The sequence below is a fragment of the Sprattus sprattus genome, assembly GCF_963457725.1.
Source record: "Sprattus sprattus genome assembly, chromosome: 2".
Lineage (NCBI taxonomy): Eukaryota > Metazoa > Chordata > Actinopteri > Clupeiformes > Clupeidae > Sprattus > Sprattus sprattus.
Window position 1 is genome coordinate 57,753,631 of NC_137921.1, and position 144,179 is coordinate 57,897,809.

The following is a 144,179-nucleotide window of genomic DNA, read 5'->3' on the forward strand; positions in this document are numbered from 1 at the left end:
TTGTCCCACTGTGGGTCTTCTGTCAGGCTGGCCTGGTCCATGTAATTCATATTGGGACAGTGCCCCACCCTACCCCCAACCCAGGCCTTTTGGCATGCTCCAGCTTGGGTCTTCTGTGGCAACTTTAGGTATACCCATATGCATAGCTACACCATGGTCACGCTAGTCCTGAACATGAGCTGTATTACTGTGACTCACCTGAGCACAGCCACCACCCTGCCCGGGCATGCTACCGTAGCTAGCAGCCCAAACAGCATCATGGAGGCAGCTGTGTTCACAGCCACCCAGATGTTAGCTGGAGACTCACTCGCCAGTGGTGTGGTGCTTGGAGCCAGGCCAGAGAATGTGACTGGCCTTGCGATGAATAGCCAGAGCTGGCTCTCCATGCTTTTTTACTGTACAGGATGTTTTTTTTTTATCTGCAAAAAAAAATTAAATACAGAACTTGTTTTTTGAGGTTATGCAGGCATTTGGGATTTTACGATCTACTGCTTTTCTGGAATAGATATTTGGTGTAATTACCAGTGGATAGAAAATCTGCGGATTTAAACTTGTTTCCTTCTCATACTGTGACTCACAATGTCACTCTAAGCCAAGGTACTGCTACTGCGCCCTCATTGAGGTTTGACCGTGTGCTTACATCACAACAACATATAAGACCCACTGAAATAGAATGGCTCTTTGACTTTGGGGTAATTTGTTGGTGTAGGACATATTATGGCACAAAAAAATCCTTTTTTCCCTCCTTAAATGAGCTATTTCCAGCAATTGCATCCAGTCTACACTGTACTGTAATAACACATGGTGATGTGCAACAGGACTCTGCTACTTACAGCCCGATTAGAGATCGGAGACCAGTATTTCTCCTGCTTTAGACACACATCTAGGTTATCTGTGCTGTGATGTGTGTGTTCCTGTGTACACTCACAGCTCAGATAACCTAGATGTGTGTCTAAAGCAGGAGAAATACTGGGTTAGGAAGTCACAGGAAGACCATCATTATCTAACATGTAGATCACCACATGCTCAGTGGTAGTCGTAGTAACGCTCATGTGTGTTGCTCTTCCTCCAGCCCTGTGAGTGTTCTGAGAAGGAGGAGCACCCTCCTTCAGCACTAGCAGGTTGGCACATGACATCTCTGATTGAAAGGACTTAAGTGACATGACATCAAAGAATGAGTGTAACATCTCAAACAGAGAATAACATGTTCACCTGTCACCTGTTTTATTTGTTTTATATACATATGAATGAATAAATGGCTTTACATATGCCATATTACATATCTATTTCCAGATGATTGCATTACCTTCCATTCACACGAAGTAAGACCTTTATAGCACATGAGACACAGTATTCATAGGATTATTTCCTCACAAGATAGCACACTGGAACTCATTGTATGTTACTTGATAGTAAAACATTTCATAAATCAAACCACAGAGCAATAATAGTTCATATGAATATTACCTCGATTTAAACTCTACCTCCGAATGCTTAGTGGATCATAAACTACAGCATCACATTTCTTGTAGAGTAACTGGTTTACCTCCACCAATTCATTGTGTCATTCATATTACATAATTAACAGTCTGATTCTGTACAAACTTATCATTATTTGAATGTTTATTATTTTACACTTATGTAATTGTTAACATATTTACAAAGATTCTTCTATTATTTCCATTAGTTCAATTCTTATACAAATACAATATTTCAAATTATGTTCATGGGAATTTAAAGTTACAGGTAATCTTGACTCTATGTCACATGTTCTACCACCTTTAAGTGCTGCACCTTAGAATTATGAAGGGCACTATATCAATTATAATAATATAAAAAGACATGCAACGGAACGGAACAGCTCTGTTGGCTCTTGTTTGCTTTCAGCAATTCTTCCTCCCTGATAGCAGAGTGGGTGTGGCGCCATTCTGGCTCACTTCTGTGTCATAGTCAAAATGTGAGCAGTAAATTGTGGAAGTGTTGCCTTTATTTTTACCAAATTTAAAACAGTTTCATTACATTTAAACTTAGAAGCAACCAACCAACTTTTCCTAATTCCTGTATTCTGGTTAACTTTTCAATATTGTTAACGTCCACATTCATGTTTGATAATGTTTAAAATTCCTTTTTAACTCGAGACGCGACACACATTTCTCCTACATGAGAGAGGGCATACCAAGTCCTTAACTGTGACTTGCTGTCCAGAGAACAGCCTACAGTAGCTAAGTAAAGAACAGTAAGCAATTTAAAAAAACCTAAAATCTTTCTCTTAAAATCAGGGGGTCTGGGGAGAGGGGCATTAATCTTGAGGTCATGCTGATTCTAATGTGATCAAACACACGGTGAGCTGAACAGCAGCACTCAGTCAAGGGCCATCTGGTGTTGTATTTATGGAGCCGCAATAATAGAACACAACCCACCCACACACTATAATATCATACTATAACAAGGACCCCACTTCTCAACTAGCAACAATATCAGTTTCACATTGTGTTTCTGGCAGTATTAAAACTATTAGCGTTGCATAGTTCATAGATAGCATACTCCATGTAACTGTAGTCTACGTGATACGCAGGTATACGCTGTATAACCACCAAAAACGTTTGTGGGTTTGCGTATATCCACTAAAACCTATGTCTCCACTAAAACCTAGGCCAGGGGGGAGCTGTGGCACCGACCAATCACAGACAGTATTCCCACCACAGAAAACTAGACTACAGCACTGCATGTTACATATTCAAATGACTCTCATTGGTTGAGATGGAAAAAGGTTTTTCACTCAGAAGTACAAGTTATATTGTTTGTTTATCTATTTGATGCTGTTTGGAAGGTACATGCCTGTTGAAAGTACTACCTAAAAAACATACAACTCATTTATATGGAGTGAAATAGACAAACACAGTATTTGGTCAGTGACATATCATATATACAGTACAGTTTGTATAAGAAGGCCGTCTGCCAGAAAAAAAATAAATCATCCTCAAAAACAAACCTGAAGGTCAGAGGTTTATCACAATTCAGTTTCCTTTTCATTTTCATCCAAGTGGAGAAACAGATGGCCAAAGAAACAAAAACTGCTCTGCTCTTCCAAATATTCTCAGGATTCTCATTACATTAACAGGTTTTAAAGACTCAGCAGGAAATGTACTCCGATTTCTTTTAAATGCGTCTTGGGGGGCTCAGTGGGTAGGTGCATGACAGTGTCAGTGCCATACATGGCTTGTGAATTAGACGTGCTGGCAGATTTCTTTAATTCAGGTTTGTTCATTCTCTGGGCGCTCGTGGCATGAGGAGGTGGAGAGAGCGATTCACAATGCCAGCATGCCAGGGATCAAAGAAGGAGCAACTGGCATCACGTCGGATAAACGTCACTTTGCTGCCATTTTCTTGTATGCACCCTCACAAATGATCCCCCAACAACCGGGAGGACTCTGCCAGCCAGTACATCCTGCCCTTTACAGAGTGCTATTAAATGGCAAGGTGGATTGAGGGTCCACTGCTTGATGTAAAGGCCCCATACCCCCCAACCCGGACCCATCCATTCATCAATGAAACAAGTGTAGCACAAGTAAGCACTTAATCACATTTGCAGCAGGAAATGTTTGAGCTGGTCACATCTGTAAACATTTTGATGTGGAATGAAAATCCTTCCTTGATTTCTTTGTAATGTGGCCTGGATTCACTCAGCACATCTCTTTGACTACATTCCAACTTTGTGGAAGTTGTGTTGAGGTACATTTCATTTCATTCATGTTTTTGATACAATTAAACTGGAATAAGAGTGTTTTATTTCATAAAATATGAACTGAACCCATAATCCACACAAGTAATTTCTAAGTCACATTACCATTTTCCCACCTCCAAAACTGAATCTGATGAATAAATCATAAGACGTTACAAAATGGATCAAGGGTCTTTCAAAGAGTATGCTGTGTGTGGGCATTAAAGATACTTCATACATGCTATAAATAAGAGTAGTTACTCATATGCACCCTGAAGGTTTGTCAAATAGGATTAAAATGTTCATTTCTGCCTTGTTTAAAACGATGATTAAAAGCAGAATATATCCTGCACAAGTGAAGCACTCTTCTGCAAGACCAAGCCATATTTATGTTACCAATATAACTCAATTTGTGGTTAAAATTATGCATTGAATGGTGCAATCTATACATTTGTATGAATGTGTTAATGTCATTTGCCTAACCCCTGGCTATTTCTCTTTCTTAGAGGATGGTGTTGTGTTGAGTGTAACAAATTGCCCATTGAGACACACTGACATCGTCGTTATTGTAGCAAAGTAAAAAATAAAGAAAGCATTTAAAACACTGGCATTTCAACAATAGATGAAAAAGAGAATGTGGCAAGACTTCAGACAGACTCGCAAATTCCCTAAACTTGACGGACCTATACTTGTACATGAGGATGAGTCATCGCCAGGGTAATCAGAGCAATAAGCGCCCTCCGAGGCAGCAGGCGAAGACCTGCCGCTTTGTCTGTCTCTTCCGCTGCGTCGTGCCGAGGGCTCCTCGGTTCACTGACGAACAACTGAACGGAGACATAAACTCTAGCTCACACTCACACACATACGCATTCGCAGACGGGCCGGGTGAAGGGGGACGACCTGCCTTTGGTTGTATTTATTCACGGGGCATCTCGGTGGTAACTGGATGATTTGCTGCTTGAGTGTAATTGTGTTAGTGCCCTCCCACATAGCGTCCCCGGTGCATCCTCTGTCTCTTCTCTTAATCTCCGTTGTTTGTCTTCGCCATGAGGGATATCCTGCTCAGATTAGGATCGAGTGTCCTTGCGCACCCGGTAAAAACCATCACCAGCATGCCTCTGTGGACCCCCCTTTATTTATAGCTGTGTAATCTTGTTAGAGCGATCACTCAGGCTCAGACCTCCACATTTTAGCTTCTTAATTGTTTCACAGAAGAATGGGTTCAGACCCTCAGTCTAAATAAACCACTGTCAGATGGTACCTTACAACCACGTCACCCCATCATCAATATCATCGTCCTCATTATTAATATTAGTGGTCTATTTGTATTATTATTGGTCTAGAAGGCATGTAGCCTATAATGTCCTTTCTGCTTTTTTTACATTAAAAAGGACTAAAAAGACAGTATGCAAGAACTTGCCACTTTCTGAAGCATGTGTTTTTTTTTATAGACAACTGGTACGGCTATCACCTTCAAATACACTTTTATGGTTTTATGTGATCATGTAACTGTCACAGATTAAACTGGGACCCTTAACTCCACCCGACACAGGTGGATATAAAAACCTCTCCAAACCCTATCACACAGACCAGGACAGTTTGATTCAAATAAATATCATTATTTATTGCCTCCACCGAGCAACATGTAAGGTCTCACACACCCTCCCCTACTTAAGGCGGCTGCTTGGTTCTGCGTTGGTGTCACATTGTTGCGCAAAATTTACTCATAGCAATTCATGCTCCCTGAATGGTTGCGGGTGTTGCCAAGCAATTCACACCCAGAACAATAGGGTTGCGTAAAAAATGGCGCAAGTCTAGAAAAAGGGGCCGACGCAAGACGTGAAAAGTTGCGCAAGGGGCTTGGGCGGCCTCTTGCGCTTACGTCTGACCATAAATCAGCCTTTAGCCCTAATGGGGCAAGAAACCTCCCTCACCTTGTCAATGCATAAGCTTGGGACCCGAGCAGGACAAGTGACTCAACACACGTGGTACACATTAACAACCTTAAACAATCAGGCAATGCAAACAGTCTACCTAGGGCACTGCGAGGGAAAGTGAAGGCACTCCACTGCACTCTAAAATACTGGGGCACTGCAAACTATTTCAAAGACCTACACGGGAACCTAGCCCAACCCGCACCCCCCTAACTTGGGACCAGTGGCGGCCCCTGAAAAAATTCTCAGGGGGGGGCAATTTTTTTGATAATGATTAAGGCGACCCATTCAGTAGGTACATTAAGTTATCCGATTTACTCATACAGCAATACCTTTTTGTCCACTATTGGCAGCAACCAACAGTAATATCTCCCCTCTTTTTACATAGCTAGAGTAGCAAGATACAAGTGGAACGCTATGGAAGAAAGACATTCAGGAGCCTTCATAAGCAAACATGATGTGGCTCCACATTAAATGATCCCACTTTTTCATTATCCACACGTCTCAAATGTTGTATGATGTAACATAGCTGAACAGGACACATGATATGTCCACTAACAACCTAAAGAAGAGGGCAACATACGTCAAAACCAACGATATTTATTGACTGATCTTGAAAGTATTGGCTTACAAAAGCAAAATAAGTCATCACATAAAAAATTATTCAAAGTTAGTTCACACTGTGAAACCTATGAAAAGTGACAGTGGTATAGAAATACAGACCGCGTTAGCCACTTCACGACGGCGATTTTCTTTTGTTCCAATTTCCCTCCCTTTGTAGAAAACTGTTGAATGGATACTTTTGGTCTAGGAAGTCCTTATTGTTTTTTTGGTCAATTTATCTTCATTATTACGCTGACTAAAAAGAAGTTTCTGTCAAAGAGCGGATGGAGTTGTTGTGCTGAACAGGTGCCATCTTAACATGCCTTTGTCGAAGCTGTGTGACGTCCTTATTGGCTTTTATCGGCTTTTGCGTCGCTTACTTATGACTAGACTTGGAGGGGCTAGCCCTTCGGATTCCAAAGGTCCTAAAATGCCTCCTTCCTTCCTTCCTTCCTTCTTATCAAGAGAGCAAGGAGTGTCCCATTGCTCTTAAACCTTCAGTTCCGCTTTTGTCGGACTCCTTGAAATACGTCACATAACGGTCGTTTTTCAAGAGAGGGTCTGAGCTTCCTTGATGCCCTAATGGCGGCATTATTACCCATAACTCTGTGCGCCATTCCCAACCAGAGCTTTTCGTTTTATTTTGAAAACAATGGCGGACATAATGGCTACGGTGGCTATGATAGCAGAGTCAGAAGACCACAAGGCTACAGACCGTAAATGTACATATCAGCAGTAATTAAACAACTGTACTGATATTAAATGTACTAATAACATGCCATTCTCAAATTAAAGCCAGTGACATGAGTATTTTGGTGGTTATTCACGATGTATACAGAGTTAGCATACCTAGCTAGCCTAGCTTGGTAGCATTACCATTGGTTCTAAATGGCAGTTATGCTAAGCAGCTGGCTATCCCCCCACCTGGGACTGTACAATGGGCTATTTCACCACCCGGGAATAGCCCGTTGGTGCACTTTTAATCGGACACTTTTCGCTTGACTAGCGGGGGCAATTATGCCGTGATTGATTAACAAAGAATTGTCTGAATTTGTTAGGGAGGTATACGTTAGCCATGTCGATGTCATTAGCTTATTATGATTGCTCGCTTGCTAACAACGTGCTTGCTAACGCACAGAGTGACGGCACCACATACTGCAGTCTGACAGAGCGCGAGCAGATACGAACACACAGCGTGATGCCACATCCTCTCTGATTAGAGTGTCCCTAATGTTGAAAATTAACGGTCTCTTGATCTCTCGTCACTGACTGGGCATCGAGGAGTCGGGGCATCGAGGAGTCAAGAGGAGGAGTCAAGAGAGCTCTCTTAGCTTTGGACAGCAGAGAATGCATTGAGAGTGTGAGAGCTCTGTTTTGTGAAAAAAAACGCATTTAACATGGGAGTCAATGGGAGAGGTCTGGGGCGATTTTCATTTCTCCCAAGATCGCACTGAAGGGGCTGGGCCATTTGAATCACGACTCTATGCTTACTGAATGACTGTTACCTGATTCGACAATGACATACAGAGGCATATCAGACGGTCTAGTGGTCGAATCCGACAGAAAAAAAATATGAAATTTACATTAACATGTAGTCGTGCAATTAAATTTATACATCAGGATTTTTTTTTTCCCCATAGGGAGTGCGTCGCCCCAATCGCCCTTATGTACGGGCCGCAACTGCTTGGGACCCCCAATGGTGATGGAAATGCAGGGGGGGGGGGGGCAAGGAGACACACACAAAACAGACGACAACAAAGTTCAAAGAGTGGGGATCGACCCTTAAGGCTGATTTATGATCAGTTGCACAAGAGGCCGCGCAAGCCCCTTGCGCGACTTTTCACGTCTTGCGTGCGTCGGGCCCTTTTTCTAGACTTGCGCCATTTTACTCAAGCTTGTTCTGGGTGTGAATTGCTTGGCAACACCCCCAACGCAACGCGTAAGCACCTAACAATTCATGCTCAACGCAGAACCAAGCAAGGGCCTTTAACCCCAAAAATAAAAGAAAACTAAAAAAACTGTGACTCCCCGCGATGCCACTTCCCTCTGCTGGGCACGGTCCTGGTGACGTCACCCACTGCTCCGTGTCAGCGTTCAGGGAAGAAGGAATCTGGCAGTAAATCCAGTGAAGGCACAGCAGATAAGCCTGAGAAGTGCACAGCCTTCAGGGTGGACAATACAAAAGGCAAACAAAAAGAGGCTAGACAGCAGCAGCGTAGAAGGGGACACGTTCCTTACTGTTTGGAGCTCTGTCGACGATGATCTGCCTAGCTGTAACTTCCTCCTCGTCCCAATCACGAACCGGGAAAACAGCCACGCACCTCCATGAAATCAGCTGGCACACACAGACAGGCATAGACAGGACACATAAAACTAGCACAGATGCAGACGTACAGAGTTCCAAATTGCACCTAAATCCACCATTTTCCCTGCACACTACACAAGGCCTTTTAAAAGAGGCTTCAACCTATCCCCATCATGCTCTACCAATAGGGATGGACCGATACCGATACCAGTATCGGGTCGATACTTCGTTAAAATACTCGTACTCGTACTCGTTTTAAATCACCGATACCAAAAACCGATACCCAGTGTTGCGTCTTAACGCGTGTGTTTTCTTCTCTGTCTATGCCTGCCAGGTGTGAGAGCACCGAGTTGCATAGAGGCCGAGAGCGGTATTGCAGACAGATAAGTTGAGGTTGAACTTGCAGTTTAAATCAATTCAATAACAGCTTGGATACGATGTGTGGAGGTGGCTTGCGTAAGCTAACCGTTTCGCTAGAGATTTTAAACTTAACACGTACGACCTCCAGTAAAGGTAAGTGCTATCTTCGGCTATTTTATGTTTTGCATTTAACTTAGAGCTGCTGTTACATAGGCAAAGTGTAGGGGCTAGCCTACTGTCTTTAGCGACGCTGCGCCTAAAACATATTATTGCCATTTGCTATGGTTGATTGACGGGGACGGGAATGTATTTGTTTTCTCCTCTTTTACCCGGACGCATTTAGGTCTCGAAAGGAGGACATGTGAGGGTAAAAGAGGACGTCTGCCTTGTCTTGTGTTTCAGGAATCTTGTTGACTTGCTAGTTTGTCATAAACACCTCTAGCAAGACATCCCGTTAGCAAGGTTGTTTTAACACTCTTGGACATTGATGCTAGTATTACGTTTTTTTTTTCCGTTTTTCCGCCTGATGCTAATATAAAGTACTCTTGCGTTAACTTATTTGCAATGTTATTGTGAAAGCTATGTTGGCTAGGTTGCAAACAACTTCCCTAACACAGTTCATTGTCAACATTAAACTCTAGTAAGAAATCGCTATACCGTTGTGCTGCCTTAACGGCGATTGAGACTAATTTTAAGATAAATGATGACAGGAGTAAGGCACAGTGTAATATCTGCACTGTTACAGTGTCGAGGGGCGGAAAGGAAAGTACTTCGTTTGACACAAGCAATTTGATTAAACATCTGAAGACGCACCATAGTGCTAAGCACATAAAGTTCACTCATGCCAGTGGAGCAAGAGAAGAGACCAAAGCAACCAATCTTTACTGACGTCTTTCAAAAGAAAAAAACGTGCACGCACACAGACAGAGAGAGAGAGAAGGGGAGGAAGAGAGTTGTTGATCCTTTTGTAACTGAACTGTGCTCATGTTCTTATTCTGTTCACTTTTTGTTAAGCAGACTGTGTTGTTAACTATGCAGCAAATTAAATTGCCATTTGTCTATATTTACATTTTGTCTAATGTGATGATATTGACTCTTTTTTTTTTTTGTTTAAACCAGAAAGCTCTGTTTATTTTTGGCTTGGGATAGCCTTCTGTTAATGTTGTACTATAGGCTTGACATAACCTGCTGAGGATAAAATAAAATCTTTCATGGAAACCAAATCTGGGAAGTATTGGTATCGGTACTCGGTATCGGCAAGTACACAAATAAAAATACTCGTACTCGTATCGGTTTGTAAAAAAGTGGTATCGGTGCATCCCTATCTACCAATCAATGAAATGGGCAACAGCTGTGTCTCAATCACTGGCAATGCCAATCACTGGTATGAGCAACAGCTGGGCCCAACTCACTACCCATTCACCACATAACCACACCTGTCAATTCAAATAGCCGCGTGGCACCATGCGGTTCTGTGGTCTGGGTCGCGACAAAGTAAAAAAAAATAAAAACGCTTTGACATCGCCATCAGATATGAGTTCGCTTCCAAGAAAAGCTTGCCAACTGAGCTGTTGTCGGTGTTAGTTTGTAATCTGCGTGCCTTTTCGGTAGTTAAATTGCAAGTTTTCAGTTTTCAGTTTTCCAAAACTCCTTACTGCTGCTTTAAAGTAAAGTGTTTCTGTTTTATATTACTGTTGTGTAAGGCTTTGGCCTTAGACGCGCATAAAAGCTGTGATGTGAATGGACTGCACCCTCTGAGGCATGGCGTGTATTTTGATGGTGTCTTTGAGAATGGAAGTGTTTTGTGAATGGTTCAGGCTTCTGAATTTTATTATCCTCCGGGACAGGTTAACTTTGCCTCCTTTTTATAATGTTGTAAACATCTGTCCCAACTGTGTCTCTAGAGATGAACATGATATGTGGTAAAAAGAAAATCAATCCCTAAAACTAATATCATACTAAATCTTCACCAATACTGTAGAGAAGTGCAATCAAACTGAGGGGCTTTCACCACAGACTTTCATAACCCTTACGGGCTCCATACACTGACAAAGAGCGGTGGCAGAATATCGTAACACAACAATGCACTTCCTACGGATGTTTTTAACAAATGCTGAATCAGAATCAGAATCAGAATCAGAAAGGTTTTTACTGCCTAGTAGGTTTTCACCTACCAGGATTTTTTTGTGGGACGTTGGTGCAAACAATAAACATACACAATAAACTATACAAATATGAGTTATTATACACATATTAAGTTATTAATTATAGGAAAAACTAAATCTAGAATATATTTAAAAATGTACAGAATATATTAAATGGAAAATGCAGGACAAGTGTGCAATACAGAGTTCAGGATTAGTCCGTGTTGGGGGGCTGGGGTCCAGGGCCAGACTATGTCTCTCCATCCATCCTAAAGCACTTTGCTGAACAGCTGTCACCAGTGTTTACAGACATTTACAGTTATGTCTGTAATGCTAACTGGTTGATTGGTTGATCTGGAATAATACATGTATTTTTTATATAAACCATTGAATTGGACATCATCTGGTAGTTTCAACATCTCAAATGTCATGCAAATCCAAACCAGACGATCAGAGACTGGAGAAGAACAGGCAATTATACCCTTTTCATTCTACTTTGTGGATTTGTGAAACTGCAGGGAAGCAAGATCAGTTTGCAATTAGCACATAGTACAGTAAAAACATGGACAAGTCTGATCAGCGCGTGGCTAGCACATTGACAAGTCTGATCGATGTGCAGTTCTGTTCACTGGAGGAAATTGATAATGGTCTCGCCTGTAGCCTACTATTTACAAAATCCTCACAACCTGTCTTGCCAAAACTGATGAATTTGATAACTTGTATATGAAGGCCTGCACATACAGGTTATTATTATTAACCAGAGAATCTTCCTTTGTTTGTTTTATATACTATATTAAAACAAATTAATAAAAAAATCAAATAGAAAAACTGAAGCAACACACTCATTTAAGCATTTATATACACATGAAAAGAACAGAAACACCTCTAACAGAAAGCAAATATACATATTATCAACTAAAATCAGGGAGATCCAAAGTGAGTATTAAACAGACATTCATAAATTTGAAAGTTTTCTAGTATTGTTTGGCCAAACACATACTCCTAGATTTAACCAATCCTATATTGGTCCCTCTTTCATATGTTAATCTTAAGATCCAACAAGTAAGCAGGAAGGGGGAAAAGAGGATGTTACCACTGAGGTGGCCGCTGTGCTGAACGATATTTTGGATCAGGTCTCTACAGGACTACAGGACTCAAAGCAGGTATCAGGCCAAAAAAATATGTAGATATTTTAACAAGCTAGCTAACAGTAGTGCTTACAGCGAAGCACCTTGCTTAATTTGTACTTCAGATCTGGAAACATAGCAGGCCAAAGAGAAGGAAATAGAGCAGGCTATAAATACATTATTCTTGTTCAGGTCGATGCTACTTTCAAGTAAGTATACATGTGGCTGTACCAGTGGCGGCCCGTAGCCTACATAAGGGCGATTGGGGCGACGCACTCCCTATGGGAAAAGGAAGAAAAGAAAATCCTGATGTATAAATTCAATTGCACGACTACATGTTAATGTAAATTTCATATTTTTTTTCTGTCGGATTCGACCACTAGACCGTCTGATATGCCTCTGTATGTCATTGTCGAATCAGGTAACAGTCATTCAGTAAGCATAGAGTCGTGATTCAAATGGCCCAGCCCCTTCAGTGCGATCTTGGGAGAAATGAAAATCGCCCCAGACCTCTCCCATTGACTCCCATGTTAAATGCGTTTTTTTTTCACAAAACAGAGCTCTCAATGCATTCTCTATGGCTTCCGAAGGGCTAGCCCCTCCAAGTCTAGTCATAAGTAAGCGACGCAAAAGCCGATAAAACCCAATGAGGACGTCACACAGCTTCGACAAAGGCATGTTAAGATGGCACCTGTGCAGCACAACAACTCCATCCGCTCTTTGACAGAAACTTCTTTTTAGTCAGCGTAATAATGAAGATAAATTGACCAAAAAAACAATAAGGACTTCCTAGACCAAAAGTATCCATTCAACAGTTTTCTACAAAGGGAGGGAAATTGGAACAAAAGAAAATCGCCGTCGTGAAGTGGCTAACGCGGTCTGTATTTCTATACCACTGTCACTTTTCATAGGTTTCACAGTGTGAACTAACTTTGAATATTTTTTTATGTGATGACTTATTTTGCTTTTGTAAGCCAATACTTTCAAGATCAGTCAATAAATATCGTTGGTTTTGACGTATGTTGCCCTCTTCTTTAGGTTGTTAGTGGACATAGCATGTGTCCTGTTCAGCTATGTTACATCATACAACATTTGAGACGTGTGGATAATGAAAAAGTGGGATCATTTAATGTGGAGCCACATCATGTTTGCTTATGAAGGCTCCTGAATGTAACTTTCTTCCATAGCGTTCCACTTGTATCTTGCTACTATGCAAAAAGAGGGGAGATATTACTGTTGGTTGCTGCCAATAGTGGACAAAAAGGTATTGCTGTATGAGTAAATTGTATAACTTAATGTACCTACTGAATGGGTCGCCTTAATCATTATCCAAAAAATTGCCCCCCCTGAGAATTTTTTCAGGGGCCGCCACTGGGCTGTACATACATGTTGCTGTACATTTTAGTCTTTTAGCAGACGCTTTTATCCAAAGCGACGGATACGGATACGGAAAAACAATCAAACATAAAATATCTGTGTATTTCCAATTATATATTCTATTTCTATTCTTTCTCCAGCTTAATAGTAGCAAAACTGAAGCCCTTCTTGTTGGTACTCCACACCAGGTTCAGTCATCCTCCTTTACTCATCTCACCTTCGACAGCCAGGTCATCCCCCTCTCCTCCACAGTCACTAATCTCGGAGTTAGGTTTGACTCTCACCTGAACTTTAATGATCATATAAAACACCTGTGCAAAACCTCTTTTTATCATCTAAGAAACATCTCCAAACTCCGCCCCACTTTAACCCTCTCAGATGCAGAGAAGCTTGTCCACGCCTTTATCTCCTCAAGACTGGACTATTGTAATTCACTCTTCTATGGGATCACTGGCAAGAACATCCAGAAGCTGCAATACATCCAAAACAGCGCTGCCAGGATTCTGATGAAGGTCCGGAAATGAGCACATAACACCAATATTACACTCACTACACTGGCTCCCTGTCTCTTTCCGGATAGACTACAAAGTCCTTATAATCACCCATACATGCATTAATGGACATGCACCTCCCTACCTGCAAGAATTAATTACTCCCCAAACCTCCACCTGCACCCTCAGGTCTTCAAACAGCTTGCTCCTCCGCGTCCCCAAAACCAAGCGTCGCACCATGGGCGACCGGGCCTTTTGCTCGGCAGCGCCACATTTATGGAACAGCCTCCCTGACCACCTAAGGGCAACGCAGATGCTGGATTCCTTTAAAGCTGGACTTAAAACTTTTTTATTCAGGAAGGCATTTCTGGCCTTGTGTTAAATCTTTTCTGTTATGCTTATGTTAATATTTAAATTTGTTTTTAATTTTATTGTATTATTATAGTTAATTTCTAATATGTAGGCACTCTGAGATTTCTTGGAATGAAAAGTGCGTTAAAAATAAAATGAATTATTATTATTATTATTATTATTCTATTCTAATGTATGTTGGAATTCTACTTCAGTGTGTACTGAGTCAGCCTAGAAAGTGGTTGATATTTGATGAGCTAATTAAGCAATAAGGTTCGAGAGGCAGTACGGTATCGTCAATAATGTACTTGTTCGAGGGAGTTGCAAACCCTCGAACAAGTACATTATTGACGATACCGTACTGACTTGAGTACCTTATTGCTTTTATAACACGGTTGCCAGCGACTTTATAAATATTAAGTAAAATTAAATTATAAGCACTAAGCTGCCTTTCAGCACAAAAAAGTTCTAGTCACCAAAAATTGTGTATTGCATTTCAGTAGCCAAGAGAAAATAGTCCCCCTTTGTGTGGCTGTTGCTATGCAACAGACAAATAGCATTGGGAACTTCACGTCTGTAAGCCTAGCACAAAAGCTACGTGTGTTTCAATGGGGTTTTGGTCTAAGCGTTTGCAGTCACCTACAAATAATATTCGAGACTTTCAGTAAAGACTTACAATACTCTGCAACATTCGTGTAGCACAGAGACAACTAACTGAGTCAATTTAGACATATAAAAAGTCGTGTAGATAACTTAATTCACATGAAACATTCCCCACTACATTAGCCACAACCAGGCACGGTGCCATGGGTGGGCCTGGGTGGGCCTGGGCCCGCCCATTTCTGGCCAGGCCCACCCGAATCTTTCAAAGAAGGAAAAAATATATATACAAGATTATACAATGTATTATATTTTCCAAGTCTACGATCAAAGAAATTGTAAGCATGTACGAATTGTGTGGATATAATTTGTATTAAAAAAAGTGATGCTTATGACGGTTGCGACGTGGATCAAGTCTTGTCATTAGCGTCAGTTGAATGTTTGGCCGCGTTCTACCTCAGAGCAGCAGTCGAGCTTTTGGAAGTTGGTATTTCTCCTGTGTGCAGATTTAGTTCGGTTCGGTGTATTTTGATTTCAGTGCCAAACAAGTAGGCCCTATGGCTACTTTATTGCGATACTTTTAAACGCTCAAACCACAAAATGAGCCAAAAGTCAGTGAAGTCACTGTCACAACCCAGGGTCCATCCGGATCATCAGGACCAGCTGCTGCTAGCAATGTTAAAATGTGAATAAGTCTTTTAGCCTTCTTGTCTAAATTTTTATTGTATTTGGAATATTCTGAATGAAAAAGAAAACCAATTCATTTCAACAAACTGTATCTGTGTCATCTTTGATTTTCTGGATAATAATTATCAATAATTATCAACTTGCTCTTATTGCTTATTGTGAGAAGCTGCAACATTTATGTCCCGTAAGGCACCTCGTAGAATTAGCCTGGGGTACGTTACGTTACCAAGTTCCAGTTTACTCCCGTGAGATCTGTACTGTAAACCAACAGTTGAGTTTTCAGTACGTGTGTAGTAGTGGGATTTGATATGATGATATTGATTTGTCACACCTCCTTATAGTTTAAATAATATAATTAGCATATACATGCATGTTGTATGTGACACATTTTGGATGTGGGTAGGCTAATGTCTGAAGAAACGGAAGAAAACAGATGTGAAGTAGCAGTGAAATGTTAGCACATCATCCACATGGCTCGCTAGCAGTGCTGGTTGTGATAAACCGTGTCTGTCTGGATTAAAATGGAATAATCGCAAGAAGTCCTGCTATCAAGACAACGTTTTAAGGTAGGACGTTTGGTTATTCATTTTGCCCACTGCTGTGGCACATTTACTTGGGCTAATATGGTTTTGTTTTGAAACATTGTCTTCAAAGTGATGGAAGAGTCGCGTTTTTAAAACGGGACGCGAGCAAATGCATTGATTCCAATGGTACGGCGCGTTAAGCGTGCGCGCCCCTTCTCCACCACGCGTTGCGTCTTTGAAGCGTTTTTTAGGTGCGCTTAAAAGTTGAACTATTCTCAACTTTCCAGCGCAAGGCAGGGAAGCGCACCGCTTCTGTTTTGGCCGCAGCACTTTGCCAAGGCGTTACTGAAGCATTTCTGCCTGAAAAAAGACGCGTATGTGTATTTGAGCCCTTATTGGGTCAACATGTTTTTGACGACTTTATGTTTATGAAGTGCCACCCAAAAATGTTATGGCCCACCCGAAGCTGAATTTCTGGCGCCGTGCCTGGCCACAACACGCCGCCATCTTGGTTAGATATTTTCTTTTGAGTGCGCACTGATTTGGAACGCTCAGGTAGATGAAAACCGGTCGTACAGTTACTATACCGTTGAATACAGCACACCCCGAAACTCACTCTCAGAATGGTGGATTCCATCTACTCGTGTTATAATTCCATCTACCCGTGTTATAATTCCATCTACCCGTGTTATAATGTTTTTTTTGGCATTTTTGATGTGCTTGTGCTGCTGCAGAGCAGCCAAGACTTGCAAAGAGAACTGGAAGTTTTTGGAGTTCCACTCAATGATGACGGCAAAACAAAAGCTGAAGAAGGCACTCAGGAAACTCCTCATAAAGGACCTGGGGGTGGCACTAAAGGAACCAGAAGTATCATCTGGGGTCATTAAGGTTCCTTTGGTAACAGAAGTGGACCCGTCAGTAAAGACAAACGGCAATGGCACTGAGAAGGGAAAGAAAGAAGGGAAAGATGGACATCTGGATAATCAGAAAACAGAGCATGCTAGAACTGACCAGCAGACAACTGAAGTCCAGGCCCTGCTGAATGACCTTCCAGTTGAGGTGGATACTTCTGCAGGTGTGTAGCTCTAAGAATATATTCCCATATTTGAATGCCCTTTTCTCGTATCTGAATGATCTCCCATGAATATCTGTGCTGCAGATCAGAAAAAATAAGAGGAAAGTGTACCAAACCAGGGGTCACTTGAAGTCCAGGCCCACCTTCTGGATGAGGTAGACACTTCTGCAAGTGAGTATGATCTAAAACAGACAGTACAACATTTGATTATGTTTTCCAGTATTGTTTAAATAAACTGCCTGGGCTATTTCTGTGCTGTAGATTGGAAAACTGAGATGAAGGTAGAGAACAAGGATGAGACCGTGGTCATTAACGCTGTAATTCAGAACACCCTGGATCAGGTGGACCCAGTTCTACGTGAGTATAAGTCTAACACAGATGTCCCAATATTTCAATACGCTATCCAGTATTGTTTTAATAAACTGAGTGGCATATCTTTGATGCAGATCTGTCCAAAGAGGTAGCGGGACAGGCAGGGGACGTGGCAGGAGCACTCAGGACCGTGCTGGAAAACAAGGATTCTGCTATGAGTGAGCATGAGGGCCAAACACACTCAAACATACTCCTAGCATACTCCTAGATTTAACCAATCCCATATTGATCCCTCTTTCATATGTTGACCTTTAGATCCATCAAGAACACAGGAAGGAGGTAAAGAGGAGGTCACGGCCAAGCTGAACAATGTTTTGGATCAGGTGGACCACAGGACTCAAAGTGAGTATAAGGCCAAAAAATGATGTAGATATTTCAACAAGCTTGCCAGTAGTGCTTGCAATGAACTACCTTGCTTACTTCACACTACAGATCTGGAAACAAAGCAGGACAAAAAGAAGAAGGAAATAGAGCAGCACATAAAGGCTGTGCTTAACAGCATGCTCAATAAGGCCGATGCTAATTCAAGTGAGTATACATGTGGCTGTGCCTGTGCTATCCCTTACTGATATTTGTCAACAGATTGATGCCTTTTCAGGTGAGTATGAGAAGAGCTAATTTTAGCTGTGCCATCCATTACTGCTGCTTGAGTACAAAATAAGTGTATATTTGAACTGGCAAAATTACATCCAAACAGATGAAGCAAAACCCCAGAGTACAAATAGTGAACGTTTGACCGTGAGTACCCAAAGCACCACTACAAAGGAGGAGGAAAAAAAGAACACACAAATGGCTTTGGATGTGGCATTAGCAGCTATGAAAACGAACCAGGAACCCTCACAGGGTAAGTAGATGATGTGATGTCACTCATTTGCATATATGTTTTGCTTTTAGATTGCGTGTAATAAAATGCCATGCTTGTTTGAAACTATAGATCTGGAAAGAGAGAAGAACAAAGAGAAAGATGAGGAAGCCATAAAGGCTTTGATTCACAGTATGTGTCTTCAGATTGATGCTTTTCGAAGTGAGTATGAACAGAGCATTTCAGGAGAGAAAAATTTCATATACAGAGAAGTAGGTTCAGGGAAATACTGTAATTTTACACCACAATTTCTGTTATGTACAGATGCAGAGCACAACAGAGAATAGAAAACAAAGACCAGGAGAGGAAAAAGAGGCAAGTGACAACAACGCACCTATCCATACACCAGAGGGCAAGGAGAGACAAAGAAAACAGAAGACAGAGAGGAATGAGTAGACAGGGACAGACTGTCTATCTGAACAGCCAAGGAAATAGATAGTGAGGGAGAGAAGAATACAGGCCTGCCAATCAGCACAGCAGAGACGACAGACAGGGCGAGAGAGCGGGACATAGTCCTATGGTCCTGCCTATCAGAACAGTCGATGCAATAGAGACGGAGAGAGCCGAATACAAGACAGGGCTCCACCAGCTAAGAGACAGATGATGATAGCACAACTAGAAGCTAGATGAGTGAGAGTTGTGATAGATTGGCATACTATGCCAATAAAACCTTCTATAAAAAATATGAAACAAAATGAATGAGCAAATACATATCAAAGTCTATTGTTTACTACTTCTAATCCCCTCTGTTTCTTCCTTGCTAATATAGCCTACAGTAAGGGAATTCTGGAATAAGGCTGCAAAGATAAATGTTCAAATGTTTACTATCAAACATTAGTAATATGTCACTTTGCTACGTGAATAGGACTAATAAAACAGAACACCACGGTAAGTAGGCTATATGACTACATCTCTTGGTTGTATCAGCCTTTGGTAAACGTTCAGTGAACCTGTGGCAAACACAGAGAAGGAAGATACTTGCATGTTGCAGTGCTTGCATGGCAACAAAAATCATTTTCACCACTTTGAGTGAGCTACGTTAGCTAGCATCATTAGGAGAGTTGATTAGTGAGCTATAGCTAATTAACAGTCAACAGGAATATGGTTCGAACCAGCCTGGAAGGACTTTTAACGTTAGGAAGAACCCACTAACGTTGATTATCCTTGGCCAGCGTCACCTAATAACTATGTAGCAGAAACATATTTAGGTGTTGTAAATGGGTAAACAATGGTAAGGCTGGTAAGGTTTTAGACTACAGTATGCCAATAGTTGAAAATGCCTGAGTACTAAATTAAAGGAGGTGGTGTCTTCACCTAGGCCTGTTCCGGCAACATGACCATGTTATGTAGGCTATGTGGTGGATTACGACAAAAAAAAATGTAGGCCTGTTTTCAGTTAAAATGGCAACCACCGCAGTAAATTGAATTCTTATTTTTAAAAGAAATTATTATTTATATATTATTATTTTAGGCTCTGGTAAACTGATTTATGTAAAGCAGATTAATCGTGCAACTGCTTGTTTAGGAACTACACATCATGTTTACAAGGAGCTGAAGAGGCTACCATTAGTATTTATTATTTCAAGGATAGATTGTTTTGCATTGCAAACATTTTTTTGTTTTGCAAATTTTGATTGGCTGAGTTACTTGTTTGTGATGGAAGAGTCCCTATTTCTAGAAGAAAGATAACATTCCCAATATATTGTCTGTGTGTGGCACATGTCTGGTGAAGGGGACCTTGGACAAGCAGGAGCATGGCGGAGTCTAACACATATTAAAATCCAAAAAAAAGTTGAAAATGAAAAAGTTGCTATGGCACCACTGAGTGTGGACTTAAAAATAAATGATTCAATCTTGGATCATTAGGAGTTATACAACATAGCACTGATTAACAGAATCATGATAATAGTGTATCCAGAAACGAAATAAGGGGGACTGTGAAATCTGAATGAGAAGTAATTCCTCTTGCAGAAAAGAAAGAAATATTGTCCAGACATTTTGGTGTTGCAATAATTACCCTGCATTAAATGCAACCTTAAGTAGAAATATATTCTAAGGCCTAAATGCTTATTACACAGTCTAACTAACAAACTTGTCAACAATTTGTAAATAACTGATTGAATTTGTTCTACCCAGTGACTATAAAAAGATTGACAGCATGATGTCATGAACGTACATTCTGAATAAAAATATTTTTTTTTATCAATCTTTATGGTTGATGTTTTTGTTTTTAACACAGAAGAACTTCTAATAATATTGATATTTCTTCTGTGATTGGAAATAACTTCACCCTGTGACAGTCCTTTGAAAACATTGAATTCCTTGCTGATGGACATGGAACTTAGTCATTCACAATCTAACGGCGTTTCTCAAACTAACAAACCCACTAACATTAAGTCTGAACTGGGGGATGTAACATCAGTTTTTAATGTCTATGTGCCTTTGTGTTTGCCCTTGACTGTATTATATACACTACTGTTCAAAAGTTTGGGGTCACTTAGAAATGTCCTTATTTTTCAAAGAAAAGCAATGTTTTTTTCAAAGAAGATGACGTGAAATTAATCAGAAATACACTCTATACATTGTTAATGTGGTAAATGACTATTCTAGGTGGAAATATCTGTTTTTTAATTAAATATCTACTTACGTAGGTGTATAGAGGCCCATTTCCAGCAACTATCACTCCGGTGTTCTAATTAGGGATGCACCGATCCGATACTTGTATCGGTATCGGTACCGATATTGAAGACATTTCTAGATCGGGTATCGGTGACAATTATATGTTAATGTATATTGGTAGTGTATTATGAGTTCACGTTGCTATTAGTAGCGATTAGCATGCTAAGTGGAAATTTAGTTATGTCCTGATGTTGATTGGCTGTAATAAAGATGGGTTCATCCTGTTAAGATTGCGACTGAATGAGCTATGAATGAGATATATGTTGCCTTGTGTAATGTCCACAATTATATGTATGTATAGTGATGACTAGACATGATGTTAAGTAGCAAATGAGCAAAAAATGCACCAAGATCTCATATCATGCACTCCTAATTTCTCCCTCTCGCACGTGTGGTCACACACATACACACAGTTACCATAGTTTCGCGCTGTTTTTTTATATCGGTATCGGATCGGTATCGGCCGATACTAAACCTCAGATATCGGTATCGATATCGGAGGTGAAAAAAGCGGATCGGTGCGTCCCTAGTTCTAATGGTACATTGTGTTTGCTAATCGCCTTAGAAGACTCATGGATGACTAGAAAACCATTGAAAACCCTTCTGCAATTATGTTAGCACAGCTGAAAACTGTTCTGCGGGCGAGAGAAGCTATAAAACTGGCCTTCATTTGAGCTAGTTCTGGAGCATCACATTTGTGGGTTCGGTTATACTATCAAAAGGGCTTGAAAAAGATAACTTTCATGTGAAACTCGCCAGTCTATTCTTGTTCTTAGAAATGAAGGCTATTCCATGTGAGAAATTGCGAAGAAACTGAACTTTTCCTACAACGGTGTGTACTTCTCCCTTTAGAGAAAAGCAGAAACGGGCTCTAACGAGAGTAGAAAGAGAAGTGGGAAGCCTGGTGCACTCAGCAAGAAGACAAATATATTAGAGTGTCTAGTTTAAGAAATAGACGCCTCACAGGTCCTCAACTGGCAGCTTTATAAATGGTACCCGCAAAACGCCAGTGTCACTTTCTACAGTGAAGAGGCAACTCTGGGATGCTGGCCTTATAGGCAGAGTGGCAAAGAAAAAGCTATATCTGAGACTGGCCAATAAAAAGAAAAGATTGATATGGGCAAAAGAACACATACATTGGACAGAGGAAGATTGGAAAAAAGTGTTCTGGTCGAATTTAAAGTTTGAGGTGTTTGGATCATACAAAAGAACCTTTGTGAGACGCAGAACAGGTGAAAGGATGCTGGAAGAGTGCCTGACGCCATCTGTCAAGCATGGTGGAGGTAATGTGATGGTCTGGGGCTGCTTTGGTGCTGGTAAAGTGGGAGATTTGTACAAGGTAAAAAGGATTTTAAAAAGGGAAGGCTATCACTCCATTTCGCAACGCCATGCCATACCCTGTGGACAGCGCTTGATTGGAGCCCATTTCCTCCTACAACAGGACAATGACCCAAAGCGCACCTCCAAATTATGCAAGAACTATATAGGGAAGAAGCAGGCAGCTCTTATGCTGTCTGTAATGGAGTGGCCAGCGCAGTCACCAGATCTCAACCCCATTGAGCTGTTGTAGGAGCAGCTTGGCCGTATGGTACGCAAGAAGTGCCCATCAAGCCAATCCAACTTGTGGGAGGTGCTTCAGGAAGCGTGGGGTGAAATTTCTACCTCAACAAATTAACAGCTAAAATGCCAACGGTCTCCAATGTTGGAATTGCTGCAAATGGAGCCTGTTTTGACAAAAGCAAAGTTTGAAGAACCAAATTAATATTTCAAATAAAAATCATTATTTCCAACCTTGTCAATGTCTTGACTATATTTTCTATTCAATTTGCATTTCATTTGATAAATACAAGTGTGAGTTTTCATGGAAAACATGAAATTGTCTGGCTGACCCCAAACTTTTGAACAGTAGTGTATATATAATAGATAGATAGATAAATAGATAATAGATAATTCATTGTTTTGCTCCGAGTTTGTCATTAAACAGAAAACATTTGATTATGAGATGTTGTGGATCCTGTCCTGATGGCATGCAGCCAATCCGCCAAGCCATTCCTGATCTGATACCTTAACCAGCCATGGGCTAATGACCTGGTGACTTGGGACTGGGACCTCCAGCATGTGTATGTTTTTTGACTGCTCTGAATTTGTTTGCATGATTTTAAGTCCATGTGAGATAGTATCTTGTTTGAGTGTAGATACACACTAAATGTGAATGTTTCCCAAATTAGTTAGAGATTATCCATTTTTATTTATACAACAACCTTAAGGAATAGGTAAATAGCCTGTGAGTCTCCCCATATAATACTATATGTCTTGTGTGAACAAAATAATTGTCCAAATCCAAACTATCCACTCTCCTCCCGTGCACATCCCAAGATATGGTCTCATCAGCCAGGAACCTGAGTCCAGATCTCAGCATGCGGTGGCTGATCCTGGTGCTAGTAGTCCTAGCAGTCCTCATTGGGTGGATAGACTGTCCACCCTATCCACTTCACCTGCATGGCTGAACATTGTCTATTCTTTAACTTGGAAAGGGTATTATGCTCGCGTTAAGCCTGCACATAACTCACCTACTTTTGCTCCTAATGGTACCAGATTGGTGTTCATTTTAGCTATGGTAATAATCACATGGATCCATTCTGAAGGCCCTATTCCAGAGTGTTTTCTCTGCCTGGCGTCATGTTTTTGTAGTTATAAGCAGCGAAGCTAGACATTACACATCGTTTTTGGGTGTGGTGACAGTGCGTAAATCAAGTATCCACTCCCATCTCTCTCATTTCTACCAAGATTTCCTACCCTCTGTAAATTGGCCATAAATATTACAGATACCCTGTGGTAAAATAACATTACTCCATGTCCCCATGTAAAACAAATCCCATCCAAATAGGGCTTCTGTCAACTTTATTGACTATGAGAAAGCTCTCTCTCTAGAAACTGCTGATTGGTTGCCGGTGAAAATCAGTAACATTATCAGGAACTCCTGTGAAGGGATGGCCTGCAGGGTGGTACTTGGACAGCAACTCACCATTTTCTTCCATGTGCAGACAGGATCTGGGTCATGAAGACATCCACAGCTCAGAAGAGGAACGGCATCTAGTGGACACTCTGGACACGGTTGGATGACTTTGTTGATGACCTGGCCACACCCACCCAGCAACAGACCAACAGGGGTGCAGGGAACTCAATAGGCTTTGGCCTCAATATCCACCAATGAAAGAACCGTGCCCTCAAGGTCAGCCCCGCCATCGTTACCCCATTACGCTGGGAGGTGCAGCACTAGAAGAGGTGGAGAGTTTCACTTACCTTGGCAGCGTTGTTGAAAAACTGGGTGAAACAGATGCTGACGTTAAAGTCTGAATTGGTAAGGCAAGGATAGTTTTCCATCCGCCATCCTCATTTCTGACCATCAATACCAAGATCAGGATCTTTAATACCACTGTGAAGCCTGTTAGGCATTATGGAACAGAGATCTGAACAACTTTCACTGCCATGAAGAGGATCAAGACATCTACTGACACCTTTGGAGGAGTTGTATGGGACTCTCAGTAAGCAACAGAATGACAACCTGGATGCAGCGGTGATAGTGGCTGGTGACTTCAATAAGGCCCGTCTCAAGAAGGTCATGCCGAATTTTTACCAGCACATCACATGTAACACCAGAGGGGAGAGGACACTGGATCACTGCTACACCTTGATCAAAGATGGATATAAAGCCAAGTCTCTTCCTCCTTTCGGCAAATCAGACCATGCCGCAGTATTCCTCATGCCAAGGTATCAACAGAAACTGAAACGTGAGCCTCCAGCTATGCGTGAGGTGACGCTATGGTCAGAGGAGTCTGAGGACATGCTTCAGTCTGCACTGAGCATTGTGGACTGGGAAGTTTTCAGATCTGAGAACATAGATGAGTTTACAGAAGCAGTAGTGGCATTCATAGGAAAGCTTGTGTGTGACACTGTCCCCAAAGCCATCAGGAAGACATACCCTAACCAAAAGCCATGGGTAAACCACATCATCCGCGAAGCTCTGAATGAACGAACTGCTGCTTACAATTCAGGACTTCTATCTGGAAACATGGAGGAGTATAAAGCTGCCGCATACAATCTACGGAGAATGGTGAAAGAAGCCAAGAGAAGGTATGGGGAAAAGATCCGGTCCCAGTTTGAACAGTCAGACTCCAGGTGTATGTGGCAAGGACTTCGGGCGATGTCAGACTACCAATCACCAACTTCCACGATTGTGAACGCTGACCCCTCGCTGGCAGATTAACTCAATACCTTCTACGCGCGATTTGATCAAAAAGCAGAGGACATCACCCAGGCGCATGTTGCGTGCGCATCAGTCTTGCCAGGCCCAGCGGAGAATGCGTTCATGACGCTATCAGAGCATGACGTACGAAGAGCGTTTAGGAACGTGAACACCAGAAAGGCAGCAGGTCCAGATGACATCCCTGGACGAGTATTCAAAATCTGCGCAGATCAACTTGCTCCTGTATTCACAGTAATATTCAACCTCTCTTTGGCTCAGGCAACTGTACCAACTTGTTTAAAAAAATCAACAATTGTTCCTGTTCCAAAGAATTCCCATCCTGCTGGCCTGAATGACTACCGTCCTGTTGCTCTGACATCTATAGCCATGAAATGCTTTGAAAGGTTGGCCAAAAATTACATCTCCTCCTCATTGCCTCTAAATCTAGATCCCTTGCAGTTTGCATATCGGACTAATAGACCAACTGATGATGCCATTAATTGTATACTACACACTGCATTAGCCCACCTTGACAACAGGGCAGGGAATTATGTGAGAATGCTGTTTATAGATTTTAGTTCAGCATTTAATATGATCGAACCTGTGAAACTACTCACTAAGCTGGAAAATCTTGGACTGCATCCATCTCTGTGTAAATGGATTTTCAACTTCTTGACTGGTAGACCCCAGGCCGTGCAGGTGGGTAGTTACGCCTCTTCATCCCTTACCCTCAATACAGGAGCGCCTCAAGGATGTGTTTTAAGTCCATTGTTGTATTCCCTCTACACATATGATTGCACAGCAGTACATGACTCTAACATCATTGTCAAGTTTGCTGATGACACAGCAGTAGTTGGTCTCATTTCAAATTACATGAGTGAAGTAAACATACTATCCTACTGGTGCAAGGAAAACAACCTCCTCTTAAATGTAAACAAGACCAAAGAGATGATCATAGATTTCAGACGTGATCAGCACAAGATTTACCAACCTCTTATGATCAATGACACTCAGGTGGAAAGGGTAGAGAGTTTTAAATATCTTGGTGTCCATATTACTGAGGACCTGACTTGGACCAAGCATATACATTCATTGGTGGGAAAGGGGCATCAGCGTCTGTTCCACCTCAGACGCCTCAAGTACTTTAAGTTACCTCAACAGCTTATGAAGAACTTTTATAGAACCACCATCGAAAGTATTGTCACCGGGAATATAACAACTTGGTACGGGAACAGCACTGCATTAGACCGTAAAGCAAGAGATGTCTGCGGAGGGCACGCAGCATCATCAAGGACAGCTCACACCCCAGCAACAGTCTGTTTGCCCTCCTCCCTTCTGGGAGGCGCTACAGGGTCCTCCGTTCCCGTACCAGCAGGTTCAAGAACAGCTTCATCCCTGCGGCTGTCACCCTGCTGAACTCTGCTCCACGGGGGTAGCCCCCCCACCCCTTCTCACACCTCCCCCTGTAACTGTCCCCCCCCCCCTTCAACAACTGAACTCTTGCACTATACCTACTCCCCCCCCCCCCCCCCCCCCCCCCCACCCTGGCTGACTGCCACTCACCCTCCTCTAGCCATTGAACATTTGCACTATACTTAACTTCACCCCTCCCCCCACCCTGGCTTGACTGCCACACACCCTCCTCCAGCCACTGATCATTTGCACTACACCTCATCCCTCCCCCCCTATACCTGGCTTGACTGCCACACACCCTCCTCCAGCCACTGAACATTTGCACCTTAATGTCTTTTTAAAACTGTATCCACTTCACTGTATTACCTGTATTGATTGTACTTTACTACCTCATTCTCTTGACTTCACTTGTTACCATCAGTTTACTTTCACCTGCACTTTATATACTTATCATACCTCACTCTTAGCTCAATTGCTGCTATTCAATTTCTGTTTATATTACAATTCTGTGTCATATTCTAACTCTTACTGTACATATCATATTTATTCACTTAGTCCACCCTACATTTGCACATACTCTGCACTTTTATTGCTATTTGCACTTACTGGTTAGATGCTAAACTGCATTTCGTTATCTCAGTACTTGTACTCTGTATAATGACAATAAAGTTGAATCTAATCTAATCTAATCTAATCTAAAGCCCTAAAGAGAGTGGTGAGATCAGCTGAACGAACTGTTATGAGTGCCCTACCCAACCTAGAAGACATTTATACTAGGGCCGGGACTTTAACGCGTTAATTTAGATTAATTAATTACACCGCGGAACGTTTCTCACTGGATGAGTTTCAGACGGACCGATTATACTGGCGCACCAACTAACGCGGATAAATTCGGTTCAAACAAGTTGAACAACAAACCAGTGGCGCACAGTGAACATGAAGAAAGAAGCTGATGAGACCGCGTTGGTTGGCCCAGTCAGTGGATGGGACATTTTGTTACAAAAAACGAACGGATGGAAGCGTCGATAAGAACATGGTTCAGTGCAGGCTATGCAACAAGGAATTCGCATATCACTGCAGCACATCGAGTATCACCTCAATGCAAAGCCTGACTCCGGGTACAATCCACACACAACCAACACTCCACCAGAGATGTTTTCTAACAGTCTAACAATATTCTGAATGTACTCGAAAGTATTGTGTTTTACTTAAAAACCCCAAAGTATTATAGTTTACAGAAGGTCTACCTATCTATAGGCTACCTGAATTTCTGAAATGTAGCCTACTACATTTCTAAATGTGGTATGGCTACACTTAATGGCAAAAATTGCACTGGTCTGTTTGACTTCAACAAAATTAAACAATATTTTTGTTGCTTAAGCTTATGTATTCAGTCATTATTCAATGGTTTACTAAAAATCTATGTGAAAAAAATTACTTCTCACTGTTCTCAGGTCAAATATTTATATGCGATTAGAATGCGATTAATTTCGATTAATTAATTACAAAGCCTCTAATTAATTCGATTAATTATTTTAATCGAGTCCCGGCCCTAATTTATACCAAGAGATGTAAGTCAAGAGCAAGGAACATTATCAAGGATCCCAGTCACCCCAACAACTGCCTCTTCTCCATCATGCGGTCTGGGAAGCGTTACCGCTGCCTCAAGGCCAGTACTGGAAGAATGCGGAAAAGCTTTTACCCCCAGGCTGTCAGGATTTTAAATGAGGATTGTGGTCGGAGCACCAGCACATAGCCTTAACACTTTGCACTTTGGACAGTTCTTTCTTTCCTTCTTCTTTTATTTATTAATTTGCACAGTTTTGGAGTCAGTGGAACAAGCATTTCACTACACTTATAGGCTACCTATATACAGCCGCGGAAAAAATTAAGAGACCACTTCAAAATTATCAGTTTCTCTGGTTTTACTATTTATTGGTATGTGTTAAAGTAAAATGTACATTTTAGTTTTATTCTCTAACCTACTGGCAACATTCCTACCAAATTTCAAATAAAAATATTGTCATTTAGATCATTTATTTGCAGAAAAATGACAATTGGTCAAAATAGCAAAAATGATGCAGTGTCTTCAGATCTCGAATAATGCAAAGAAAACAAGCTCATATTCATTTTTAAACTACACAATACTAATGCTTACACTTAGGAAGAGTTCAGAAATCAATATTTGGTGGAATAACCTTGATTTAAAATCACAACTTTCATGTGTCTTGGCATGCTCTCCACCAGTCTTTCACATTGCCGTTGGGTGACTTTATGCTACTCCTGGCGCAAGAATTCAAGCAGCTCGGCTTCTTGTCATGGCTTGTGACCATCCATCTTCCTCTTGATCACATTTCAGAGGTTTTTTATGGGATTCAGGTCTCGAAATTGGGCTGGCCATGACAGGGTCCTGATCTGGTGGTACTCCATCCACACCTTTACTGGCCTGGCTGTGTGGCATGGAGCATTGCCCTGCTGGAAAAAACACTTCTCAGAGTTGGGGAACATTGTCAGAGCAAAAGGAAGCAAGTTTTTCTTCCGGGACAACGTTGTACTTTGCCTGGCTGAGGTTTGTAAAAGACCATAAGGATTGAAAAAGCGGACTGGAGGTTCTTCTAAGTTCGTCTTCTCTGATGAGTCCGATTTCACAGTAAGTGCAAGACTCTCTGGCTTGTAGGCCTCTCCAGGTCTCCGTCTAACCATCAGACGACCATGTGTTGGGCAAAGCTGAAAATTGGACTCATCAGAGAAGACGAACTAGGAGACCCTCCAGTCGGCTTTGGTTCAATTCTTATGGTCTTTTACAAACCTCAGCCAGGCAAAGTACAACGTTGTCCCGGAAGAAAAACTTGCTTCCTTTTGCTCTGACAATGTTCCCCAACTCTGAGAAGTGTTTTTTCCAGCAGGGCAATGCTCCATGCCACACAGCCAGGCCAGTAAAGGTGTGGATGGAGTATCACCAGATCAGGACCCTGTCATGGCCAGCCCAATTTCGAGACCTGAATCCCATAAAAAAAACTCTGAAATGTGATCAAGAGGAAGATGGATGGTCACAAGCCATGAAAAGAAGCCGAGCTGCTTGAATTCTTGCGCCAGGAGTAGCATAAAGTCACCCAACGGCAATGTGAAAGACTGGTGGAGAGCATGCCAAGACACATGAAAGATGTGATTTTAAATCAAGGTTATTCCACCAAATATTGATTTCTGAACTCTTCCTAAGTTAAAGCATTAGTATTGTGTAGTTTAAAAATGAATATGAGCTTGTTTTCTTTGCATTATTCGAGATCTGAAGACACTGCATCATTTTTGCTATTTTGACCAATTGTCATTTTTCTGCAAATAAATGATCTAAATGACAATATTTTTATTTGAAATTTGGTAGGAATGTTGCCAGTAGGTTATAGAATAAAACTAAAATGTACATTTTACTTTAACACATACCAATAAATAGTAAAACCAGAGAAACTGATAATTTTGAAGTGGTCTCTTAATTTTTTCCGCGGCTGTATGTATGTGACAAATAAAAATACTTTGATTGATACTTTGATACCTTCCTCAGGAGAATCCTATAAATTCGCCCGCCAGATATTTTCAGCAATCAGGAACTGTGGCAGCAGACAGCAGCCTGCAGAGGACGAAATCCTCAATAGACGCTGGAGCTGGATTGGTCACACTGTTTGCAAGCCTACATCCAGCACCTCTAGACATGCTCTCTTTTGGAATCCACAAGGGGAAAAGAGGCAGACCAAGAAACACCTGGTGCCGTGATCTGGAGGCAGAAGTAAAGAGGACTGGCCATACGGACAGCTGAGGAAATTGGCCCAGGATCAGGGTGCCTGGAGAGCCTTTGTTGGCGGCCAAAGCAGGGCCACAGGCAAAGATAGATAAATAGATAGATAGCGCTGTGCTTGCAGGAGATTAACAATCATCTCTGAATCCTTTCCTGCTTGTGATTTAAATCATTTGAAGGAGTCCACTGAGACGTGCTGGCGTGAGAACACTGGACTCAAAAAGCTCTCTTTGTTTAATAGGGAGTTAATCCAGTGATTTCCTTTTGCAACAGGGGGCTCAAAATGTCTGTTTGTATCTGTCTCCAAACAATAATCACGTATTCTGCATAGCCATATTTCGACATCTCCATAGGAAAGTCCAAGAAGCTATCCAGCGTTAAAAGTTATAATGTTTATAAGGAGGAGCAGAACCACTGCAAGTAATAGTAATAAACTACTCTCTCTCTCTCTCTCTCTTTGTATATACATACTGTATATTTGCATTGTATTGGCCGTGGATTGTGCTAATAATAACTGTCTGTAAACTGACACAGAAACATAGGGCAGGCTGACTTAACAGAAACTGTTGCCACTACAATGTTATAAAATGCATGCTACACACTCTTTAATTGATTTGATTAAATGATTCATGTATCCATTGATATGTGTGTGTTCATGCGTAATATTAGGGATACAAATTGTGGCTTTTTATTTAAGGATTGAGATAACTCCTTTTGATGTTTTGCTTCACTTTCATATAACATTTTTAACAGTCAAACAGACAACTAATGAAAACACTTGGTTGTCCAGATACAAGGACATTCAATGCTCACTGAGCAATGTATGCAAACATTTGTTTGAGAAGTCCACCGGCTCAATCACACGACTCAGTGGTTCAATCAAAGGCTCATTTGATTTGTCAGAAACAGATGACTCACGTGCAATAGGATAGAAGTCAATCATGCAGCAGAAAGACATTACTGAAGCTGCTTCATGTGAAAGAGTCCATATGAACCAGGGATGATGGACAGCAGTAATTAATATTCCCTTATATTACAAAACAGCCAACATAATGTGGGCTGTTCTGAGAAAACAATTATGTTACATATGGGACTGACAGTTTTATTCAAAGCCTGGCTATAACTTAATTATGGCAGTTCAGAGAAGGGACAGTATTATTAAAATATCAGGAAGTGTTCTGTGTACAGAAAGTATGAAAATATTGCTGTATCGATTAAACAATTTAAAGGATGATTAAAGCGTGTCATTGTAATTAGATAAGGTTAGAGTTTAAAAAGTTGCTTTAGTCTGTGTGTGTGTGTGTGTGTGTGTGTGTGAGAGAGAGAGAGAGAAAAGAGGTTGAGAAACCTTGAGAGTTTGTGGGCCCCCTGAGAATGTTTGTTGCCAGCTGTTTTGAAATCCTCCAGAAAAGTTGAATTCTACTTAGGTTCATAATGAAGTGTATCATTTCCCTCATTCCCATCCTCAAATGAGGTTGATGGGTATTGAAAGAATTCAGAAATTTCAGCCACGAATAGCCAAAGAAAGACAAAAACACATGTCTGTAATGTGTCTAGTGATACGTTACAAAGCCAAGCCGTCCTAGAAAACTTATGTTTGACAAAGACTTGCCATAAGTTTCTTTTGCCCAAACCAGGCATGTGTAGATTGATTGGTTTCATTTTCTTCTTTTTAGCTGACTACACACAGTACTCCATCAGTCAGCGTTGCCTTCTCGATGTGGTGAGAAACATTTTTGGAAGAAAAATAAAGTCTCCAAAGAAGTTGCAACAGGAGACCTACAGTTCAGAGGATGTTGGACATCAGAGTTTACAAAGAATATTTTCCTTTGTAAGAAATTGAATATAATGAGTATAGAGGGCCGTTTCAAATGGATTGTGCACGAATATGTCCTTTATTGTTTAAGAATCTCCATTATCTCCAACCGTAACAATTTGCACATTACATCTTCCTTATTTGAAACCAGTTCTGTAAGTGCCAAAGAAAATCAATGACAGTAACATAAACAGATATAAGACCAGGGTTGGTCTTTGTCAGAATCTTCACAAAGCAACTTGTACAGCACATTTAAGGAAAACAAGTTGGATGAGTTACTTAAATAGTATATTTCTGTCATAATCATTAACTACTATTTACATAACATTTCAATAAATAGTTGACTGAATGTTAAATTAATATTGTTTTCGATCCATGATATAAAAAAAGCAAAAGTGCTCAATAAAACTATATTTTAAAAGCATTTGAATATTAACACCAATCATGACAGTAAAAATAAAATATAACAACAATAAAAAACTAATACAATTTGAATGCAGATATGACAACAATTAAGTGTTGGCATCTGAAGGCACTTCCTTGGAGAAAAACCAGTCCCTTCTTCCATCAGTCTTGAACCTAAAGTAAGGGCACAAACACAAACATGACAAGATCTCATAGCTCAAAGCAACTCACAACAGTTTAGGTTTCCATGACAATAAGAAATAGCAAAAAAACTGAGAAATTCTGTTGTGGAAATGTACACCCTCATACTAAACATCTTAAACATGAAGGTCATTATTCTTTAATGACAATAGTAAGTGATGATTTGAACTTTGGACTAGTTTCATAAAATAGAAATGAACTTGCTGCAGTGACCTTTGCGATGGCTATGACAGAGAACGGCATGCCGTCAGATCACCACTCTTAACTTCCCAACTCACTCTTCCACAGTAATCAGCTCTTTACATGGGGAAGGGACTGGCGCTAGCTCTAAGGGTCGCAAGTAATCATCTAAATTGGTGTTATGCACTTGCACCTCCAAAGTCAATCAAATGCCTATCTTTACGAGTATAAGTAATAAAGAGCTTATTAGCGGTAATGTTCAAGTGCTGCTACACTGGAAGCATGCCTGGTTAATGGAACCCTCTGCTCCACTTCTTTGCCTGTCTTGAAATAGGGTCTAACTAAACTACATGGATCCGATCTTACTTTGCCATATCATAACACTCATTTGCTATTCTGATCTGCTATCATGTGCTCTGGCAAAGGGTTGGTTTTCAGTTAAAAAAAGAAAGGACATGCTCATGTTAAAAAACAGGGTGGTTTATTTCTAACAAGGCATTGTATCAGTCTTTGTATCTAATACTAACCCTAACCCTAATACTAACTCTGACTCTTTCATGCTGGATCAGCCCTAAGCTAAAATAGCAACCCAGACACACAGTAAGCATGTGGATTTTATTAAAGCGATATTACATGTAATTCAATGACTCCTTGTAAGGTTCCACCAAATTTGTGATAATGACTCACAGATGTAACAATAGAAACAATCCCTAAGTATTGGTTATCTGCTAACTTGTGATCTTGTGCCTTCTTCGATAAGTAGCCTATCTCTAGAAAGCTGCATCATTTTAAGGTAGGTGATGAACTGTATGATTAAATCGATTATCATCTGGACAAGAACAGCTGGGATTGGAGCTCTATGCCCAATGTTCTCAAGTGCAAAGAGTTCTAAGTTCCATGATCTGGATTCTGCCTTTTTACTGATCCGTTTTAAGTGTAATCATGGACATAGAGCATTAAATAACTCAAATGCCACGTAGAGAGTCTTTCTGGTACTTACATGCAACATTTACGACTGTGTACAGAGCGGACTCAATGCCAGCCGTGTTAGCAATCTTGCACATCTTTTGTAGTCTGTGGAAGTAAAAACAATAAAAAAAATAATGAGTTAGTTCCCATCACCCATTTCCATTATTTTTCTGCAGCATCAGTCCATCTCTGAATTCACAGCATGCCAAACAACCAATAACATCTTGAGTCTGTTCTGTCAGTTCCCAGTCTCCCTAACAGGGGAGACTGTTAGAACACGTTGGGTGGCTAGACAATGTATTCCGTAACTGAGAAGGGAGGGCAGTGTGCCATGCAGGATTTGTTGAATAAGGTGCGATTCTTGGCGCATGGACATTCATAACGCTTCATCATGCTTGGTGAAACACAAAAGTTTGACCCAGATACAAAACAAATTTGCCCCACCCATAATTTTCTCTGTTAATATCTTACAGTCTGTCCAAGAAATGTCGTCATCCTACTTTTTCTCTCAAGGGTAGTATGCCAATCCTGTTGCCAATGGCTTTCAGCACCATACAATGAGCAGTCCTGAAACTGTTCCTTAGCTATTGAGCCTTTTTGGTATGGAGTGGCATGCTATCTAAACCTGTTTTAAAGCTAAAGGAGATTTAAAATGCTTACAATCTCCAAATTCTTGTTCTAGTAATTTTATACATTTACATATAATTGGTGCTCCAGGTGCCTGTTTTTTCAAGACCTCTGGCAGTCATAATACTCCCATGACATGCAGAAATGGAGAACTTGGAAACAACTTTGTCTCTGATCATTTTGAGATTTTCAGAGGGCTCAATCCAAAAGTGCAAACATACATGGGAAGAGGGTTAAGTTCAGACCAAAGACGAAGTTTGCAACAGATGCCTATCAACAACGTCCAGCGATGTCTGACAGCACCCCTGTGGCCAGTAAACAGCAAGGGTCAGGCATACTGGGTGGATCTCTGATGTGACTAATCAAGAAGCTGACTCCATGCCTGACCCCAATATGACGGAGACCAGAACTGACTGATCCACACCAAATCCAAAATTCAGGAGTTAGTCGTTGTCAGTAAAGCAGTCCTGCAAACCTGACCCACAGGCAAGGCTAATGATGTGGCACGGTGCAATAGTGAAATACAAGAAAAACAAGATATCTATTTACGTTCTTCTTCTCTGTACACTACGCCAATGGAAAAGTTGAATACATGTATGTTTTTACGAGGGACAGACTGCAAGAACAGACCCTGAACAGACATTAATAACTACTATGAAAACCATTTCCGATGCACGTTATGTAGCACTCTGAGCTGCATTTTTTTTGCATGAAAGGTGCTTTATAAATAAAGTTTATTTTTATTATTAGTATTATAGCACTAGATATAGAATAATCTAAAACCCTTCGTGGTGACTGAGGCCTAGCAGATTATTAAAGAAAATAATCCACAATCCAGGAGGTGCTTAAGGCACCCCTGACACATTTAGCGTCTGGAGTAGTTGCTTACAGTGCAGACTGATTACAGAGTGGATTTAAGAGGTCACATTTAGGTAAATCATGACATGGCTTTTTAATGACAAGCAATGAAAGGTTCTTATCACACTTTGGCCTTTTCAGTCTCAGGGATTGATATGGTGTATATAGTACCAATTTAGTGAAAAAACTATCACATCTATGCATTATATAAATTAATACGTAAGTACCATTTGTTTATTTTTTAAGAGATTTCAGAAGTTTTGCCCTGCGGTAGTGAAATTATTTCATTTCAAGGTCACTCATTTACTCAAGACACTTTCTCTAAATGCGAACGCTATTTATCACACCTTATAGAGTACGCTGGCACCCGCGTGATTGTGAGAATCCCTAATGATCTATGAGGAAATTCTTTACCGTTCTCCTCACAGACATCTGGCCTTTTCCCCCGCTGCAGGCTCACACAGCCTTTTTAATGGTATTCGGCTTTTGGTAAACTCAGTCTTAATCTGCTTCATAAACATTCCATGATGATACCGAATAATCAATCAACTGAAATTCCATGTTGACTTTGTGGCTGATTCCAACTGATATTGTTCCAATAAAACGTAAATTTATGGGGGAACATCGAAGACTGTTTGTATAGCATGACTTGGATGAAAATGTGTCTCTGTTGTGGGGTACTTACATACTGGTCTTGAGCAATCCCTTGTATTATAATAAAGTCTCTGAAAATGTGTTCTGCACTCTGATGAGAACTTCACTGGTCCTGCTTGGAAAAAAGAAACTCTAATCAGGATTAAAACTCCAGACATTCCCATTTGCTTTATCACAGACAGGTACACAATTTGCTCTGGTTATTGAGACTTTTTCTCATGATCCTGAAAAATACTAGACATTTTTAAGGTATATGTTTTGTATTTCCAAATCACAAGCAGCTTTAATAAAAGAAGAATGTAAGTATATTCTTAAGGTACTAGGATTAAATTGGGTAATAAGCATGTTCTTAGACCCAGAAACAAAAGGGTACAAATGCATGACATCACAAGAGGCCAAGGGACTTAATGATTTCTGTAAAGCGCTCACTGCACCCGGAGAATGGATTTTCACACCCATTCCTGTTGCCTGCTCTGGTTTTACACACAGATCCTGAGACAAATAAGAGGCTTAGATGTACTTTTCTTACCTAGAAGTAAAGTATTTCAGCTCCATAAGGGACCTTAAAGACCTTTTACTGCACTTGCCAGGATGCTTTGGAGCATGTGCCCTGCGCATGTTTGCAGAGGAAATGTCTTAACGACAGCTAGCTTTTAGGGTGCTTGTTCCCAGTGTTTACACTGTGCCTTGTTTAGCTTGGGGTGGGGACACTAAAGTTATACTACTGTACTTATTTGGAAGCCTTTGCTTACCTGTAAAATGATTTATGAACCTGTCTTTCAGGCTTGTGTCTCTTGGGACAACCTCTAGAAAAGAGAAGTTCAGCACCGTTATCATTGCACTCCTAACGCATGGAAAAATAAGCAAATTAAGCAGATAATATGGCATATCAATTATGGTCCCTGGGAAGTCATTTACACTATATCAGGTACGCATCAAGTATCCGGCAAGTATCACATTTGGGCAATACAGATATTTTCAGTCAGGGATGTATGTAAATATTATCATTTGTGTGATTTCAAACATTATAATGGTATAATGAGTACGATGACAGTGGGGTGGGCCACCAGTTCTACAAACTCAGTATTAACACGTCAAATCTGTCATTCCACAATTGTAAATGCACTTCCCTTTCAAACACACAAAATATGTATGTATGAGGTCTTCCATAATTACTTGCAATCTGCCGCCAAGATGACCCCAATTCACTGTCCGCCCAGGCTGTGCAAATGGTTGTCAGATGTGTTTGAGCTAACACAGTAAGGAGATTAATGCTTACCATATTGTAATGCTTATCAGTGTCATAGACATAATTCCATGCAGCAGCTAAATTTAGCTCCTCAACAGAGGGCCAGCCAACAGGTTCCATATATGATGTATGAATCTGTGTTAATCTGTGTCATTACACACAAAGTATACCGCAGAGGCATGTCTGACGAACACAAATCAGTTTATAGTCAGCCTGCCGATTATGACTCAATATGCCAGCATCATAGGTAAAGCCTGTCCCAGCACCTACAGTAAGACTAATGTTAGAGCGATTCGTAGATGCCTAGATGAGTTGAACTGTAAACCTGGCTTAAGGAAAGTTACAGTACAGTTTGTAATTTCCTCTATTGATCAGGATAAGGAAAAGCATTCCATATCCAGGAATATATGTGCTGTATACTGTCATTCAATTATAATGTCCATACAGAGCCCATTGCCTAAAGTTTTCATACAATTCTCTGCTTGTTTGGCATTTTTTGTCCAATCAAATCAGCATTTCCGCGAACAAGACCATGTGGGGATACTTATGAAGCCCATGTGGGGATACGCCATAGAGTTGTATTAGCCAAATCAATGCAGAAAGAACTACATCTACCAACATCCCTTGGAAACAAGACCTAGCGGTCAGGCATGTTCTGTAGCATTAATAACAATTTTCCTGGCAAATAAAATATGTCGACACATTTCCAGTAGGCCAAAAGCTATCACACATCCCATGAAGGGTGTGTCAATGACAGAAGCCTGTTGAGGTTTGGTATGGTGGGATGATACCATAATTGCTGTAGTCTATATGACATCACTACAAACTATGGAAATCACACTGACAAATGAGCATGTCTGGCAACAGTGATACAAGCTCACATGCCAAACCCAGAGAATAACCTACACCATATTCCTCTTTATCTAAGTCAACCCTGTTGAATACCCCACTGATTGCCTCACATCCTGTAGAAAATATGGACTCAACAGGGTAACAAACCAATGTATTCTCACAAAGAACCACAACAAAATCAGTTTTCAAAATGGTGGACCCTGCAGTTCCACTTCACTGAGCAATTTGGACCTCAAATTGCTTTTATGACATACAATTTTAAAGTGCAATGTACTCCCATTGGACCAAGCAGTTTTCATCTACTTATGTCTATGCTTCCTGTGTCGTCCATGTGTCTGCACAGTGAACCAAATGGAGTATTGCCATTGCCAACTCAAGAGAATGTTTGGGCCTGATTTTCCAAAGTTCATATGAGAAAACTGCTTATACAGTAGCTTTTTGGTTTAGGAAATACACTTCTTGGATGCATAAAGAAATCTTTAGTGCTGTTGACTAAGGATACAATTGTGCAATACACTGTAAAAAAGCATGAAACGTCCCCACAGCTGTGGAATGTAGTGCATTTTCCAATCCAGAATTCCAAAGGAGACCGTTCACAGATCAGGTCATATGATGCTTTATGTAAAACCAACTTAAAAGAGCTCTCCTTAGATGTGTGATTAAGGTAATGTCATATGTGTGGTCCAGGAGTGATAGAGCGGGGGATCTTGGTCTGATTCTCAACTAGTTAAAAATCAAAAGATGACATGTTGAAATGTGGTGTATATATGATTGTAAATCACGAACACACACACACACACACACACACACACACACACACACACACACACAGAATCACAAATTAGCCTATGATCTTATGTTAACCGGACACATACAATACCATAAACAGGCATGACAAAGCCTACATCTGAATGAAGGAGACAAAATTACAGGTATTTCTAAAAGTGCACCACAGTAAAATTGAATTTTAAAACCTTAATGTGTCAAAATCAACAATGTCTCAGTGTCTTTCCTCAGGGCCGTTGGCTGCAGCTTAGTAAGTCTACCACAATCCTACAAGGAATTTTTGAACATGCCACGAACCATTACATCGCTAGCTTACCTATTGGTTTGCTTCTGTCTTGCTTAGGTAAGTGTGAGGATTTTTCACGCGAGGAAAATTTCAAGTCTTGAGATACAGAGAATAGGCCACTGGTGATGCGCCTGTTGACAAGCTTGTCCCGTTGGTTGTCGCCAATCACTTGTAAGAATAATTCCAACAGTGTTCGTCTCTCTTTCAGCTTCGCCTCCTTGCTGTCCATGCAATTGCTTGAAGTAATGAGCATAATGATTATACTCAAAAGTATGTGCCATTTCTTCTCAGCCTGCATGGCTTTCCAGCCTATCAAACACAAGAGATTAGGGAACCTTTCGCAAAGTCTAATTGTATGAGTAGGCTAAAAACTTGAAAGAAAAGTGAGACCGATTAACTGTCATTTTAAAATCAAACTAATGTTTGTTGACAAGAGCATTAAAACACATAAGACAGACTTATTCAGCAAGCAATTCCAGGTTGGGAGTAATTGTAAGGTCCAAACACGTCTGTGTTAACATTTTCCTTACAAGACAAACGACTATTGCGCATTGTGTTATCCAAGCAAACCAAAGGAGTGGCTATATTAGTTAAAGTCTTGATTTAGGCTATTGTTCTACGGATGAACACTAAATATGTGATTACGAGAGAGTTGTGGAATATGTGTATATAAAAGCATAACTTTACAGTCACAATTTACACGATTAACTGTTGTCGAATTATGTGCGCTCTAAGTACGTACTTGATGGCAGCAGAATATTGTTGAGTCTTCAAAAAAGCTATTCCAATGGAAAGTCGGCAACAGGTTCCTTTGAGTCGTGTCTTTTCTGGGCACATGCGTCCCGTTTTTATACGTTCAGTGTGAGGTTCTTGAATGTAACACTATCGATTTCAGGTGGGTGGCAAAAGTAGACATCTTTCGTTCAGATTTTTTCCCGGCTCGCTCCCTCTGACAGTCGCCCCTCCTTTTGGTTCAAAGTCATCACGAAACTAGACATAAAAGTGACTTCACTTGTTTCTTCATTTATTTCAATTGAAAGACTTCTGACATAAAGAATACTAAAGCGCAAACGCTACATTGGGTAGGCTATCCATAGTCCCAAATTAACTATCCAGCTGACAGGTGGGAAATAAGGACCTAGACTACGAGGTATACGGCGTCCACAGCGGCTTATAGCCAAGCTGACCTATTACCATCGTGTCATGTTTTTGTTCATGGATGTTCGGGTCTTGTGACTGCGCTAAGTACAGGAATATGTGCTATCCTGGAGAGGGTTCTACTTGGTCTGTGGAAATGTACGATTGCTTCACTGGTATGCGCTTTTCCTAGTCTTTATTTCTTAATGGTAACACACGGTTTCCTCATATCGTAGTCAAAACAATTACGATATGTTAATGCTACCATAACTAACTGTGTAGCATGGGCTAGGTTACTGGTATGGTATGTTTGCATGTTTGAATATCACATTTACAGTAAATCTGTGTTTTTATGCTTTCCTCACTAAATGCTTGAATTAGCCTTAGTGAAGGATGTGCGACTTCCAATTATATCACTGTTTTAATTGTGCAAGTCAGACCTCAGCATTCCTTATATTATAATAGGCTACCTTTATATGTATCTTTCATGTATGCACTTTTGCAATAAAGTACGTCACATTTCACCAGGACTAGTGCGCTCAGGACTGGAGCGCTATTGGAACCTTCAGTGTGTGAGTGATGAGTTATGTGTGGGCTGGCGGTGACACTGCATGTAGCCAGTCACCCTACACTTGAGCTCCATTCAGGCCTATGTACGTGTTCCTCTTAAAGGTTATTGAAAAACTGTCAATTTCCAGGTGTTTAGACCGTTGAGATGATTTCTAGTACGCTAGGTCTATTCATGAAAATGTGAAATTACCTAGGGGTTACTTTCACAAGCCCTTAGGGTCAAAGGCCTTAAGGCTAAATTGTTCGTCCTCTCTCTTTATAAGACTTATATGACCTAACCTTTTAGAACTGGCTGACGTTACCTTAAGGTTAAGACTTAAGGTTTTGGGTGTTATCTACCTGCCCACCAACGCATGGCAATACATTAGTAATATTTTGGATTGTTTGAACATGAAACTGTTGTTATTGCTTAGATATTATGGTGTAGAAAACCTCATGCCAAACACTCAAAGACATGAAACTACTATCATTAATTTAGCCTAAACTACCAGGAACGGTGCCGTGCACGCGCATTCCTGTCTGACACCTGATCCACAATCCCATGCGTCTGGTTTCCTTGGAGACGCGATTGAGTAGTTTACTCACTTCAGTTGATGATAACGATATAAGCGGGGTTTTTCTTACAGGTTTTTACATTAAACAGCCTTTAATCAAAAGGAAGTCGCCAACGCTCTGTTGGAGGTGTTTTTTATTAGCTGTTGAGACTGCCCTTCATGTCTCACAGGTCAGTAAGTTAAGTTAGCAAACATAGATCTAAATGAGGAATGGAGAGCTATTGGATAACGTCACTGTTAGCCTGATTGCTAGCTGTCAATGTGGCGTTAGTTAGTTTAGTTAGCAATTATGAGTGTTTACGCTACGCAAATTCGATAGTTAGAACTGTTGCATGGTTTTACTCGTGCTCTGCCGCTTTTATATAAGCACTTATGCATGCGATGTGTACGGTTTGGTCAACCCTGTAGCGTGTTAGTTTAAATGTCCTGCATGTGAGCTAAAACTTAACTAACGTTAACTTCACCATTTCTTGTAGCTGTCTCGTTTGCAATGTCGGTGTTCCTGAGTTAATTCCCCATTCCTCTTATCTTACCTATCCCTCCAGCACGTACAATAAACTCTGGGCTGATGCCCAGATTGAGCTGAATAGCCTTCTAATTCAGGAGCTCCCTGCGCAACCAGCACGTCCGGAGAAAGACAAAGTGGTCTTCTTCCAGCGTCTGGCTACTCTGTATGTACGTTATGTTCAAATTTTTAGACACCTGGAAGAGACGTATGACCAGACCATACACCCTCAGAAAAGACGCGTTATTCGAACAGTGCTTGACAGCGTAATGGGTCGGGTGGTGGAACTCAAAAATGAGATGGTGGAGAAAGAGTTTTCTGAGTATCACTACATGGATGATGTTATTCAAGACTTAAAACTGACACCTGTGAGTATATTCAACGCTTTCAGTTCAGTGATTGTGAATAGGACAAATGCAACATAAAAAGGTTTCCAAAAGACTTGATCATTACTATTGACGCTCCAGCATGTTACTATCGTTAAGATAGGATAGATGTCTAGTGATGTCATGGCATTATTTAAAGTCAGTTTGATCTGGCACACATTATGCGATTTTTCATACTACTACACTGATGTAATTGTTATCATTTTCAGGAGGCCATTGAGATTCCCATTCCAAGATATTTCAAAAGTGAAAGGAATAAAGTACTGCAGGATAGAGCTTTGATGCTCTCGAACATCCTTGACTTAATGGGAGTGGTGAACCAACCTAAAGTGAGTTTAATGTATTTCATACCCCATTCCTCGTAATAAACTTTAAGAGTGACCCTTCTATACAATTGAGGAAAATGTCTAGCCTATATCCTGAAGCCTTTCGCTGCTTTTCTCTCTAGCCTGCAGGAGACCATAAACTGAATATTGAGGAAGCCATTAAGGTCATCCAGGTGGCTGAGAGAGCCAGGCAGGGCCGACTGCGCGCTAAATTCATGAGAGAGATCCAGCGCGACGAGGAGAGACAGAGGAGGGCCAAGGACCGGGACCTGGGCACAGATGCCATTGAACAGGCGGTGGTTCGGATTCAGAAGGCATGTACGGTATACTTATTGCAACACTCATAATACCAATTTGAAAGCAAAAAAAGTAACTGCCCTGTAAAGCTGTTTGGAAATATGCTTTAATGTAGATCCATTTCCCATAGGTGTGGAAAGGTTTTGCGCAAAGGAAGAAAACCAAGAGGGAACGTGAAGAGGAGATGATATTTTTGGGCATGGTGAGTTTTGCTGATTAGAATGTAGGCAACCTTTATATTAACAAATCATGGATATTACCTGTGATCAGTCAGCGGGGGCCTGTATACCCTTGACAGATGACACAGGCAAATGAGATGCTAGTACAAATTGCTAATACTTACTTACACTTGGTGAAACTCTGGCTCTCGCCACAGTTATTTCTTTAATTTAATTTCAATCAAATGACACTGGAGGCACAGGCTTGGGTATTTTCTTACTTTAGTCTAAGCCTCATTCATCATCAACCACAAGGAGAGACTGACCAGCAGTCAAAGGTGCCATACAAACACTCTTTTCTCAGTTTGTGCTCAATGCTGCCAGTAGATGGAGCTCTACTCTTTCTTTTAGAAAGCATCTTGTTTGAATTTCAGCTCAACATTTTTGTCCATTAATTTGCAACCCAAGCTGTGCACTCCCTTTGGAGGAATGCAGGCATGCATGATTGAAATCCTTGAGGGCCAGAGTAACTTATTGACAAGTAACCAATACAAAGGTATTGATCGAAACAATACCCTGGCAAACAGCCTGGGCTGTTAAACATTACAATCATGTCCCCCATGCCACTGGATTCCAATGGAATTCATCTTGGTCTCTCTGCTTCTCTTTGAACTTTGTCTCTGTAGGTCATGGACTCACAGACTCACCAGCCACGTTGCTACGCTGCCACGGTTCATGGCAACAAGGCCCGGCGGCGGCAGAAGCAGAGTGAATATGAGGAGGACTACCAGAAGGCCATCACCACCATAACAGACAAAATCAGAGACCTGGAGGGGCCAGACATCAAGGAGACCATGAAGGACCAGATCCGCCAGTGGTTCATTGAATGCCAGTGAGAAATTGAGGAGCATAGAGGATTCTGGATTTATTAATCTGTCAAACACTGTTTAGAGACATTCTGTACCCTTTGCTCTCCTGGAAAGCTGCCTTTAACTTTAAAATTGGATTTGATCCCCAGTGTGGTAATTTGCTGATACAATATATAATTCAGCAACTCTCTTATTTACTCTAAATTAAATTGTGTTCAATAAATTCCTAAATTTCCCTCTGGATTAATAAAGTATGGATCTATCTATCTAAATAAACGTCAATGTAAAGATCACTTTCAGAAAGAACTGTAACTGTAACTCTTATGTTGCAGCGATGCTACAGGAACCTTTCCTGACTACCCAGAGGAGGAAGATGGAGGTTCAGCTCTTATTTTTACTGAAAAAACTCCACAGCAGGTTTGACTATGCTTTGTCATTTTTATAGTGGTTTGGTGTACTCTAAAATACAATGGTGATTTACTTAATGTGGGGTGGAATGTGTTCTAAAACTGAAGATATAAATACATACAGGTGAAAACACTGGGCGGTTTCTTTCCCCCCTACAGAGCAGGACCCCTGAATCATGTTAACTGCCCTCACGCTGTTGCTCTGTTACAAATGGGTGGTTGTGCATGTTGGCTTATAATAAATCATCTGCCCTTGTTTAAGTTAATGGAGGAGCTGGCAGCAAAGGAGGAAGAGGATGCCAACAAGAAGCCCAAGGGAAAGGATGAGAAGAAGGATAAAGGGAAGAAAGATAAGGGAAAAGGCGGCGAAGAGGTGGATATGCACTCCGAGGCTGTATGAATGAGTGGGGATTAAAGTTAGCGCTGAAAGCCAGCATGCAAGTGGTTTCAGAGGACTGGCCTCTTGCAATGAGTAACTTTAACTGCCTGCGTCCAATTATAGGAGGAAGAGCCTGGGTTGAAGATGCTGCCGTCTAATTTTTTGGCAGACCTTGAGGCCGGACAGAAAACCTTCATTGGTATTTGAGGATAATAAATGCTTCCTAAAAATCAGCCTCCTATTTGTAAATAGTGAAAAGAGACGTTTGATTTAGATTGCAAGACGTGTAATATTAATGGAGCCTGCGTCTCTTGCTCGTTCCCAGACGTGTGGCAGAATCGCGACGAGTGCAAAAACTTCAATCAGAGGCATGAGGTGGAGCTGATCAAGGAGAAGAAGAGGATGGAGGTGGAGGCAGAGATCCGACTGCAGGTGAGGATCGACTCCCATCGCTCTTCTTCCTCTGTCGTGCGTCACCACCAATAACGCCTGGGCGCCAAGACAGATACACTTATACCAAGAGAAAGGGCTCAGGCTTGGCTGAGCTTATGAGAGCAAAGGCCTCTTATCCTTGTGTCTGGCCGCCGCGTAACGGACCCTCTCTCTGTTGCTCACTCAGGTGGATGAGCTGATGAGGCAGGAGCTGGCTAATTGGAAGTTGGCCGTGGATAAAGATAAAGGCGGCAAGGCCAAGGGAAACGCCAAGGTATGAGCCTGTGAAGAGCCTGATCTCTGTGTCAGGTTGCAACAATGCTACACCTGCAGCAACTGCATCTACTCGTGTGTGTTTGTGTACCTGGGTGTGTGCATCAGAGGCCATATAACATTTTTTACACAGAAAAAGAAAGGGGCAAAAAGCGCCAAGAAGAAAAAGAAAGACAAGGACTTGACAGCAGATAGGTATGCCTAGTTTTTTCCTCTCTTGGTGAAAAGATAATAATCTTCTCAGTCTTGTTGTTAAACTGAAGATTATAAAATCAAACCACATATGTTATTCTTTTGTGCAATTTGTCCTCTTTGACAGTAATTCTTCTTGAAGCTCCTGTTTAAAATGTGTTTTGATTAGGGCTATGGAGTCCTTGTTCCAGGAGCTAGTGGAGCAAGGACTTCTGAAGCGTGCAGATGATGTCAAACTTGACAAATATTTAGGTACGATAATAATGTTATCGCCATCATCCTCACAATAAATTCTGCACCTCCACTTTATTTTAGCAGTCAACCTGTTCCTTGTATTTTTTTTTTCGACGCTCGTGCACAGGAGACTATAGTTACCTTGGAACGACACTAAGGCATTCTGACATCGAGCCCATGCCATCCCTGTCAGATGTGCGACAGCTCATGGCCCTCTATGGTGTACTACCACTGGGTATGTCTACTCGTGCCGTCGATTGACAGTTATGTGTTATTGTTTTTGATGGTTTAGTATGATGTAAAAGTGTGGTAGACACCATTGCCTACTACAGAAAAGAAAAATCATAATAGGTAACATTTCTGACTAGTAATTGCTGGTATGAACCAACCTCTGCAACGTCAACTTGTAAAAGTATCTCCTTTTGCCTGGAATGTATTTCAAAATGTTTCTTTCCCTTTAAGCCGCAGTGGCTAATTGCCCCTTTAACACAGAGGTTATCAAATCCTTCAAATCTGGGTACAATGATGCATATCTATCTCATGTTTTACAGGCTCTCATGAAGTGCATGAGAAGGCGCCCCTGATCAAGGCCATGCTTCTTGCAGGACCTACAGGTGTTGGCAAGAAGATGTTGGTCCATGCCATATGCCAAGAGACTGGTGCCAACCTGTTGGACCTCTCACCTATGAACCTGGTTGGAAAATACCCTGGCAAGAGTGGCCTGCAGATGATGCTTCATATGGTGTTTAAGGTGAAAGTTTGGAATGGAAAGACATTAGCGTTCATTTATGTTTGAGAAATGTGTACTACAGGAATTCATGTTGACGTAGTTGTACTGTTTAAAAAAATTTGGGGGTCTAAGTATGTGCTCCTTGTTCAGTTATGAAATCTCTCCAACTTATATTGTAGGTGGCACGAGCATTGCAGCCCTCAGTTATATGGATAGGAGACGCTGAAAAGATGTTTTATAAGAAAGTACCAAAGGAGGAAAAAGAGGTAATCTGTGTAGGTTTAGCAAGTGAAAATGATTTGCTGAGCTCAGAGAAAAAGTTCATTCATTCATACATTCATTCTTTTAGTTCGATCCCAAGCGTTTAAAGAAGGATTTGCCAAAGATCCTCAAAACCATTAAAGGTGAAGACCGAGTCCTTATCATTGGGACGACTCGAGAGCCATTCAATGCTGACATCAAAGCCCTCTGTAAGGTCTACAGCAAGATCATTCTCATTCCGCGTCCAGACTATGCATCCAGATATGGTAAGAGGCTAAAGTTTTCAGTAGCCAATATTTATATACTATACTATCAAATCAGACGCTAACAGCTCAGACCAATTTCTTAGTGATATGGCGACAGTTCATTCAGAATCATGGTGGCCAGGTGACCAGTGCCATGGACCTTAGCACCCTGGCGAAGATCTCAGACGGGTATACGCAGGGTCACATGGTGAAGGTGGTGCAGAGCATTCTGACGGAGCGCCGTGTCCAGCAGCTGGCCAAGAAGCCCCTGACAGCCGCCGAGTTCATTGCCCCACTCGCCAAGATCGACCCCGTTTTCCAGGACGAGGAGGAGGCCCTGAAAGTAAAGACACATGCATGTGTTTAAAAAAAGACCTTAACTATCCGGTTGTATTAGATGTATGAAGAACAAGGCTGCTACAGTCAGGCATGTGTTTAAAAAGAGGCCTAAACTATCCAGTGTTATTAGTTGTATGAAGAAGAACGCTGTCACCGGGCTCATTTTTCTTTCTCTGCAAACATGCATTTCATTGTGACCTCACAGGCTTGGTATGCTAAGACTCCCCTGGGTAAGAAGCGAGCCAAGGCAGCCTCTGGAAAAGAGGGAGAGGAAGAGACGCCGTCCAAGGGAGGCAAAGATGCCAAGAAGAAGAAAAAGTAGCCCAACCCACACCTTCACCATCTCACTGACCCAGCGCAATTAAGACATCAGGGGAGGAATAAACACACCTTTATTCTTTTTGCAAAAGCTTTGTTGACTTCATAAATTATTTTTAATAATCATGTCTGAATCTGAAGCTACTGCTGACCGCAGGGTCCATACTTTGAAGCAGGGAATTTCCACACTGATAATAAGCCACCTTTTGCTGAGCGACTAAAGCCAGCAAAGTAATTGAAGTCTATTAATGGATCTGCGCCACAGCCCTTATTTAAAGAGAGTGACTGCCCTGTATATATATGTGAGGGTGCAAACTCTCCTGTGAACAAGGTCACTTGGCTCACCTGATGCTGTCATCATGTTGTCTGCACGTCATGAAATCATCATGAATCGTCATGAAATGTCAAAAGACATTTGTGGAGCGAATACTTCATCTCCAATGTGTTGTCTGAACTGACAAATATAAACATGTATTGAATATGTGATATATGGTAAATACTGTATATGTGGGTATTGCAGTCCTGTGTGGTTGCTGACCAGCTGTTTTTTAAGTTACGTTGTTTGTCTGTAAAAGATTCTCCTCTTTTAAGATGCGTTTAGTCCATGTCCCACAGGGTGGCTTTGGAGATGAATTGCTCTCATGAATAAATCTGCCTCTTCTCAAAAACATTGGGTGTGTTGATGTTGCACAGGCTGCACTGGGCCACAGGGTGCTTCACTTAGATACAGAACAGTTTGTACAATACAAAACATATTTTCTCGCCCTTTTACTCATTATCATTATTATCATTGTTACTCAAATATGTGGCCAGTAAAAAAAAACAAGTTGCATCGTCAGGTTAACTTCATTGGCGTTACCATAACAGCAATCCCACCCACAGATCCCAGTTGTTAGTTTAAGGCCATACATAGAGGTGTGAAGACAGTTTTGTCAAGGGCAACTATTGGAGGGGGGATTTCACAGGCCAAGTTGTACCCGCACTGCTGTCATTGGTCTGGGATGAAACTGAGACGTCCCCCAGACTGGGCTTTAGGAGATTATCTGGGATCAGCAGTGCCTCAGTTGTTGCATGAGAAGTCCGCGGTAAACACAAGTATTTCATGGACTGTGAACCGCGTGACGTGGAGGGACCCTGTTTCTCATCACACAACAGCTTCATGTGGCCCTTTTGAGGGTGTTTTAAAAGATTTTTAGAAAATGACACAGGATGTCAGCTGTTTCCTCTTTTTCCCCATGTCAAAAGCAGGTCAAGGGCAGTGGTATCACTGTCTTTGAAGTATGCTTCTGGTGTTATTTAAGTATGTTAGTGCCATGGGAATTCAGGTCTGAAAAAAGTGCAGTTTTCTCATATCTCATTCAGACAAAGGACAGTATGAACAGACATGAATTGGGTGCTATTGCGTTGGGCTTATTAACCTGTGACTTATAGCTTGTTGGCTGTCGGCTCAGGGAGTGAAGTCTGTTATGAGCAGTGAGGAAAGTAAAGACCAAAAGAAACGTGAAGCACTTGTGGAGAAGTTCCAAACAAGGACCCGAGGAGCTTAGGTGCTGCTCAGCTGTTTTGTCAAGTTCTAAATTCATTCAACACATCCTCACATTGCCCTGGCTTCATTAGCATGGGGGCTATTTTTAACGTGTGTTTTCCCCATCAATACTGTCTCCCTGTGGCCACATAACGGAGAGGGAGAAACACTCAAAACAGCATCTTGTATGGCCATTGCAATTATACACATCAGATGCACTTCAATGCTGGCATGTTCTTCAAATTTGCACACAAATTTCCACCACTTTGCCCTAATTGTATTTGTTGTAATTACTTGTTAGTGCTTGCACTATTCAGAAAAATAAACATTTTACATACAATGTATTATTTATCATTTTATTTTATAAAATACAATATATATATATATATATATTCACCATTATTACCATACAGAAGATATGCATAAGACATTTTAAATCCGAGTATAATAAAAATCAAAACAACACTCCTCATGTAACACTTTTTTACAGTTTCAAGCGTAAAATCTGTAAAATAAACGTATGAAATTAAGTTATGCTGCTCTCACCACCTGAGGGCCATGTCCTCTCTTTCATCCCAAGCACGTAGCGCTCAGACAGGCCGGCTCTGTGGCCAGTGACAGGGCTCAGAGATCATGGCACACTTTCACAAGCCCCCCTGGACACATGGCCTTGTCCATCAAACATACAGGGATAAACAAAATGAGCGATGCTTAACTGGTCAATGTTGCGTTGCGTGCACAGAAGCAAACCCCACTCATATTAACACCCATATAATTTTGTTATGCCTACACTGCAAGCTACAATGGTTCAAGTGGTTCTTACAGAAGGAGGCATGTGTATGAGTGAAGAATGCTCTTCTCGACGGTGAATTATGGGGTAGCCCTTGATTGATTCTACATTCTACTATCAGAATGCAATCACAGTTTCCCATGTGACTGGAGGCTTTGACTTCACTCGTGTACAACTGGTTGTTTTTTGAGAATAAATCTAATTCATCTTCTCGTCTGACAGCTCCAATCACACTCTTCTCTGTCTCACTGCACTGGAACTCCATAGGGAAACAGGTTGTGCAGTAATAGGAGAGAGAGCCAATGAGTAATGTCTGTAGTTGATGACAGCTCGTATCTCTTAACCCCCTGTGACCTTTCAACTTTGGATGTTGCCAGTGGAGCACACATCAGATAGGATAATGATGGCGAACAAGAAATATGTCAGTTATCTCAAATCTAACTTTTAGTTAAACCACACTCTGTCACTTTCTGCAATCTACTGTATGTAAAGAAGGAGACAACTCAAGACATTTGTAACATGGAAATGTTGGAACTCTTTAAACAATTATACTCTTATCAACAAACAATTCTCTACCCTTCAACGGGGTCCTCTGTCTTGTCCAACCTCTTTTACGAGTATTGTTCCCCCCCTCCCCACATGTATATGACACTCATATAATTCCTGTAGCAACAGCAGTAAGTCTGTCTGAAGCAGAACCCTTGCAGCATAGCCCTGAGTTTGCCCTGAATTGTTCCAACTATCATCTATCATGGGTGTGATCTGCACGTCATCTGGGCAGTCTTCTGCTGATGCTTGGTGTGGCGGGAGACAGGAGTATCCCTGGTACAGAGAGCTGTTGCTATCTTTGTGTAGAATGACACAAGCTATTTTAGAGAAGAGTGTGTGAGGGGAGATATGTCAGCTGTTCAGCATTAGGCTTTACCAAAGCGAAAAAAAAAAAGCTGGACACACCGCGCATCCACCAAGTGGAACAGGGGGTAGCACACTGACCTGGGCATACAATTCCCTCGCCAGACATTTGTTGTTAATCTTGTGGGATTTACGTGAGATAAGACAAAGGGAGGATAAATGTTTACGACACATGAGTTTTTGGCCAAGTACCTTTTTAGTGTAATGTCAATTTTTTTCAACCTTGAAGGACAGAAGAGAGCTGCCTCCCATGTTGGAACTACCAATACAGAAGGTGAGTGGATCACAAGACGACATTATTTCATATTTAGGTGGAACATGTTGATTTAAAGGCAGATTATCAAACTAGATTTACATTTACAGTACACATCGATTTATAATTCAAGTCATTAACTGTATAGCATTTTTTTTGTATTTCTTGAAATGTACATTGTTGATACCAACCTAATCAAGACAGGGTGAGACTAAAATTGAGATAAACGCCATGTCGTCTACTCTCAGAGAATGTGCATGCACCTTGAAAGTTATAATCTAATGTTCCTTGGATGCGGTAGCTGTCCCTGGTGCAGTGTCTGTGATATCTGTGACCAGTGCTGGACATTGGAAGAAGCAGTGTCAGGTGTCTGCCATTCAGGGTGCTAATAAGGAAAATCAGGTCCCTGGAGAGGTGCACGTGTGTAACACATACAGAGCCGTGTGATTGCTCTACTGCAAGCAAACAACACAGATTTAGTGAGGGAATTCTGAACCGAAAAGCTTTTTGGCCTTGGGCTCCTTTTGGCTCTGGAGTCAATATGAAGTTCAAGGTTGTTGTCTTAAACGATATCTAGGTATATATACGTACTGTATAGCCCATATCACATTTCACTGTCACCCTATGTGTGATTTTGTGGAGCTGTATAAGTGCAAACCAATGAAAGAAACGTCTTTTAAACTTGTTTTCTTTAAACTTTTCTTCACCGTGTACTTGAATCAAGCAAGAGGTCAGCTTTTTGAGAGATATTGTAGCGCTTTTAACAGAAAGAATGAAAATCAGAACAAATCAAGTTTAAAGAAAGTCCTATGCCCACACACAGCACAACCCCATTTATTAACCTTTGGCACACAGAATGAGGTTAACAGAAGAAAAGTCTAGTTCTGACATAACCAAGACAGTGACGGTGACAGATACGCTAATTAACATCCAGGAGCAAACACCCAAAATAATAACAGCCGTACATGCTTCACTGGGCACAAAAGGATGGCATAAAACACAACATGACAACCTAGAACATTCACACAAATCTACTCCAACATTCCACCGCATAGCATGATGGGAAAACACTCACTAACTGGATACATGGAAGCTCCACATACACATTACAATAGGCTATCATTTACAGTGCATTAAAAAATATGTAGCGCTTAAGCAAATTGCAAATATAGCATTCAAATGCTTTCTTGTATGCAGCATTTTCTGCAGTGACATATCATTTTCGGATTATATGCGAATCATTTGCTGGATGTCATTTCTTTGTGGTGTTTAAGTGTTTATTTACTCCTGCTAACCCTAACCTATATGAATTAGACAGATTGATCTGAAGAGTACCCATAGCAAAGGCCCATCCACCTCGAAGAAGTGATGAACGACAAGTCAAACACAAAGCTCAACATGGCATGTAAGAAAACTTCCTCACAATTCTTCTTTGAAAAAAGTTACAATAGTATTCAAGATTTGCACAATGTTAGTTTTCCCCCCTTAATAGCTTGTGATATGCGAAGCTGTCAAAATATACCATGACACTTGATAAAATCTGCATGGTGTTGATTAAGTTCATATCAAGAATGTGACAGCAGTGTCCCTGTTTCTAGTGCCATGGGCCTGCACACTGGAGCAACCTCATGTAGTTTCCCTGAGGAACGAGTTTCTCTGTTTCAAAACCCACTACTTGGGTTGAGAGATTTTGGGTCCAACTTTATATTATATTATAACTGTCCTTACAGTGGGCTTAAGTTAGTAATACATACATTGTTAAATCTAACCACACCCTTTACGCATAATGGCATGTAGTATTACAAATACATTATGATTATCAATTAATTGACACTGAGGACATACACTAAGGACAGTTCATATAAAGAGGTACCAATTTTGTGTGATGAAAGTGCGGATGAACACTGTTGAACATTCACTTCAGTGAATCAGATCCAGGTTGTGAAGGGTCTGGAGGATGTGGAACTGTTGGAGACGGAGTGCTGTTCATTCGAGGTGACTCTCAGCCATGCGTACGTGGATGGCTCCTGGACCAAGGATGGCGCCCGTCTGAAATCTAAGCCCAGCTGTCGCATCAGTGCCCAGGGGAAGAAACACACCTTAACCCTCACTCGGGTCTCCCTGGGAGACACAGGCGTGTTTTCTTTCCAAGCTGAGGGTGTTCAAACATCGGCTAGACTTGTGGTCACAGGTATCAGCAGCTGCACTGTAAATGCAGATCTACAAACTTATACTTATACTTCTACAAAAAAATACATGTGTTCTCATTTTGTTACACGGACGTGTCTATGCATGTGTTAGCTTTGACCCCTCAGGTGTAACTGTCACACTGTCTCCCAGCCAGGGATATCAGAATACTGAGGAATCTATTGGATGCAGATGTGACTGAGAGAGAGAGTGTATCTTTTGAGTGTGAGGTCAATCTGGAGGATGTAGATGGACAGTGGTGCATCAACAACAGCAGGCTGAAAGCCAGAGACGATATCAAAGTCAAACACGAGGGTAAGCTGAGTTCAATTGGTCAATGGTCAGCAGTGGTATCGGGAAGCAATTTTGAATTGAGAGGGTTCATTCCTTTGCACGCTATACGGTTTTCCTTATAGATAATCAGACAATTGGTCAATCTCATTGCTTGTCCATCTGACCTGTATTCATTGTACTTATCTGAATTATACGATTCAGCCTTGTTACCGACGGCATTCACAATTGCAGGCCCAGTCAAGATTATGTTATTTATGTCATGCTTTTTTTTAATACAGGGAAAAGACATACTCTCACCATTAAGTCTGTTAAGCCAGAGCAGGCGGGTGAAATCAAGTTTACTGCAGAGGGAGTGTCTTCAACTGCTACGTTAAGTGTGGAAGGTACGGAATGTGTGTTTGCGTTTGTCTTTTGTGTAGTTTGATTTCATATCCTTTACTCTAATTTATCCAGTGTATTTCCACAACTTCTATTATGTTCCCGCAATTGACTCTAACGCACAACCTCAGGTATAGGAGGCAGGGGTGCTAGCAAGATTGCTTAAACTCTTCGGTGCTAGTGTCTTTTACTAACATGTCTTTTAAAGGTGCCCGAGGCAACATTAGAGGCTTGAGACTCAAAAAATAAACGTTCAATTTCTAGTCTTTTTTACACGTATTAAGTTTCAATAACTCCATACCATTACATATCGACATTCAAGGAGCAAAGATGAGACGTCGTTGTGTGGTGAGAATTGATAGAAAACCGCGCTGCCAGCGCCGCCGGTGGGGAGAGGCCATTTTTTCCCCAAATCTTTTTTTATTGGTGGCACCAATAAATAAAGGGCTACGTTCTTGCAGCTAGTTTTAGCGCTCTTTTTTTAACGCCCAAAGTATCAAATATGATGCAAATGTGCTAATATGGTGAAGTAAATGTCAATATCATAAAGATTGTCTTATCCAGAATATTTCCATTTTGATGCCCTAATGTTGCTTTGGGCGCCTTTAAGGGGAGTTATGTTTACTCACTGAACAGCACTGTACCCCTTAGCTACCTTTACACAAGAACATCATTTCAGGTTTTGGTCTGATTTAGGGTTAAGGGTTTGTTAAAGGCACAATATGCAACAATTATGCTTCAGGATTAGGGTAAGGAGCAGTTTAACCTTAAAATAACAGCTTAAAAAAAATTGGGGCGCTACAATGACTTTTAATATGGAGAATTGCGTCCGTGCCAATGGCATAGCAGGGTCAATAGGCATATAACTGCCTTCTGTAGTTTTGCCTGCCGATGCCCGCCGACCTGACTTTGATTACCTTCTGCCGATCTAGTAGCTTATTTGCCGTCTTGCTTAGTCTTGTGTTGCACATGATTGATGTTTGACTGTGTAAGGACAGTCGTTGAGTAATTAGTTTGTCATAATGTCAAAGTCAGCACATTTCAAGAGATTTCGTTAGTTTTAGCTGCTAGCATACCTTTAGCGAATAGCTATTAATCCTTAATGCACCTTTAAGAAGAACAATATGCTGTTAAATGAGAAGTAGTATTATTTATCACCAGTGGTGGAAGAAGTAGGCTACTGAAGTTTAGTACTAAAGTAAAAGTACAAGTACCCAGGAAAATAAAAGTAATAGTACTACATCAACTATCATACTTAAGGAAAAAGTAATTTGACTTTAAAAGTAAAACATTTGTTTACTGGAAAGGTTGGTGTACTTATTGTGCTTACCCTCTGTAATACTTTTCACACTCTATTTTACAATTCTGCGGATGACAAGTTATCTACCACGGATTATCTGCAAAGTTAAAACCACGAAGCCAAACCAAAAAAGACAACATGTTATATCTTTAAATATTGTATTTAATTGTAAACGTGTAAAAAATGGAAACATGGAACATGAAAAACAAATGTAATTGTAAAACTGGACAGAACAAGGCACGCTACCTTGACATAACTAACCTACCAGCTTAATCTTACCACTACAAATATAACAAAGGTACAAGCATGATTTTTTTTATGCTATTGCATGCATTTCGCTAGATAACGGTATAATATCATGTCACTAACCGAATTAATATTCAAAAGTCAGGGACATTAACTTAGCAAAGCAAGAACTCTGCTTACCTCGAAATGCTACTTTCAATTTCGAATTCTTGAAGGCTAGCAACTCCTTTTTTTGAGGGAGACAGGAAACGCATTAAAACCTCTCCACGAATCATTCTTGGGGCAATTGAACTCGAACATAGAGCCAAGTGTGGCTCATATCAGGGCTCAGTTGAGGCTGACTCAGGATCCATGTTGAACAGACAGTTGGTCAGGCTGTCTGTTGAATGTTTAGTATGACATGCAAGACTAACTAGTGCTGCTGCCAAACTGCCATTATAATTGGAGCTTACAGAGCCGCCTGATTGGTTTAAACTTCCAAACATCAACGCAATTCATATTTTTGTGTAGGCAACATTTTTGCGAAACTGTGTTCATAAAATGTAACGAGTAAGGACCCATATTGTAGAAATGTAGCGGAGTAAAAGTATAGATAATAGCTGCAAAATGTAGCGGAGTAAAAGTAAAAAGTATGCTCTATTATTTTTACTTAAGTGAAGTACAGATACGTAAAAATGTACTTAGGTAGCCTACAGTAACGAAGTAAAAATACTTCGTTAGATTCCACCACTGTTTATCACTCATGTAAGTACACAAGCCTACACTTAAAGGCACCCAGTGCAACTTTCCTGGCTTGAGACTCGAAAAATAAACATTCAATTTCTAGTCTTTTTTACACGTAGTAAGTTTCAATAACTCCATACCATTACATATCGACATTCAAGGAGCAAAGATGAGACGTCTTTGTATGGTGAGAACTGATAGAAAATCGTAAACAACAACAATCGCCGGTGGGGAGAGGCCATTTTTCCATTGACTGGAATCCTGCTTTATTTATTGGTGGCACCAATAAATAAAGAAAATGGCGGCGATTGTTGTTGTTTACGATTTTCTATCAGTTCTCACCACACAACGACGTCTCATCTTTGCTCCTTGAATGTCGATATTTAATGGTATGGAGTTATTGAAACTTACTACGTGTAAAAAAAGACTAGAAATTGAATGTTTATTTTTAAGCCTCGAAAGTTGCACTGGGTGCCTTTAATATAAAGTGGGACCACTTATGTGTTGTTGAAAACCAATGTCTTTCATGTCCCAGAGCTCCCAGTTCAGATCATCAAGCCCCTGAAGGTGAAGATCGCCATGTATAAACACAGAGGCCTACTGGAGTGCCAGGTGTCTCGCGCAAGTGCCCAGGTCAAGTGGTATAAGAACAACTGGGAGATCACACCCAGCCAGAAGTTCCAGATCTACAGTGAGGGTGTGTACAGGCAGCTTGTCATTGAGGATGTGGGTTCCTCAGACGAAGACACCTACACCTGTGACGCTGGTGATGATAAGACCTCATGCCAGCTGCTGGTGGAGGGTGAGATGTTCATATTCTGATTAAAGATGTGGTCTGTGACTGCGCTAATACTGTCTTTTAAAGTAAGGGGATTACTCAGTGTGACTCCTAACTGGTCTAACTTATTCAAGTAGATGATGTAGTGGAGTAGGAGTGTTCTATGTTCTGTTTTTGTTTTGTTTGTGGCATTGGTTCCCTGTGTCTTAAAATGAATGAATGAATGAATGAAACTCACACTTGATAAGACCTAGCAACAACTAACACTATGAATAAAAGAAAAATACTAATTACATTGTGTGAATAAATTAAACAACTTACTTTATGAGTGAAAGAATGAATGAACCCAAACTGGAGAAGCTAATGGAGCAGGTCAACCAGTTTTGACCCGTAACCTGAAGCATGGCTGCTGATACAGTAGGAATGGTGTCCGTTCTTGCAGAGCAGGCCATCAGCATAGTGCGAGGGCTTACCTCGGTTGTGGTGACGGAACCGAAAGAGGCCCAGTTCCGCGTAGAGACCAGCATAAAGTCGGTGCGGCCCCCAAAGTGGACCCTGGATGGGCAGGTTCTGGTGAACAGCAAGGACGTCCAGATCGATAAGGACGGCACTTTGCACTGGCTTACCTTCAGCACCACCAACAGCACCATGTCTGGCCCTGTGCAGTTCACCTTTGGCAAGAGCAAATCCACGGCACAGCTAACTGTTAAAGGTAAGGAGTCATCCATTTTAGTTCACCATCAAAGGCAGGAAGTCTTCCACAGCTTTAGAATAAAGAATACTGCCAGAAACGTCTCGTCCCGAGAGTGGAACCGTTTTGGAGGGTTGTATGTGGAATCTTTTAACCCTTGTCAAAAGTTTTGTGGAGAGGGGTTCAGCACAGAGTCTTTTAAAGAACCTATTTTTGTGAGTGTGTGTCTGAAGTTCCATGGCTTTGTCTATTAGAATTGTTGAGCAACATACATTGAAGTGTTTGATACATAGAAGTCTTTTTCTTTTGTGATCTAACAGAGCGGCCGTTGGTAATTGTTCAGCCACTTAAAGACACGGACACCCAAGAGCATGGGTCAATCACTCTCAGCTGTGGTTTTGCCCCCTCACCACGGGTGGTGCGCTGGTTCAAGGGGAAGAACCTGCTGATGGACTCGGATAAATACAGCATGAAACGGGAGAAGAACCAGGCTGAGTTGACCATCCAGAACCTAAGGGGAGGGGACTCAGGAGAGTACCGCTGCCTGGCAGGAGGGTCAGTGAGCGCGGGCATTCTCACTGTAGAGGGTGAGTCTGCAGGAGGGCTCTCATGGGTTGTAGATATCAAAGAAGAAATACATTAGGAAACTTAAGTGGAAGTATGCATTGTATGGCATAAGTTTATACTCTATATATAAGTATATACTATTTACTTATAGTTTGTTGAAATGTTGATAGGCAGCTTTCCCTTTTACCTGCTGTGAAGTTGGAAGCCAAAGTTGGTAATGCATTTTTACCAGATAAACCTCCCCTTACAATTAATTCAGGGCCCTCATTTTCTAAGATGGTTGGGGGATACTTTGAGGTGTTTACCTATGTTTTCACTTCCCCTTTCTGAATGTCTTGTCCACTGCTTCATTTCTTGGGAAACAATGCCCTCTATAGCACCGTTGCCTTGACAGTCAAGAACTGTCAAATATAAATCCAGTATTTCCCTTTTATATTTAATTTAACATCGTTACAATTACCTTTATTCGTATTGTATTCTTTGGCAGTGCCCTCTATAGCACCGTTGCCTTGACAGTCAAGAACTGTCAAATATAAATCCAGTATTTTTAATTTAACATCGTTACCATTACCTTCATTTGTATTGTATTCTTTGGCAGTGCGAAGACTTAAGATCATAAAACCCTTGAAGAATGTGGAGATGGAGGAGGATAGCAACGCGGTTTTCACTTGTGAGCTGAACTACGAGGTGCCCAGTGTGCAGTGGTTCCTCAACAACAGCATCCTCCACACCAACAACATCCACAAGATCAGCACTGCGGGGAAGACCCACAGTCTCACTCTCAAGAGGCTTTCCCCACAGCAGAGCAGGGTGACCTTTAAAGCCCCTGGGGTCAGTGGGGCAGCCATACTGAATGTCCGAGGTGAGAGCCAAACACTCATGAGGGTAATAAGGCAACATTAGATGAGCTTACATTAGATGAGCTAATGGAGCTTTTGAAAAAAATGCTAATTAAAACAGATGAATTCATGTCATTTTTCCAGAGGTAATAACAATTTTTTGAACAGTGAGGATGATTTTGAGGATGACTCAAATGTCTCAACTCTTGCCAATTAGAACCAAATGATGATTATACATAAATCTATCAAATTGTTTGATGCACAGTTCACATTTTCCTGCAGTGTGGCACCAGTGATTAATTATGTGCCGTGCCTGATCGGTTGGTCTCTAAGAGAGGCCAGCTGTGTTCCTCAGATCATTGGAGGACATGTCTGGCGAGGAGAGGGGAGACGTCTGTCTGCAGTGTGAGGCCTCCAAGCCCAACGTGGCCCCCACCTGGAAGAAAGATGAGGTCATTTTGGGTGCCAGTGACAAGTATGAGATCCTTCAGTGTGGTAGATCCTTGGCCCTTATCATTCACAACCTGTGCAAGGATGACGCAGGAGAGTACGTCAGTGACCTGGGCACCAGCCAGAGTAAAGCCACAGTCACAGTCCATGGTATGTACAATACAACAGGCATTTTAATATTACAACTATACTTTACTGTACTATTATAAACATGACTGTACTATACTATTATCTTATATATACAATTTCCCAATCAATAACTATCGCATAAAAAGGTTGTGTGAATCTTTTTGGTTGAAAACAAACTTGCTGTACAGACCTCCACATCACCATTGCCAAACGGCTGAAGACCACATCAGTCCTCGAGGGGGACAACTGCAGCTTTGAGTGTGTGTTGTCACATGAGCTCCTTGGGGAAGCCACCTGGTACCTTAACAATCAGCTCGTTGTGAGCAACGGGAGGACGCTGCTCTCCAACAACGGCCGGAGACACAAAATGAACATCGAGGAAGTCACCATCTCCGACGCTGGTGATGTGATCTTCACCATTAAAGACCTCAGCTGCAAGACCATGCTGTTCGTCAAAGGTGACCTATCCACTTTTCTACCTTAATCAACAGCCATGGTCCCCATAGTGAAATTCCATTCATTGTAAATGTAGCTGTGTGGTCTCTGTTGCGCCTCTACAGAGAAGCCCGTGAGAGTGTTCAGGGACATGCTAAACGTGCAAGTCACCCCAGGGGAAGACGCTGAGCTGAGCTGCGAGATCACCAGGCCCGACGTCGCCATCAAGTGGCTGAAGAACGGCCATCTTGTAAGAGTTAGTCCCAAGTATGATATCAGCCAGAAGGATCATCTGGTGAGGCTGATCATACACAATGCTACAATGATGGACTCAGGAGAGTACTGCTGTGAAGCTGATGGGATCGCTACCAGGGCCAAGCTGATGGTCAGAGGCAAGTGGTTCCCTCATATACAATATGATCTTCAGTTATTTAAGTGGACAGACTGAACCAATAAACGTCATTAAAGGATGAATGGATGACCCACTTGTATATTGTAGTGTGCGTTTGTGTGTGTCTGTCTGTCACTATTTCTGTGTCTTTCTGTGCGTGTGGTATTCTGGTGTTTTGGCATATTACAGTCCAGTCTTTCCTGAATTCACTGCAAATCAATAATTCTCTCTCTCTCTCCTCCTATTTCTGTGTTCTGTGTGTTGACTTCCAGACCTTCAGCACACGTTCGCCAGGGAGCTTCGGGACACGCGAGCCGAGGAGAAGAGCATGGTGATCCTGGAGTGTGAGACCAAACAGCCAGCCACTAAGGTGACCTGGCTCAAGGGCATGGTGGTGATCAGCACCGGCCACAAGTACCTGATGAAGCAAAAGGGTGTGCTTCTCTCCCTTACCATCTTCAACCTGGAGTGGACTGATGAAGACACGTACACCGTTGATGTTGGAACCCTGCAGTCCAAGGCCCTGCTCACAGTGCATGGTATGACGGGGATCTTGACTGGTTTAGCTCAGCCACATGTTTTACATGCTATGTTATTTCTATCATATGTCGGATCTGGTTGACATTCTGGTGATTGCTCACTCAGGTCGAAAGGTGCTGATTTTGGACGAGCTGGAGGACGTCGAGTGCTTGCAGGGGGACACGGCCATGTTCAGGTGCCACATTTGTCCAAGCGATTTCATCGAGGTGAAATGGTATCTGGACGAGACTCAGCTGTACACGAACGACCTTAATGAGATCCAGGTGACTGCGGGAGGATATCACTCTCTTGCCATAAAGCGGCTTGCCAGGAAAGACTCAGGCACCATCTCCTTCGTGGCCGGAGACAGAAGATCGTATGCCTCACTGCTAGTCAGAGGTAATGAACGTAACATGTGGTGGAAGATGAGGATGAGAGATAACATCAGGGCTTTTGAGGGCTCCTCTTCCATCAGCCAAGACAAACGTTTATATAGAATAGTCAGAGGAGTGTAATCATTTTGACTTATAACCTGTTTTTGTTGGGTTTTGTGATTGTCAGAGAGGCGGCCAACTATTCTTAGACCTTTGGAGGACACTGAGGCGATTGAGGGAGGAAGTCTTGTTCTGTCGTGCAGGACGTCAAAACCTTGCCACATCCTGTGGTACAAAGAGGGCTGCCTGGTGTGGAATTCTTCCAGGTTCTGGACCAGCCGGTCAGGGAACGAGGCCAGACTTACTATCCGGGAGGTGAATGAAACTGACGCGGGGACTTACGAGTGTGATGCTGGAGCGGTCAGCACAAAGGCCACAGTCACAGTGAAAGGTAACTTGTTTAGTTTAGACCTAATTAGTTCAGGAGTAATTATTTTAGGAGTACCTAGTTTAGGAGTAATTATTTTACGAGTAATAAATGAAGGAGTAACTAGCTTAGGAGTAATACATTTAGGAATAATTTCACTACGCATTTGGTCCTCTACTGTATATTTCACAATTAGATGGATTACATTGGACAATGAGAGGTACTGCAATAATAATGTGTGTGTGTGTGTGTGTGTGTGTGTGTGTGTGTGTGTGTGTGTGTGTGTGTATGTGTGTTTGTGTGTGTATTCACAATGCTTGCATTCCCTTGTAAAATCCTTGTCCTTTGAATGTTTGAATTTGGTTTTAGCTGTGTCTGCTGAGTTTACCAGTAAGCTTCAGGATGTAGATGGTAAGGAAGGCCAAAGTCTCACTCTGTCTTGTGAGTTCTCCCTGCCCGGCATCACGGTCATATGGAGGAGAGGACCCGAGACGCTGAGAGCAGGAGACAAATACCAGATGAAGCAAAAGAAGTTTGCCATCATGCTAACAATCAATGATCTTAAGATTCAAGATAATGGAGATTACAGTTGTGTGTGCCGGGACCAAAAGACCACTGCCAGCTTGAAAGTCCATGGTAAAGTACACAGTATGCATTACACACACACACACACACACACACACACACACACACACACACACACACACACACACACACCTTTTATGCTTATTTTCATCATTTCATTTTTGGGTTGTACTTGAATAGATTAACATGCTTCAATATTCCAAAAACATATTTTACTCATACTGTTCACCCCTCTGTCTTAAACGCCCTGTTAGAGCTCATACTGAACACCCCTCTGTCTTAAACGCCCTGTTAGAGTTCATACTGAACACCCCTCTGTCTTAAACGCCCTGTTAGAGTTCATACTGAACACCCCTCTTTCTAAAACGCCCTGTTAGAGTTCATACTGAACACCCCTCTTTCTAAAACGCCCTATTAGAGCTCCTGATGCTTTATGCCCCTCCTCCCAATGAGCCCAGTATGCTCTGATTGGTCAGCTTGATGGACAACAAGGATAGTCATCTTGTAACAACGGAAAAGGGCTGAAATTCCAACAAGGCATTTCATACAACTGGTGGTTTCTATGGGAGAGAGTTACTCCCAAGTTCCTTGTGTCTTTGCAGACTTTTTTAAATGGTCAAAAAGCTATACAACACACTAAAATAATAACCTGAAAAGCTAAATAGATCCTCTTCAATGTCATCACTGAATATGTCTGTTTGCAGCCATTCCGATATCTTTCCGGAGAGAACTGCGTAACCAGGAAGTTGAGGAGGGCAGGAGTGTGACCCTGCGCTGTGAGCTCTCGAAGCCGGGAGCCGCGTTTGAATGGAGGAGAGGGGCAGACACGCTGACCAGTGGGGGGGTGTACCAGATCACGCAGAAGGATCAGGTCCTGGAGCTGGTGATTAAGAAAGCCCTGGTGGAACACAGTGGCATGTACAGCTGTGTGTGTGGAGAACATCTAACCACAGCCACAGTCAAGGTTAATGGTGAGAGGATAAATCATTTTACGAGCTGAAGCATCTCTTTAAATGTTGTCTTCGATGTTGATTTATTCATGAGCAAGACAAATGTTGACTAAGCTCTGTCTAAGCTCTGTTGTTTTTTTAAGGCTATTTTGTATTTCCAATCTTGTTAAAAATGTAAATGCTTTTTCTGTGTCTATCTATGTTGATCTAAGCTCTATTCAAAGTATTTTATAATATAATTATATGCTATGCCTTGCCTTGAGCAATTCGATAATAAAATCAACTACTTTTCGGCTCTTCTCCCTTTAACAGATATTATTATTACCATAGAGTCTTTGGTCATTACCATTACTAAACCATTGTAAATGTTAAGCTTAAGGGTTGGCATTTGTGGCTGTGGTTAATGTCTCTCTCTCTGACTGTGATGTGTCTCCATGACTCCAGCCCAGCCGGTGACCTTCAGGCAGAAGCTGAGGAGCACGGTGGTGGAGGAGGGCAGCACTGTGAGCCTGCGCTGCGAGCTCTCCAAGGCCGGCGCCACGGTGGAGTGGAGGAGAGGGGAGACGACCCTCCACTCTGGAGACAAGTACCACATGAAGCAAAGGGACATCGTGGTGGAGATGAAGATCACTGATGCCACGCTAGCTGACAGTGGGCTTTACAGTTGCATTTGTGGCTATCAGAAGACCACTGCTACTGTGACAGTGAATAGTAAGAGTGACTAGACACAGTTGACCATATCTGCACAAAGTTTGTCAATCCAGTCCAATTCTATTCAATTGTAATGATTGGGCAATCATGTTATATTGATGTATTTGTGCAAATTAACATTACAGCAAATAATATTCATCCTGTTTCTTTTCAGCCATTCACGTCACCTTTAAGGAAAAGCTGAAGGACCAGGTGATTGAGGAAGGCAACAATCTGACCCTGCGGTGTGAGCTGTCTAAGGCTGGGGTCCCCGTGGAGTGGAGGAAGGGTGGAGAGCTGATCGAAGCTGGAGAGAAGTTTCAGATGAGGTGTAGACAAGCCACGGCTGAGCTCTTCATCTTTGAGGCTGTCCCTGAGGACAGTGGGGTCTATAGCTGCGTGTATGCAGACCAGAAGACAAAGGCCACCATCAAAGTCACCGGTATGGGGACAATCTTTAGACCATGGCAACAACATTCAATTTATTTTTGCAACAGAAGGCAGGCAGACTGCCACCATTTGAATGTGAACACTTGTCCCTGTTGCTGATGTAGGTGTACCTGCCACGTTTATCCAGTCCCTGAAGAGCCAGGAGGTGTTGGAGGGAGGTGAGGTGATCTTGCGCTGTGAGATCTCCAAAGCTGGCGTCCCAGTTGAGTGGTATAAGGGGGACTCGGTGATCCAGGCCGGGCCTAGGTACCAGATGAAGCATGACGGGAGGTTCGCTGATCTGCACATTAACAACCTATTGCCTGAGGATACTGGGCCCTTCAGCTGCGTGACAGGAGGACAGAGGACCACAGCTGAAGTCAAAGTAAATGGTGGGTCTATTTTTGTATCTGAGACCGCAGAGGGTCATATTTCTCACCGTATTAATGCAAACAGACATCACTGTTCTACTGTAAAATATTAATTTTATTAGATGTACAGTTATTGGCAGGAATCAGCTTGGCCTCTTAAACAAAACAATTGTGGCTTCAAATGAAGGCACAGTTCCAGAAGTTATTTATACATAGCACCTTACTATGCCTTTTATTTCTGAACAGCATTCAGAATAGATCTCTGAATCACAGCACGCCACTAAACAGCATTTTTCTTCTGAAGACCAAAGATCACAGGGACGGACAACGGCTTCTTTTGAGGGGCCCTGTAGCGGTGTAAAACCTACACTGAGAGCGGTCACTGAGAGTGGTCACTGAGAGTGGTCACTGAGAGCGGTCACTGAGAGTGGTCACTAAGAGTGGTCACTGAGAGTGGTCACTGAGAGTGGTCACTGAGAGCGGTCACTGAGAATGGTCATTGAAGAGGTTCTGCCATCCTAACTGTGATTTATGACCACTGTTTCCTCAGCTCATCCCGTTACCTTCAAGCGGGAGCCTCAGGATCAGACAGCGAAAGAGGGGGACAGCGCAGTGTTCAGCTGCGAGATCTCCAAACCGGGAGCCCCTGTGGAGTGGAGGAAAGGGAGACTGATTTTGAAGTCTGGAGAGAAATATGAGACCAGGCAGGAGGGGAAGTACAATAAGCTGGTGGTGCGGAAAGTCGAGGAGAGCGATGCAGGCAGATACACCTGCAAGACTAAAGATGCACAAGCGGGTGCTGAACTCAATGTGAAGGGTAAGGCATCTCTTTACAATGCTCTTGAAAGAACACAGTGAAAAACAACACAAATAACCGCCAGATATTGAATCCCTTGTTCATTCATGAATTTCTATGAATAATCGCTGTTCATATATTCATATTTTTAATGGATTTGTTTTCAGTAAAAGGTCCAGTTTATTGCATATAGAAGAAGCAAACTGTATTTGGGAGATTGTCCTCCATTCGTGATTCATGTTCTCTTTATGTGCCTTTCTCCAGCCCTTCCTCCTACGTTCATAAAGGAGCTGAAGAACCTTGAGGGCGAAGAGGGCAACAGCCTGACGCTGCGCTGTGAACTCTCCAAACCCGGAGTTTCAGTGGAGTGGCGTAAGGCAGCGGAACTGCTGCGGACAGGTGACAAGTATCAGACGAGACAGAGAGAATGCGTGCAGGAGCTGGTGATAAGGAAAGCCCTTCCAGAGGACAGCGGCGTGTACACCTGTGTCTGCAAAGAGCAGAAAACAGCAGCCATCATCTCAATCACTGGTGATAGGAATAGCTTTTCATTGAGAATATCATTCTTGGTGTATTTTCCCACAATCAAATTTACACACTCGCTTTCATTTTCTAACTCAAATTTACAGCTGTTCCATTACATACTGTGAGTTTCTGTAGCTCAGCTGGTAAAGCAAGATGGTAGCAACACCCATTCTAAAAACTCTATATAACACTTCTACTTTAAGTCAGTTTGAATAAGAATGTTTAATGAGTCGATGTCAATGTATAATCAATGTTGATTATGCCACTACCTCTCAGCAACCCCTGTGACGTTCAAGCAAAATCTGAAGAGTCAAGAAGCTGTGGAGGGGAACACTGTCACCTTACGGTGTGAGATGTCCAAACCTGGGGTTATGATCAAATGGAGGAAGGAGAATGAGCTGATAACTGCTGGAGTGAAGCATGAGATGAAGAGAGAGGGGAAGATTGTAGAAATGCTCATTAGTGACGTGTCCCTTGAGGACAGTGGCATGTACAGCTGTTCTGTGGGGGACATAAAGACTACAGCGGAAGTGAAAGTGAGGGGTAGGTTCCATTTGCTCTTTCAAGATGTAAGCAGGTTATTGGTTTAATGTATGGGACATACCATCAATTAAAATGAATCTTTGGTCTTTTGGTTGGTCGATAGAATTAAACAAAAATAAAGAATAAACAAAAATAAATGATGTGGTAACTGCCAAATATATACATGGTTCTGCAGCTCTTCCTGTGACCTTCAAGCGAGAGCTCCAGGATCAGATGTCCAAAGAAAGTGATAGTGTGGTCTTCAGGTGTGAGCTGTCCAAGCCAGGGGCTCCAATTGAGTGGCGAAAGGGCAGAGTGGTTCTGACACCTGGAGACAAGTACGAGATGATTCAGGAGGGCAAGTTTACCAAGCTCATGATATTCAATGTGGAAGAGAGCGATGCCGGGAAGTATACGTGTAAAAGCAAAGACTCCGAGTCCAGCGCTGAGCTCACCGTGAAGGGTAAGAGAGGGTTTGACATTCAAGAAACCAGTGTTAGTTTTATTCCTTTAGTTTTATGAACGGACGGTATATTTGTCAGCATATCTAACAAGTTTTGTTTTTTGTCATTGTTAGTTCCCCCAATCACTTTCAAAAAGAAGCTAGTCAACCAGGAGGTTGAGGAGGGCGAAGGTGTCATGTTGAGCTGCATGCTGTCTAAACCAGGCGTGCCCGTGGAGTGGAGGAAGGACAATGAAGTTCTGAGATCTGGACAAACTTATCAGATGTTACAGAAGGACGCCACCATGGAGCTCTTCATCAAGAAGGGACAGAAGGAGGACAGTGGCGTCTACAGCTGCGTGTGCGGAGACCAGAAGACCAAGGCCACCATCAAAATATTTGGTTGGGAGAGATTTTTGGTTAAACTTTATGTTCATACTGCCCTTGTTACAGTGTAGCAAGTACTGTGTAACATTAAGTCATGCAGAATAAGATGAGGTGCAGAAGTTAAGTTGGGGCAATGAGGTTAGAGCATATTAGTGCTGTTACACCATAGTAATGAGTATGTTACGCTGTCCTTTATGGTATAACTACAATGTAACAAGAACTCTTAAATACGAGGTGTGGCTATTAAATATTGAGATCAATGCTGTAATTCAATTGAAATGAAGAAATCTCGTTCATTATACTCATATAACCTGATAAACTCGTAATTACACTCTCGTTATTTAATAACCACACCTCGTATTAAGTGATAATAAGAGTTAATATAGGATCTGTACAGTGTTATTGCATAGCTGATTACATTTGTTCTTGTGGTTCCTTAGCGATTCCTGTGACATTCAAACAAAGTCTAAAGAACCAGGAGGCCTCAGAGGGCGGTATGGTGAGCCTGCGCTGTGAGCTGTCTAAGGCTGGAGTCCCCGTTGAGTGGTGGAGAGGGGAAGATGAGATCCTGCCCAGCGCCAAGTACCTGATTAGACACGAAGGCCAAATTGCAGAGCTACAGATAAACAATGTGAAACCCAAGGACGTTGGGGAATACAGTTGTGTGATCGGAGAACAGAGAACCACCGCAGAAGTAAATGTCAGGGGTGAGTTCAACATGAAGATCAGTCTTAGGCTCTGGTGACGTATGCATGTGTAACATTGTAAAATTGGACAGGATCATTTTGTGATTGAACTTTTATTGGATATAACAAATTCACCCACATAAGCAAAGGACTGACTGCCTGTTTAATCTTTAAGCTGATTTTCATTGGTACTCCTATGTACACTTACTAGGAATGCATCACTTTGTTAATTGAATGAGCGTATTTATGAACATGAACTACAGATATTAGGCATTCCAAACTAATTCCTGAGGTGTGATTCAGTGAAAAAATTGATTTGTCATTTTTTTACGAGTAGTATTTTTCATAGTAAATATGCTTTGCCTCCTATTGTCCTTTTCCCTTTAAGCGGCTGCTTCTGTGTACTTCGAGAAGGAACTGGAAGATCTGGAGGCGACCGAAGGAGAGTCTGTCGTCCTGAGCTGTGAGGTCTCAAATCCCAGTGCCCCGGTGACTTGGAAGAAGGACTCACAAACCCTCAGCCAAGCGGCCAGAGTCTCCCTGCAGCAACAGGGCACCACCCACACGCTAGAGATCCGCCGACTGAAGCCAGAGGATGCAGGAGTTTACACCTGCGGCACGCGAGGCAAGGTCACCAGTGCCAAACTTAAGGTTAAAGGTAAGACAACCGGCAAAGGTTCATTTTCTTTTGTAATGTAGTCTGTGTTAGGTTTTAGCTTTGCTTCAACAGCCAACATAATTTGTGTCCAAATATAGTCTCTGTCCGTATGGCACACAAGTGTGAAATACACTAGAAACGTACAAACTTAAATGTACTTGCAGTCATGAAATGAGACCACCAAGGACTGCACTGCTCATTTGATATCCTTTCCCCTTAGTCTCCAGAGCATGTGTTGATATCCTTTCCCCTTCTTCTCCAGAGCATGTGTTGATATCCTTTCCCCTTCTTCTCCAGAGCATGTGAAGATAGTGTCAGGGCTGCGGGACCTAACCGTTACTGCTGGAGAGGACGCCCTCTTTGTGTGTGAGGTGTCCCACAACGACTACTCAGACGGCGTGTGGTGGTTGGGCTCCACCGTCCTGCAGAAGAACGAGATGAACCAGATGAGCTGCCGGGGCCGAGAGCATCACCTGGTGCTCACCAGGGCCACAGCCGAGGAGGCCGGGATCGTGGCGTTTGCCGTGGGGAACGAAAGGACCTCTGCTCGTCTGCGTGTGCTGAGCAAACCCAAAAGTGAGGCAGTCCACAGGACGATAGTTTGTCACATTTAATGCAAGGAATTGGAAAACTTACGACCACCACCAATTTTAAGAGACTTTTATGGAATTCCTAAATCTTTATAATTTTTTTTACATCTTTGATGCCACTGTGTTCTGTTAATGCATTTTGATTTGAGGCATTTTGGTATGGATGTTAGAAGGTAATGACCATTCTCTCTCCATGACCATAGTTCTGATCGAGCAAAAGTTGAAAGACACCACCATCTTCGAGGGTGCGACCGCCACTCTGTCCTGTGTGACCTCTGACACACGCACCACGGTCGCCTGGAAGCGGAAAAACGTGCTTCTCTTAGCGGGAGAGAAGTATGAGCTACGCAAGGAAGGGAAGTTGAACCTTCTGCTGATTCACAGTGCGGAGAGAGAGGATACCGGGGTATACACGTGTGACAGTGGCGATATGCAGTCAAGTGCTACACTCACTGTCAAAGGCAAGATGGATTCTCCTATTGAGTCTTATCCTGTAGATTGAACAAGGCTGACATGTAGTCTTGAACACAATGCAACATAGCGCCATGCTAATCACTACTAGTACTTATGTGGAATGTAAATACTGCAGTCTGATCCATAAAGCAAATTGTAAATATGTATTAAATATGGAAGAAGAATGCTGACTATTTTATTTTGTGTTGTTTGGTTTCCTCAGAGCATCCTCTGCGTTTCCAGGAAGAGTTGCAGGGCAAAGAGGTTGAAGAAGGTGACACAGTCCTCCTGTGCTGTGAACTCTCTAAACCTGGAGTGGCGGTGGAATGGAGGAAGGGTCGGGTATTGCTGAGGCCTGGTGGGAAGTACGAGATGAAGCAGGATGGCTGTGAGCTGCAGCTGCGTATCCATGACGTCAGCCCTCAGGACAAGGGAGACTACACATGCTCTGCTGGAGATGTGCAAACTTCTGCCATCGTCAAAGTGAAAGGTATGACCAATGCTGTGACACACAAAACACAGTTTCTATATACTTCTGTGAAGTGCTTTGCCGACCATTTTCCTGGCGAAAAGCTGACTTACACATCCAAGGTAAATGTTTTTTGGTTCACAAAACTACCCTTCATTGCCACACAATGTTTTGATTTCCACCTGTGCATTAGTGTCGGTGGAAGAAGTTCTTTCATTCATTAGGCTAGCCATTAGCTGTATTAGCATAAAAGTGCATAAAAGACTGTGCTTATTGGACTGGCACACTGGTACCCCCAAACCATCTTATTTTGGTGATGATAGGGTTTGCTCAACCATTTAATCTTACCCTTCAGTAAGTCCAGAGCCAATCCTGTGCTTCTGGCTTAAAATGATGGACCCATGAACACTCCAGGGCACAAGTCTCTGTGTTTTCCGGCCATCATACTGCAAAACACATTTTTCATAACCAAAATCAGAATATTTTGTATTTATATAGGACTTAGAGATTAATCCCACATTAAAGGTAATGTTGCCTAGGTTCATGTTGTAACTCAAAAAGAGTCATTCAAGTGAACATTATTACAATCTCTCAGCGGTTGTTACATAGGTGGGCATGCCCATGTATTAATGGTACTTAAGGTGTCTTTGTTAACGTTTGTCTGCCTTAGCCAGCTAATTAGCACACCCTGAGGTAATGGAGGGCTACAGCTTCTTATGGGGCACAAATGTGGAATGATTTTAACTCTCTAAACCTGGAATTTCAGAATTTTGGAAGGCATAGAAATAAGATCATATTTCGTGAATATGACAGCTGAACCCAGGAGAACAAGAAGACAAAGGAAAAACAGATCAAAAATAGTTGTTCTGGCATTTGCAAAGGCGACTGAAGTTCTGGGCCTGTCCTGGAAATAACATGAAAGATTTGTGTTGAGCAGTAGACTATGATAGATTATGATAGATGGTTTGACTGATACATTTTTGTTTTTTAATTTGACATAGAATGAAGAACAGATGTTTGAGATGAGTGTAGACCTCTGATGCAACTTGGCCTGCAGTTCTTGTTCTAAATCTCACTAAAGCTCAGTGTCAACCTTCTGTCATGGAGGATGTATCACAGTAAACAGAAAGGGCTTTCAGCATTTTGGTTTGATGAAGTGAGCTGTTAACAAAACAGTAGATGGAGGGGGAAAGTTTATCCGAGGTTATTTTGCTATCAGATGTCATCCTCCTGATCTGTTGCTTTTAGATATTCATCTAAAGCTCAGCTGTCTTTAGTAATGTTCTTGTATACTGGGATTTGCAAAAATTGATGAAGTATGAAATGGATGTTTGGGTAAGTAGGCAAATCCAACTATTTCATCATATCAAATGATTCATTTTGTTGCCAATTTCCAGTTTCGGGTTTATGAATTCCTTGCACCTAAGAGGACCCACATCTATACTGTATGTTTCGTTGAACGTACTTGTTTTTTGTTTGTTACACATAAGTACTTTTCTCCCAATGTGTTAATCCAGTCAATTTCATCAGCAGGTTTTTGTAAGCACACAAAATTATGTTTTTTTTCTCTCATTCTCTTCCCCAGAAAATCCTCTATTCTTCCGGGAAGAGTTGCAAAGCCAGAGAGTTGAAGAGGGGGAAACAGTCCTCCTGTGCTGTGAGCTTTCTAAACCTGGAGTGCCGGTGGAATGGAGGAAGGGTCGAGTTCTACTGAGGCCTGGTGGGAAGTACGAGATGAAGCAGGATGGCTGTGAGCTGCAGCTGCGTATCCATGACGTCAGTCCTCAGGACAAGGGAGACTACATATGCTCCGCTGGAGACCAGCAGACCACAGGCTCACTGAGAGTCAAAGGTATAGGTATTCCAATGGCCTACAGGGATGTTATAGAGCACTATTCAGTCTAATACAAAATTACAGTTCGAGGCATTGGTGAACATCCACAGTTATGACCAATTCTTCTTGCCAAGGAAAAGAAGAAAATAGTTTCAGGCATTTACAGCTTGGCGCCTCACTATACAAATTGCTAACACAAAACACACTGGAAAGCACTAACATGGCACGTCGCCTAGACCAGCTGTGTGCATTTCTCCTCTGTCTATGTTATACAAGACAAGTTTACATCTAAATATAAATAGGAATTTACAAGGATTATCCTTATTATGCCAGTGTGTCAGTCAGTTTTGTCCTTTTCATCTGAACACATATTGTTAAAGTCAGAATGTACTGTCCTCTTGTAAAATCCCTATACTAAGATTGTTTATGTTTGTGTCTCTGATTCGTTATGGACTATGAGCACCCTGACCTGATGTTGTTGTCGTTGGCTTCTCCAGAGAAGCCCCTGTTTTTCCAGGAAGAGCTCCAGAGCCTGGAGGTTGAGGAGGGGGAGACAGTCCTCCTTTGCTGTGAGCTCTCTAAACCTGGAGTGGCGGTGGAATGGAGGAAGGGTCGGGTGTTGCTGAGGCCTGGTGGGAAGTACGAGATGAAGCAGGATGGCTGTGAGCTGCAGCTGCGTATCCATGACGTCAGTCCTCAGGACAAGGGAGACTACACATGCTCCGCTGGAGACCAGCAGACCACAGCCTCAGTCAGAGTGAAAGGTATGCTAATGTCTTATTTGTGCATTTATGCCAAAGTTCCTCCTGGCTAGGACAGACAATAAACTCTCTTGGGTAGAATCTACTCGCACTTGTCCTCAACCTAGTGAAATTAGTTTGTTGTGTGCCAAGCTATGAATATTAATCTAAATGATAATGATGGTCCACACCCTTGAGTTATCTCATGATAGAGGCTGTGTTGGCCCCTGTCCAAAACATCAAAACTATGACAGAAAACATATGGAATTTTGTTGTCAACAAAAGAGTGTTTAACAGACCAGAATATGTTTTATGCACACTCTTGATATTCTCTCAATCAGCTTCATGAGGATAGTCACCTGGAATGTCTTGAAAGTCTTGAAAGAGTTCCCAAAGATGCTGAGCACTTGTTGGCTGCTTTTCTTTCACTCTGTGGTCCAACCCATCCCAACCCATCTCAGTTGTGTTTAGGTCTGGCGATTGTGGAGGTCAAGTCATCTGGCACAGCACTCCATCACTCTCCTTCATGGTAAAGTAGCCATCACATACCCTGGAGGTGTGTTTGGGGTCATTGGCCTGTTGAGAAACAGTTGATAGTCCCACTTAGCGCAAACGAGAGAGGATGGCATGTTGCTGCATAATGCTGTGGTAGCAATACTGGTTAAGTGTGTCTTGATTTTGGAATACATCACCAACAGTGTCACCAGCAAATCACCCCCACACCATCACACCTCCTCCTCCTCCTCCATGCTTCAATGTGGAATCCACACATGCTGAAACCATCCACTCACCTTCTCTGCGTATTACAAACGTATCACAAACGGTTGGAACCAAAAATCTAAAATTTGAACTTGCCAGACCAAAGTACAGATTTCCACTGGTCTAATGTCCATTTCTTGTGTTATCTGGGCCCAAGCAATTCCCTACTCAATAGTGTCTTTTTTGCAGCAATTCGACCATGAAGGCCTGATTAACGCAGTCTCCTCTGAACAGTTGATGCTGAGATGTGTCTGCTACTTAAACTCTTATTATTTATGTGGGCTCTAATCTGAGGTGCTGTTAATTGGCGGTTTCTGAGGCTGGTAACTATAATGAACGTATCCTCTGCAGCAGCGCTAGCTTTTGGTCTTCCTTTACTAGGGCGGTGCTAGTAAGAGCCAGTTTCATCATAGCATTTGATGGTTTTCGTGACTGCACTGAAATGTTCCGGATTGACTGACATTGATGTCTTAATTAAGCAATAAGCCCCAAGAGGCCGTGCTTTGCGCTGATTTTAGAACAGGTAAGGGGAGTTACCTGTTCTAAAATCAGCGCAAAGCACGGCCTCTTGGGGCTTATTGCTTAAATAAACTGACGTTTCTCTTTACTTAGCTGAGTGGTTCTTGCCATGATATGGATTAATACAGTAGTCGTAGTAGTAGTAATAGGGCTATTCACTGTTTACCCACCCTACCTCTGCACAACACACCTGATGGTCCCAAACACATTAAGAAGGCAAGACATTTCACAAATGAACTCTTGACAAGGCACACTTGCTAATTAAAAACCATTCCATGTGACTACCTCATGAAGCTGACTGAGAGAATTCCAAGAGTGTGCAAAGCTACCATCAGAGCAAAAGGTGGCTACTTTGAAGAATCTAAAATCTAAAACATATTCTGGATTGTTTAACACATTTGTGTTTACAACATAATTCCATATGTGTTCTTTCATAGTTATGATGTCTTCAGTATAAATCTACAATGGTGCTATTATTAATATAATATATAAAGAAAAATGTTGAATGAGAAGGTGTGTCCAAACTTTTGACTGGTACTTTACATCTAGCCGATCTGTTATTAAAGGGCAGGGCACCAAGATGGTTCTTTTCAGTTCCTCATACATGCATGTTATGCTACCATGTTATGCTACCATGCTAAATCAACATTATTGCGCAGTACACACTACAGTCTTTGTTGGCACATACATTTAGCTTCTCCTTCATTTTTCCAGGTTTTTTTGTTTTGTTTCTATATACGACCCTCTCTTTGGCAAGCATGTTACATCAGTGACGCTGCTCTCAGGAAATGCAATTTACTTGTTGGGGAATTGGACACTCCCTTGAAAATGTAAATGACAGATCATAAAATAAACATGTCAGAATAAGAGCAAAGATTAAAACCACATCTGGTGTAATTATAGGATATTATATTGTCACCAGTTAAGGAGCTTTCTGTGTTCAAGTACACTCCAATGCTAAGTGAAGGTCACTAAGACGTCCTGTGTTGAGATTTCCCCCTCCTTAAAAAGTCAGTCAGCTCACCCAGGACGTTCCCAACCTTCCATATGTTTCTCTCCCCAGAACACCCCCTGTTCTTTCAAAAAGAGCTCCAGAGCCTGGAGGTTGAGGAGGGGGAGACAGTCCTCCTGTGCTGTGAGCTCTCTAAACCTGGAGTGCCGGTGGAATGGAGGAAGGGTCGGGTGTTGCTGAGGCCTGGTGGGAAGTACGAGATGAAGCAGGATGGCTGTGAGCTGCAGCTGCGTATCCATGATGTCAGCCCTCAGGACAAGGGAGACTACAAGTGTGCTGCTGGAGACCAGTACACCACAGCCTCAGTCAGAGTGAAAGGTATGCTAATAGCTTTTTTGTGCATTTATGCTGAAGTTCTTCCTGTCAGAGTGAAAGGTAACTGGGATTTCAATAACCATGGGAGGCAGTTCATGTGATCCCAGTGTGCGCGTACAGTACCTGTATGATTTGTCTCTGATGTCTTACTCTGAGTACTCGTGATGAGATTAAAAGACTTCTGTCATAATCATGTCTCTAATGCATTAGTGTTATCTTCTTTTCTTGTTGGTATTAATAACATGTGTCTGGCTGCCTTGTGCTTATATTTCAGATACAATATTTTCTTCCTAAGACATTTTCCCTCTCCCCCTCTATTTTGCCTCATGCCAAATCCCAGAACTATTTTATTTTCTGTCATTTCGACCATAACCGTGGCAATCAGGGAGGAGGACATAAACTCGCACACTCCTTCTCCATTGCATATTAATATAGCTGATATATTAACCGCCTGCAGAGTCTCCCAACCCAAAAACGTGAGGAATCATACTAATTTGCTTAGAATTGTTAGACTCCAGTCCACACACTTTGGAGGAGAGATTAGCCAATTGTCCCTCTCTAAGCATCTGAAGTCCGAGGTCTGGCTTGATTAATGCTGGAATGTATTGTTCTGTTAAATGAGACGTAAACACTGTATGGGTGTGGTCAAAATCCTTCCCCTTCGATGTGGTTGCCATGTTTTTATGGTGTGGATACTTTTTGCGAAAATATTGAATGATTGAATGATCTGATTTGATTTCCCCAGAGCACCCCCTGTTCTTCCAGGAAGAGCTGCAGAGCCAGGAAGTAGATGCGGGGGAGACAGTCCTCCTGTGCTGTGAGCTCTCTAAACCTGGAGTGGCGGTGGAATGGAGGAAGGGTCGGGTGTTGCTGAGGCCTGGTGGGAAGTACGAGATGAAGCAGGATGGCTGTGAGCTGCAGCTGCGTATCCATGACGTCAGCCCTCAGGATAAGGGAGACTACATATGCTCCGCTGGAGATCAGCAGACCAAAGCCTCATTAACAGTTAAAGGTAAGTGTTTTTCATGAGTGAACTTTCTGTTATCACCTAAGGACTGGGACAGGGGGAACATGCGTGTGAATTTGAAGAGGAACTTCAACAGTAACTGGTATAGTTTCTGGCTTGGATAATTCAGGAACTTTGTAGTTCACCAAAAATCTCCTGATTCTCAGGAAAACAGGCTTTGCGGTCATCTGCGAGTTATACCATAATAGTTCAATTGCATGTGTCTGTTTTTTTCTTATTGAAATACCTCATGCAGTTGCTTCAATCTTCCAATTTTTTGATTTTCTTAGAATACCCCCTCTTCTTCCAAAAAGAACTGGAAAGCCAAGAGGTAAAGGAGGGTGAAACGCTCTTCTTGAACTGTGAGCTCTCTAAACCCGGAGTGGCGGTGCAGTGGAGGAAGGGTCGAGTTCTACTGAGGCCCGGTGGGAAGTATGAGATGAAGCACATTGGCTGTGAGGTGCAGCTGCGTATCCATGACGTCAGCCCTCAGGATAAGGGAGACTACACATGCTCTACTGGTGATCAGCAGACCACAGCCTTTGTCCAAGTAAAAGGTACATTCGTCTAAAGTGTCACACACTGTCATAAACAGTGGGGCAGAGTTGCAACGCAATTTGCTAGCACTCTGGTTTAGTGTTTGTTTTTTCTTTTCACGTTTGTTTTTTCAACCCCTCACAGATTGTTATATTTACTGTTATATTTACAATAATCCATTAATATCTACACATATAAATAGAGTACATTCAGAGAGCAGATTACAAGCTTTGTTATGGAATGTACTCCATGTTGACACAATGCTCCATGTTGACACAATGTTCTCTGTTTTTGAAGAGGTGCCCCTGGTCTTCCAGAAAGAGTTAGAAAGCCAAGAGACAGAGGAGGGTGACACTGTTATTTTCTGCTGTGAACTCTCTAAACCTGGAGTTGCAGTGCAGTGGAAGAAGGGAAACATCTCTCTGAAGTCTGGTTTGAAGTATAAAATCAAGCAAGATGGCTATCAGCAGGAGCTGCAAATCTTAAATATCAACCCCCAGGACAAAGGAGATTATTCATGCTCTTCCGGAACTGTTCAAACCACAGCCTCTGTGCGAGTGAAAGAAGTCAGGCCTGTTCCTAAAGAGGAACCGATACATAAACCAGACGCTGTCAAGCCTGCTGTTCCAACTCCTAGGCATGTTGCTAAGGCAGAGCAGAGAGCAGAACTGGATGATGAGACCGTGATAAAGCAGTCTGAAAAGGATTTCAGTGATAATAAAACTGTGGATAAAGATCTCAGGAAGAAAACATTAATGAGGCAAAAAGTTGAGGATGACAGCGTGTCAAAGATCGAAAAGAAAAGCTTTTCCTCAGAGGAAGTGTCAGAAGCAGGCCCTCTGGGTGTCTCAGAGACTGTCAGAGAGGAGAGCCAAGGTGCTGTCAGCACTCGAGATGAAGGCTCACGGGAAGAGGTTGTACGACAGAAAGAGTCAGTCAAAGGCCCAGAAAACCTGCCTGTTCCTCCAAAAAGGAGAAGAAGTCTCAGACCCCCGGCCGATCTTAAACATGAAGAGACGGTCATCTCTTCCAAAAGCAAGGAAACCATTAAGAGTTCTGTGCAAGCGCCTGAGGACACTGCTGCCATTCAGAAAAGCAAAGGAGTGGTAAGCTCATCCACAGACAACAAAGATGAAGCAACTGTCTCTAGTCAGGACAACAAGGGACACATCAAGAGTCCCACTGAAGTGACCAAACAGGTCAGTACCATTAAGAAAAGCAAGGAACCTACCAAAGACACTGCAGTCACTAAAGAAAGCGCTGTTCCCATTGAAACCCATGAAAAGTCGGGTAGAAAGGGGATGGAGGAGGTCACTGCCCCACTTCAGAGGAACAAGGTGGCTGGACAGGTCTCACAAGAAGGCACAGGAGAAGCTCCTGCTCTCATCCAGAAAAATGGGGAGTCTATCAAGACTGCACCAAAACCTCCAGAGGAATACAATACTGCGATACAAAAGAAAGACGAATCTATTAAGACTTCAACTAAACCTTCAGAAGGACAGATACCTGCTGTTCAGAAGAGCAACGAACCAGTGAAAACTACAGCAGAATTGCCAGAAGCACCAATTGCTCCGGTTCGAAAGAACAGAGTATCGATTAAAACAGCAACAGCAACCCCCAAACAACCTACTGCACTTGTAGAGACAGACAAAGGCGCCATAACCGCCAAACTGCCTGTGGAAGAATCAACAGCTACTGCTCAGAAAAACAAGGAACCTGTCGAAACTACATCAAGAAGTACTGAGGAACCCACTGTTCCTGTTCAGAAGAATGCAGAGCCCACAAAACCTGCAACAACACCAAAGGACAAGTCCACCATACCCGTACAGAAAATTGAAGAACCCACCAAAACTGCAGTTAGACATCTGGAGGAATCCAATGTTTGTGTCCAGAAGAAGGTAGAACCCACCAAGCCTGAAACAACGCCTAAAGAGGAATCCATTAGTCCTGTACAGAAGAACGAAGAACCCACTAAAGCTGCCGTTAGACATCTAGAGGAATCTATTGCTTGTGTCCAGAAGAAGGGAGAGCCCACCAAGCCTGGAACAACACCAAAGGACAAGTCCACCATACCCGTACAGAAAAATGAAGAACCCACCAAAACTGCAGTTAGACATCTGGAGGAATCCAATGTTTGTGTCCAGAAGAAGGGAGAACCCACCAAGCCTGAAACAACGCCTAAAGAGGAATCCATCATTCCTGTACAGAAGAACGAAGAACAAATCAGAGCTGCAACATCACCTGTGGCGGAATCCATTACTCCTATTCATAAAAACAAAGAATCGATCAAAACAGTACAAAAAACTCCAGAAGAGTCTGTAACATCTGTTCAGATAAGCAAACAACCCATTATGATTTCACCAGGGCACAAAGAGGAAAGTATTACACCTCAGCAGCAATTGACTGAATCTGAAGAACAAAGTGTAGACATAAACCTAGAAGATGAACCAGAGATGCTGGAAGCAGCCATCAAGATCCAAGCAGCGTTCAAGGGCTACAAGATTCGCAAGGACATGCGGCCTGTCTTCAAAGAAGTGTTCAAGAACCAAAATGTGGAATTAAATGGCACCATTCATCTTCAGTGTATTATAGAGGGTAAACCCAATACCATGCGATGGTTGAAAGATGGCCAGGAGATAAGACCCAGCCTACGCTCTCATATCAAGAAGCAAGATGGTTCCTGCACACTGATAATTGACAATGTCACTCAGAAGGACACAGGAGTATATACATGTGAAGCAGTGAACAAATTTGGCACTGTCAGTTACAATGGAAACATAACAGTAGAAACCTGTCCGAAGGCTGTTCCACAACTTCCACTGAAACCAGCTACTGCCTTAGTTCCTGGAAAAGAGGTACCCGAACCTTTAAAACTGGAAGGAGAGTCCTGGAGGCAGGTGTATGATCTCCCAAAGGTTGATCAGCATGTTGCAACCAATGAGAAGCGGAGAAGTCTTGTCTCAGTAAGCTCTGGTGAGTTGATATCATGCAGCAATATCACTTTTCTATTTGTTACAACTTACTTTTCCCCAATAACTCACCTCAAACACTGCATGTATGTCCATGTAAGTTAGAATAAGTCATTTGCACTGTACTGTCTTTCCCTAGTTTCCTGTCCCTCTGATTACGACACAGCACCTGATGGAGTAGAATCCCTGTCGGACTTTGGCTCCAGAGACTACCCAACCAAGTGAGAAAGCAAAAAAAAATGACTTTATGCCTTTTATGCCTGACTTTAATGTGATCTACTTAACTTTGATGTAATATTAAAAACGACACTCATATTAACAGAGCAAAAGAGTTGAAAAAGGCACCACCAGACAGTGAGCAGCCACCAACCATTGAGGAACTTAAGAGCCTCAATCTTCAACCCCTAAAGCCTTCCTCACAGCTGCAAGTCAAAGGTTAGTCAAAGGTCCACTCTTTTTGTATTATTGTTGTTGTATTGTTTTTAAATAAAGATTACACATCATAGATACATCTATGATACTAAATTCCTCTCATAGTCAGAAAATCATATTATATGGTCTTTATGCACCACACCAGAAGAATGACAATTCATTACACTTACCTCCATGTCTAATTCCATCATGATGGTGTGTCACAGCAGATGGTGTCTCTATGAGTAGGAGCCCCTCTCCAAAATACTCAACTTCCCATAAGCCATCTGCCAAGGAGTCCCTCTCAGAATCAGATGGAGATGAAGACCGAGGAGAGGTGCGTCATTTATCAGTATAAGGCATTTCAAGTGATAATACTAATTTCTATTTTTCACATTAAATGGCATCTCGTTTTCCACTCAGCTTGACTGTATTTCTGTAATATGTTTGCATTAGCTATTAGCATTTCATAAACTGCAGCACTGATTTCTGCTGCTTTCCTGCAGATATTCGATATCTATGTGGCCAAATGTGATTGCAACCCCACTGGAGGGAAACAGGAGACCTTTGTGCTGAAAGAGGGGCAGTATGTGGAGGTTCTGGACTCGGTGCATCCCATACGCTGGTTGGTGCGCACCAAACCAACCAAATACACTCCAGCTCGCCAAGGCTGGGTGTCACCAGCCTACCTGGAAAAGAAGGGCAGGGTATGATGAAAACATTCACTTTTTCTATATTTGTTTTATTATTTATATTTTCATTTTTGGTGATGAAATGAATATTCCTGTTGATGAAAGTTGATCAAACACCGCACAATATAACCATTGTAAGAATTGTCAAGCAAGTTAGACCTGAGTATTCATTGCTAAATCATTTGGGACATTTGGGTCTTGTCACAGTTGACAATCATGTTTGGTACAAAATGAAAATAACTTATACTGATGTTGCTTTCTTTAGGAGCAGTTTTCCCTGGTATTTGAACCTGAGAAAGTGGGAAAAGAGCCCACCCAGGATGAATTTAGGAATACTGTGAGGTGAGTGTGAAATTCATCTTTTATCAATATTTTTATTTTTATTTAATATATTTAGCCCAAAATGTGTATGCTTCTGTATTGATTTGTTGTGGGAACTCACTGTGGGTGAGGGAGTCTTTTTTCATTCCTAGCATTTTCCCAGGAGTTTCTTATCTGAACTATATAGCACCAGTCAATCATCTCTTACACCTACATTTACATCACATCAGAACATTCTTCTTGAACCATTAAATATTGAAGTTGCACCCAAAAGTAAAGCCTTTCTGGCCTTATCTTGATATGCATATTCAGTGCCAAGGATGGCGCTCTGTATCTGAGTTATAGCTTTGGGTGGACAACCCAAGAACATACTGTCATCACTGATCAATAGCGTCCTGGTGCCAGGAGAGTCAAAAGATTATGGTAACCTAAATTGCTTTGAATGGATCAGGGAGGCCTGGACCTGCATGTCACCTTGAAAACAAACACTAGCTTATTTCACAGAATGACAGAAAGTATGTTCTTGGTGTGCTATATAGAGCATTGTACCAGCCTGCTTCCTACAGACAAGAAAACAAATACTTTAAAACTCAAAGAAATTACTTAATGAAATGACCTAAAACAGCGATTACATTCGTGTGATGAAATACTATATTTATATGAAATGAACGTATTTTAACTCTTGGAAAGCTCATAAATAGAGGTCAACATGAACTGTGTAATGCAGCAAAACCATGTCTGACAGTCATCATCAGTAAAACCTCCAGACTAAGTCATTATCTCCAGTACGCCATTTAAAACCCTCTGATGAGCCCTGCTGATGCGCCCTTTCAGTGAGTTGATCCAGGGTCTGGTCAGCGGGGAGGAGGAGTTTGTGAGGGAGCTGAGCTTCTTGGTGTCCCACCATCTACGGTACCTGGAGAACAACCCCAAGGTGCCGCTCACCATATTCAGCCAGAAGGAGTACATGTTTCGCAATATCAAAGAGATTGCGGGCTTCCACGAAAGGTAACGGTTTTCATTTAGTGTTTTCAGTTTTCTTGTTTGATGTTGCTCTTGGAATGTCATGGAGAATCAAGGTTAGGAAGGAAAGAGCGTTCCAGAAAGTTCCCCAATGTTTCAGCCATGGCTGAAAAGTGCCAGTCTTAGCCATCCATGAAACTGACAATAAGATCAACCTCATCTATGACGTACAATCTAAAACCCGAGACCAATCACAGAATTACTCTGGTGCTAACTTTAAGGTCCCTGTAATGTTCACAGTCTATCCAGGGTGTGCCATGGTGTATTTTCTTTAGTTATTGTGAAACTTCAGCAAATCTTTTGCCACAGATTGATTTGTTAAATCCCCTCTCTGGCTTGCACCTCCCTACATTTTTGAGCGCAGGCCAAACATGCCTTAATCTTCATTTAAATTGTTCTTCCTCCCTCGAGTTTGGCCCTTGGATTGTGTGCACACACAATCAGCGCACAGTGCATATTAAGCCTACAGTCAACTAAGTTTGAGTAGTCCACCTTTATGTTTTAGACCAAACGTCACATGCATATACAACCACTTCAACATTTAACAGATAAAATACATACGTTTTCAATACTGATGCATGAGTTCCCGTCGTGATTATTACTGTGTGTGTTGTGTGTGCAAGTACTTGTCCCTCTCCCAAACAACCTTCTCCCCTCAGGTCTGTTCTGCCTAAGCTGATGGAATGCTCCACAGATGATGATGTGGCCATGTGCTTTGTGAGCCAAGCGTCCGACTTTGAGAAGTATCTCCAGTACATGGTGGGCCAGTCACAAGCTGAGGCATGCATCAGTGATAAGAACACTCAGCACTTCTTCCAGGTGACCGTGTATCATATTTACTGTACGTGTATTCATTTTGTGGATGCATTTTTCAAAAGCAAGTAATAAAAGAGGACAGTCATTAGTATGTGTGCTCTCTGGGTATCGAACCGATGATGTGTTAGCTGAGCTCTGGAAGCACATTATCAATTGAGGGTGTTCAAGCATTCCTTTTGTGTAACTGTGGCCTATCTTTTTTTTTGTGAAACACCAGAAATACCAAGAGACTGAGTTGGCTCGCCAGCATGCCGAAGTGCTTAGTGTCAGCACTTATTTACAGAGGCCATTGGAGAGGATCGAGACTTACAGGTCCCTGCTGAAGGTATGCTTTCATGAGGGAGAGCCCTCAGCATTGTGAGGATCATCAAAGCCTAGATTCTTAGATGATATCTCACGATCTCATTCACCTCATGTTTGAACTGGCTCTTGGTTTGGCTGCACTGTAATTATCTGACGTCAGATTATATTGTTGAATCATAAGTGCATATTTGTACTCCTCCGACTCTGACGTCAATTATTCCTTAATCCTCAAGACAGTAGAAAGACAGTGAGAAAGAGAGAGAGAGAGAGAGAGAGAGAGAGAGAGAGAGAGATCTACATGGACTTTATATATTTATTCACAGGAGCTCATAAGGAACAAGGCCAAGTTTGGGCGAAACTGCAGTCTGCTCGAGGATGCCTTCTCTATGGTGTCCAGTCTGCCATGGCGTGCAGAGAATATGGAGCAGGTAGCCATGATAGAGAACTACCCCGCCCCACTCAGTGGACTTGGAGAACCCATCCGTCAGGTATGGATGTGTGGATGGATATATAACCACCCAAGGCTGGAATGTGTAGTAAGGACTTTTTGTTAATGAAAAAAAAAATGCTTTGGGACTTGTAATGATGCCGTAACTATGAAGGCATTCTGAATAAGTAATGTTCTGTAATATTTAAGCACTTGACATACTACTCTCTAAATGCACAAAAAAACACCTCAAACTAAATATCAACATGCACAGACATCACAGGAACAATTGCCACCTATCATCCTTCAGATACATGCCATTATAGTAGCCTTAGAAGTATTTGATATGTCACAACATACTGTAACTGCGGGTGGCACCTTCAAATAACAGCTTGAGTATTGGCATTTCACACAAACCCACAAACTGTGACTGCAATGTAATCCAGTTTTGCTTTATTGTTACTGTGTCAATGTGCTTTTCACAGCTAAGATAATGACATAATCACAGTCAATGCTCATTTTAAAATTTGATTCAGGGTGTTGTTTTATTCTGTGATCTCTTTTATCATGACAGGGCTCATTCACCGTGTGGGAGGAGTCACCTGCAACCAAACTGTCCTTCCGCGGTCAGCACCGTGACGTCTTCCTCTTCAAAGACTGCGTCCTCTTTTGCAAGCTCAAGAAAGACCCTGACACACACAGCGACACCTACATATTCAAAAACAAGATGAAGGTATGATAACATAAGGAGATTTGGGGCCACTAAGTGTACAATGCTGTACAGAGTGTCAATGTGAAATGCATAGCCTACAAAGCCATCTAAATGCATATGAATGTTATGGCCTATAGTCTACAGTGACATTCAGGGTCCATATTCTCAAACACTACTCGGACTAAAAGAAGCTCCTAACAGAGCCATATCCCTGTCAGGACCAACTCTTAAACAAAATGGGCGTTTATTTACTCTAAAAAATGTTTCTATTTGTATTTCAGTATTCGAATTTGAATATGGCTGTAAGTGTTTTTTTATTGGTTTGCGTGTGTGTGTGTGTGTGTGTGTGTGTGTGTGTGCGTGCGTGCGTGCGTGCGTGCGTGCGTGGGTGTGTTTGTGTGTGCGTGCGTGCGTGCGTGCGTGCGTGCGTGCGTGCGTGTGGGTGTGTTTGTGCGTGCGTGCGTGCGTGTGTGGCTACTCAGCTGGGTGACATCGAGGTGAAGGAGGCTGTGGAGCGAGACGAGCGTGCCTGGGGGCTGTGGCACGAGCACCGCGGCACCGTGCGCAAGATCACCCTGCAGGCGCGCTCCGTCCTCCACAAACTCTCCTGGCTCAAGGACCTGAGAGACCTGCAGCAGCGCAGCAGCCTCTCCTCCCGCAGTGAGTCACCTCTCAGCTCTCAGTGCTCAGCTCTGGCTTTTGGTACCAAAATATGCCATGTCATGTTCAGTCTTCTAAATAATCCACATATTGTTTATCAGTTGGATCAGGACTATAAATCGGTTCCAGGGTACACGAGTCAACTTTATGTGGGCTGTTACAATCTGCCTGGCCAGTATAAACAGTTGTGTATGTATGTTTGATTAGGTGCACCTCGCTTTGACGTACTACTTGGTGACTGTACCACCAAATTCGGGCACACAGTCAAATTATCCTGCAAGGTTACAGGATCTCCCAGACCAGTGATCAACTGGTACAAAGGTAATTGAACCACCATCTTTGCTTATCATTGCTCTTTTGGCAGTTGAAGCCTATTTGCTGTATCCTTGGCATTTAAAGTGTTTTGGAAAGAGCAATTTAGTATGGCCTTTCAATTTGAATCCAATTGATATGGTATTTTTTATACAAAGTTAGTGCTCATTGACCTCTGGTTTGATCAGTATTGCGTTTTGTGAAGGACTGCGTTACAAATAAAATGCATTATTATTATTATTTAGATGGCCAGGCTGTGGAGGAGGACGAGCAGCACATCGTCTCGGAGAGCAACACTGGCTCCTGCTGTCTGGTGCTGACTGGGCTCACCATGCAGGACTCGGGCCAGTACATGTGCTACGCCACTAACTGCATGGGAAACGCCAGCACCCTGGCAAAGATCGTTGTGGACGGTGAGCTTGAACACAAAACATGATCTCTCGTATGGGAAAGTTACACTTGTGTTCATTGCCAACACTAAAGTACACCAATGTTTAATATCTGTGAAGAAATCTGTTGAGAAGTCTTCTGCAGATACTGTCCTTGTACAGTCCTTGCATGCACATGATACAGTAACATTTTCAAATGAAATTCAGCAGTCCTCTGTTTTGTATTGCAGTGCCTCCCAGCTTCAAGATTAAACTTCAGAATGTTCAGCTGGACATTGGGAAAGATGCCCAGTTCCAGTGTTCTACACTATGCACTCCGTTACCAAGAATCCGGTACTATACTGCACTGCACTGCACTGCACTGCACAGAGACACATGAAGTGAATGCTCCTGGGGTCTTTAGCTCAAGGAACTGTATAAACCACAATTTTCCTGCGTCACAAATCCATTTTCCAGACATTTTCCTTCTGACATTTCTTTTTGTTCATGTACTTTTTTTAAGCAGAAAGATAATAGTCCCTGCTCTATGCTTTGTTGAAAATTTTCCACTGATGATTTTTGAATTTTTGAGGTATCTTTTTTCATTAGGTGGTTCAAAAACAGTAAGCTCTTGGAGAACCAGAAGAAGTTCCAGATTGACTGTGACCCCCAGACTGGGATGCTCACGCTCACCATAAAGAGGGCTGGGAAGGTAGACCTGGGCCATTATGAGTGTGAGGTACGGCCACATCTGCTTCCAATGTTATCTACTGCATTATTGAATCCTTCTTACAGGAAGATCTGTTAAGGTGCTTATAAGCAAGTATCTGTTAGTAGCAACTAAACATATAAACAAACCCTCAATGTATGACCCAACATGAACCCATGAACAAAATTAACAAATACTTCAGCGGAATTCGCCACAAAGATAATTTTCTTTTATTACCTTGCCTATACTCTGTACTTCCCTTGCCTGCCAAAGCTGTGGACGAAGGTGGGAAGTTCCAAGTGCAAAGCTGAACTTTGTCGTGCACCCCCCACCCATGTGGAAACTCCAGCAGAGAAGGCCCCACCAGTCTCTGCCAAAGGTAGGAGAGGAGCGGAGAGTCAAGGTAAACACTCACAGGCAGGTTCCAGGGGGCCCTGCGGCTCAACTGCTAGAGCAAGGTGCAAACATTACCATAATGTTGGCTTTGGTTCCCAGGGAGCACACATAGGCGTCTGGTGAAAATGAGTATTTATGTTGTTTTGAATAGTAGAGTATGTTAAGTGTAAGCAGAAGCAGAAGACATTAAGCCTGTTAATGCGTGAGTGTGCATGACCTTGAGATAGGTCAGAGATTGAAGTAAGTTCACAGTCATTGCAACACCAGAAAGAGTTGAACAGTCTGCACTGAAACCAACATGGAGGGAGGAGCCTTCCGAAGGTTTCCAAGCTCACCAAGAGGACTCGACTGAGCACATGCCACGTCACCCTTCAACTCCATTTTTATCCCATGTTTTTTTCCACCCTTTCCTCTATCACTCGGATCTTAAGATATTCTGGCAGTTCTCCGCCATGTCTCAATTTCCCTCCCATTCTATCATTCCGTCTAACCTCTGTTTGTTACCCGTGACAACGATAAACAACCAAAACAAGCTCCCTTCCAGTCACTGAAAGCATTTATTTCATTACATATTAATGAAAGAAACCTTCATTTATTTTGTGCAGTTTTTGCCTTGCTATGTTACTCTTCCTTTTGTTTCCATCTCCACTCTATCGAGTCATTCCCCCTCGAAGTGCCTGATCATGGTTTGATTTCCAAAAGCTTTTTACATTTTCCACCAACCGTCCATTACTCATTTACCGGAAGATTTTCATTGAATCTTTATCACCTTCACTGTTTCTCTCTGAGTCACTCACTGAGACTCACTGAGTCTCATTTAGTTTCATCTCATTCTAGCATTTCACTACGACCTGAACTCCATTCAGTTCAAACAGTCAAGTCACTTCTCTGTAGTTCAGAATGTGTGTAGTAGTATTCATTGTACTGTGTTCATGTTTATGCATGTCAACAGATTGTGCCCATGTTGTAGATTATGTTCCAGATAAGAGTTGACTGATTCAGGCCAGGAATCAGCTTCTATCTGGCTAACCATGTGTGTTAGAGAATCATATACTCCATTGAATCAGCTTCTATCTGGATAGCCATGTGTGTAAGAGAATCATACACTCCATTGAATCAGCTTCTTATGGATAACAATGGGCCTCATTCTCGAACGCAGTTGAGAAGAATTTAAGAAGGAATTTCTTCTGAACTTCCGGTGGATTTTGGAAAACATTTGGCATTGATGAAAGTTTTTCTCATCTGGGATTTGTTCTGAACTTCAGAACACTTTCAGAACGCGAAATAGCAGTCGTAAATCGGCCAGAGTTTTCTCAAATGCGATTACTCAAAAAACCACAAGTTGCCCCACTTGGCCGCTCCGTGTTAGTAGTGTTAAGGGCTGAATTTGTGAGAATTCGTTGGTGATTGCGTTCACATCAACTCTACAGACATCTGTGGATTAAAATACTTATAATAATATAATAAATACGATAATATTTGTATCATTAACAATTACATTTCACATTAAACGTCATGTTTCTACGATGCATTGTGATGTCCTAAAATAAATAAAAGGACTACACGAACGTAAGTGAATAAATAAGCACTTAACTTAATCGCGTTTATATAGCCATTGCGGAATACAATGGACACATCTACATCCTGCAACAGTACCTCCACCTCTGCACCGGTGAAGTTAGATCTGCGTTTACCTGACCGGTGCTCGCTTTCTGCTTTGACATGAATCGCTTCCGAGTTGCTTTCGTGTAGATTCGGTTGATTCAGACTATGTTTTTCTTACGTTGGTTTTCTGAAAGAAACTTCAGAAAATGTTCAAGAATGAGGCCCATTGTCTGTTAGATAATCATATACTCCATTGAATCAGCTTCTGGATAACAATGTGTGTTAGACAATCATACACCCCATTGCATCAGAGTATGCCATGACAATATCATCATTCATCAACTCCTCTGAGGAGGCGATACACTTATGCCTGATAAGTGGTCCATCAGTAGCTTTTGGACACCTGTCAATCATGTGAACCCCCGTTCATCCTCTCTAATGCCATGCCTCTCCATCCCACTTCCTTTTTAGTCCCAGAACAGGAGACTAAAGTGCCAAACAGAGCCATCGTCATGTAAGTGTGTCACCCTGTGAAGCTGTAGGCCTCACACAATCACACACCTGGTGCATGCTGTATGTGTCTCTCCTGTCTGTCTCTCCTGTCCCAAGCTGTTGCATGCCTACATGTCCATATAGCCACATGCCTTGTCTGTCTCACCCAAACGAGCTGGCCATGTGCTTGGACCCGAGCTGTTGTCCCACTGGCCCTCCCAAAGGAGGTCTTGTGCCTGGCATCTCTCACCACGATTAAAGCAAAGGCAGTTAATGTGTGTGACTTCTTGAGTGTCCGCTGCTGTTACTTGTGCCTTGTGCCTTCGTGACCCATGCACTACGCTGAACCTGCATCGCCTGAGGTAAGTGTTGTCTTTCCTGTTGTGAGGATCATCAAGTATCAGCTGTTTTTAGTGCTGATGTCAGGTAAATGTCTGTCTGTCTGTCTGTCTGTCTGTCAAGCTGAAATATCTTCGTTTAAAGTCTGTTTAGGGGATTGGGGAAGGCAGTGAATTTTTCATTTCTTGAACGGCAGGGAGATTGTCTTAATCAACTGATCATTGAGGACATTTGTAAAATCACTAGAAGACAGACTGTTCCACAGCGGACATACTGTGCCATACTGGTCACCTTAGAAGCATGAAGTGGCCCTTCCTTCTGCTGTCACCACTATGAGGTGGTCAGTTGTCATGTCTGATCCCGCAGAACCAGAGCCTGTGTCCGACGCCTGGTCCACCTCCCTGGTGAAGAACTGGCTCCAGATGGACTTCAGCCCCACCGGTATCTGCAAAATGCTCTTCCAGCCCGGCTACCCTGACCCGTAAGTGTGTGGACGGAGATGAGATTTCTCTTACACAAGTTGGCGAACTCTTCACTGTAGCGAACCTTTAGAAAGCATCAGTGTTTATTCCATCATGAAACTGCAACCTTTTTTCTGGGTGTCTACATTTCATGAAGAGTTATGAAACAGCATCTGTTTGCTTGTCTGTTGTCTTTGTAGAGCTACTGCGAACACAGAAGGAGCTGGACCCAAGCAGAAAAAGGACATTGCACAGAAAAGGGGTGACACAGCGTCTAAACAGGAAGAGACCTTCCCTGACGAGCCGGAGGAAATAGAGACAGGTGTGTGTTCAACGCTTTTCTCAATCTGAACAGATTCATGTTTCATGACCTCGTAAACCCAACCCAAACCCTAGGTTAACGGAGAGTGGCTGATGTTTCCTTAGATCCACCGTCCATCCAAGTGCCCATAGAGGATCAGTGTGTCAAACTCGGACAGCCCACTACCTTCACTACCATCATTACAGGGCAACCTACACCAGACGTGTACTGGTTAAAGGTGCATTACTTTTACAGCATGGCCATTCTTTGAGTTCACACCTATTATCGCTGCACAAATTGGCAAAACTATGGAACAGGAAAATTAATGTAACTCCAACAATAGGGTAATGCAGTGGCGTAGCGGGGGTTTTGGCCGCCCTGTGCGGTAGCTAAATTCGCCGCCCCCCTTCAAGGAGGATTTCCTACTGGTCCGAAGTTTTGTTATTGTTGTCAATATGCCTTTGAAGCTCCGCGATTTTTGTCCTAACGTCATAAAAACTACATCCCCATAAACCTCCAATCTTCTTTACAGATATATAGAGTTTGAAACAGAATAAAAATGAGCACTTTGGGCCATTCATATGTTAAATGCATGATAAAGAAGGCGGTGAGGACAAACGTATTCACTTTGAGCTAGTTGCTGTGTTCACCTAGTTATGCTAGCTAAGGATCTAACATTAAACGATTTAAATGGAAGAGTAGGCTACCATTTACATAAAATGATAGCTAGTTATCTAGCTGATGTTATAGTCTCCTCGATTTAACTGATTAAATTATAATGGGAAAGGTACAACCCTCAGGGTGCCTGTGCAACTTTGTAATGAGTTCATTTTCATGACACACATATTTACACGAAGAGTTCAGCGTATAACCTTACCTATTTGTGCGTAAAGAATGCTGATATGAAATACGAAAACAACCAGAAGAAACATCTATGTAGCCTATATAATGTTCTTCATAAGCGTAGGATACCCTGCGTGACAATGTTGCAGAATGCAGTCCTGAAGTAAAGTTTGGCACTAAACACAAAGACGTTCCACCACACGCGCAGGTCGCGGGAGATTTTTTTTTAAACTATCGACGAACTAATACATTGCAAAGTGGACGCTAGGGAGACCGCGCCACTACAAAACAAACAACACTATATTCTAAATTCGGCCATTTGGGAAAACAACAATTATCAAAAAAAATTACAAACTAAAAACTCTAAAGAAAGTCATCAAATTATAGTTTTGGCCGCCCCCATCCAACTGGCCGCCCTGTGCGGTCCGCACACCCCGCACACCCCACGCTACGCCACTGGGGTAATGGAAGAGAGGACCAGGAAAATCTAATAAATAATAATGACCCGACTTGGCTCAACATAAAATCTTAAATTCTCTCCATTCATTTGTATGCTTTTCACGTCAGGGTCTGACTCTTAGCTAACATGCCAGACAGCAGTCCTATCCTATGTGTATACTGATCATGCCGTGTGTTTCTGCAGGATGGAGTGGAGATCCCGGCCAGTGCCAATGTAGAGGTGGAGTACTTTGGGGCGCGGTGGTCTATGACCCTGCTGTGTGTGGGGCCAGAAGACTGTGGCACCTACACCTGTGAAGCGGAGAACAGCACCGGCCTGGTGTCCTGCCACGCCCAGCTCACCGTGGAGTCTCAGGGTATGGCTCTGGGGTTATCTATTTAGACAGGACTGAAGATTATGTCAAATACTAATTTAGTAACAAAAACAAAAAATGTATTTGTTTTGCAATACATGAAAACTATTCAACCGTTTTCTAAATGATTCAATGCAGCACTCACTATTGTGCCCCATAGTCCTAGACTCAAGGACCAAGGGTAGCACTGAGGAAGGAGATGTTTTTCTAAGGTTACTGCAGCAAACTATGTAGACGCTTCGATTTCTCGAATCATCCTTAACATTTTGAACACAGAAAGTGCACTTCTCAAAACTATTTGTGCAAACAGCACAACAAGCACAACACGTGGAGAGACAATGTGACAATCTTGCATTCCACATAAATTCTTTGACAACCAGTAATCCAATCCAATCATGATGGTCATAGACATTTCACCTTCATTCAGAAAAGAACTTGGCCATTGGTTAAATTACTGAGTAAAAGAGGAACTGTAACCAGCATTAATTAAGTTAACCAAACCGTTCCCCGATGCAGTTTTTGCAGAGAAAGTTCACATTGAACCAAATTACCACATACTGTACACATTTTAGCGTGCTGCATGTTACGAAATCCCTCCATTTAAAAAAAAAAATGAGATCCCTGTGGATGATTTTACGTAAGGAAGGTAAGATGTGTTCTGTAAAGCCCAATGGTACACTGCAAAAATGCTTTTCTAACCTAGTGTTATTACTCTTATATTGAGATGAAAAAATCTAGTTGGTCTTGTTTCTAGCTAAATTGTACTTACCTAGTGCTTTCTTGGTAAGGTTATTTTTGCCTATTTCAAGCAAATATTACTTATTTTAAGAAATCTTAAGCAGATTTTGCTTAAAACAAGCAAATTTGGCTGCCAGTGCGTTAAGCAAATTTGGCTTGTTAAGATTTCTTAAAATAAGTAATATTTGCTTGAAATAGGCAAAAATAACCTTACCAAGAAAGCACTAGGTAAGTACAATTTAGCTAGAAACAAGACCAACTAGATTTTTTCATCTCAATATAAGAGTAATAACACTAGGTTAGAAAAGCATTTTTGCAGTGTATAAATATGAACCCACAGTTGTCTGATATACTGTCACACTTTTACTGGAGTTCCCCTCATCCTGGCCTGGCACTCCCACTGTGGATTGGTGGCCTATAAATCTCTACACCCAATTGTTTGCCATTGAATTTAATCAACCCTCTTTAGTCACATGTCAATAATCTAGGTTAGAATGACAAGTAATTTAGCAAATGTTCCAAACATTTCTGAAACTGATGAAGCATATGGTTGACACGTAATTACTAGTTTAAGCTTTTTACATGTCATGACCTACACAATGAAAAGATACCTACTCTCTTTAGTCCCAGAGGTTGTTCCCATGAAGGAGATGGAGGTGGAACTGGGCAGAAGAAAGCTGCTCTCTGTCTATGAGGTCCATGAGGAGATAGGAAGGTAAGTGCATTAACATCAAGCCTATGTAATGTCTAAAAACATATTATCACTTCCTTAAAAACTCTTTAATGCTGACAGATAAAAGGGGGTAACGATAGTTGACGACGTCTCTGGCTGTCTTCAGTGGCCAACACTCAGTTTATTGAGGGTAATATTCTGTCTTTGGTTCAGGGGTACCTTTGGGGTGGTGAAGAGAGTGTCTCACAGGGCGACCGGAGAGACTTTCGCTGCCAAGTTCCTCCCTCTGAAGAGCAGCACGAGGACCAGGGCCTTCCAGGAGAGGGACCTGCTCTCCCGCCTCGCCCATTCCAGAGTGGCCTGCCTGCTGGACTTCTTCTGCACCCGACGCACTCTGGTTCTGGTTACAGAAATGTACATAAAAATACACTCTGGGGTCTTTTGAAATGTGCAGCCTATGAACACGTCAGGCCAGCTAAGGGGTGAATTTGACTGGAGTGTTTCATGTCATGTGTTGTTGCTTGTAGGTGTTCTTCTCAAGGACTTCTAGACCATCTGTTAATGAAAGGCTCTGTAAAGGAAACAGAGGTAATTTTGTTTTGATGTTTGTTTTTCATTTTTTTAATTTATTTTAATTGTGTTTATTTTTGCCCTGTCATCACATACTCATATTTACCTTATTTATTGTATAATAGGTACAGATGTTCATTCAGCAAGTTCTGGAGGGCATTGCTCATATCCACAGCCTGAACATCCTTCATCTGGATATCAAAGTGAGTTTTTGTCTATACTAGCACCTTAATAAGCTGTTCCAAAGAAATGTCCAAATAGGTAAAAAAAAGTACAAACTTGAAAAGTTAATCAAATCAGCACATGACAAATACTGTGCTTTCTGTATTTTCCCTGGTTTTCATTCTTCTGTCCTTCTTCTCCTACTTGTTCCTCCAGGATGACAACATCCTGATGGTATCTCTAACCAGAGACGAGGTGAAGATCAGTGATTTTGGATTCTGCCAGGAGATAGACTCGTCCAGGCACCAGTACAGCAAGTTTGGGACTCCTGAGTTTGTGGCCCCAGAGATTGTCCACCAGGAACCTGTAACAACTGGAACTGACATCTGGTAAAATGATGTGTTTTACTGAGCAACTATTATTATTATTACACAAAGCACAACAAACCATTCTTTACGCCAAAAAGAACTACAGCGCTTGTGTTCCTTTCCCTCAGGTCACTGGGTGTTTTAGCCTATTTGTGGTAAGTACAACTCAGTGAACGCAAACAACTCACATTACAAGTGTGTAACTATTACAAGTGAATAATGTGAATATCCCTCATAATGCATAAGTGTGTGAAAACCCCTCCTGCTCTTTTCTAATGATTTGACACCAGAGGTGTTGAGCACTGTGCACTCATTAGATATTATTCAATGAGAGTCACTGGTAGCAGAGTGAACGGTCTCTTGTGATCTCTTCTCTGTAGTCTGACGTGTCACTGCCCGTTTTTTGGGGAGAACGATCGCGCTACCCTCATGAGGGTTGCCGAGGGAACACTGCTTTGGGACACCCCTGAGTTGACGTGTAGAAGCCAGCAGGCCCAGGATTTCCTTCACATGGTTCTTCAGTCACTTCCAGAGTAAGCCCAGGATTGTGTGTGTGTGTGTGTGTGTGTGTGTGTGTGTGTGTGTGTGTGTGTGTGTGTGTGTGTGTGTCTATGTTTAGCTATCAATGCACCATTATCTGCTTATTCAGAACACATTCTGAAAGATTTACTAGATGATAGATTTACTCATTTGATTTTCATAAGAGAAAAATAATATTTTTCCTTCCTCAGAATGCGGCCATCAGCCTTTCAATGCTTGGATCACAACTGGTTCCAGGCGAGTGCTTTCAGCTGCTTTGGTCTCTCTGCTCTTTTGAACATCATATCATATTCGTCATTTATTTTTTTATTTTATTTCATTTTATTCGCCATTCATTATTTTATCAGAGTCAGTATGCTGATGAGGAACCTGGGGACATAAACACAAGGAATCTGAGATCTTTCATCTCAAGGAGAAAGTGGCAGGTATGGCAAAACTCATAACCCTTCTGCGGTACTCCAACTTTATCTGTTTCCCTAATCAGTACCTTGATCTAACCACCAGATGCTACTATATTTACCTACACAGCGTCACCTCAAGAAGCTGTTCTTGGTCTGAACCACATACTGTTGTTTAGTTGGTTTGTGTAATTTTCCTTTTTTTAAAGATAAAACTAAAAACTAAAGCTTAAATTATAACCCTGGAAGAAGTTGAATGATCTTATAAAATAAAAATAAAAATGTAGTGTGCATTTGTCTTGACCATAAAGTATAGCAGTTGTGCCTCTTCAGACCCGGTCCCCTACTGCTGTTTGTGTAGTTTGTGATGCAGTCTGATGGTGTCCCTGTGTCGCTGCAGCGCTCTCTCACATGTCTGGGCTCTGTACTCACCCTGAGGCCCATTGCCGGCCTGCTGGACGCCCCCCCGGAGGAGGTGTCCGCCACAGCGCCACGCGATCCACACGAGCCCAGTAGCACCTCCCTCAGCAGCGCCTCCTCCTCCGAGTACGACGAGGCAGATGCCTGGGAGTGCTTCCAACACTTCAACCCCGAAGACGAGGACTGGGATGATGAGGAGGATGATGAGGAGGATGAGGAAGAGATAGAGGAGGAGGAAGGAGAGGACGACCCCCGAGGGCACCTCTCCGAGAAGGGCCGAACGCTGGAGGAGCTGGGTCGCTCCAGGCTCGACGAGGAGGACCTGATTTTGGAGAGGGGGGGCGCCCAGCGGGGGGCGCTGACGTTCCCCACCGGTAAAGCCGGGGAGCAGCCGCGGGGCAGGAGCAGCAGCCCGTCGCTGTACCTCTCGGAGGGGGACGAGAGCTCGGCCAGCGAGAGCCGCATCATCCCCCGCGGCCGGCTGATCCGCAGCACCTTCTACAGCAGCTCGCAGCAGCTCTCGCCCATGTCCGCCCGGCACATGCTGCTGCGCGACAAGATGCACGCACGCAAGCAGGAGCGCGGACGCAAACCGCTCCGCACCAGCCTGTCGGGCCGCCTCAACGAGCCGCTCATCGAGTACGTGGAGGACGCGCCCGAGGGGGGCGCAGAGGGCGCCCGCGGCCAGAGGAGGGGCTCCACGCACTCGGCCATGCTCAAGTCCTGCTCGTTCGACAGCGGCGTCAGCCTCTCCCACCCGCTCCCCGCCCAGCGGAGGAGCAGGTCCCTGGACGAGTCCACCAGGAGGTCCCCGGCCTCCTCCGAGCTCCGGGAGCCGGGTGAAGAGGAGGAGGAGGAGGAGGAGGAGGAGGAGGACACGTCGTTCAGTCATAAGGAGGAGTTCACCGACGAGGAGGAGAGAAAGACGGTGGTGGACACACAGCAGAGTACATCACCACAGCCTGCTGCTGCCAGCTTCAGGGGGAGGAGGCAGAGTGTGGTGGCCAAAGTGAAGCCCCGAACACAAGGGGTGGAAGAGGGGGAGCCAGCGGGGGATAGCGCCCCCGAGAGCCAGCCTCAGGCCCCTGAGAGGACTGATGAAGGGTCCAGGCCTCTTTCTGGGGGGGGTGACGTGGGCGGCTCCCAGGCTTCTCTTGCTGAGTCTTACATTCTAGAGCCGGACTCGGAAGCCTCCAGTAGAGCAGCCTCCTTAGGGGACATCTCCACCAGTCGTCTCGCCATGCCCAAGAATCAGCAGTCCTCCTCTGGAAGGGCCTTGCCTTCCTCTTTTCGACATGGCTCGGATGAGGATGAAGGAGCTCGCGGGCCCCCGACCCCCCCTAGCCAGAGATATGGATCAAGGCTCAGCCTCCAAGTAGAGAGGGGGGACCTCTCCCTGAAGCGCAGCCCCTCGCGTCTTTCGGATCAGGTCCCCGTGACCATCCCGGGGAACAGGGAGGTCCTCCAGAGACACGCCTCTGCCCCTGCCCTGGAGACCAAGCTGCCCAGCGGGAAGTCCCCCAAGATGGGCCTCATGAAGCTGTTCCGCCGGCAGTCCTTGCCAGGCCACTCACACTCCCAGCTGGAGGCCGGGGACAGGAAGCAGAGGGAAGGGGAGCGCTCCGCGCCCAAAAGCCCGATGCTCACCCTGAAGAAGAAGATGAGAGCCTCAGCTTCCAGTCTCACTAAGCTCTTCACCAGACAGTCGAGCAAAGAGGAAAAGAAAGGCGGTAAGCTATCAACTTCTTAATGTCAACGAAAAACAATAGCAATGACAATACCTCAAACAACAATAACGATATCTCCAGTATCTCTTAATACATAACTTATGGATAAATGGTCTTTGAGAGAGAAATGTCTTCATTAGAGTAAATGTCAATGTTTCCAGTAATCTTTCAGCTGTAATCTCTGTGGTCTTTAGGCCCCATTTATAAAGGTCCTTCCCCAGGGGCTCCAGAGAAGGGAGGCACTCCCACCGCCCCTGGGCACGCAGCCTCCGGCTCCAGCAGCCCTCAGAAGAAAGCCTCCAAGCTCTTCTCCCTTAAGGTTCCCACCTTCATGAAAAGCAAAGGTGATTTTATAAACATATATAGCCATTAGAACAAGTTGAACTCATTCCTCACTCATTCACCTAACAGGTACTTAAAGACAGATGAATTACGGGAATGGACATCATGATCACTAATAGATAAAGTATGAAGGCCTGTATTTAGAGGTTGCAGTCTCACAGCTCGTCTCCACACGATGCCTTTGTGTTCTCTAGAGCTGACGATCCGCCCAGCCAGACCAGATGTGCACCAGCTAGCAGGAGGTGGCGTGCTGCTGGTGTGGAAACCTGTCAAGGCCAGCGAGGCCTTCACCTACTGCTTACAGTACAGCACAGCAGGTAAATACACCCTCATCCACTGCCTACAGCACAGCACAGCAGGTAAACACACCCTCATCCACTGCCTACAGTACAGCACAGCAGGTAAACACACCCTCATCCACTGCCTACAGCACAACACAGCAGGTAAACACACCCTCATCCACTGCCTACAGCACAGCACAGCAGGTAAACACACCCACATCCACTGCCTACAGTACAGCACAGCAGGTAAACACACCCTCATCCACTGCCTACAGTACAACACAGCAGGTAAACACACCCACATCCACTGCCTACAGTACAGCACAGCAGGTAAACACACCCACATCCACTGCCTACAGTACAGCACAGCAGGTAAACACACCCTCATCCACTGCCTACAGTACAACACAGCAGGTAAACACACCCTCATCCACTGCCTACAGCACAGCACAGCAGGTAAACACACCCTCATCCACTGCCTACAGTACAACACAGCAGCAGGTAAAGGCCTGAGATCTTCACCCACTGCGTACAGTACAGTACAGCTGGTTAACACAGAAGCAGTGGTGTGTGGATCTCACTGTTGGCACAATTAGTGTGCAGAGAAATGGTGGTTGTAAAACAATGCACTGATATTATCTCTGTGTGTTCAGCCATTGTGGTTATAAAAAGAGACATGAATATTATGTGTTCAGAGGTGTGGCTATAAAAGGATGCTTTGATAGTCTCTATTCAAAGAGTTCAGAGTTTGTGGTTAAAGGTACACTGACATTCTGTTTGTGTTTAGATGAGGAAGTTGTGAAAAGATACACTGATAGAAAGATAGATAGATAGATGGATACTTTATTAATCCCGATGGAAATGTAGGGATGTTGATGATGTTGATGTTCTCTTGGCCTGTGTGGTGCCGTCACAGGTGGCGTTGTGGAGTGGAGGTTGCTGGCGGAGGACGTCGCTGACAGCTGCTACACTGTCAGCTCCTTACTCAAGGGCCCGGGCTACGTGTTCAGAGTTGCCTGTGTCACTAAGGCAGGAGCAGGACCCTTCAGTGATCCCACAGTCCTGGCCTTCATGGCAGTCCAACATGAAGGCAAGGCCTGGTCTTTATCAAACACAGAGTTACCAGACCAGGAAATTCACTAATGACATTAGTAAGACAAATAAGATGAAGTGAAGTTGAAGATTTTGTGAAAGATTTAGAGAGAAGTTTAATATTTTAGAAGTGTAAACAGACTGCGTCCAATAGGAAACACTAAATCAACGACTGCAGTCGCTGAGTTCAAAGGCTAAGATTTGTCTAAGATCTTCAGCCAATGGAAGACTATGATGTCATCAGTTGTGGTTTTCCAGAACAGCACATTTTATGAATGTTTCATTTTTTCCCTAAAAAAACGTTAGAGTATCAGCACAACTGCTGCCTGCACTGTCACATGCTAGATGGAGGCTAATGTGCCTAGTCTGATGGTTGTGGAAGGCAGTGGGAGGAGATAGCGTTCAGAAATTTGAGGAAAGCCTAAAATAACAAGCACATATACAAAGAAGAAAGGGGAAAGTTTAAAGCTTTTGAAGTCAGTTTAACAAGATGAAGTAGTAAGAAGGGCAGAAAGTTGGCATTAGGCTAACGTAATGAAAATCCCCATTTAGTGAAAGTCATCTAACTGTGGCATAAAACTAATCTTTTAAGTGGCCTTAAGCTTGGCAACGATGAATTCCACATGACAGGTGCTTAATTCTCCTTCTTCTCTTTAGACTCCCACATTCCTCTCATTCAAAAGGAATCGCTGAGGTCAAAGGTCATTGTCACAGGGGCCCAGGGGACCCACAAGATATACTCTTTCCTCTCTGAGATCAACAGGTACGAAACAACTCAAGACTCAGTTCATTGCTAGAACATAATATTCCCACACATTGTTGAAGCATCTCTAGCAAAAGATCAGCATATACTGCAGCAGTCTCCATATAATGCAATACTGTTCAATTAAGCATAATGTATTCAAATTACACCAATATCAATGAATATTGTTATTCAGTATTATTACACTTGATCAGGCATTGTTTCAGTTTATCATCCACTTGAATCTCTTTTTAACTTGTGAAAGTGTATATCAAAAACTATTTATATCACAACCATAACAACATCCCAGGGTTATATAAAAGTGGTATGGTTGTGTCCCTGTGATAAGGGGCCACTTCAGTGTGGTGGCCCAGTGTTAGGGTATTGTATTAAAGTGTGGTGGCCCAGTGTTAGGGTATTGTATTAAAGTGTGGTGGCCCAGTGTGAGGGTATTGTATTAAAGTGTGGTGGCCCAGTGTGAGGGTATTGTATTAAATTGTGGTTGTGTCTCTGGGATAAGGGGTCGCTTCAGTGTGGTTGCCCAGTGCCGTGAGGAGCAGAGCCAGCAGGACCTGGCGGCTAAGATCACCCCGTACCGGGCCGAGCAGCGCCAGCTGGTCCTGCGGGAGTACCAGGTTCTGAAGAGGCTCAACCACCCACACCTGGTGCAGCTGTACTCCGCCCTCATCAGCCCCGACTACCTGGTGCTGCTCGAGGAGCTGTGTGCCGGCAGGGAGCTCCTCTACAACCTGGCAGAGAGGCAAGCAACACCTTGGGCTGGGGCACAGCTTGCTCAGGAACAGGTCCAGCCCAGGTCTGGCTCAGATCTGGCTCAGGTTTGGCTCAAATGTGGCTCAGGTTTGGCCCAGGTCTGGCGCGCTCTGCTCAGTGCTGGATTGGACTGAGAGCTGTTCTGAGGGGTGGTGTGCATCACTAAAACTCCTCCAAATGTCAAGGCATGATGTGCTGACGTCACATTGGCTGGGCAGCCTCCATTAGACAGACACCATTGACATTTACCATGACTGAAGGGTCAGCTATCTGTAATCATTGAATCACTGCCATTCCTTTAAGGTCCATTGTAATTATGTCTGTGTCTGCTTTGCTCCAGGGAGGCGTACGCTGAGACAGATGTGAGTGAACTACTTGTGCAGATCCTGAGTGCAGTGGACTACCTGCACAGCCGCCGGATCATGCACCTGGACCTCAAGTCCGACAACATGCTGGTGACAGGCAGCAACGTGGTGAAGATCGTGGACTTGGGCTCGGCACAGCTCTACACGCCGGGCCAGGCTCAGAACGTGGAGCATCTCAAGGAGCTGACTGAGTGCAAGGGTGAGGGTAGTGATGTGACACGGGCATGTCCGATCTGGCCTGAAAGATCCTCCCTTACAGGTGTTATCAGACTTTAATCCAAGGGCCAGGTTCATTCCAGAGAAATCCTCTGTCTGGTCTGGTGTAAAATAGATATATAACCTATACATTTTTGACCCTGTCAGGATTTTGTTCCAGGCTACTTTGGTCGTGGCTCCAAAACGGTGGTTCTACGTCACACTGTGAGGGAGTTTCAAAGATGGCCATTGTCTCTTATGACCAAAGATAGCCTGGGAAAAAATCCTGATAGGGTCAGAAATTTAGGATGACCATCTCACAATGTGACTGCTGCTACGACCATATCTACTAATCAACCAATTACAATGCAGCATGAAAAGACGCACTGATTATTGCGACACTGGCGCCAAACATGTATGTGTGTGTGTGTGTGTGTGTGTGTGTGTGTGTGTGTGTGTGTGTGTGTGTGTGTGTGTGTGTGTGTGTGTGTGTGTGTGTGTGTGTGTGTGTGTGTATGTATATATATACATACATACAAATGTTTGCAGTACCTATACATACTTACATACTGTACATACATAGATACATACAGTACACAGTACATGCATACATACATACATACATACAATACATACAGTACTGTGCAAAAGTTTTAGGCAGGTGTGAAAAAATGCTATGAACTAAGAATGCTTTGAAAAATGTAAACAATAAATGTTTATTTTGTATCCATTTACATGGTAAGACTGAGACACAGCAACAAGACACAACGTAGTTATACTGCATCAGCAGGGTCTCTCCCAGACAAATATTTCAAAGCAGACAGGGGTTTCAAAATGTGCAGTTCAAGCTCTTTTGAAGAAGACGTTGAGGATCGTAGACGCAGTGGTCAGCCAAGGAAACTTAATGCAGCTGATGAAAAACACAATCAAGCTTATTTACCTTCGAAATCGGAAGATTTCAAGCAGTGGCATCAGCTCAGAACTGGCAGAAACCAGTGGTACCCAGGTACAGACATTTACTGTCCGGGGAAGTCTGGCCAGAAGTGGTCTTCATGGAAGAGTTGCAGCCAAAAAGCTCTACCCCGACAAGGAAACAAGGCCAAGTGACTGAACTAAGCACGAAAATATTTAGGAATATTTGGCTGTAGAAGAAGGCAGTTTGTTCGCCGAAGGGCTTGAGAGAGGTACAATAATGAGAGTCTGCATGCAACAGTGAAGCATGGTAGAGGTTCCTTTCCAGTTTGGGGCTGCATTTCTGCAAGTGGAGTTGGAGATTTGGTCAGGATGAATGGTGTCCTCAATGCTGAGAAATACAGGCAGATACTAATCCATCATGCCATACCATCAGGGAGGCGTATGATTGGCACCAAATGTATTCTGCAGCAGGAACATAACCCCAAACATACAGCCAATGTCATTAACAACTATCTTCAGCTTAAAGAAGAACAGAAAGTCCTGCAAGTGATGGTATGACCCCCACAGAGCCCTGATCTCTACATTATCGAGTCTGTCTAGGTTTACATGAAGAGACAGAAGAATTTTAGGAAGCCTACATCCACAGAAGATCTGTGGTTAGTTCTCCAAGATGTTTGGAACAATTTACCAGCCGAGTTCCTTCAAAAACTGTGCGCAAGTGTATCTGGAAGAATTTATGCTATTTTGAAGGCAAAGGGTGGTCACACCAAATATTGATTTCATTTAGAATTGTCTTCTGTTCCTTCACTGCATTTTGTTAATTTATGAAGAATTGATGAAAATAAACTGTTAACACTTCCATTTTTGAAAGCATTCTTAGTTTACTGCATTTTTTCACACCTGCCTAAAACTTTTGCACAGTACTGTACATACATACATACATGTATGTATGTATGTACTGTATGTATGTATGTATGTATGTATGTATGTATGTATGTATGTATGTATGTATGTATGTATGTATGTATGTATGTATGTATGTATGTATGTATGTATGTATGTATGTATAGGTACTGCACATATTTTAATACTTAACCCTAACATAGGTACTGCACAGATACAGAGCTGCCTATATATAAATATGTGTATGGGTGTTCTGCATGGACTGCATTGAGCAGCGCTCAATCACATCAAGTTTAATCCAAGGAATGTTGAATCCAGAAGATGACTAAATATCAGATGTTATTAATAATGTCCTAAAAGCTTAACAAATCTTTGAGAATATATTCTATCCATCTGTTATGTCTTTGTCAGTGTACATTGTCCTTCCCAAAGCTCCTGAAATCTTGGAAGGCCAAGGAGTTGGACCTGAAACAGATATCTGGGCGATAGGCATATTGGCTTTTATCATGTGAGTATTGCAGGCAGTGCTGTTTTCAATTTGGATTTACCCACTAAAAGTGATTTTCAAAGGTCAATTCTTTCCTGTCAACATAGTGCCATGTTGACCAATATTTCTACTAAAGTATTTATAATACCATAATGTGGAATAATTTAAAGCTCTAGTGGAAGTGTTTGCTACCTTTTTTAAACTGTCATTTTTGGTAATGAAAAGCATAAATGCTTGAACACCTGGCTCGAGATGATAGGACTGATTTCATGGGAGAAGCTAACCTGTGTTAGCTCAGCAATGGCTCAACATTGGCACACAGTGGCCACAGCAGCTAACCCCTCATCTAATGGTGTTACCATCTAACGTGTCCAGGCTCAGTGCAGACAGCCCGTTTCATGCAGAGCTGAACTGGGAGAGGGACCGCAACATCAAGAAGGGCAAGATCCAATTTGGCCGCTGCTACCCAGGCCTGTCAGAAGGAGCCCTTAACTTCATGAAGAGCACACTCAACAACAAAGCATGGTGAGAAAGCATAGACACATATACACACACACACACACACACACACACACACACACACACACGCACACATACACAGAATCACAGATGCACACACATCCACCCCCCCCCCCCCCCCCACACACACACACATAAACACGTGCACTTTTATACAAACACACAGACACACACACACGCACGTACACACACACACACACACGAACGTGTGCACTCTCATACACAAACCCCCACACACTTCTGTGGAGATCATGTTAATTCCACAGGCCTTCTCTGTCTCGCACAAATTCATGTAATTGTAATCCGTAAAATTACATTACAGTTGCTCATCAAAATAATGGTGATTACAAAAGGGTAACATCCGATATTCTTTTCTTTCCTGAGACAGTTATTTTCAAACAGTTTCTTCATTAAAAAAATAATATTATTTATGTGTGTTTGGGTTTGTGACTCAATCCAAATGGTACAAATTAAATACCATTCCTTGTGGAATAGCAGTTCAAAGGGAGATTTAGGGGAAACATTTAAAAATGGAATTTGATGAATAGCTTTTCATTTTGTGGTGGTATATTGACAAATCTCCAGTAACCAGCGCAGACTCGCTGTTGCTACTCCTAAAAGGAGGGGTGGCTAATGTTCCTTTGTGCGCTCCTCTCTCATATCACAGGGTTTAAATCATTAAATTAGTATTAGTAGTATAGATTAGTATATTTCCAGTTGGGGGTGTAGAATGGAAGCTTTTGAATTCTGCCCAAAGTGCACTGTGCTACTGTAAGAACTCATCCAATTTGTTTTTGGCCAGTTTTTAGGCAGGCACAGCAATGGTTGTACATCATGTTCATTGTGCACTACAGCTCTGCACTTTTGATATCTTGACATTGAGCTTGAGAAGGACGCCACAATTCTGAGACCTTTGAGTGTCTGCAACTGGTTTCTTATTGGGTCGTTATTATATCATTATTATTATAATATAGTCTTATTGGCCAATCATTATTATTATTATTATTATTATATAGTCTTATTGGCCCATCATTATTATTATTATATAGTCTTATTGGCCAATCATTATTATTATTATTATATAGTCTTATTGGCCCATCATTATTATTATTATATAGTCTTATTGGCACATCATTATTATTATTATATAGTCTTATTGGCACATCATTATTATTATTATATAGTCTTATTGGCACATCATTATTATTATAATATAGTCTTATTGGCACATCATTATTATTATAATATAGTTTTATTGGCACATCTTTATTATTATTATATAGTCTTATTGGAACATCATTATTATTATAATATAGTCTTATTGGCACATCATTAGTGTCCTCATTACGTTCATGTAGCCCAACTGGTGCAGCGCTTGGCTCCCTCACATACTGATGATACATACAGAATGTATATCTTCACTGCACTGGAAGTTGCTTTGGGTAAAAGGGTGGGCTAAATAAATGAATAAATGTAATGGGGGATATGAATGGCTGTAAATGGCTGCTGCCCGTCTGCAGGGGGAGACCCTCGGCTGGGGAGTGCCTCCAGAACCCCTGGATCCGCGGGGAACCCCACGCCGCAGCCAGACGGAGAGACTCCATGGTCTGCTTCTCCACCGACAAGCTGCAGTCCTTCCTTCAGGAGCGGGAGGTCAAGCGCGACCACATCCGAACCAAGGCTAAGGTCCCACTCCTGCAGTAGGGCACTGAAGGGGGTCCCTGGACTGGCAACAGGGGAACTGCTCTCAAATGTGAAAATGTGAATCTGTTTGTAAGATCTTTGAATGATTTTCAGAGTTTTTTTGTCCTTTTTCTGTTTTAATGATGCTGCCTTTCTTACAAGGACTTGCTGTACAAGTGCTGTACAATTGTATTTAACATGAAAAGGATTTCTGCATGATACAATTGTCAATAATAGTATGCAAATTCTTAAGTCCAAATCTAATGTATAGATTATGAACAAAAATCTAAATTGCCACTACATGAAATGTTATGCATATCGTCTGTTAACAACAACTTAGTTTTTGTTCACATGGAAGTGACAGAAAATGTGGGATATTAAGAGGACAAATATATTACAGAGAGGGTTTTATTTATTTGAAATTAAGACTTTTAATAGATTGATTTCATTTTGCATAGATTTGTAAATTCTAAGGTTATTTTGAACCTAGGGTTACAATTTGTCTTACCGTTAAAATACAGTGTACTGATATAACAGCTTTTCCCCCCCTTTTCAAACACATGATTAATATTAGAAACAAGCCTAATTTTGACTCATGTGTATTGATAAATTGCCTTTGTGATATCAGGGATAAACTTAGATTAATAAAAACGTATAATTTTAATTGATTTAATTAAATTGATAAAGCATCAACTGCATGGAGGCAATAGGCCTATGTTTTGGCTGTCGCGTTTATTTTTTCAGTTTGCTTCAAAGTTTCTGTCCTTGCGGATTTGAAGAACATTCAGAATGTTTTGTTGTTTGGTTTTGCACTGGTTCTGTGCATTGAAACTGATTGGCAATAAAGATTTGTTTGACAATAAACACTTGTTGGACAATGTTATTATTAGGCACTAGTAAGGTGATAGCATTTTTAATGAGCAGGGCAGGGATGTATACCTAACATGTTACAGATGAAGAGATGCTATCTCATGATATCAATGTCATTAATAATAGCACACTGGATTAATTTTAAGAAAGCCAGTCAGTAACTAGACAGCCCCATCGCTAGCCTGGATACCAGCCTGAACTCCGCCCACAAAATATTTGGTCTGTGAGATTCAGTCTGGAGTCGAGCTAGTTGGGAGGGATTCAAGCCCACCGAAAAGTGATCTGACCAATAAAATTGTAAGGTCGGGCTTTATACGTTGATGGACAGATATAGATAGAATAGCCATCGGACAAAGATGGCGCCGTCTCGGGAGCTTAGTGGGACATATTTTATATGATTTAAGCTATCTACACGACTTTTTTTATGTCTACATTGACTCGGTTAGTTGTGTATACGCAAAACGAGTATTGCCAAAGATTGTAGGTCTTAACTGAAGCACTCTAGACCATTATTGATCGGTTATGCTAACGCGTAGACAAAAAAAACATTGAAACAAATGGTAGCTTCTAGCCTTGAGTGCTAATTAAGTAACGTGAGCAGGCATATCTCAACAGATATTGACAGCGCATTCATTTTGAAAGAGGAACAGAGAAACGCGATCAAGGCATTTGTCGATTGAAACGATGTTTTTGCCGTCCTTCCTACGGGATCAGGTAAAAGTTTAATCTATCAGATGGTAATAATACTACGTTGCTCTGATTGGTTCTAGGTATCCAATTCAGCAAAGAGGAATTTTCTTTCCTGGTTCGTTGAAACACGCCCCATAATCAAAGCCCAATGGTTCGGTCTCAGACTCATATTCTGACTAGAATTATGAGTATGACATCGTCAGGCTACCCCATCGCCCCATCAAGACTGAATGTTCCATGGTTAATTTTGCTGTGATACTCCACGCCACAAGGTGGCGATAAGCTAAATTCAACGCGCTACTTAATTCAAAACCTTAGAAGTACTGGTTTCCGTTGTAGTATCAATGAGTGCCGTATTGTAAACTAGCTAAGCTAACCAACTAACGGGGATAAATAAACCACACAATAAGCCATCAAGTGGACAGGTAAATAGAATGTACAGCTGATGTAAACTTTAATCATATAAATGGACTTCGTGTAAATCTGATAACTAGTGCATTTGTTTTTCTCACAAATACATTAGTCTCGGAGCTAGTAGGCAGCTAACTTTAGCTTTGTAACCAACGCCGTTGTAGCCGTGTACTGTTTTGTTCAGGTTATTCAGCTAGCTAGATAAATACTCCATTCTACATAACCGGGGACAAATGTTACAGCTTTATTGTTATAACGTTCAGGAGGGTGACTGATATTCCCCTGATTCGCCACTCTCCCGCGAAACCTCGTTAGCTAATATAGCAGTAGCTAACTTGGTAGCTTTAGACGTTGCAGCGTTGTCCACATTGCTTTACCGTGACCAGGTAACTGACTAGCCAACGTTTTGTATTCTTTACGGGCTCACTAGTGGAGTGGGAGCTTGTCTTTATCCCAGATAATGCATTGCTCAAAGAAGGTTTATGAGGCGTTATTTGATGATGACATAACGGGAGGTGAGTGTACCGTAACTGTTAACATGCACACCTTGTTTGACACTGTAGTGACGGTACATCATGGGGACCGGTGCTGATGTGAGGGACATCTTGGAGCTGACAGGAGGAGACAATGATGGGGGGCCCATTAGTAAAAAAGACATTATCAACTCTGACAAGGTAAGAGAGAAGAAAATGCACTACGTGCGTATGTGTGAATTAAATGTTTTCTGTACACTTTATGGTTGTGTATACTCTTGTTTCTGAATTGTGCTTTTCAATTACTTGTACCCTACAGAAAAAAGCCAAGAAAGCGACAGAGACGCTAACATTTAAACGACCAGAGGGCATGCACAGAGAGGTCTATGCACTCCTCTATTCAGACAAAAAGTAATTGCAATCTTTGTAATTGTTTCTATGTGAATGTTCATAGTTGATCATGAACTCCTTGTTTCTTCCTTATACTGGATATAGACGGTTACATCAGAACACTACCAGCAGAACAGCAGAACCTTGCATTAAAATGTAACGGTATCCCCAGCTTCACCCACTGCATAATTCTGAGAAATGCTAAAAAAAAAAAAGTGGGCAAGGGGGTGGGAGGGGGAGCAGAGTGGGCCTGGAGTGGGGTGGTGGACGTAAACTACTGTGAATGATGAGTCTTGATCATCAAATGAGAATAAGACTCACTCACGGGTGGGGGCTGGGCCACCCATTTCATGACGCAGAGAAGTCCCAACCGGTCACCGTTAAGTCAGCATTGGCAAGTGCTAAGAACACCAGTGTCACGAGTTGGGTTACGAGTGAGCACACATCCTGTTTAAATGTAGACCTTGTATGTGCTTGGATTAAAGTGCCTGATAATTGTGAATGTGGAGAATATTTGTTGGTTCTCTTTGTGCAGAGATGCTCCTCCACTGCTGCCCAGCGACACCACGCAGGGGTACAGGACTGTGAAAGCCAAGCTCGGCTGCAAGAAGGTCCGTCCCTGGAAATGGATGCCCTTTGCCAACCCGGCCAGGCGTGATGGAGCCATATTCCACCACTGGAGACGGGTGGCAGAAGAGGGGAAGGACTATCCATTTTCCCGCTTCAACAAGGTATAGAGACCGAGCGCAATGAATCCCCACCCGCACTGGAGAGGAAAACTATTCTTCGCTCTCCTCCATTGACTTTGTATTGCATGAAGGTGCCTCCTTTTAGCCCTTAGTTGCATATTGTGGCGCTGATTATTTTCCCTTCCAGTGAGGGTAGTTTTCCGATTTTGACGCATTACCGTCTGTCTCTGACAGGCAGGTAGACAGAGACACTTTATTGATCCCAAGGGGCAATTGTAGTGTTGCAGCAGCATTTCACTTTAATCTCAAAACACACATACATTTATGGAGGACCAAACCTTACATATTTACAAATGAATGAATGAATAAATAAATGTCCACATCCATGCATTTAGAAAGAAATAATTCCTATTCCTATTTCTATTCCTATTTCTTCTTCTCAATATGTTAATGAGATGTGTGTAATGAGATGTGTGTCAATCAAAAATAGGTAGGCGGTATTTGACACACCATTGGCTAATCGTTTTCATGCGTTGTACTCATTATGTTAGCCTTACCTTGCTGTCATATTAGAGGGACACGTCGTTTTTGTTCGCATTTCCAAAGCCCAAAACATAGGAGGAAAGTTTCCAGCTGTGGATTAAACAGTGTGTGAGACCCCACTCCCAACTCAACACATCGCAAAATACACATATGTCTGCTCCAAATGAAATTAAGCTGCTTGCAGTTAGCTAGCTATCTATCTAGCGAACTGCGCTATCGCTAGTTATGATGACTAACTATCTAGTTGAGAGAACATCCCCTAACATAATCGAATACAACGCATTGAAAACGATTAGCCAATGGTGTGTCAAATACCGCCTGCCTATTTTTGATTGACACATGTCATTAACATATTGAGAAGAAGAAATAGGAATAGGAATTATTTCTGTCTAAATGCATGGATGTGGACATTTATTTATTCATTCATTAATTTGTAAATATGGCAGGTTTGGTCCTCCATATAAATGACAAGAAACACGCACAGTGATAACACACTATTTAAAATATATTTATGTAGAAACAATTTACTAGAATGGAAATGGAATAAAATGAAATGTTACCGAGCCAGTGGGGATCTTAAGAGGTAATCCAGGTTTGTTTGTTTCTTAATGAGGTGTGTTTTTTGTGTGTGTTTAGACAGTGCAGGTGCCTGTGTACTCAGAACAAGAGTACCAGATGTATCTCCATGACGATGGCTGGACTAAGAATGAGACAGATCACCTGTTTGACCTGTGTAAACGTTTTGACCTGCGCTTCATTGTTATCCATGACCGCTATGACCATCAGCAGTACAGGGTAAGACCATACATGTTGTTCCTTCGATCGACACATTTGGTTGGTTTTTAAACTTCACTCCAGATTTGAATTGTCAGTCTCTTTTTTTTTTTTTTTTTCAGTGGACACATTTATTCATATCCCAGAACACATGCATAGTTTTAGGATGGTTGCCTTTGGATTCACTCGTTAAAAAAAAAGAGAAGATAGATAGGATTTAGAATCAAAGCACATGAAATAGTGTCTTTCCTCACCTGTGCTGTGACTCGTCCCTCAGAAACGCTCTGCAGAGGACCTGAAGGAGCGCTACTACACCATCTGTGGCAAGCTGGCTAAAGTACGTTCTGCAACCGGGACTGAGCCCAAGATGTATGTGTTTGATGCGGGACATGAGCGTCGCAGGAAAGAGCAGCTCGAGCGGCTTTTTAACCGCACCCCAGAGCAGGTGAGACACACACACACACACACACACTACAATCACTACCACTGCCATCTGCTTTAAATGGATAGATGGATACCTGCAATATACGCTGATATTTAGAGTGTATGTTAAAGCAGGGATAGGAAGTCTCCCCATCATGAATGTGTGTTGTTGCTAGGATACCTTTAGGTGGCAGCATAAGCTACTCAGTGGATTATGGTATGTTTTCATGTTGGTATGAATGTTATGTTTGTTTTTCTTTTATTGATAGTTTTTTAATTCATAGGATTTTTTTTAAACTTCTAATTTTATATTTATTTGTGTATTTATTGTTCAAGAAACATGTAGAGTTTGAATAAATGAATGCATTTAGATTTTGAAAATAAAGCATTGAAGGGTTTTGTATGATACAAATGAAATGACCTTTTCCACATGATTTGAGATAACAAATGATTTGTTTACACTAATCAAGTTTTTGTGATGTTGCATTGCAATTACAATGTTGCGATGAAATGAAACATTACTATGTTGCATCTCCACTGTCCTCCTGCAGGTGGCAGAAGAAGAGTATCTTGTCCAGGAGCTAAGGAAGATTGAGACAAGGAAAAAGGAGCGAGAGAAGAAGGCCCAGGACCTCCAGAAGCTCATCACAGCGGCAGACACCACCACAGAGATGCGCCGCGCTGAGCGCAAAGCCACGAAGAAGAAGCTCCCGCTAAAACGCGAGACGGAGAAACCGGTACGTCACCTAACACCTCACATAGACCATTACCAGGCTAGAGCAGATTTCTCTAATGTGGTCTATGGTTGCTTTCATACTCGCTAATTGAGAATTTTAACAGTGTATACTTCACACGTGTATACACTAGTAAAGTATATATAATATAGTAACGGAGTATATTCTATTGCTTTTTCATGTGGGAGTGGGGTTGTTGAGCAAGAGAGGTCTGTTTTGCGGTAGTCAACAGAAAGCCCTTATACAAACTGTGCTGGAAAAACAGAATTCATTTTACAGAGTAGCAATTTCATGACACCTCCAGCGTGTATCAAATACCTGTAAGCGACCTGCTTAACACCCTGAGTGGTGAGAGCAGTGTGTGGGGTGATGTGGTTTAATTCAGCAGTGGGTGGTTGGCCTCTCCCGCCCTTGTTCATCTGCTTTTCTCCTCCCTCTCTCTCTCTCTCTCTCTCTCTCTCTCTCTCTCTCTCTCTCTCTCTCTCTCTCTCTCTCTCTCTCTCTCTTATTTATATATATATATATATATATATCATGACAGGCTCTTCCTGAAACAGCCGGCATCAAGTTCCCAGACTTCAAATCAGCTGGAGTCACTCTCCGCAGCCAGAGGGTAAGGCTCAAACACACACACAGATGCCGCCCATCACTGCCCTGACACCCCTCATTCTTAGCAGCCTCTGCTTTTGTCCTGCAACATGGCCCCAGTCAAGCACTAACTCCACTAGCCGTGTGTTTGCGCGCGCGTGTGTGCGTCTCATTAGCAAGTGTGTGATGTATATGCCCGGCTGCAAAGTAATAGTGGTTCACTGTGGGATTCATCTTGAAGAGTGATGAGGGGTAGTAGCTCTATGCAAAAGACATTAAAGCGCCTGCAGAAGTGTATTACTCACATCTCCCGGGTGATCTGTTTGCCAGGCTCCAGTGGATAAACACATTTTGATCGGCCCCCCTCTGAAGTGCATTTCATAGGTATTAAGCGCCTGAGAGATGGGGCCTCTCTTTTTGCCTATCGCTCTCGTACTCCTTTCCAGTAGCTAGTCATTGGAGATTTGAGATGAGATGGCTTCAGATGGAGATGCACACACACATGCACGCGCACGCGCGCACACACACACACACACACACACAGAGTGGCATGGAGTCTCTACCTAGAGGATCTCCCGTTGGAGATTTCCTGTTGTCTTATATACTTGCACATGGTCAGAGCTGGACACAGTAAAACATGTCATCTGTTTGCAGTGTTATGAAGCCCACCTAGATGTAAACCCTTATTTGTGTTGTGCTGAAGTTTATTGGGTTTTTGTGTGTCTCAGATGAAGCTCCCCAGTTCTGTTGGCCAGAAGAAGATCAAAGCCATTGAGCAGATCCTCACGGAACAGGGCGTTGGTGAGTTCCTTGAATATATGCAGACAAACATATACAAAAGTACATGCTGCAAGTACACACAAACACTCATTCACTCAATAATCACACTCCTGATGTGATGGCATACTCTGCCGCTGCCTAATGTTATCATTGCAACTGTGCCGTTGTCTATAAAATAATTTCAAGTTAGAAGTTAGGAGTTCGCCTTAAACTGAAAATCCTTTAAATTCCCCATTCTTGTGGCTCTGCTTCCACAGATCTGAACCCCATGCCCACAGAGGAGATCGTGCAGATGTTTAACGAGCTGCGCAGCGACCTGGTGCTGCTGTACGAGCTCAAGCAGGCGCACAGCAACTGCGAGTACGAGCAGCAGATGCTGCGCCACCGCTACGACGCGCTGCTCAAGGCCGGAGGGGCCCCACCTGCTCAGGGCGAGGGGCCCGGGCTCGAGGGCCAGAGCTGGCCGGGCGCCGACGACATCAAGACGGAGGCCAAGGAGCAGATCATCGATGTGGTGGGGGCCCCGCTCACCCCCAACTCTGTGAGTTGACAAACATGGGATAGTCTCTTTCTGGTCGTTAAAAAAAGTCTGATTTAAAGCTTTAATCATCCTATCATTTGTTTGCATTTTGATGGTAAGACTCAGGTAGGCCGGAATTTATATTTGTTGTAGCTGTACTGAGAAAAGTGATGACCTAGATTAGGCTCAAGAAATTCTACTATTGTCCAATAAATACCTTTCAGACAGGACACTCAACACCAAAAGCATTGCATGGAAAGATATCAGCTTTTACCACTCAAATAGTGTACATTTATTTACCTCATGAGCTGTGAAATGCCTAACATATCTGCGTCTGTTTTCTGCAGCGGAAAAGACGAGAATCAGCCTCCAGTTCCTCCTCCATCAAGAAGGTGAAGAAGCCCTGATGTGGACACTGTGTTTTAATCAGATGGACAGATTGCACTGAGGGGGAGGAGAGGGGATGTTTCCAGGATTTGCCTGCAGCAAGGGGGCCATGTATGGAAGGGGTTGGAGAGGGGGGGGGGTTGGATTATTTCATAGGGCCAGTCATCCATCAAGCACCCAGGAAAGAGCCAAAGCCCTTGCTCTCCTCCTAATCGCAGACGGCGCTCTCGCCCCCCCCCCCACACACCAAACCACTCTTTCTCTTTCGTGTTACATCTCCACCATCCTGCCTCCGTTCTTCTGCATCCGCTGGACTCGAGCGCATCACCGTGACACAGACCACCGCTGACACTCCATTCCATTACCGCTTCCCCCCTCTGTCCCGCCACAGCCAGCCCGGCCGTGATGAAGCCAGATGAACTGTAAATTGGCAGCCAGGGCTAATGGATGCCTGCAACAGTGCTGGCTTGTCTGTTCAAAATAAAGCTCTGAGGGGAAGGGGAAGCCAGGTCTGTACCCCTCCCCTACACTGTGGGGGGAATGTGGCTACTGTGTTTTTGTCATTCTCTAGTCACTGGTGTGTCCGGGCCAAGTTGTAATAAGCAGTGTGGTGTATGTTCTGCATTGACATTGGTGCAAAGCAAGGCATCTCTGTTTTATGGTTTTACTCTTTGCCCTTTGTGCTCGGTGTTCAGTTTGTGACAAATAGAAAGGAGGTGGAGCCTGTTACATTTGCTTTACCAAGGCAACCGCTTTCTCCTCGCTCTTCAGTGCCCTCTTAAAAAAACGAATAAATGTTTTGGTTTTGTATTTTGTTTCGGTTTTCAAAGTTTGGTCTGCAGTTCATTTTTATTGTGTGTGTCTGAAAGAGATATCCTACAGTTCTAATGTTGTGGAAGAAGGGGATGTACATTTTCATAGAAAACTGTCTGGATTGGATTGCGTTTATATGTTCTGCCAGTGACACCAAGAAAACCAATCGCAGCTGATTTCAAGTGCTGAGTGAGTTGTTAACCTTTCCATGGAGAGAAAGATGTTAAACTCTGCAAGCGGAATTAACACTGACAGCACTGCCTGTTACTGTTTGGCCAGGCAGGTATGGTGTGGAGAAATTTGATCAGGGCTAAGTTAGCCCTGAACGGGATGGCCAATCCTTATATTTCTTCTGGCTGTCAGTTAATACCAGTATTTGTAATTAGAAAGCCATTTGTATGCAAATGTAGGTCTGAAAGTGGGCTAATTTTAGTGCTGATAGACTCGTAAAATGTAGGCTACTTGAGAGGGCAAGACAATTAAGCTAGTATTCAGAATGGGCTTTTTTTTTCATGTGCCAGGCCAGCTGATATAAAACTCGTATTTTTTCGCGTTGGATTTAAAATATATTTGTAAATTAAACGGAATTACCTTTCAAGGCCAGCTTTATTTTACACACTGGCTACGTCACCTGAATCATTGACGGCTTGATAGTGAAACTTCAATGTGGGCCTACAACATGACGGATAAATGAACGGTTCTTACGAGTGGACTAATAGAGAAGGTTATGTGTTGAGGTGAGCGGAATGCGCTGCTTCTCCCCCCGCCACGTTCCTCGTGTTCAGCACAGCAGGGGAGTCGCTCTGCTCGCGTGACTGTAAATTGGCTGTCAAGAAGACGCATCAATAACAGCAACGACAGATGACAACAGTAGGCCTATCACCGATCACCACTTAATAATACGATGGTAAAGACCGTTTCCAGTAAATCTATTACAGTTGTGGATTTGACAGGAAACATTAATAATTGATGTCATTTTTATTCTTGTGTGTGATTAATTTATCTGTTGACTTGCAGGGCTTGTGTGAACTCGGCACAAAACCACAGCTAGCAAATAGATAGCCAATATTCTGAGATTACTAGATTAACTCCTTTGCAGTCTGACCATGTTTTGCATACACTTAAATATGCTGAAAAGTCCATAGACAGAAGACAGTTGGCCTATTGGCTTTATTGTAGCTAGACGCTATGGTGTTTGTGGCATTTAACAAGTTCCACGTATTCATTGTTACCATCAAATATTGGAATTATGGCGTTTTCTATTCAGTGGTTTTAAAATATTGATCCCTGACGTTCCCTATGAACTCAAAAGGCAAAACCCCTTCAATTAAGTGATATGTTTCATGACATGTTTAAATAATATTTTAGTATTTGACTTAACTCTCAATGGCATAGCCTATAAATAACAATTACAACAAAACCATGCAAGGGATTTGTTACAACAAAACTATGAGAACTTGAGCCCTATCTTTCCAAGGTCATCATGGGCTTGGGTTGAACAAAAATAGTCTCAATGACCTACAGCCAAGGCATAGCCTATTTCCCTCAACAATTTGTGGTTAGATATCTTGTGTTTGTGTAAAGAGCTTGTTTCTTCACATTTTTCTGTTTAACTCATTGTTTTATCATTGTAAAAATATTTTTAAAGTTTTAAAAGTTGATCTTGGCTGATTCTTAACTGCATGTTAACACATGTATAGTCTTGTGTGTGTGGTTTGGTGAATTAACCCATCAAAGGTGAAGAATAATCTCTGTAGGAGTTACCAGCTGCGATCCACTGAGGGGGAAAATACAGGAAAACACTGGTAAAATTGATTCTTGCCGTCTATATTTCATGTCGAAAATTGGCTCGTAAATCCAGTGGTTTGATCTATGGATGCCGTCGTCTATAGAAAAAACCTCGGTAAGTGTGTAATTTCTCCCTTGACAGAACACAGTCGAAAGGCGATCCTTCTTTTTTCCTCCCTCTTCCACCCCCTGTCCCCCACCATCTTCTGGAGATTCAGCTGGGTTGCTGGCCCTGTCCTCTCGCTCCCCCCCCCCCCCCCCCCCCTCGATCCCTCTTTGATGTCTCCATCTCATTATGGAGTATCCATTTATCAAACCCATAACTGTAAGGGGCGACTTTTATGTGATGAAAATCTTCGAGATCTGCTTAAGCTGTTTTCGTGACGGTTTTGGAGTCCTGATCCGTGTTCAAGTTATTTACTCTTTAACTTGCCTCCAGTTTTTCCCCTACATCTCTGGCTGTATCTTAAAATACCTATATATGTTGTTGAGAGGGGGAGGGTTAGTGTGACAATTAATGACCAGGGGGTCCAAATGGAGATATGGTGGGTAGGAGCTCTGCTTAGCTGCTCACATGTAAATGATCAAGATGGCCAAACGTCTATCTACTAGGGGTGGGTGGGGTGGGTGGGGTGGGGGCAGTAGGACCGTGCGAGAGAGAGAGAAGCGGAAGCGCGGAGGGGTGTATAATCCCGCCCTAGTGAGATCTCTCTTTATCAAGTGCACTGGGCCAGGGGAAGAGGGCCTCTCAATCCCGGCCTAAGAGGTGTGAAGGGTGTTTATCATAATTGAACTCTCTCCGGGCTAATTGTGCTTATACGTCACTGTCGGGGAGCGCGGCTGTCAGCTGCACAGGCGCACTCAGCCGAGCCGTGTGATTGAGAACCGAGATCAGGTGGATCTCAGGACCCTAGCAGATAGAGCTAAGCACTACCACATGGATATGAGCTTCTTTTCACACTGTTTTGCAGAAGTGGAGAGGCATGAAAGGGTTGGGGAATAGAGGTAATAGTGATCTGTCTAATGTCCTTAAAAAAAAAAAAGAAAAAACATGGTGGAAATTTTCCCAAGGTCACCAGATGTCTTGCGAGAATACCCCATCTTAGGTCACCTACCTTGGACGAAAATGGTTAATTTAAATGAAACATTCCCTATGCAGACTGCACATCGGAGAGCGTTATTTGAAGTCAGAAAGAGTGAGGAAGGTACAGTGAGATTCCACTCCTGCCCGTCCCACAAGCCATCTGTGCCTACAGGCCGTTCATTCCCTTTTCTTGCACGTGTATGAGGTTATGTTCCAAATCAGAGCTATGTAGTACTCTAGTGTTCACATCAGGGGTAGTGTCCATATGCATGCCCTGAAGACAGCACAGAGGAGATAGAGTGTGATTAAATGGGGAAGCTCTCCTGGGAAGGCTCTTTGTTCACTTCTGAGGACACCTTGGTCAGATATAGTTGGTGGGATGGAGTCCAGTCTCACATGAAAGTGTGTTTTAGCCCCAAGGAAATTATATTAGAGGAGGTATTCATGCCACAGTATATGGCACTGAGCAAAAGACATCAAAAGAACAATCACTGTCCTCATACAAGGTTTTTTTCTTGAACATACAGGCTGTTTAAATGTGTTTCTTCAATTCAGTTCCATTGTATTTATAAAGCGCCAACAACATTAAATTGTCTCAAGGCGCTTAACAGAGCCCAGGACCTGAACCCCCTTTACAATAACTGTACACTATATACTGTTCTTGTGAAATAATCTAATTTTTTTTATTTTGGTGAAAGTTCTCTCTCTCAAAGCCTCTCAGTAGTAGTCACTTTGTGTACTCTTTGTGTCTTTTTGTGTCTCTTTCAAAAGCTTGATTTGAGTGCTGTGGTGCCAATGACATCCCAACAGAAGGGTTCTGCAGAGGACAGTCGCCTGTCTGTGCTGCTTTTGCTGTAGACACCTTTTAACTAACAGCCATCCAATGATGTCACTGACGTTTCATTAGATGCTGCAGCTGATCCCGGAGCCTGGAGTCACTGAGGTGTGGCATGGAGGCTGAGACGAAGAGCCCCCACACTACACAGCCTCTCCCCTGACCCCCTCGGCCCCATCACCCCTCCCCTCCCCTCCCCTTCCACACACACATACACACACAACTTCAGCTTCTGGGGAAAGCGGTGGCAGCTAAACCCTAAAACAAGCGGTTAGCACACCTGAGCCAATGCAGTGGGTGCCATTAGGTGAGCGGAGTGGAGAAGTTTACAGGGTGAGTGTGCGGGCTCCATTGAGTGTGGGGTTATCCAGGAGCTCGACCGCGAGGCTAATCCCAGCCGAAGCACAGAGCTTAGAGATATTCTCCAGCCCGACGTGTCCCATATCTGCCACGGTTGACAGAGTTTTTTTCTCCAGGCTGTCATTCTTAGCGACTGTAGACTTGAGAGATTAAGGGACAGAGAAGGAACTCGTAGAGACAGAAAAAATGTCTGAGAAAAGGCAGCCGTGGCTCATAACTGGATGGAATAATTCATAACTCTGGAAAGTTGGGACAGATCACACCAAACTTTAAGGAAAGGGCTTTCATACAAATTCAAAGTGCATGTTTTTACGACAGCGAATGAATCACTTCATGGTGTACTTTTGTGACACATATAAAGCTGTCTTAAACAAGGTGTCGATCAGGGCGTGCCGTTGCCGCAAACGAGTGGAGTGGTGTGAACCGTGACCATGTTTTACACTTACTTTGGGACGCTGGGCTGTGAAGTACGTGGCAGATACTGGTAGAGTTTGGCCAATTAGCGGTATGATCCGGCCCAATGGGTCAGCAGAGAGTGAGTGGAGGGGGTTGGGAGGGGGGGGGGCAACCAGTGAAAGCTCCAGGCAGAGATGAATGTGTGGTCAGTCTCAGCCCAGCAGATCCATATTTAAACTGTCTCCGTGTTTTATAGCACGGGGCACAAAAGCAGAACCTCCCTGTCTGAGAGCCATAGCTCAGCATTAAAATTATACATTGCGTCTAATAAATCACGGTTGTGCACCCAGGGGCTAAAAGGCTGTAGGGATAGTAGTACACACACCCGAACATGCGAGCGACTTGAACAGGTTTGACCCAATACAATCCCTGCTTACTTGATTATTTTCTCCCAGCATTCACATTCAGCGCCCAATCACCCCAGTGCTATGGTACTCTCCCAAAAGTGATCAATGGGGACCAGTGTGCTCTGGGACTGAAGCAGAGAGACAGAGTACAAAGCAGAAGTGACAAAGCAGAACCCAGTCAAGGTGACTGAAAGAGTCCATCCTTGATGGTGTTGGTTCCACTGTCCAGAGTTAATCACTGTACTTCTCCAAATCTATCTTTGAATTGCCCTAGGTTTTTGATTTTGATTATTCATGGTAAGACTGTTAACAGGGCATACTAGGTAACTCTTTAAGATGAGTACTCATAGGGTATCTAGGGTGCCAGGCTTAATATCTAGTCTGTGTATGTCAGTGAGATGGAAATGATACGGACTGGAAATGATCATCGAGAGCACAAGTGTCAGGCCCACTATACCCAGTGGTGTAGTCCAGGGTATACGCAGGTATACGGAGTATACCCACTTATTTTTCAGACAGCATTTCGTATACCCACTTCTCAAAACAGGGCTTTTATCCTGTGCTGTACAGGCTGCTTAAATAAATTAAAAGTATACCCACTTCTCCAGGGACCACTACACCACTGACTATACCAATGCTTTATCATGAACTTGAACTCCTTCCATTTATGCAGTTTTATTTTAAGATATTACTGCCATAGCATTACCCTTTTTGAACCTCACTTCTCCCCTCCCCTTAAAACAGACATGGGCCCACCTCCAAGTCAGCTGAGGCATCACTCTGCAAACAATTAGCTAACAGCTTTAAGCAGCCTTCAGGTGTGGATAAATGTCCCCTGAGGCCTGTGTATTAATTCCACACTAAGGGTGACATCCGGTGTAATTCTGGCCTGTTCCCAGCACAGAAAAATCAATGGCCTGAGCAGCAGCGGTGCTACACAGTAGGGTTAATTACAGCCGAGGGGGTGAGAGAGATGGAGAGAGAGAGAGACAGAGAGAGAGCGAGAGAGAGAAAGATGTGAGCCTAAAGAAGAGTCTAAAGTGAGGACTTCACAGATGCTCTACTGTTTGGGGATTTTATTTTTACAACTTCACGCAGCACCAAGGTTTGATTCAAATATTTAGGAAAATGTTGTCTACTTTAGACATTTATACCAACCTCTTTGGCTGTCAGATCCTTTCCCTCCAACATGTAAATCAGTGAGATACAGAGCTCTTTCCTCCTCTCACCACCAGAAAACAAATATTAATTGATAGCTTTCAACTTCTGATTAACTAGACATATTTGTTGAAGTGGTTTCTGATATAGGCCCAGTTTCCCCTCAAAAAAAGGATATATTCCAGTTCCAAGAGTACAAAGGTTTTTGAACCCTCTGACAATAAAACTGTAGATTGGCCCTTAGGACCATTCCAGGTTTAACATTAATAGCTCATTATTACTGTTTGAATAACTCTAAATATCCTATATTTGAAAAGAGGACAAATATAGAGGCAAGCATGAAGTGAGAAGCTTTATGATAGCTTCATTACCCTCTAATTAAGGCAAACAGAGTTAATGATGTTTAATATAGGGGCAATCAAACATTTAATGCAAAGGCCTCCTTTTGGGAGGCTGTTCATAAAATTGTCAATTAGGAAGGTACTATATGAACCACAGGGCATTCACTAGAGCTTAATATGCATAACATGTTTGTCTTGATCACAGACTGTTGCGAAGGAACTAATAAAGGAGTTAACATGTTAACTATCTAGACAAGGAGGGAATGTAATATCAGGGGTTGAGGGCTAGTTAGCCATCATCAGCAAATTAAGAAATGATTAAGCAATTTGTTTGAAATTGTGTCATAAATCAATATAATTGAGTCAACTCCACCTAAAGTTAGGTGAGTGGATATTAGCATTACAGAGCAGACACTTGCTTTCCATGCTTTTAAAATTTAAATCATATATATATATACATAAAATAAAATACAAATATATATAACATATGTTTTATTCTATAACAACTTATCTCTCTAAACATCTGCACTCAATCACCCTTTACCATTTGTTCTTTGTGTGCCTGGACAATGGGTTGAACATGGTCTAGTTGGAGATGTTATTCCCTCTCTCTCTCTCCCTCTCTCTCCCTCTCTCTCTCACTTTCTCTCCGTTGCTCTCTCCTTACCCCTCTCCCTCTGTCAGCCTAGCACACAATTACAGTCTCTGATTGCTATCAGACAGGGTTGAGGGGCTCACAAATTAGGGGATAAATAGGATTTCCTACACGGCGAAAGGCAAAGGCCAGGGAACAGTAATGAAAACCTATACATCACAATCAGGGCGACAATCCTATTCATACGGCAATGCGTTACGTTCACTCTTCATAATAACGGTGAGATGACAGTCCTGGCTGTAAGGCATAGGCGAGACGTTCATGTCTGTCCCCCTCCCCCGCTGCTTCCTCTCTCTCCCCCCAAAACCATCTTCCTTTCCTCCGGTGCTCTGGCATTGGTTTAGGCTCAGTGGCTGTGTTGTCTGTTGTCTGGCCTTGATGTGTTAAGTTCATTTATTTCACACCAGGTCTGTCATTGTTTCTTAATTTTTTTTGCCCCTGAAGGTACATATACATATATACATACAGTATATACATTGATGTGTGGACAATGATGGACAACGTTATTTGTCCAGGCTTGTTCATGCTCAACACAGAGTAAAAACAAACTTTACAGGGGAAAGGTAAGTTATGTGTATTGTTACATTTAGTTTTGTAATTGGACTGTTTGAATTTGAACTCTTTATAATTCTATGACACATTCTATTTAAATGGCACTCAATAATGGACAGAAAGCGGCACCACCAAAAGAAAGTTAGTGGTGCTGAGTGCTGAGTGGTTGAGTCAGTGCCGCAGACAGCGCCTGCCACCCTGCCACCATGCTGCATCCGCAGACAGACCCTCTCATAGATGAAGACTCATTTACCCCCCCAATCAGCTGGAGGAGATCCAATCTTCCTCCTAATTCACTCATGCTGGCTGTCAGGCAGCTGCAGAACTGAAACGGCACGCACCCCACAGCCTTCGCCTACTCACAGCCCGGCTACAATTACCTGGACAAAAATTGGAATCTCGGACCCTCTCAAGTTGGAGTCCGGCAGCGCAGAGGGGGGTGGAATCAATTATTTTGCAATACGGGGAGTAATGCAAACTCATTCACTCAGCTGTCTATTGACAAAATGTCAAGGAATGTGGCTGAGAGGATGAGAAGATATGCGATTGTGTCCGGAAAATGCCACTTGGAATAAAGAGACACTGTTTTATTGCTACAAAAAGTGTTGATATTGTTGGAGACTTTGAAAATTAAATATGCCTAAATCAAAAGTATACAATTATCATAATAATTTATAATGGGTCTGTTGCTGTCTGTTTTCAAATAGCGTAGAGTTTATAAAATGTAGCTTTTTTGGCCCTGATCAGATTGTACAGTACATCTAAACCTTGCTTGTTAGAGTTCTCCCTAGAGTGTGACTGCTGTAATGAGTTATCCTGAGTGAAAAACCCTTTCAGTTAATGACATCAAAAATAGACATTTCCTCCATATTTTTCCATATTTAAAATAACAGTTTTTAATTTTTCAAGACCACAGCAGTGCTATCCACATTTTCCAACTAACTTGAAGTAGAAGCATTATAGATCAACACCGTGTCTGACTTTTTTGGGGCCCCATCCTCCAACATGAACCCTTTTCTCTCTAGTTCTCTTGATGTTTGTCTGAAAGAAAAAAAGAAGAAAAAAAAGCAAAGATTTGTTTTTCCATGCACCTGCCACTTCAGGGTGCTCTGTGATGTTCTTCTTGTGGGGAAGCATGCGATGGCACCCGTGGCCTCTTTAGCACTTCGATCCTGCTCTGGAGATCGATCCAGGAGCCGCTAGGTGGAGAGGACGTCTGAGGAATACACAAACATATATTTCATTTTCCACCAAGGTGACAAGCAAAGCACGCAGAGTGGCGATCAATACCACGAACGCGAAATCTCACGGAGGTATGAGGACGGGGGAGGGGGGAGCAAACAATGATCTATCAGATTAAAGTTGACTTCTCCTTGTATCTCTGACAGGTGTGACAATAGATTGGCTCAGAAATCTAATGGTGCGAGGAGACAAAGAGGCGAGATAAAATGGAGATTCCTAATGTGTGTCTGTCAGGCATTTTAATCTGTGACAGCGCAGGGGATTTGGTGAAAGCCATTATCACGCAGTCCCCTTCACAGATAACAGCGCTTATCTTTCCAACTGGGGCTAATGAACATGGGCTTTGGAGGAAACAATGTGCATTTGTGTCCATCCGTGTGTGTGTTTAAGTGTGTGTGTGTGTGTGTGTTTATGTATGTATGTTTGAGTGTGTGTGAGAGGGAGAGAGAAGGAGAATTAAGTAACACCAAACATATATGAAATCACAAGCGTGAGGAAAGCAATGCCTTATAGAGGGAGACTTCAAATTGTGCAGCTCACGGTGCCTTTCACTGATCCAACCACATGTTTATCACAGCTGAGCCACAGAATCATGCTTATTTTTTAGGTTCGAATAAAAGCCTTTTAACTGGCACAAATAACAATTACCCAGTGAAGCAGCGGACTCGGCTTTCTAACCTGCATCTGCTGTCAGTCACCAGCAGTCAGTGACCGAGTGCTCACCCATGGCATATGCAGCTCGCACACATCATCGCTGCATGGGTCAGCCCCAGAGATCCACTCCTGCCAGGAAGGAACATTATCCTGCCGTACAGTACATCTCCGGGACCTCCTCACTTGTTTAGTGATGTGCGCAACCAAGTATGTGAGTGCGATGGGAATGGTGCAGAGGAACTGGCTATGGCGCGGTACGGCGTGGTGCAGTGTAATGGACTGGGGGAAGGTAAATGGCTGAAAGGAGATGAGGCTCCTCGGCTCTGGGCCCGTCCGACCACGGCGTTCATCATGTTGTCCCGTCTGCGATCGGACCAATCCATCAGTCCTCCATGCTCGTCCATCATTGCCCCCCCACACACACACACCTTCCCTTCCCTTCCCAATCCTGTGGGACCCCCCTGGTTCATGGGAGGTGGAGATGAACAATGCGGATTGCTTGGTGGAGCGCTCAGCTCAGTCACACCTATGGCACTGGAGATGGAGGGAGTGTCACTGTTCTCAGTGGCTCCGCACCGTGGAGCAGGAAGCCCATAAACTACAGAGCTACTCCTGGGGGGAGATGGAGGGGGGGGGGGGGTTGTCTGGGGAGTTGTGGGAGTGGGGGGTCACAACCGGGATGGAACTGATCCAGCGTATTTCCTGGTGGCACGAAGTCGTCTGTCCCTTGCCAACGTTTCATCGCCGATGTTACACCCCCCCCTCTCCGCCCCCCTTGGCACCCTGAAGCTACAAGGGGATCGATCTGCCAAAACACTCCACTGTGAAACCAGTGCACTGGCTAATTCACTATCGATCCAGACGTTGGGCAATCTTCCCCTTGCTTTGTTTGTGACTGAGTATCTGTCACGGTCCACTTCATGTCGAGAGGGAGACACAGAGACAGCGATGGAGACGAAGAGAGGAGAAGAGTAACAGAGAGACACCGTCCCATTGTGAGACAGTGGAAACCACAGGCTCCCTTGACACTTCAGTGAGCTCCTTTCAAAGGCGAGGGGAAAGAAGAAGAGAGTGAACTGACCAGAGAGATTGCCAGGAAAAGACTCATGTCACAGTGGACAGTTAGCTGATAAGGAATCCACCCAGGAGGATGAATGTTGTGGTTGTGTCAGGGACTGGCCACACAGACCAACACATTCCTTCGTTTTCTGACAGGAGGGACATTTGTTGATAATATTGTGACACCTAATATTCCTTCATCTTTGTTTCAGTGATACATGTTTTAACAGTTCAAAGTATTCCCAAATATTCCCTAGGATGACCAAAACAGACGGTATAAGCAGTACCGTAAAAAAGATCAAAACCATCATGTCTTAAGTACTGTCCAGTCAGGAAGCTCTCTAAGCAGTTCCACTCTTCAGCACAAGGGGAATCAAAGTGCCTTAATCAGCTCCTGCACAGGACATAATTGGAATGACCTTTGATCCCCTGGCCTTGTATTTATTGCTCAGCACCGCATTACTCCCCTGTGTTAACTACCTACCATATTAACCCCTCACTCACCCCAACACTAAGAGACAGAGATGGGTTTTTTTCAGTTTCAAAAGCTAAGGAAAAGTCAAGACCTCATACAGGGGAGAGTAAAGAGTAGGGTATGACACGTTTAAAGAAAACAAGATATTCTAAATTTCTTTAAGGGTCACAGTTTATTTTTTCAATAGAAGACAATGGGAGAGAAATATGGTGCAAATATATTTCTTATGTATTTCTTCATTTCAACTTATTCGTATCATCTGAAACTCATACAAATGTTTCTGATTTATTATTTCTTTGAAGTGTTATTGAGAATCAAATCAGATAAAACAAAAAGGCATAGATTCATAAAAAGGAAGAACTTGAAAATATGAAAGTAACTTGCACCGTCTTAAAATAAAAATAAATTACAGATATGACCTATATCTAAACATGTCATCAATTGTGAATGCTCTAGATTGCTCTGTTCCTTCCTCATACACTGAATTAAGCGCACAGAGCTGAATCTGTTCCTCTGCGGCGTGTGCTTAAGCAGGCGTTGTCTCACATGATGTATCTGGCAATCTGCAGGGGGTCAGAAGCAGCCATCAGTAGGAGTGAGGGGTGAGAACATGAAAGGGGAGGGGAGGGGAGAGAAGGGGGGAGGTGGAGGTATCTGAAAGATAAAGGTGGGTGGGGGTGAGGGGGTGGCAAGGGGGGGTGGTGGTTGTAATTCCGGGAGGGGTCACCTGCCGTGGCCCTATCTGTGTGATGGGGGTGACACAGTTGTTGCTATTAATTAGAAGTGTGTCACTAAGTAAATGTGTTGTGACCCGGGCCACAGCCAGACGTTGTCCCCTGACACGCCACTGTCAGCCAATCTCCCCGACCTGTTAAACACGCCGCCAGCTGCTCCACCCTGACACTGCACACGCCTGTGTGGAGGTGGACAGAGAGGAGAGGAGAGGAGAGGAGAGGAGAAGAGAGGAGAGGGAGAGCAGATTCGTCCGAGCGCTGATTGCGTCCCGAAAGATGACATATTCCTCTGAAGCAGAGTGGTCAGAGAGTAAGAGGGGGGCGGGGGGGATACCCGTAATGACATTTTGGGATAATTGCTGGAAAGTCAAATACCAATAAATTCTTCATCTCTCTCATGGGTGTTAACTGTAGATTGGCATTACATTGGCATCTCCTCCTCCTCAGACACAACCTGGTCTCCATTCCCCATGAAAATCTGTACAGTCACTCGGCTGTTGTGGTCTGATAATAAGATGATTCTCTGTCTGTGTCTGAATATGTGTGTGTGTGTGTGTGTGTGTGTGTGTGTGTGTGTGTGTGTGTGTGTGTGTGTGTGTGTGTGTGTGTGTGTGTGCGTGTGTGTCTGTGTGTGTGTCTGCACTCACTGGAGGGTGGAAGTGTTCGGATCACAATTCACTGTCCAAACCCTCAGCCTGTTTGGACAAAGCGTAGACGTGCTCATCTCCTCTCACCTTGTCCAAGTCCTCTCTGTCCTCTACTCTCTCTCTCTCTCTCTCTCTCCTCTCTGCGGTGACACCCTTCCGTAGGCTAATTGGAATCCAGTCTCTAAGTAAATGCCTTGTGACCAGTCAGTGACAGCTGCGCCATCCTGTCACAAGGTTCCGGTAGCCAATCAGCATCAGACGGACAGCTCGGTGGCAGTGGTGGCGAGGAGCGTCTGTTTGAACCAGAGTGAGAAGGTGTGTGTGTGTGTCTATAGGTGTGTGTGTATGTGTGTGTGTGTGTGTGTGTGTGTGTGTGTGTGTGTGTGTGTGTGTGTGTGTGTCTGTGTGTCTGTGTGTGTGTGTGAAGGAGGGTGGTGGTGGTTGAGGGATGTGGCTTCTCGTTCGCTGTTGACCTGACATTCATATCAACAACGTGGAGAGTGAGAGGGGAAGGGAAGCCAGCCAGCCAGCCAGCCAGCCCTGAGAAGCAGGGATAATGCACTGCCTGAATGTGTGTGTGTGTGTGTGTGTGTGTGTGTGTGTGTGTGTGTGTGCACGTGTGTGTGTTTGACTGACTTCATCCTTGCCGCCGCTCCACTCATTTCCTTTCCAATTAGACAGGGGATGTGTGGTCCATCTCAACCCACCCATCCACAGCACTGCCGTCCTCACACACACACAAACACATTCACACACACACACACACACACACACACACACACACACACACACACACACACACACACACACACACACACACACACACACACACACACACACAGTGTTCCTCTTGGCCTTCACTCACCCTGGTATGTGACAGAGAAGGCCCGGCAGAGTCTCCTACCATGTCCTTGATGTCCATCTTGCTTTGCACCACTGCTGATGCTGCCAGGGAGGGAGAAGTCACTGTTGTTTCTGTCAAGGATGCCACGCCGTGTTGTGTTGTAAGCGGATACACAAAAGGAGAGAAGGGAGAGGCGGGGGAGATGAGATGACTTCTAGGAATATGTCTGGTATTTTCAGGCATGTCTGTATGTGGATTGCTCCAAAAAGCCATCCAGACATCACGGTCACATGGCAGCTTTACCATGGCCAGCTTTTCCCGGGAGACAGAAAATAAGGCAAAAATGTGCAAAGGAAATATTTTTACATGCCATAGGGAAAAAACAACATTCACCCCTGATTCCTATGAAACACGCAACCACTAAGGAGCCTCCATTTGGGTTAAGAGTGTAGCCCAGCAGGTCAGCTTGGCAGAAGACACAAGGAAGTTGACAGCTGTCTTTGTGACCCTCTGCATGGCGTCACCCACACACACACTCATGCATAGACACACACACACACACATGCGCACGCACGCACACACACACCGTGGGCATCATGGCATATGTTAATGCAGGGTGACGTGGCACATGGCTGTCCTTGCCAGGCTCTGGCAGTGGCCACGGGGTCTATCATGTTAAGCACAGTGATGCGTGGCAGCGGCGCCATTGCACTAACATGCAGATGTCCTCAGCGCCGAGGTAATTAGGCAGGACGAAGGCGCTCAGGGGGACGGCTGCTCCCACTTAACATCCTGTGAGCGGAGCGGGGCGGAGAAGGGCTTTAAAAGAGCAGCACTCGTTCCAGGCAACAAAAAAAAAAGGGCCCCCACCCAGAGGCAGATTTCCCCCGAGACACAGAGAGAGAGGGACAAGGGGAAGGACATGGAGAGCCTGATCTCTGCTGCCCATGTGAACACAGGTCTGAGGGGGAAGTGATATAACGCACACTGCCGTTCTAATTAACACCAAAGTCACAGTAATTCTGATTAAATCACACGTTGTTTGCTCCTGGAAAACCTGTAGAAAAAGGCTGTAGAACAAAAGTCATGTGTTAAGCAGATATGCTTGCAGGCAGGCAAAGAGAAAGAGAAGTGGGCTGTGAACGGGGGGGGGGGGGCTTCTGTGCTCGAGTGGCTCTCAGTTTAGGGTGGGATGAGCGGGCCGCTCTGCTGCGGGAGGCCAGCGCTGATTAACTCCATCACATCCATCAGGGCCACCTCCAGCTTACCCCCGCTGTCCCCATCCACCTCCACCCACCCCCAGCTCATCTTCCTGCTTCACCTGTCTCCCCCGCCACAACCCCCCCCCTACCCTCCTCCGCCACTGCGTCTAGCTGCCTGCCTGCCTGCCTGCCCCTGCTCCGGCTGTCTGATTGCCTGCTGCCAGCGGCCCCCGTAATGATGTACCCGGTAAAGAGAGCCACATTAGGGAGGAAATCAGAGCTGAGATGCAGCGCCGCACATGCCAAAGGTTGGGTCTACCTCCCTCCTCTCGTGACCGACCATTCAGCCCCCCCCACCACATAGTTACACACACACACACACACACACACACACACACACACACACACACACACACACACACACACACACACACACACACACACCCCATGCCTCAGGCTTAGGTCTACCTCCCTCCTCTCATGACCTACCATCCAGCCCCCCACCACACAGTTACACACACGCACGCACACACACACACACACACACACACACCAATGCCTCAGAGTGGTGTGAGATTTATATCCAGACACACCAATCCAGACGTGAAAGGTGTTAGTGGCCCCGCATATATAACCAGAGGAGGTGTCCGTGGGAGGGTGTGAGGGGCTGTGCCAATTACGCCTTGTGTGTTGTGGGGGCACTGGATACAATCCGCACAGTTTATTTTCTGCCATCGAATCTGGGTCAGTGGTCCGCTGAAGCAAGAGATCCACCTAGTCTTCACACGCCACTTTACAATGACAGCAGGGAAAGACACACACCATGAACTTTCTGTGACAAAGAAGAGCAGTGCCCAGGATCTTCCAGTGGCGATAAACATACAGCAAACTGTTATATATTTATGCTTACATACAGTTTGCTGTCACAACATCTCATCTTGCTGTCACAAAGACATAAAAGGGTTACTGAAACTGAAGAGAGATGAAAATGCCTATAAGTACTTGCTTGAGGCTAAAAACATGGAATAACGTAAAGGTAAGCCATTAATATAAGTTTGTATTATGTTTGTATGTTAAGTAGGATATAAGTATGTTTAGGAACCACCCCTACATTCATGAACATGCAATCTGAAGGTCAAGGAGACATGCATATTCATGGCTGGCCCAGGCGCAAGATCGATGCCTTTTAATTGTTTTTCCTGCTTTGTGGAAGGAAGTGCCAGAGCCTATTGATCTGTTGGAGACGAGGCAGCACACAAACCAGGGCTGGGAGACCTCAGCCAGGCACTGTGACACCAGAGAGGGTGGCAGGAAAGCTGTCACCAGTGACAAACATCAGGCTCATCACAGTATGCTCGCACAAGCACACTTTCACACAATCACGATCACCTCTCTCGGTCAGTCTGATGCATGTAAATGTGATATAAATATGATATGTAGATGTGTACATTTAAGGTTACCCTCACCATCACTACTTCATGCCGTACCACATCAAGCTCTAAAAATATTTGCCAAGTCACCACAGGATATCAGACATTGTAGCTGTTTGGAGACTAGCATCACAGGGAGAATGATTCAGAACTCACTCTTGCGACCGAAAAAAGGCTAAAAACAACAGACTCCTTGGCAGCTGTTCACTATGAGAGACTCCAGTCCTGTGTGAACGCGAACTTCCAAACTGCTCTGCTCTTGCCTTGACCCTGTGATCGAAAAACATTCTTTCAGCGGCAACAACAGAGAGAGAGAGCAAGAGAGAAAGAGAGAGAGAGCGAGAGAGAAAAAAAAGAGAGAGAGAGCAAACATCGTACTCTACCAAAAGAGGAACCACTGAACATAAAACTATCTGGACACCACAATGCGTCCTTTTCTCTGCCTGTGATTGAATCAGCCGACACAATCGGCTTGGCCAGAGATGGCCCCTGGACAGTGGCTTCTGTTCGTCTCTCCCCATGTCTCGTCGTTTCACCTCCTCCTCCTCCTCCTCCCCAAAAAGGGTGTAATCAGCGTGAACTGAAGCACAGCGAAAAAAACATTTAAGTGAAGTAATGAAAGGGGATTGGGGAACCACTGAAGAATAACATTGGGGCTGCTTTGCCGCCGTCAAATCGCATCAGACTCCCGGTAATAGATTCTCCACCAGACACTCAATTCCATTCAAAGGAGAGCCCTCTTTATCCCACCGCATCAAATATTTAAACACTCGTATTAGAGGCAGTGTCAAGCTTCCCGGCCAGCGCGTCACGGCGCCAATCCCTCCACATCCTTTTTTTCTCTGCACTTTCTTCTCCTCTTGTTTGAAGTCAGTGCACCTCACACCTACAAGTACACCCACATTGTAGTTTTTCTTTAGTCTTGTCTTTTTTTCTCTCTCTCTCTCTCTCTCTCTCCCGAGACATAAAATATTAGAGGGGTCTTGTGTAGTTCAATCTTTGTAGCTGGCTGGTCTTTTCAAATTGATGTGGGTGGGCTTATAGTTCTCCTGGGAAAAAAGGGGGCAAAAGTTAGGTCTAGAGAGAGAACAGAAAGCAAGAGAAGTGACAGAGCACTTGGCCAATTCTGGGCCGATGCAGCCTAGCTTGTCAAATCTGTGGCTTCTAAATGAATTGGCATATCTGTTCTGCGCGTGGAGATATGTCTAGCTGCATGCTTGGCTGGTGGCGGATTACACTGTCTGTTAGTGAGGGGCATCTACAGACCACAAGCAAAAAGCACTGTTTAACACCTCTCTCCCCTTTCTCCTCCGTTATGGGCCACTCTCCATTTCTCTGTCGTTTACTTATTCTCCTCCTCTCTCTACCTCCACCTCTTCCCTCCCTCCCTCCCTCCACCCTCCCTCTCTTCCTCCTCTCTATCTCACCACCCCCCTGTGCTCTGTGTCTTCCAACACACTCAAACAGGGCCCCATTAGTTTAGCGGGCACTGCTGTATGAAAGCCTGTGGTTGGTGGCTAATGCTGTTCCTATTCTCACTGGTCTGTGACAGGCCCCTGGTAATGCTGTTCCTGTCTAAATGGAGGGAGCCTTTCCATTAGGGGCTGGGCAGGCGCTGACACCTAACTGAGCCTTCCTCTGCACTCGAGCACTGATTAGTGGCTGGAAATGAGTTGGCGCGAGCTGGGCAGGAGCCTGACAAGAGTCTGGCCTCAGGAGCTGGAGGACAGGATGGGCTGGCCTGGGCTGGCTCCTCGGCAGCAGAGAGAAATGTATGTGTGTGTGTGTGTGTGTGTGTGTGTGTGTGTGTGTGTGTGTGTGTGTGTGTGTGTGTGTGTGTGTGTTGTGTGTGTGTGTGTGTGTGTGTGTGTGTGTGTGTGCGTGTGTGTGTGTGTGTGTGTGTGTGTGTGTGAGAGTACCTGGAGAGAGGTGATTTTGCCAGAGAATTAGTTGGCTGTAAAAGATCTAAAAAAATTAGAATGGAGACCGCAGCTGCAGCCATTCCTTATTTTAACCTTTGTTTCTCACCTTGCATTGCAAGCATATAGTGGCTCACTACACAAGGGCAACTTAACAAAGAGAGAAAGGAAACAAAGAGCTAATGTGGATTGTTGTTATTAGATGTAGACCAGAGGAAGGCCACAGCAGAGACAGAGATTTTATGTCAGTGAAGTCTATTGCCGTCTACTGCCGTTTTCCCCTGTGACTATTACGCTTTGAGAGAGCCTTTTCAGCCCAAACCTAACATCTCTCATACATATATTACCCATCCTCCTCATTACACCGGATCATTCCGGAATTAGATTCCAGCCCTCCAATATTGGCTGCAAGAGCTGGCTGCTTTGTGCTGTAGTCAAAGGTTAAAATACCAATCAAGGTAACGCGGACGATGGAGCTAGACATTTTAATATTCGCTTAGCCGGTAATTGTAAAGGGAGGTAATATCTCCTCCCTCGTACCATTATCCCAAAGGCAACATGTGTTAACAGGCCAGCCGAGCTGAAGAGCGGTGATCATTTATGGAGCTCCCGATAAGAGGGGGAAGAGAGAGAAGTCAAGGGGAGAGAGTTGCTCCTGAAACCGTCCAGAGGAGAGACGACAGGGAAGATGATATAATCACACCTTACAGAGATTGTTGTTTGTATCTGTTGTTGATGTTGATGTTCAATCTGTCTCAGAGAGATCTAGCATTCTTAAGAATATCATATTAAGGTAGTGATCTGAATATGAACTCCAATAGTGTAGGAAAGTAGAGGTTCTAGAAGACCTAGATGCAGGTTTGGGCATCACCGTTGTTAAAATATCACTAACCAATAGAAACAAACACAATTAATTATGAATGAGACAATTCTAGATGACTAATGCATTAAAATGCAATAAAAACAGAAATGAACAAAATTGGGTGAATGGATATAAGGACTAAGTGTGGTACTTAAGGCCCCCAAAACTTGAACAAATGTTTTTATTTTGATTGCATTGCACCCCAGTTTGGATTAAAGGGTCTGCTAAATGACTACATGCTAATGGAACTGAAGGTGAAGGGCTGCCAGGCTAGCATCTTATGATCTTTAAAGAGATCTGAGGTTGTTGTCTCAAGATCATCATCATTGTAAGAGCATCTCCTTACTGCCCCCCCTAAAAAAAAACCCACACACACAGCCCTGAGGGCCTTCACTGTGCCCCCCCTCACCCCTCCCTCTCCCCTTGATAGACATGGCAGAGTACAGGCTAATCACTGGTGACACGGCACGGAGGGCAGAGGCCTGTTTGCAGTCAGCGGTGCGTTTGTTGGTAATTATTTTGAGAGTGTCACGTCAATGTCAGCCTCCTGGCTTGGGGAGACAGGGTGACAGAGGGAGGGAGGGAAGGAGAGAGGGAAGGAGGGAGGGAGGGAAGGAGAGGGGGAGACTGGGAAAGGAGGGGTGGGTTGAGGGGTGTGCAGCCTGTCATTACTCCTCACTGTTAGCCACTTCGCTGTCTGCGGAGGGAGGGAAGGAGAGAGGGAGGGGGGTGGGAGACGGACAGGGGCAGAGAAAATATAAGGGAATGTCTTTGGCTTTCAGCTGTTTATCCGTCTGTTTTCCATACTCCCCTTGCGTCGCCTCCTCGCCTCATAGAATCGCAGAGCCTTGTTTACACACATCATTTTGAAACAACATTAGCTAACCGTGCAGTGTGGTGGGTAAACACACACTAACTGGTCTCAGCACGCTTGGTGTTGATAGTTTAATGAGCGCTTGAGTTTGTGGGCAGGCTTGGCGAGCTGAATGATGTGAGTATGTAAACAGGACTGGGCTGAAGTGAAAGACCAGCATCGACCAGAGTCTGGCTGGGACAGGAGCAGAGAGCCAGGCAGGCTGTGTCATGTTTTAACCCTTGCACACTCTAACAGAAGAGGCACCAGGACTCCAGGGAGGAAGCGATCAATGATGGAGACCCTAATGCGTCTCTCTGTATTACTTGTCACATTCGAGCTGGCTGGTCTGTAAGATGACACACACACATTATGTGTGTGTGTGTGTGTGTGTGTGTGTGTGTGTGTGTGTGTGTGTGTTAGGTGGTAAAGAGAAACTGAGCTAAGCTGTCTGCCTTTTAGTCTCTCCTTGTCTCAGTTCCTCTCCCCTGTTCTACTGTATCACGTTCTTTCACCTTCAGAGGAGTTTGTATTTTGCTCATTTTAATAGTCACAAATGTTTTTGATAGTCAAAGTTTAAGGAAGAACTAACTTCTTCCCAACTAAGTCCAACACACTATTGTTTGCACTGACAACAGGACTTCACCTATAAAGCATAATTTCAGCATTAATCTAGCCGTTTCACTGAAATGTGAAATGAGGACGCTAAACAATTTACAACAGAGATACGCTGTTGTGTATTACTCCATTATGAAAACAAAAAGATCAGCAATTAAACTTGAATTATGTCTAATCACTCTTTAACAGTATACAAAGTAATTAAGTTTTCATGCTTTGAAAATAAATCTTAGTGTGAGATGAAACTTTTGATTTGAAAGTATGCCTTCCAGCCTGTGACTACTTACTTTAGGTTTCAGATCGAGCTTGCAATAATCAAGTCAGTAAGTTAAAAGACTGAGTTAATAGTGCCTGGCATCATAATAAGCCAAGTAAGCACTTGGATAGCTAATATTAAATTGTTATTTAATTAGTGGTGTCCTGGGCTTATATTATAATATATGAAGACAGAAAGTTCAGCTTAAAATTACTTTAGAGCCATCCACTACATTCACAATATTTTTATATGTGTACTCAAAGTTCAGTTCTTAAATCCTTCATCTTTAGGTTTTACTTTGTTAAATGACTAACTCCTCACCCAGCAACAATAACATTTAAGAGCAGAATTGTAGTTGCAAATACCACAGCTGTGGGGAAGTCAAGTCATGCAAACAGAAGATGATTCAGTCAGAGTGGGGCATAGAGGTTGACATATCGTAGACATCACAGAAAATTAGCATCACACACACACACACAAACACACACACACACAAACATGCACACACACAAAAGCAAAACCGCACACACACACACACACACACACACACACGCACACACACACTCAGATAAGGACTGGTACACTTGTAATTAGGAAGCTGACCAGTCCATGTACCTTGGAGTGTCGAATCATTCATTCTGGAACGAGAACTCATGGAAGATTATGTGCCCAAAGATTTTGTTAAGAAGCTCAACGTGAGTAAGGTAAAGATGCTTTAAATGTAAGCCTACAAGAACTATTTCGACTGATACACATTCAGAATTACCTGAGATGACTTGCTTATCTATACAGTACTGTATCTGTAGATTTGAGGATCATTATTTCCCATAAACTGGTTTTGTGTGGATACAGTTCAAATGAGCAGTATAGTATAATGTACTAGTGTAGTGTAATGTAATGTAGTATAGTGTAGTGTAGTATAGGGGCTTTTGTGTAGTAGTAGTAGGAGTAGAACTAGATGTATAGTAATTAAGATTTTTGGATTTGCTGATCAATTACAATGGAGTATCATTGTCTCCTGTGATCACTGTAATCATTCACAAACTATTCTTGCCTTTTTTCAATAATGTTCCAAGCTTTGAAAAAATTAAAAGCACACATCCATGCACACCCTTGCACATTGACACACACACACACACACACACACACACACACACACACACACACACACACACACACACACACACACACACACACACACAGAGACAAACGTACACACACACACACACACACACACACACACAAAGAAATATCCTTGTCCTCTAGATGGCCATCACAACTTAAGCTTGTCAGTTAAACAGAAATGAAGTGTCACATTAGATTACCAACGAATAGTACCTCCACTAGTTCAACGGAATAAGGAATTATTTCAATTTGATTATTACAAAATGCTCTAGGGAGGAGAAATAATTGTATCCACAAATCAAGAATATTTTTTAATATTCAGATATTGTCAGCGTGAAATGTGGCGCAGCACATGCATAATTAAATTATGGCTGTTGTTTTACAGTGGTCTCCTTACTTTTATGACAAATTCATAAAAAAAAATCATGACAGTAATGTCTTGGATTTGTAATTATTCAGTTGATGTACATAATATCATTATTGTATACATTGGATTGCAATATAAAATAAGGTCAACACGTCTGGCAAAAAGTTAAATGACACATTTTGCAGTTACAACACACGCTCAGTTATCAACTAAACTAACTCAGTGAATCTCCAGCTACTAAAAGCAAGTCAACATTGATAGTGGTGTAATATAGACCTATAGATTTTTTTTACATGTGTACTTTTCCTAAATAATTAAACAAATATTCCATAATCTATACATATGAGTGATGTCTTGAATAGGAAAATATGAACCATTTTAAATGATGATATTTTACGTGATTAAATGAGCGCAAGACACACTTGCGTGTAGATCTATGACTGCATGAGAAAAAAGATGTTCCTTTGTTACCTTTGGTCATTCTCTGTTGATCCAGGGGACCAACAGGTGTAATGTGTTTCCCATCCAGCAGGTGGACGCTCGTACTACAAGGTAACATGAGGGAAATCTTAGCGGTCTAACTTCAGTGTGAGTTGTAGAAAAGTCCTGGGCCACAAGTTTTACCAGGCTTTTCCAGGCATATTTCTGAGCCAAAAAAAGCAAAACAATATCCATTTTAATCTGTGTGTGATCGTTAGCCTCATTAGGATTAGCAAAAAAAATAAAAAACGAAAGACGAGTTTCGACTGTCAGTGCCTTCATCTTATTAATTTAAGACTCACACAACACGTCAATTACACGAAAGAATAAAAAGCTTCACAATGTGAGGTGAAAAGATGACCATGACCAATATTCAACATTTGACTACAGACGTAGCTTAACCCACCAGGAGATAATGAATTCACTGTTCCCAAGGCGGCTCGACTGCTCCCAAGGGGAAGAAACGGCGAAGACGACGGTGGAGGAAGGAGGAAGAGCGAGAGGGAATGTCATTCACCGAGAGGACCAACGTTGAGCGGTAGCACTTCTCCGTTATCAGCCAACCCCGCAGCAGTTGCTTCGCGCTGGACCCAAGTGTAACCTTCATATGTGCGATGAAAGGCTAAGTTTTTACATTTTGCGATTTCATCACTTTGGAGCAAAGGTGAATTACCGATCTGTAGCAGCAAACCAGCTGTCACTCAAGGTATTGTACCATCTCGGACAGTCCTCAACGTTTCGCTTGGAGGTTAAGGAACGGAAGACGTCTCAAATTGCGGGAAGGACCCCTGTCATCACCCCGTGGGTAGGGTTCTAAAATCATTGTTATGATCGTATTTGTTGTTGTGGATACAGTTATTTCAAAAGAGCTATTGCATTTCTAGTCGTCTGTAGTCCATGGCCAGAGATTATTTTCTTTTACCCTGTAAATTCATGACGTGAACACAGCCAGCAAGTTGTTCTGAAGTTTCAATTCCTATAAGCTAAAGGACTAGACTCTGCCTAGCCAAAATAAAATATCCGCTTTAATGCAAAAAAGACTGCACAGCTGCAGTTGATAACCTGGTTAGTTTATGAATTACCTAAATATAAGAGTTCTGTGGACAACAAACTTGGAACGACAGCTGAATACATACTATTTCTTCAGCACAATGTACTGAATTAAATAGTGGTATTGTATTTATTTTCACAGGGATAGACAAAGGACACTGAAAACCCTCTTTAAAAGTTTTTCTTAAAATAGTATCATTTGAACCCATTAAGATATTTAGGACTATGCTCATTCAGAGTTATGAATATTTATGTTTTAATCCATTTGTTACCTTGTGCGTGTCATAATTTAACATCTGTCGCTGGATATAAAAAAATCGTATGTGTAGGCTACAATTATTTTTTGTTTCGTTCAGGCTTTTGTACGATTTTGGGCATTTAACGCGTATGTATTTTTGTATTGAAATATAATGAATTGAAATTAAAAGTATTACAACTCGGAGACTAGGAGTCTGTTTCCTACATAAATAATTTATCGCACATACTGCCATTGGTTTTATATAATCCAGTCAACAGGTGAAATATACATTAGGACACAAAAACGGCAAATAAATTATTTGATAAAGAGGCATGTGTTTGCTCCCCCTATCCCCGTGATGGTAAAGTTTGATACTCATTCTTAAAGTTTTAATATATTTGTAATTGTGATATATAATGCAAGACACATCTGTTCTAAAACACTGGCAATCAGTACTGTAGATCCTCGCAGTTTGACACCCCTTACAAAAGCCCCTCCATCGGTGACCATTGACGCGCGTAATTGACATAAAATGCCCTCGGAGGGCAAGCCTTTCACATGGCCAATTTCCGTGTTGAACAAGAGCAGGGTACAAACCTTAAAGGTATTTTTTTGTGATGTTATGGATTTTGATTTTCAAAATAAAGACGAGTTGGTTATAAATAAACTAACCATTCAGAGGAATTCGCAGCGATTTGAAATACCTGGGACGGTGAGAATTTTAACAATTGCTGTGTGTGAACTATTCACAAAGCTGTGCACGAAAACAATTGCAAATGAATTTATATTTTTAAAAGTTTAGTTTTTAACTACTTTATATGTCTTATATCCAAATCCATGGATAAATATTGTTTGTTTGTTTTTGTTCTTGTTTCCTGATTAAATCAGCTTCCCTAGATGTGCTTGTTTGAGCTTGATTTTCTGGATTTGAGGACTTTGCAGTGACAGTCAGACAGACGAGGAGTCGAGCGCTGGCGTCTCCATCTCCTTCTCCTACTCTACCCTGCCCACGGAGCTGGGCCCTGCGCATCCAGATGGACCTCCATCGGGCCCCCTTCAAAATGGATAGCCCCTCTTACCTTCCCAACCACCTGGCATCCCCTACCCTCATGGTCCTGGCCTCCACAGCCGAGGCTGGCCGCGACGCCTCCATCCCCTGCCAGCCTCCACGCCCCTTCGGATTGCCCATGTCCATGGAGAAGGACGCGCACCTCCCCTTCAGCGGGGGCGCCTACACCTTCACCTCCATGTACCACCGGCAGGGGGCCATGCCTGGAGGCTTCCACGGCCGAGACTTTCCAGCCTCTTTGCTTCACCTCCACCCCCAGTTTGCCCCTCCGAACCTGGACTGCTCTCCCCTGGGGATGCTCAGCCACAGCGGTGTGGGGGCCTTCCGGCCCTTCTCCTCTCCACTGGAGGAGCGCGACAGCGGCTCCTACCAGTCCGCCTTCACCCCAGCCAAGCGTCTCAAGGCCTGCCTGGACCCCGAGGCCTCGTCCCACCTGCGGTACACCGACTCCGAGGGAAAGGAGTACGACTTTGCCAGCACTCGCATCCCCTCTGGCTCTCCCGGCGCCAGGCAACCTGCCGAGGATGCTGTGAAGAAGCTGTACTCCGTGTCGGGCCTCCCGTCTGATGGAGAGGCCTTGTCTGGCCCAGAGGAGCGAAAGGACCTGTGTGAGTGTTCACCCCTTATGCCGCTCAACCACAACCAACACTCTTTTCCATGCTTCCCCTCACGACTCAGTTTACAGTTATATTATCAGTTTCAGTATCAGTTTTTCATGTAGTGTCATCTAGTTTCCAAATAACCCATTGCTTACATTACATATCTTTAACCCTTTTATATCTTCAACATTACATATTACATTACAAGCATACGCTGTATAGAGAAGTAGCTCCTCTATGAAACTCTTTGGTCTTAGAAAACATCATCTGTTTTCAGGAAAAAAATAAATTCATATATTTATTCTCTATTTACCTGATGATAATGTTCATAAATTACTGAATGAATATAAGCACAGTGCCATTACAGTAACCATCAACAATGAGAGGCTCTTTCAGGCAATGTTTATTACTCTAAAACTGACCCCAGATGATTTATCTGTGAGTGAGTGGACAACTGACGAAAGTATGAGACAGCAAGCATGTGCTACCGTTATATGATGTTGCATGTGTGTGTAGGTATGTGTGCACAAGTCTTTGTGTGTGTGTGTGTGTTTGTGTGTGTGTATGTGTGTGTGTGTGTGTGTGTGTGTGTGTGCGTGAGAGGACGGCAGTGCTGTGGATGGGTGGGCTGAGATGGACCACACATCCCCTGTGTGTGTGTGTGTGTGTGTCCGAGTGTGTGTGTGTGTGTGTGTGTGTGTGTGTGTATGCGTCTCTGCTTATCTAGTTGCAGGGTCTAGATAATGGGTCTGTGTTTGTACAACAAGTAGTACACAGGGACCTTGTGAGGTCTCGTGGTGTCAGCGTGTCCTTCTCGTTCATGTGATGATGGCTTACAAAAGGGGCAGCATATCTGCCATGTCTAATATCTCACCCGTGTCATCTCTGTTCATTTAATCCCATTTAATTTCTCTCAGTACGTGCCACAGTGGCACACTCCGTAACCCTACCGACACGTGTCTGTGCGCGGACCCAGTGTTGAGGAGAGTGGGCCGGGCTGACAAAGAGGCAGAAGTGAGATGCTCCCCCTAAACTTTCTCAGCCTGAGAGACAAGCCATCAGTGATAACGAGCAGAGCGGAGAGAAGGCGGCTCCTGACGAGACAGAGGAAGGGAAGGAGGGTGGGAGGGAGGGAGGGAGCGCGACACCTTCAGCTCAATATCGCCCTCATGCCAGCTGTCGCCTTTGTTGACAAATGAGCGGGGAAGTGTCAGCCAGAGAGGCAGGCAGGCAGGCAGGCAGGCAGGCGGGCGGAGAGAGAGACGGGGTGGAGGAGCGGAGCATAGGAGGCTCATTATGCCGCTGTGTAATTGGCCGGCGGTGTGGGGGGGACGGGCCTTCAAGAAGCGAGACGGGGGGGGGGGGGGGGGGGGGGGAAACTGACGCACCTAGCATTCAGGTGGGGTGGTGGGTCAGGAGGGGGTGTTTGGAGGGGTTCAGGTGTGTTTTAGGTGGTGGTGGTGTGTGTGTGTAGGGAGGGGGGGGGGGGGCATCAAAACACCATAAGGGTACAAAGGAGAGAGAGCCTGCGACATGAAAGCCACTACAGAGAGGCCTGCATGCTGCGGGGGATCAGAGGAGGGCAGTCATCACTAAGGAAATATAATGACTGACAGAGTATGAGGTGACAGAGAGAGGGAGGAAGGGGAAGAGAGAGAACGGGGAAGGAGGGGGGGGGGACGCATCTTTTGGAAGGTTTTATGCACATCAAGGCTGGCTGGTGCGGGCAAACTTCTCTCTGAAAAAGTTTGCATTGTTTGGCTTAGTTTTGCGTTCACGATGCAGGCGCATTGCTTCTGATTGACAAACCAGGAGGCAGAGTAAGGAGACGACTGAAGGAGAAAACAAGTAGGGATAAGATCTGTACACTTGGGTGTGTTGGTGTGTTGTGTGAATTTGTGTTTGTGCAAATGTGTGTGTTCGTATGTGTGCTTGTCTATGTGTGTGTGTGTGTGTGTGTGTGTGTGTGCGTGTGCGTGTGCGTGTGCGTGTGCGTGTGCGTGCGCGTGCGTGTGCGTGCGTGTGCGTGTGCGTGTGTGTGTGTGTGTGTGTGTTTACTGTATGTGAGAGAAAGACAAAATAAGAGAGACAGGAGACAGTGTGGCCATAAGAGTGTGCATGTAGGGATTACAGTTGGTACAGAAACATTAAGCAAAAGCTTTGCAGTGGAGAATGGCTTCCACAGCTAGCCAAGAGAAAGCTGATTTTGGTTGCTGGAAGCTGCTTTTCCTACTTTATCCACTTAGATTAGGGAACAGGCCTTTCTGAAGGCTTTTATGCAATTGATCCCTGCAATTGTATAAAGGGAACTTTGGCTGCACTTGGTTGGGCTTCTCACTGTAAATTGACGCCTGAAAACAAAATGCCCCTAATCCTGTCTGCACCCAAATCTCCTGTGTGCGAGGTATACTCTCTGCCTGCGTGGCCACAACACAATGCTGAATTTGTAACCGCACCAACACCACTAAATACACACAAACCAAACCATGAGAAAAACCATGTTTAAAGACCAATTCCTTTTCTTTTGGAATCTCAGATGGCTGTAAATTCACATACGGCTCCTCAAGCTAACATAAAGGCCCTTCTCCCCTTTCCCTCTGGTATTTTTCTGGCCTTTCTGTCCCGACTGACTTACTTCTGATAAATATGTTCCCGGAGGTCGTCCGAACAGTTTATCTGCCTGTATGGGGCCTTTCATGTAACTGTTGGATTGTGTGCATTTGTATTTGTTGATGTGTGCCCTCCGAACTTTGTTTCAAACTGTGAGGTTATTTCTAAGTTTGTCTTTCAAAATGTTCAAAAGCAGACTAGGCCCCGACAGCTGTTTAAACAGTTGCATTCGCTGTTCTCCAAAGGCAGATGCCTTCGGCCGGTCGAGTCGTGTTTGCTTTCCTTGGGGATGGATTTGAAGCTCTGGGGTTAGGCTACACTGCTAGTGACACTAGCACAGAAGTGAGTGGCCCTTCATGCTGTTTGCTGTTCATGCTCAGGACTGGGTTTAGAGTGATAGAATCCCTCTCACTCTCTCTTCCTCCTTTCCTGCCTCTCTCTCTCTCTCTCTCTCTCTCTCTCTCCCATCCATTTCTCTATCTCCCTTTTCAAATTAGTTTCTCTCTGTGTATTTTCCCAACCAGGTTGGATTCGTATCGTCATTGATCTCAGGAACTTGTCTTTTCATCCCTTTCACCTCGTGGGACAGTTTACTACAGTGTTTCACTATGCAGTCATTTTAACACTGGCAGCACAAAAAACAAAACCATCAGCAGAAGCGATATTTCTTCCGTGACACTAAT

General features: G+C 43.1%; 5 protein-coding genes across 5 annotated transcripts in view; 4 read left to right on the forward strand and 1 right to left on the reverse strand.

Annotated features, from left to right (window-relative positions):
• Positions 1 to 32,972: 32,972 nt before the first annotated feature.
• alkal1 (ALK and LTK ligand 1) lies at positions 32,973 to 39,842 on the reverse strand (the record flags this gene model as incomplete). The annotated part of the gene is made up of 5 exons (XM_080832349.1): positions 32,973 to 33,056; positions 34,264 to 34,337; positions 36,403 to 36,486; positions 37,124 to 37,177; positions 39,575 to 39,842. 4 exons carry the CDS (start codon positions 39,840 to 39,842, stop codon positions 34,273 to 34,275), a joined length of 471 nt encoding a protein of 156 aa, XP_080688475.1. The 3' UTR covers positions 32,973 to 33,056; positions 34,264 to 34,272.
• A 2,122-nt stretch (positions 39,843 to 41,964) lies between these two features.
• On the forward strand, positions 41,965 to 48,160 carry LOC308382783 (dynein regulatory complex protein 11; the record flags this gene model as incomplete). The annotated part of the gene is made up of 19 exons (XM_080860307.1): positions 41,965 to 41,975; positions 42,351 to 42,678; positions 42,906 to 43,025; positions 43,145 to 43,336; positions 43,450 to 43,521; positions 44,164 to 44,369; positions 44,679 to 44,763; positions 45,016 to 45,126; positions 45,256 to 45,331; positions 45,458 to 45,564; positions 45,752 to 45,838; positions 45,971 to 46,032; positions 46,199 to 46,281; positions 46,391 to 46,498; positions 46,815 to 47,014; positions 47,173 to 47,259; positions 47,343 to 47,520; positions 47,604 to 47,842; positions 48,044 to 48,160. 19 exons carry the CDS (start codon positions 41,965 to 41,967, stop codon positions 48,158 to 48,160), a joined length of 2,469 nt encoding a protein of 822 aa, XP_080716433.1.
• Positions 48,161 to 53,004: 4,844 nt separating this feature from the next.
• Positions 53,005 to 107,227, forward strand: obscna (obscurin, cytoskeletal calmodulin and titin-interacting RhoGEF a; the record flags this gene model as incomplete). The annotated part of the gene is made up of 73 exons (XM_080860308.1): positions 53,005 to 53,041; positions 53,561 to 53,827; positions 53,977 to 54,138; positions 54,396 to 54,500; positions 57,300 to 57,566; positions 57,985 to 58,254; positions 58,554 to 58,820; positions 59,399 to 59,662; positions 59,973 to 60,239; positions 60,407 to 60,676; positions 60,779 to 61,045; positions 61,317 to 61,583; positions 61,690 to 61,962; positions 62,125 to 62,388; positions 62,734 to 63,000; positions 63,654 to 63,920; positions 64,344 to 64,550; positions 64,765 to 65,031; positions 65,144 to 65,410; positions 65,940 to 66,206; positions 66,450 to 66,716; positions 66,987 to 67,253; positions 67,429 to 67,695; positions 67,810 to 68,076; positions 68,502 to 68,768; positions 69,136 to 69,405; positions 69,703 to 69,981; positions 70,199 to 70,456; positions 70,672 to 70,938; positions 72,503 to 72,769; positions 73,249 to 73,515; positions 75,833 to 76,099; positions 76,842 to 77,108; positions 77,417 to 77,659; positions 77,937 to 80,612; positions 80,748 to 80,829; positions 80,931 to 81,043; positions 81,247 to 81,356; positions 81,526 to 81,726; positions 81,977 to 82,053; positions 82,867 to 83,040; positions 83,715 to 83,874; positions 84,089 to 84,196; positions 84,498 to 84,662; positions 85,176 to 85,334; positions 85,796 to 85,973; positions 86,181 to 86,294; positions 86,531 to 86,698; positions 86,905 to 87,007; positions 87,263 to 87,392; positions 90,491 to 90,675; positions 90,856 to 90,977; positions 91,082 to 91,194; positions 92,443 to 92,614; positions 93,974 to 94,064; positions 94,236 to 94,436; positions 94,550 to 94,610; positions 94,718 to 94,795; positions 94,971 to 95,143; positions 95,251 to 95,277; positions 95,503 to 95,655; positions 95,854 to 95,899; positions 96,010 to 96,087; positions 96,461 to 98,210; positions 98,402 to 98,551; positions 98,744 to 98,866; positions 99,747 to 99,920; positions 100,580 to 100,685; positions 101,185 to 101,424; positions 101,776 to 102,005; positions 104,225 to 104,321; positions 104,676 to 104,825; positions 106,340 to 107,227. The coding sequence occupies 73 exons, from the start codon at positions 53,005 to 53,007 to the stop codon at positions 106,521 to 106,523; spliced, it is 17,931 nt and encodes a 5,976-aa protein (XP_080716434.1). The 3' UTR covers positions 106,524 to 107,227.
• Positions 107,228 to 108,403: 1,176 nt separating this feature from the next.
• On the forward strand, positions 108,404 to 115,589 carry dmap1 (DNA methyltransferase 1 associated protein 1). Its single transcript, XM_080832344.1, has 11 exons — positions 108,404 to 108,487; positions 109,037 to 109,147; positions 109,266 to 109,357; positions 109,872 to 110,067; positions 111,205 to 111,363; positions 111,620 to 111,787; positions 112,317 to 112,502; positions 113,041 to 113,112; positions 113,816 to 113,888; positions 114,125 to 114,408; positions 114,735 to 115,589. Exons 2-11 carry the CDS (start codon positions 109,049 to 109,051, stop codon positions 114,792 to 114,794), a joined length of 1,389 nt encoding a protein of 462 aa, XP_080688470.1. The 5' UTR covers positions 108,404 to 108,487; positions 109,037 to 109,048; the 3' UTR covers positions 114,795 to 115,589.
• A 24,663-nt stretch (positions 115,590 to 140,252) lies between these two features.
• Positions 140,253 to 144,179, forward strand: part of rnf220b (ring finger protein 220b) — a gene marked incomplete at both ends in the record, with an annotated part of 43,842 nt that continues 39,915 nt past the window's right edge. Inside the window, one exon of the mRNA XM_080860309.1 lies at positions 140,253 to 140,895. Coding sequence (XP_080716435.1) covers positions 140,253 to 140,895 — 643 coding nt within the window. The remainder of the gene's footprint in view (positions 140,896 to 144,179) is intronic.

Excerpts from the sequence above, each read along its gene's own strand:
- dmap1 (XM_080832344.1), top strand. The coding sequence starts at position 109,049 with ATGGGGACCGGTGCTGATGTGAGGGACATCTTGGAGCTGACAGGAGGA. Across the intron at positions 110,068-111,204 it reads CATTTTCCCGCTTCAACAAG|ACAGTGCAGGTGCCTGTGTA; the intron begins GTATAGAGACCG and ends GTGTGTGTTTAG. Across the intron at positions 112,503-113,040 it reads AACGCGAGACGGAGAAACCG|GCTCTTCCTGAAACAGCCGG; the intron begins GTACGTCACCTA and ends ATATCATGACAG.